The 144,179-nt window shown below is 36.0% G+C and overlaps 7 protein-coding genes across 8 annotated transcripts; 4 read left to right on the top strand and 3 right to left on the bottom strand.

Annotated features, from left to right (window-relative positions):
* The first annotated feature begins 17,226 nt into the window (after positions 1-17,226).
* On the top strand, positions 17,227-21,525 carry LOC122291242 (beta-glucosidase 24-like). Its single transcript, XM_043098895.1, has 13 exons — positions 17,227-17,407; positions 17,541-17,610; positions 17,877-17,935; positions 18,553-18,628; positions 18,815-18,892; positions 19,011-19,098; positions 19,554-19,809; positions 19,948-20,063; positions 20,239-20,456; positions 20,596-20,627; positions 20,730-20,832; positions 20,954-21,065; positions 21,170-21,525. Exons 1-13 carry the CDS (start codon positions 17,243-17,245, stop codon positions 21,336-21,338), a joined length of 1,542 nt encoding a protein of 513 aa, XP_042954829.1. The 5' UTR covers positions 17,227-17,242; the 3' UTR covers positions 21,339-21,525.
* A 4,616-nt stretch (positions 21,526-26,141) lies between these two features.
* On the bottom strand, positions 26,142-27,610 carry LOC122291170 (protein FAR1-RELATED SEQUENCE 1-like). Its single transcript, XM_043098809.1, has 4 exons — positions 26,723-27,610; positions 26,516-26,608; positions 26,315-26,398; positions 26,142-26,225 (listed from the first exon to the last, which is right to left on the bottom strand). Exons 1-4 carry the CDS (start codon positions 27,608-27,610, stop codon positions 26,142-26,144), a joined length of 1,149 nt encoding a protein of 382 aa, XP_042954743.1.
* An 18,886-nt stretch (positions 27,611-46,496) lies between these two features.
* On the top strand, positions 46,497-50,334 carry LOC122290759 (beta-glucosidase 24-like). The gene is made up of 13 exons (XM_043098388.1): positions 46,497-46,666; positions 46,811-46,880; positions 47,278-47,336; positions 47,695-47,770; positions 47,948-48,025; positions 48,112-48,199; positions 48,298-48,553; positions 48,687-48,805; positions 48,932-49,152; positions 49,264-49,295; positions 49,561-49,663; positions 49,763-49,871; positions 49,979-50,334. The coding sequence occupies exons 1-13, from the start codon at positions 46,508-46,510 to the stop codon at positions 50,145-50,147; spliced, it is 1,539 nt and encodes a 512-aa protein (XP_042954322.1). The 5' UTR covers positions 46,497-46,507; the 3' UTR covers positions 50,148-50,334.
* Positions 50,335-65,442: 15,108 nt separating this feature from the next.
* Positions 65,443-90,454, top strand: LOC122290760 (beta-glucosidase 12-like). Its single transcript, XM_043098389.1, has 13 exons — positions 65,443-65,607; positions 65,737-65,802; positions 81,942-82,001; positions 83,441-83,516; positions 83,686-83,763; positions 84,976-85,063; positions 85,169-85,424; positions 88,687-88,805; positions 88,926-89,146; positions 89,276-89,307; positions 89,546-89,648; positions 89,768-89,876; positions 89,971-90,454. Exons 1-13 carry the CDS (start codon positions 65,443-65,445, stop codon positions 90,137-90,139), a joined length of 1,542 nt encoding a protein of 513 aa, XP_042954323.1. The 3' UTR covers positions 90,140-90,454.
* A 3,460-nt stretch (positions 90,455-93,914) lies between these two features.
* On the bottom strand, positions 93,915-95,218 carry LOC122290761 (tetratricopeptide repeat protein 5-like). Of its 2 annotated transcripts, XR_006236550.1 has the most exons (4): positions 95,102-95,218; positions 94,554-94,667; positions 94,302-94,412; positions 93,915-94,195 (listed from the first exon to the last, which is right to left on the bottom strand). XR_006236550.1 is itself a non-coding variant. In XM_043098390.1 (3 exons), exons 1-3 carry the CDS (start codon positions 95,105-95,107, stop codon positions 94,266-94,268), a joined length of 240 nt encoding a protein of 79 aa, XP_042954324.1. In that variant the 5' UTR covers positions 95,108-95,198; the 3' UTR covers positions 94,205-94,265. The 2 variants fall into 2 exon arrangements, 1 of the variants encoding a protein (XP_042954324.1); XM_043098390.1 differs by lacking the exon at positions 93,915-94,195 and having other exon boundaries at positions 94,205-94,412; positions 94,554-94,640; positions 95,102-95,198.
* A 16,478-nt stretch (positions 95,219-111,696) lies between these two features.
* LOC122291168 lies at positions 111,697-112,251 on the top strand. Its single transcript, XM_043098807.1, has one exon. It carries the CDS (start codon positions 111,697-111,699, stop codon positions 112,249-112,251), a length of 555 nt encoding a protein of 184 aa, XP_042954741.1.
* A 24,882-nt stretch (positions 112,252-137,133) lies between these two features.
* LOC122292838 lies at positions 137,134-139,065 on the bottom strand. The gene is made up of 2 exons (XM_043101382.1): positions 137,910-139,065; positions 137,134-137,732 (listed from the first exon to the last, which is right to left on the bottom strand). Exons 1-2 carry the CDS (start codon positions 138,497-138,499, stop codon positions 137,720-137,722), a joined length of 603 nt encoding a protein of 200 aa, XP_042957316.1. The 5' UTR covers positions 138,500-139,065; the 3' UTR covers positions 137,134-137,719.
* Positions 139,066-144,179: the final 5,114 nt, after the last annotated feature.

The following is a 144,179-nucleotide window of genomic DNA, read 5'->3' as shown; positions in this document are numbered from 1 at the left end:
ATTTGAGTGATTTTCTTTCTTTTTAGGTTCTTACTTCTTATGAATCTATGATAAAATGTTATTAATAAATAATATATATTTATAATATTATATATTTAAAGCATATGATCAATTAAATTTTCATGTTTGAGATTAAACTTTTATTTTATAAATTAAAATAACACTATCTTATATATAATTATAATTTATATTATTATATATTATATATAAAAAATTATATATAATATAAAATATATAACATATAACATTAAATAAATAAAAAAATGTACACATATTAAATAGTACCGGTCCGGTCCGGGCCGGTCCGATCTAAAAATGGCCGGAACCGAAACCGGACTGGTTCTGGCCGGTTTTTCATTTTATGAAACCGGTTCCGGACCGGACCGGTTCAAAACCGGTACAACCGGTCCGGTCCAGTTTTCCGGTTTACCGGTTAAAATTTACACCCCTATCATAGGCCTTACTCATATCAAGCTTTAAGGCCATATACCCCTCCTTCTTGCCCCTCATCCTATTTTTCATAGAATGCATAGCTTCATAGGCCACAATGATGTTATTAGAAATTAATCTCCCGGGTACCACAATGATGCATCCTATTCACTCAGTTGATAATTAATTTGATTTATATATTTCAAACAATGTAAAGAAAGGTATATTAATTTGTATACTATATTAAATAATATAGTTATTATATATAATAGTATAGATTATAGTGTATATATATACTATATACTATAATATACTACTATATTATATGTATAAATATAATATAGTAGTATAATACTATATAGTAAAATGTATAGAATTTATATGTATAATATTAATATTGATTATTTTTTAATATAATATATAAAAATTGAGTTTGCACGATATTATATAATATCGTATATAAAAATTGAGTTCATATATTATATTATATAATATATATTTTTTCGCTTACATTCGAACGTATGTACTATATGTCCGAATGTAAGTGAAAAAGTGGCGGGAGTTTTCCTGCTTGATCTTTGGAACCCTAAAACGTTCGAACGTATTGTAGAAAATTTGGGCGAGAAAACTTAGCGTTCAAACGTTAAATTATTTACGTGGACGAGATAATTAAACGTTCCACGTAAATAATTTAACGTTGGAACGTCAATTAATGAAAGTCTGAACGTAAACTTATAGACAAACTTTAAGATAGAGAATTCACGCACGGGAAAGTAGACTCATTCTGCCTTCCTCCCGTGCGTGAGAGAGAGAGAGAGAGAGAGAGAGAGAGAGAGAGAGAGAGAGAGAGAGAGAGAGAGGGTGTGTGTGTGTGTGTGTTAGAGGAAGAGAGGGAGAGATGGAGGGTTAGAGTGAGAGAGGGTTAGATAGAGTGTTAGAGTGAGAATTAGAGTATACCATATAAGAAAAAAATTTGTTCCCATTATAATAATTGTGATACCCCGTTTTTACTTATGTTTTTATTGAAGGAGTATTTTAATTTAATTAAAATATGATTCTTTTATTTCAAATTATCAAATTTTAATTGAATTTATTTAGTTGTGAAATTTATTTTGTAAAACTTTTTTAATCATTGTTATTGTTTAGAGTTTAAATTGCTGTTTAATTTATTTTAGTTTATTTTTGGATTTAAAATTTGTTTTCGTTGGATCAATTTCATAACCCAAGATGTGAGAACTCGATCTCACTTTCTTTTCCTTCCTTTTTCTTTTTCCTCCTCTTCTTTTTTTCCCTTTTTCTTCTTTCTTTTTTTTTGCTTTCTTTCCTTTTTCCTCCCGGTTACCTCTCTCCCCACGTACGCTCTCTCTCTCTCTCTTCCCTCCCCCTGTTTTGTTTCGGCTGCCTAGGCAGCCATCGCTTGCCGGCGTGGCCATCACCACCCCCACCATTCGGTCCCCTACCGACTGGCACACAACTCCACAAATTTTCAGCCCCTCCTGTGCCGCTGTTAGCCGTTGTGGGCTCCTCTAAGTAGCACGGCTTTTTCCCCATTTCACTGCCGTTGTTCCACCTCCGGCCGCCACCTCTTCATTGCTTCATCACCGACCTCTTGCCATCCGAAATGACCCATTTCCAGCTCTGATCCGTCGCCGGAGTAGCCCCCACGACCTCACTTTCCATTTTGAGATTTTTGGAATTCTACTACTGTTTTCGTCGCCACCCACGGCCAACCCTCACTTCCACTAACTTCATAAACACCTTTAAGCTATTCCCTATCAATCCCAAGCCTTGGTTTTTCCCCATTCAAAAGTAGGTATTTTACAACCCACGACCATAGTGCTTTTGCACTGTTACGTTGCTTTTCTTCAGCCTTTTGTAGCTTGTTGATCCTCATCCGTTCCCAAGGAAGTCAAGATGAGGAAGTTTCAAAGAAAGCCCAACCAAGAGCCTCACATGATAGGTCAATGACAAAAAAGCCCAACCAAGGTAAGTCCAAAGGGGTAAGTTTATTCCTACTTGTCATTATTGTGGTGTTGTTGATCATATAAGGTCAAATTGTTTTAACTTGAATAAAGTGAAGAAAAATGGAGGTGAAAGAAATCTAAAGAGGAAAAGAAAGAGTTTAGAGAATCAAGTTTGTGATATGAGTTGATAAATCAATTTTTTAAGTCTCAAACTTGGTGAATTATAAAATTTTTGCTTTCAAAATAAAGAAAAGATCATACAAAGTGATGTTGATAAAAAGAATAGGCCAAAATTTAAAGCAAAGTGGGTGGTCAAAGAAGATGCCATGTCACATTAATTAATAGGACTACTTGCATGTTCTTACATTCTTTATATTATTGCATTAGTCTAGGACATGCATTTTATTTTTCTGTTTTGCTTTTATATTTCTGTTCTTCAATTTTAAATAAGAAAAATATAATATATAGAAAAAAAATTCTGGTTTGGTTCAAAGCTTTTCTTTAAGGAAAGTACATGCTTGATATGTCAAAGTTTGAGCACTTGTGTTATCACTTAATAAATTCTTGAACCTATGCATCTCTTTATTTTGTGTGATTCAATTTGTGCATACTAACCCTATGGATTATCTTGGCAAAGTTCATTTTCAATACACAGTGAAGAACTTATATGTATGCATTTTATAATTAAAATTCACATTATTTAATGAGATGCTCATCAAAGAGGGAGTTCATGCCTTGAATTGACTAATACTAGTTGAACCTAGTACATCAATAAATAGCTCTCCTCTTGCCAAACATAAAGAGTTAATATATATAGAAAAAGTCGATGTTAATTCATTGTGGAAAAAGACAAACACCCTACATGGATCTACTATCTTAAGTTCTTACAGAAAAAATCGTTGCTCTAATCATTATGAAAAAAGATGAGCAAGAAACATGAACACAAAAAGGGGGTGTACAAACTAGTGTTTGGAGGAGATGCTCATATATCTAGGCCCTAGCATAAAGTTTGACTTTTAAGGTGAAACAACAAACTCTTGTGAGCATCTATAAGAAGCAATTATTCATGAATAAAGGTATCATAAATATATTAAAGAAATGAGTTCATAAAAATGCTATGGTATAACTATACTCACTCACACACTCACATGAACTTTGACATTGATGATCTTATTAGGAGTGAACATCCATAGTGATTGTTGAAAATAAGAGGGTGTACTCTATTGAATTTGTTTTGTGAGTTACACTATGTTTGAACTAAGATGTATCTAGGTGTGTTACTTGTCATATTGCTTATTTTATATATTTATATATATATATATATATAAAAGTTCAAATTTTTTGTTATTTTTATTTTTTCTAATATCTATTTATTTTGGTTTATATAAAATAAATACAAAAATAAAAATATAAAGTTTTTATTGTCAGTATGTGATATTGGATAAGTCTGAGAATTGTATTATGAAACAATAGCATAAGTCCCAGTGGGACTTTATAGCTTAGCACGTGCACAGGTCTTAAAAGCCTTAAGGACTTAAAGACTTAAAACCTCTGCTGCCTCTCTCATTTACTCCCAGCCCCCAAAACATAAGCCCTTTTTTACACCCATTTTCACGGCTTCTTGGCTCCTTCACGCAAGCCTCATTTCATGGTGCCCCTTTCATTTTCCTCTCTTAATTTTCCATCATCAAAATAAGTATACTCGAATCTACTGATTTTTTGTTTCTTTTTTTAGTTTTATGTTTCGGAATGTAGATAGATGAAGTATGTGTGAAGGGTTTTGATTTTAAGAAGCATTGGGCTGTTTTGTTGAGTTGAGTTGCCTGTAAATGGTTTTTTTTTTTGTTTATCTACTCTATACATGTATTGAGGACAAGTTTGTGTAGCTCACGAGATTATGGCCTTTGTTTTCTCATGGGTGCACACTAAATATTTGTGATAATTCCTAACTTATCTCAGATCCTTTATTTTTGGCTATTTATAGTGGTTCTCTTATACATATGGCAAGCCCATAAGCGTGAGTAGAACATATATGTGTTTTGAAAAAATCAAGGGATTCTAATATCAACCGATTCTCACACCTTGATTTTGGCTATTTCTTTTCTGACTTGGTTGAAGTGTTGATCCAGATGAGTTTCAAAGAAAGGAAAAAGCGAAAGAGGTTCACTTCTCCCATGCCATTTGAGAACTCTTCAAATGAGGATGAACCGATACTAGAACCTATGCAGTTAGGAGAAACTTCAGGTGCATTTAATCCATGAAAAGTTGAGACACATGGAAATTTTTTTTATCATGGCACACATAAGTGGTATTTATTTGTTGAAAGTGCAAATTAAAATATGTTGAAATATTTAGGTGTTGTGAATTGAGGGGGAGTTTAATAAATTTGCTGAAATGAATTTGTTGAGGGGGATTTGAATGATATTGAGGGGGAGAATGTTTTTATTCTTGATTATTTGCTTGGAATTTCTACTCGGTTTCTTCTTCATTTGTTGTTTGTGCTTTTGATAGGTTTTATATTACATTCATCAAGTTGGTTTTGTCACCAATCCACCAAAGGGAGAGATTGTAAAGGCAGAAATTAGTTAGGATTAGATTACTAAATGATAAGATTTATTTTATCATTATTTGATTAAATTTGGATGAATGTAAAATTAGAGATGACTTTATCTTTAACAACATTGAGTTTATCTAGAAGTTTATAAGGTTGTTTAGATAAGTTAGTTACATGGATTTCGAATCCATAAGAACCTGCATTTGTCAAGACCCGAAGTTGAACACAGATAAAAAACTACAGTGAAGAGTTATCGCGAAATGTCAGCAACCCATCAGGAAACGTTCTCGCGACTGTTTGTACCCGTCAACAGAATCCTACTGTGACTGGAACTCTTTCTAGACTTTTCTTTTTAAAGGGATTCGGTTTTGTATCTCAGTAAGGTTTTTTAGCCATGAATTCCAGAGAGGATATTCTGAATATTTGTGAGAGAAAATTCAGTTGAGAATTTTCATGGGGTTTTTCATCTCTTGTTGAGTATGATCATGCTTTAAGTGTGAAGTAATATCGATTGGATTTCAGCCTCTAGAGTTCTAAGAGGAAAGGCAACATTTGAAGATCGCCAGAGGTTCTGGCTGCTATTGGGGTAGAAGACAAACGGGTCGTTTGTCTAGGCAAGTAAGAGAGTCGAATTGCAAAGGTTTTGTAATTGATGATTGCTTGTAATTGTTCTTCAAATAATAAGATTGACTTTCCTGAGTTTGGCTGCCTCGTAGAGTTTTACCTTTAAAGAGTTCTTTAAAAGATTTTCCTTCGTAACCAATCGTTGTGTCTTACAAAGTGATTATTTATTTTAAAATATTTGATTCAGTTCATAATCTTGATAATTGAGATCTAACCTATTTACTCAAGGAAATTGATAGACAATTTCGTAGTTTTACAAGGGTACGTTGGAATTTTCAGTGTTGATATTGAATGCGATAGAATTTGAGGCTTTACGATCCGTAGACTTTTGGGAATTGATTATTAGCAATTTTAAGGTCAATATCAATACAAACTTTAAGCAATAGTTGTTTGCTGATTTTTAAGGGTATAAGCTGAGCAGATTTAGGAATGATTCATGTTGATTTGTGGATATAAGGCCAGATGATGAAAATAGTAGTAATGGATCACTTGTACGTTGGGATGATTATTGGTTTTTCTTAAGGATGCATGAGATTGACATGTGATAGTGGTAAGTCGATTGGAGTGTTCAGTCGAAGCGTGTTACTCAGTGGAATGTGGGTTGGCAATAATTGTTATGATTACCTTAAGGAATTAGTTGTGAATTGAGGTCGTATAGAAATTTAAATTTATGGAGGCTACACTCTACTTTGAAGATCGAGCATCCATTTGGAAGAATTATGAACATTGTTATTAATTTGGAAAGATATTGTTGGGTTGTCATATGTGGTGTATGATAAAATCTTGGAAGTTGAAACTTAGGCATCAACGGTGGGTAGCATAATCATATGTATGAGGTAATAAAGTATTAGGATCCATGAGTATTGTTCAATAGTTTTTGATGGATTGAAGATTTAAACAGTATGCCCTGTCTTGAGGTTTATTTGTGATGTGTGATTAAAGGAATTAGAAGTTTTAATACTAGAGTTTTTGAGGTTACAAGTAGGTGGGTGAGTTACCAAGAGCATTTCGATTATGTCTAGGTGAGGTCAATGGTAGTTTATAGTGAGTTTAGTTATTGCTAGATTAGATGATATTCAGAATGTAGGTAATGAGTTTGGAAGTATGGGTTGTCGGATAGAAGTTATAGGTGCTCTTGTTGGTTAGTCGGGAAGGACTTGAGCCTTTTTGTATACGTTTCTTATCTTTAGAAGAGACATGTGTATTTTGGGATGATGTTATGTGTTTTCAATTTGGGGCATTGAGGTTGATTAGTATTGATTTCTGTCATCAATCAATGGATATATTTTTTGCGAAATGTTGATTTTAATTAAAGCAGCAATAGCCAAATGAGGAGTGAGTGATAATTCGTGATTTTTGGGAGATATATTATTTTCTATTGAAGTGTGGTAAATGATTATCTTGTTTTCAGGTGTGGAGTTAGCATGTACTGTTGATTTATGAGGACATAGTATTTTTACATTTTGGAGAGTTATCAGAGTGCACACGGAAGCGTGATTTTAAGAGATATTTAGGTATTTAAATTTTGTGCTGATTTTGAGGAATTAGTAATAATTCAAAATTTTGATAGAAGATTAATCATTGGTTGTCCAATTTATGCTTATTGATGGTTTACTTCGAAAGTGACTAATAGGTTACCAACTTGTGGAATACAATAGAGGTTTGGAAGTTTCTTTTAGAATGGGAGTCGATTGAGATTAACACAGTTTATGGCGTGAAGATAATAACCATTGGAATTTACTAGGTGTTGTATTAAGTTTCTTGTGGAATTGGAGATTTCGGATTACATAGTCGCCTTAGGAGTACTAGAAGTGATGGTCACTGGGAGACTAGTGCTGGTCTGATGGAATCACCTATAGGAGTAGACAAGATAGAGAAATGTCCTTAATTGTTTGGCTGTTAATGATGGTATGTTTCTCCCAAATGTGTTCTGAGTTGTATCTTGTATCCTACTTTGGCAATGATGTTTGACCTTACAAATTTCGAAAACGAAATTTATTTTAAGGGGGAGTATGTGATATCCTGTTGTTACGTGTGTTTTTATTGAATGAGTATTTTGATTTAATTAAAATATTGATTCTTTTATTTCAGATTATCGGATTTTAATTGAATTTATTTAGTTGTGAAATTTATTTTGTAGAACTTTCTTAATAATTATTATTGTTTTGAGTTTAAATTGCTATTTAATTTATTTTAGTTTGTTTTTGGATTTAAAATTTGTTTTCATTGGATCAATTTCTTGACCTAAGATGTGAGAACTGGATCTCATTTTCTTTTCCTTCCTTTTTCTTTTTCTTTCCCTTTTTCTTTTCCCTTTTTTCTTCTTTTTTTTTTTTCCTTTCTCCTCCCAGTTATCTCTCTCCCCACATACGCTCTCTCTCTCTTTTCCCTCCCGCTTGTTTTGTTTCAGCTGCCCAGGCTGCCGCTGCTTGCCGGCGTGGCCATACCATCCCCACCATTCAGTCCCCCACCGGCCAGCGCACAACCCCACAAATTTCCAGCCCCTCCAGTGCCATCGTTAGCCCCCGTGGGCTCCTCCAAGCAGTACGGTTTTTTCCCCATTTCGCCACTGTCGTTCCACCTCCGGTCACCACCTCTTCACCACTTCATCACCGACCTCTTACCATCCTAAACCACCTATTTCCGGCTCCGATTCGTCGCCGAATCAGCCCCCACGACCTCGATTTCCGTTTTGGAATTTTTGACTTTCTACAGCCGTTTTCGCCTCCACCCACGGCCAAGCCTCACTTCCACTAGATTCATAAGCAACTTTAAGCTATTCCCTATCAATCCTAAGTCTTGGTTCGTCCCCATTCAAAAGTAGATATTTTACAACCCATAGGCACAGTGCTTTTGCACTATTACGTTGCTTTTCTTCCACTTTTTGCAACTTGTTGATCCTCTAAAAATTATAATATAGCGCTATAAGTATTTTTCAAACTTCATTTTATATTTAAATATATTATTTATTTTACAATAAATTGTGATTGGTTGGTTATTCCGGACTAAGTCTGAGGAGTCGGGAGTCAGATAGATTTGTGGACGGAGTTGTTTGTTTATTATTGATATTGAGTTTTGTTGGTTAATTCGTATCTTGAAGTGTCTTGCCATTTGTATTGCATGGTGCATACATGTACATGTGTTAAATTTAGAAAACTAGTTTTTTTCTAGTGTAAATGGATTTTCGGGTGCGTGTGTATCACGACCCTAAGCCGGGATGGGATATTATCTCGATGGAACTCCTCTGGTCACTCGAGAGTGGATAATACTGAGTGACATCTCCTGAGTTATCGCTGGGCGATGATCGGATTGCACGATATGGTAACGTTGTCGTGTTGACTCTATGGTGCCTCGGTTGGCGAGGATTAGATGATGCCTGGTCCAAGTACGCGCTGAGCGTGAGACTGGGTATCGCTTGTTTAGATATCACATGCATGGTGGTTACCTGCAGTGTGGCATAGGAGCCAAAGTGTACGGATGATCTCTAGGGGAGACCATGGTGCATGCATTAAATTGGAACTGATTTTGGATATTGGATATGGGTCATTTTCTGGGAAAATGGCTAGCTTTTGTAAGAGGATACTGTGATCCATTTTTTGAAAAAGTTGTGGTTTTCTTAGTTTGGGCCATTATCTGGGAGAATGGCAAGAACTTGTTTTAAAAAGATACGTTTTGGGCCAAAATAGGATTTTGTCGTGTGTGGAAAAATGTGGATTTCTGGGACATATGCATTTAGCATCTCTTCATGCATATTGTTGAGTGTAATATATTTTTATCTTGTAATGTTTGGATTATTACTTACCTGCGGTACCATCTTTGGTACTGTAGATTTTGATGCAGAGGACGAGGAGGCTAAGCCCAAGGAGGCGGCTTCGCCAGAGGACTGATCGAGAATCACTCGTGGCTTGTGGTTTAATTTCTTATCTATGATTGGTATTATATTTTTGCTAGTTATTTGTAATATTATTAGTACGCTTGTTTTTAGTTTTTATAATATTGCTGATCAGACACATGTCTATCATTGTGATGGATTAAACCGAAAGAATAGAAAGTTGGGTCAACAATATATATACGTCGATCAGCTTTAGAGCTCCATGCTATCCTAGTGTCAAAATTAATAATGCAGATTGAGGCCAAAAAATATTTGCAAAATTAAAAAATTAAACTACCCAATAAGGAATAATAATTCAAAACAAATTAAATATTAAAATAGTCAATACACTCTGTCTTTTAAATATATTAAATATCTCAATATTTTAATTTTTTACCGCATAGTTAATAGTAATTGACAGTTTTGATAAAGATCCAAACTAAACAATTAATCAAATCCAAAAGATTACTGGCCAAAGTATTAAATAGTTGATCCAATCCAAAAGAAACGAGATTAAACAGTTGCAAAGTATTAATCAAGGAGACAGAAACTCTGAAATTTATCAACTCAAGAGGGAAGTTGACACATTAATGGAGGAAGAGGATTTAAGATGGAAGCAAAGGGTAAAACAAAAGTGGCTAAAAGAGGGTGACAGAAATACTAAATTTTTTCACAAGTGTGCTTCCCAAAGAAGGAAAGTTAACTCTATAAAATGTATAACAGATGATGAGGGGCGTATAGTTCAAAATCCAGAAGAGATAAGCTCCTTATTTCAATCTTTCTTTAGTCATCTATTCACTTCTTCTGAGCCTGCCAATTTTGAAGTATGCCTCCAGTATATACAGCCTGTGGTCACTCCAGAAATGAATTCTGTTCTTACAAAATGGTTTTCTAATGAAGAAATTGAAAGGGCTGTATTTAGTATGAATGCCAGGACCTGATGGTTTTCCTACTATTTTTTACCAAAATCATTAGGGAGTGATTGGTCCTGACATATGTGCAACTGTCAAGAATGCTTTTTTAGCTGCTGAGTGGCCTAAAGACTTCAATGCAACTTATATTGCTCTCATCCCCAAAGTGAATAATCCTTCAGGAGTAATTGAGTTTAGGCCTATAAGCCTTTGTAACGTAATATACAATATCTTGGCTAAGGTTCTGGCCAACAGACTTAAGCTTTTCTTATCTCAGTTGATCTCTAACACTCAAAGTGCCTTTGTTCCCAACAGGTTGATCACTGATAATGTAGTGGTGGCTTTTGAAGCTATGCACTCTATGCAAACTCAGATCAAAGGGAAAGAAGGATTCATGGCTCTAAAGTTGGATATGAGCAAGGCACATGATAGGATTGAATGGTCATTTCTTCAAGCTGTCATGATAAGGATGGGATTTGACTCTAAATGGACTGAGGTGTTCCTCTCGGTAGAAATCAGGTGAGGATAAGTCATCTGTTTTTTGCAGATGACTGTCTTCTTTTCTGTAAAGCAAACCCCTTGGAGTGGTCCAGGTTATCACATCTTCTAGACACCTATGAGCAGGCAAGTGGTCAAAGGCTTAACAAGGAAAAAACCTCAATTCTATTCAGCAAAAACTCTAAGGCTGAAGCTCAAGATCTAATCTCTCAAGTTGCAGGCTTTCAATCCTCTCAACCTTATGACATATATTTAGGTCTTCCCGTGGAGATTGGCAGATCAAAAACCAAAGCCTTTAGAAGTGTTATTGATAAAGTTAGAGGGAGGATTTGCAACTGGAAATTGAAGTATTTATCTCAGGCAGGCAAAGAAATCCTTATCAAGTCTATTATCCAAGCCATCCCTACTTATTGTATGAGTGTGTTTAAGATTCCAAAGTCTCTCCTATTAGAAATTGGTCGATTGACTCAACAATTCTAGTGGGGTTAGAAAGCTGAGGAGAGGAAGATGCAGTGGTGTCACTGGGATAAGATGGTTAAGGCTAAAGCTGTGGGGGGTTTAGGATTCAAAGACCTTGAACATTTTAATCATGCAATGCTGGCTAAACAAGGATAGAGATTGCTTCATTTCCCTAATTCTCTTGCTGTAAAAGTTCTCTCCTCTAAATACTATCCTGATGGCCAGTTCCTAAAAGCTACAACTCCAAGACACTCATCCCTTATATGGAGAAGTCTCATGGCTGCTAAACCTTTGTTGGAAGAAGGCTTATTCTGGCGTATTGGTAATGGAGCAAGTACTAAGATATGACACCACGAGTGGTTGTCTATTCCAACCTCATTCAAAGTTCAAAGTCCTATTAGTTGTTTTGATCCTGAGGAGTTTGTTTCTGCACTTATTGACAATGAAGCCAAAACCTGGAAGACAGATGTTATTGATCAAGTTTTTCTTCAAAGGGAAGCTGAAATAATTAGAGAGATTCCAATAAGTTTATGCAACAAGCTTTGGAGGATTTTTTCTGTTAGAAGTGCATATCATCTACAAATTGAGCTTCATCAGAGAGATAAAGGTCAGCATTCTCAAGTCTTTGTTGACAGTGAAAACTGGAACAAGTTTTGGAGGATTAAAGTTCCAAATGCAGAGAAATTGTTTTTGTGGAAAGCATGTCACAATAGCCTTCCAACAAAACTAAATCTTTTTAAGAGAAAGGTTATGAAAGATCCTTGGTGTCCTATTTGTACTCAACATGAAGAATCTGTGGAACATGTATTCTGGGAGTGCGTGGTAGCTAGGGATGTGTGGTGTCTTTGCTCATCAAAATTGCAGAAATAATGTAAGAACTAGATTAACTTCAGGAGCTTGCTGATGCATATGGTGCAAGAATTTGAAGATGAAGTTTTAATGGAAGTGGTTGTGGTGGCATGGAAAATTTGGAGGAGAAGGAATGATTTGGTTTTTAACCAAACTTTTTCTTCCCCTCAATTTATTGTGAGACAGGCAACTCAAAAACTTGAAGATCTCACTGCTATTTTCTCTCAACAGACAACTAATTCTACAACCACCATCACTCAGACTATCCAATGGAGTGCTACCCCTACTGATGTGTACAAAGTCAATTGGAATTCTGCAATGGATAAAGTTAATTGCAAAGTGGGTGTAGGGACTATTATCTGGGATTGGGAAGGAAGAGTGATTGCTTGTATGAGGATGTACATAACTCTATTTCCTGACCCTTACTTGGTTGAGGCTTTTGGAGCTCTACAATCTGTTAAGTTGGCTTTAGACATTGGATTGAAACAGATCAAACTTGAAGGGGATGCAATAAATGTAGTAAATGACATTAAAGGCAACAAAGATAGCTGGAAACAAACCGGTTTGATCATTTTTGATATCAAACAGATGCTGTTGAGTTTTGATTCATTTTCAGTTGATTTTACACTTAGAAATTGTACTAATTTAGCTCATTGCTTAGCTAGAGATGCTCTACACATCATTGATGTCCTTGTTAATATTGAGAATGTTTCTTATTGTATTGCTTCTGTATTGTAATCGGTTGAAGTTTAATATAAATGTTCCTTTAAAAAAAAAAAAAAAACTAAACAATTAATAATTAATGTGGACATGGAGGAAATTATTACGGACGTGGGGACTTGCGCGCATGTTCATGTACTGAACAGAGATATAAATGCAGCGAACGAATATAAGAACAGCCCTCCTTGATAAATATAAACAATTTGAAAGGCTAGCATTGCTCTACGTACGTGGTATAATTAGAAACATGAATCCGTTTAAATAGTAAAAAAAATATTTTATCCCATCTCATTTTAAAATATAATATATAATTTTAAATTTTTATCTTAATCTAAAATTTTTATCTATATTCTAAAATAATAATTACTATTATTATTATTTGACATTGAAGGCTCCTCTCTAGAGATAGCTAGGGTACGTAATGGCCAATGGGAACCGCTTGAAGAACACGTGCTGGTAGGAATATAGGAACCGCTTCGATCCTGGGTTAGGTAGGCAAGCATCTCTCGAGTCTATGCATAGGATAACGGGTGGGCGGACGGGCGGGCGGGCCGCTATCGATCCCTGTTCAATGCCGTGTAAGCTGCTGCACAGTCGCACTCACCCAATGTACGGTACTGGTGCCCTTTTTCCTGTCAACGATCTGTCATTATGAAATGGCTTCAAGTATTGCGTGCATAATTTGCCTTTTTTCTTATTATTGATCTGTCGTCATCAAAGGACTTGGAATATTGCATGCATGCATGGGTGCTAAGAGTCCCTTTATATAAAATCTATATTAAATTGAGGTACGTTGGTTCCGATTACGTCGAGTCTGATGCTACAGTACTGAATATATATGGAAAATATCATTTTCTCCTCCATTTAAAACAAAATTTCATGGTGACATTTCAAGATCACCATACGGTGGCCTATTTGTTACATTCATTTTGCGATGTGGAAAGTAATTTAAAAATAATTTATATTTAAATTAATCGTTGTAGTACCACTGCGCACGTACTCCATGTGGAACACGGCTAGACTAACGTCCAGTCAACAATTACCAGTCAACAGTTAGTTTATGAATAATATTACATATAATTATAAAGTATATAAATATTGTGTGATAATTTAAAAAAATATATATAATTTATTATTAAAAAATTAATTTCTTTTTATATAAATTTTATATTTATTTTTTTAAAATAATTATACAAGGTTTTTACACTCACGTGTCAAGAAAAGACAAATATATGATCTATAAGTATTTTTCCTTTAATAAAATCTATGTTTAGGTTTACATATATTATATACATATAATGTATATAGGTATTTATATTAATATCATTATATCTTTCGAACGGAATAGAAGGAAAGGTAGCTCAGGCCAAAACACGTTGCTTTTTGCTTTTTTCCAAAAAAGAACTTGTTTAGAGGATAAGTTTATGACTTTTTATTAATTGCAATATGCATGCAGAGTCATACATATACACACTCTTAATTATCCTTAATTGAAAAGTAAAAAATTTCCAAGGGAATCAATTAGGCGCTATCTAGCTAGCTGGACCATTTACTATAAATAGATGGTCGATCTTCGCATTACGTTTAGAATATAGACGAACACTATACATAGTCTATAAAGACAGCGAAAACACAGGTGTCTTGAGTGGCTACACCTAATTAGAACCAGTTTCCTGCATTTAGGCAGCCAAAAAAACCAACACAACATGCAACACTCACGATAATTCCAAATTGAGCGTCCCTCCACGGACCACATCACCAGTGTCCTTGATTCGAGAGCCCTAATTATCTCTTGTATATTAAATTGGAACTATCAATTTGAATATATATATATATATAGACATACTCATATATATATATAAACAAGGTATTCGGAATATTAAAATATATCATTGTCAAATCATCTATTATATATAGTGAGGCGTCATACATTTATAAAATTAGGGCTGGTAATTTTATTGCAATATATATAATATGACGATCTATAAATTCGACACGATCACAATATAAAAAATAAACAGGTTTGGGTTTGTATAAATTTGTTTGGGTCTAAATAGATTGATTCGATAAGACATGATTAATTTACGAGTAAATTGAGGCTCAATCCATGAAACCCACATTCACCCAATATACCACGAATAAATTATATTTTTAAATTTTATGTTTAGTCTTATATATATTTTTTATTGTTGATAGGAATATGTGATATTAATATTATTATTTGACTACGTTATATCTTGATCTATTAAAATCTTCTTGTTAATACGCAGTTTTATTTTCTAAAAATATTAATTTTCTTATATATTATTAGTTTCCATTTTGATAATAAAATATTTTATCATGTATCAAATTGTCATTGTAAATTATATATATAGCTATCATTGTATTATATATAAAATTATATTAATTGAATTAAAAAATAAAAATACAGTTTAGCTTAACCTATTTATGTGAAACCGAGTTAAACAAATTAAAGTGGATTAAACGAGTTGAACAGGTTTAAATGGGTTGTGTCGAGATTAACCTCTTAAAGTTAGTTTAAGCGGGCCGGTATATATATATATATATATATATATATTTGATACATGATAAACTGAGCTATGCTATAAATGCATCCGTGTATATATATATATATATATATATGTACTAGATCTCCTTTAAAATTTTGAGGGTGGTGACCGCCCTAATTAACCAGCTCTCCTTAAATCGAGCGATGCTATAAATGCATCCGGACCCAACCAATTTTAATTATTTTTACAATTTTAAGAAAAAACTTGTACATTGACTGTTTAGGAAATAAAAACAACTCATGACATTGACTGTATAGGAAATAAAAACAACTCATGACTCTGACTGTAAGCTCCAGAAGAAAATTTCTGAGATAGGTATGTTTATGAATACTTATTAATCTTGAAATCTATGGCAGAACGTACAAGCCTCCAAGCAATTGTGGGGACCCCGTGTCAGAGATAGGTTTGCGGAAACGGAACGCTTTCTGCTTGGAGAAATGCTTTGTTCCCGAATTCAGTCCCGAATTCTTTTATTTTTAATTTTTTCAATTAATGATTAAGAAAATATTTATTAATAATATTATGAATTTATTAAAAAAAAAAAAAAAAAAAAACCCTTTCGGTGGATATTCGGACTACTTCCTCGGGGATGCGGCGGTACCCTTCCACTTGTCTCTGAGATATACGGCGTAAGACTGTAAGCATCCATTCATTGCCGGCCATGTTTCATTAATAAGAAAGAAATACTTTAATTATAAAAAAATCTTATAAAAATAAATATATGAACTCATAATTCGACATGGTATATTAAATTTTAAAATATTTTTATTATAAAATATATTTAATCTATTAAATAAAATTATATTAATTTATATATTTATTTTTATAAATTTTTTTTATCACTGTAATACTTCTCATTAAGGAAACATTTTCATAAATAATACATATTTGTACGTAAATATGTATGTAATTAATCAGAGTAGTCTTGTTTACGATTGGATCAATGTTAAATATTTCATAAATAATACTTATCGTAATTTTCTATTGCATGCATGTCTATACGCGAGCATATATATATATATATATGTCAAGTATTAATGTTACTAAAGGAATGATTGGAAATATTTCATTTCATCTCTTCTTATTCTATTTGCTTCCTAAATATCATTCAAATACAAATATTTTCAAACTAATCAATACAGCTTTATCAACTTTTTACATAAAAACTAAAAACAATTCAACATTTTCAAATTTAAAATAAAAATAATATTAAAAAATTATATTCGAATAATATTTTAATTTTATCTCAAACTATCTCACAACTAATCACAAATTATGTTACTGTTATTCACAAAATTTCCATTCCATTTCATTCCTCAAGCATCATGTAAGGGCATGTTTATTATTGAGTTAGGGGTTTTAAAAAATGTTTAAATATTCTCAAAAGCTATTTAATGATGTCAAAATTAGGTTGTTTGGTTGTTATATATTATAATATATTTTAATCTCAAAAAAGTTAAAAAAGTTACATTTCAATAAATCAAACGTGTTTTTCTAGATAAGATAAAGCGTAATTTTAACTTTAAAATAATTATAACTTTATTCTTTTATCTTATCATGCACATGAATGACACCTCAATTACTTTAAAAATAACTTGTTTTATATTGTTTCTAAACAAATAGCTCCATGACTAAAATCCCTACTAAATATTATTCGAAAAAAAAATATCCCTACTAAATAACCAAAAGATAAAGAAAGAAACAACTAACAAGCTACTTGTGACCTCGGTGCTCCTCTATATAAAGCCCCCTAAGTTGTACCCAAAGATCACCATTCGCCAAATCTCCTTAAAATGGCATCAAAAGGCTACATACTCCTAGGCCTTCTTGTTCTTCTTGGCTCATTCAGTTACAGCAATGCTGCTACTGCTATGTCCCCTTCCTACGAAATTTCTTCATTCAACCGAAGCAGTTTCCCCTCAGATTTCTATTTCGGGGCTGCATCAGCTTCTTACCAGGTATAAGCTACTACTAGCTTTCAATATACACGTTTAATTAGGTATCATCGGAATTGGTTTTTTGTCCAAAATTCTTTGAGATTTTGAGAATATTTGATCGATATACATGCTCTAACATGTGTTTAAATTCCAGTATGAAGGTGCAGTAACAGAAGGTGGTAGAAAACCAAGTATGTGGGATTATTACTCCCACAAATATCCAGGTCGCGCTCTCTCTTCACTTCTGTGGACGACCCTGAAAATGGGTGTAAGATGTGAAGGATAATATAAAATAAAGAAAAATCTAATATATAAATATATATATATATATATTTATCTTGAATTTTATCATTATCCTTTAGATATACTAGATGATATGATACATTTTAACTTGTACGTTCCAAAATTCAACTTCTAAAACGGAATATTGCTTTAATAATCGCAAACATTTACATTTTCTGAATATAAGATCTGTTTGAACCTAAAGCAGGGATGATAGCAGACGGTAGTAATGGAGATGTAGCCATCGATCAATATCATCGCTACAAGGTATGCCTTTTTCCCCTCTCTACAATAAAAATACTTATTTATGATTAATTATATGATACAAAAAATTAATGCTTTTTTAAAAAGTAAATATATTATCATCGTAAATAGTGATTTTCATTATAAATACTCATTTACTTTTTTAAGAGAAGTGCTATAATCATAAAGGGATAATATAAAATAAATTTTATAAATTGATGTGATTTAATATAATTTGTTAAATTTATTTTATAATAAAAAAGTGGAGCATACATACATATATATATATATATATAAAAATAATATGTATATATAAATATATCGTATCGTATTGTATCTGAGGTTTTGGATGTGCATAAATGCCTGACTCAGTTGAAACCATTTTTGTCATGAAAGATGATAATTTACGATCAGATGTTGTATTTTTTTTTTTAAATTATTATTATTATTATTTAAATTGGAGTGTAGGAAATATTATTATTATTATTTATAAATTAGAGTGTCGGTTTCAGAAACGACATCTGATCATAAATTCTCATTATTGAGAAACGACTCAAAACCATTCTAGGAAAACGTGAAATTACTGCCTTCATAAAAGTTCGATAGTAATTTTCTCTCTCTTTTATTATTATCTGTTATAGGAAGACATTGCGATTCTGAAGGACATGGGTGGAAATGCATACAGGTTCTCAATCGCATGGGTCCGAATCATACCAAGTGAGATTCTCATCTGCATAAATTAATTCCAGGATGAAAATTCAGACAATATTATAAAAAGGGCATTAAAATTGGGTTATAAATTATAATTATTATACATCAATGGAGCTATATAGGTTGGAAATTTGGGCCTTCGATTAATATTATTAATTAATTGTAACAATTTCATTTGGGGCCTATTTTCAGCTGGAAAGCTTAGCGATGGTGTGAACGCGGAAGGAGTCGCATACTACAACAATCTCATTAATGAGCTCATAGCCCAAGGTCATCATGATTTAATCCAATATATATATATATATAGTTCTAACATATCTATAAATTAATTATCATAAAGTGCTAATCTATAGTTTTCTATATATAATTGAGTGAATAATGCATGCAGGTCTTACACCCTTTGCGACAATCTTTCACTGGGATATTCCCCAGACTTTAGAAGAAGAGTATGGTGGTTTTCTGAGTGAAAAAGTCTTGTAAGTAACTAATTATTCACTCTATAGAATTTTTATTCACAAGTCGGTACACATTTTATATAATTATATAATGTACGCGACAGGATTTAATTTATAAAAAAAATTAAAAAAATTACAAATTTAAATCTTGTCATACCAATTATGACATTATACAAATTTAAATGTGACAGGATTAATTCGTTCCATTCACACCACTCGTGAATGGAACGAATCTTCATCCTATAATCCGTAATTGATTGTAATTCAAAAACTATTGACAACTGAGTAAAATAAATCTTTTATTTTTATTTTTAGAAATAGTCTTTGTTTTTAATCATTAAAAATAATAAAAAATAAAAAAATAAAAAATATAAACGAACACATTTAATTAACATATGTAACAGTGATACTATTACTTTTCAATATTACATATATTAGGGGTGCGTGTGTATTAATACATTTATTATTATATTCAGGCCTGATTTCACGGACTTCGCGGAAGTTTGTTACAAGGAGTTTGGCGATAGGGTAAAGCATTGGATCACACTAAATGAGCCATGGACGTACAGCAATGGTGGATACGCACAAGGGATGTTAGCACCTTTCCGATGTTCCTCCTTTTATAATCCGAATTGCACCGGCGGGGATTCCGCCGTCGAGCCTTATGTGGTTACCCATAACCTTCTTCTTGCTCATGCTCAAGCTGTTCAAGTGTACAAGGCCAAATATCAGGTACGTACTACTAATTCTTCTTCCATCTTTACCATATATTTTATATACCCTATAATATTAATCACTCTTTGCATTTCCGGTAGAATATTGTGATCTTAACCAAATCATGTTCACTATATATATATTATATATGTTCAGGCAGCACAAAAAGGTGTTATCGGGATAACCCACGTGTGCTACTGGATGGAGCCATACTCTAACTCAGCCGAAGACCGTAACGCCTCGTACCGTGCACTTGATTTTATGTGCGGATGGTAAGTTCAGCATGCTAGCTTGATCAGGGTTTTCAAGTTTCTATATATATATATATATAATTCGATTTTATTAATTTTCTAGGATTTAAATTAAATCAGCATGCAGTAGTACTCATTGAAATGCTCCATATATATATATATATGGTTTATTAAATCATGTATAATATTAATGCAGGTTCATGGACCCTATGATAACTGGTGACTATCCAGCAAGCATGAGATCTCTGGTTGGATCGCGTTTACCCACTTTCACTGCAAATCAATCGGCGATGATTAAGGGCGCATATGATTTTATCGGATTGAATTACTATACCGCTAATTATGTTGCCTACGCACCTTCATATCAATATGTCAACAAAACCTACATGACAGATGGTCTTGTTAATCAAACAAGTGCGTACTACAAATTCCACGTTTTTAATTACTGATTATATCTATATATGTTTTAATTAATGTACGTCTTAGTTATAATCTACTGCATATAAGTACTAACCAGTAAACCATCATGTTTTTTTCTCACTGTGCATTCCAGCTTCTCGCAATGGCGTCCTCATTGGTCCAGCGGTATGTATATATGTTATAAATAGACCGACATTTCTTTTTAGTTATATTGAATAATAACAAAAATATATAATGACCATATTGATCTTATAATTAAAATCACAGACTGGTTCATCTTGGCTCCAAATTTATCCTAGAGGACTTCAAGATCTTTTGAACTACTTCAAGAATGAGTACAATGATCCGGAGATTTATATTACTGAGAATGGTATCTCTCAGCTCATGACTCTCTGCATGTTTTTTTTTTTTTCTTCGAAGGCAATGAAATATTGGGAAAAGTGATGTCCATTTGAATCTAATTAAGTGAAACCCTATGTATTTTATTGTAGGAGTTTCTGAGGTCAATAACTCTACCTTATCGCTTGAAGAATCTCTTGTGGACAACCAAAGACTCGAATATTATTATGGCCATCTTTCCTATCTCAACAAGTCAATTAATGGGTAAGTGCTTTTTCATGGTATATATATATAGTTCTGATCTGATCCACACCTTCTCTCGTACAAAAAGTTGACAATTTTTGACATTTCTATATCCTTTTGACCAGGGACGGTGTGAAGGTGAAGGGATACTTCGCTTGGTCTCTTATGGACAACTATGAATGGAACTCGGGTTATACAGTACGTTTTGGCCTCTATTATATAGATTATAATAATAATCTGACAAGACACGCTAAACTATCAGCCAATTGGTTCAAGAACTTCCTCCTGAGCTAGAACAAGCTGAAGATGCTCGATCGTATTGGACGGTGAAAATGGTTCCATCTATGTAATTGCTCTCTAAATAATGTCCGAACCTTTGTGTACGGACTCCTATGCTTGTTAAATAATGAAGTGCTAAGCAATGGGTACTACAGGCATAGTTCACATATTCTGAATTAATTTACTTATTAATTTTGAATGATTAAGACGTGTTAAAGTTTTTACAAGCGTACTATATACGTTGCCGGCCCAACCCTGCATCATGCGTTCGTTCGTCTTCATGCAGTAGCTAGCTTTATAATTTTTTCCACGCAACAAGATAATGGAAGAAGTGATATAAATAGGGAGAATAATATTGGAATGGTACTAATATAAGAAATTTTTTTATTTGTGGTCAGTTTTCTTTTACGAAAATAATTATTTTTATTAAAATAATTTAATATATTTTCATCCTGAATAATTATTTTCATCAGAAATAATTCATTGAATTTTTTAATTAATAAAGCTTCATTAATATATATGTGTGTATGAGAGAAAGTACTCTGTGAGACTATGAATGTCTCACAGTCGTTTGCATATATTAATATTAATTATAAATGTCTACTGAGGAGAGATCATACAGTAGCGTCCATACTAAGGCCTATAATTTTGCAGCAAAAATCAATTGAAATATTTTATATGTCATCCTTGCACTATGTATATATTATATATAATTTTTAATTATTTTTATTAAATATATATTGTATCAATGATAAAGAAAAGAATTTAATTAATTTAATATATATATATAATATATGTTATCATGAATTGTTGAATTGTCAAGGCCGATGGAATGAATATCTTCAAGTCAAATTTATTCTCGGACCCTTGTAACTAATTTTGTTTGGTACGGCGATAGTTTCTAGAATGTATGAATAGCTGGCTGGCTGGCTGGCTTTAGGCCAGGTACATACTTATCATGTCACTCATCTTGTCCGTCCTTGATACTCGACATCCAAGAAAACTGCCTTTGGAACGGTTCTATCTCCCGTTGAGCATGGAATTCCATTGTAATATTTAGTATTAGGAAAATGATTATGGCAAGCGCAGCAGCGGGTAAGCGTCGCGTAGTCGCGTTCGACGTGGAAATCAAAGTTAATGAAACGGTGTGTATTGTCGAACCCGCGCCATTCCACTCCATCAGCCCTTTCATCTCCCATAATTGCTGTCCAACTCCAGAAGTTCCTTTCATCTCCCATTTTTCCATTCGCCCCTTTCGGCTCCCGTTCTCCCCTCATTTGCCCCTTTCATCTCTCGTTCGCCATCAATCCTAACCCTAGCCCTGCGAACCTGACGAACGATGAGCTTGTCTTCCTCGTGTGCTGTGTGACTTTGTTTTTTTTCTCATTTGTCTGAGATCTTCGCTTTCGCAGATCGATTTGAGCAAGTATGTTGATGTTATAGTTTATTTATCTTTTTGAAGGCTGGATTTAACCATGGGTGCTTGAATCTCTTTATAGATTTCATTGTTTATCTTGTCGAAGGCTGGATTTAACCATGGGTGCTTGAATCTCTTTATAGAAGAAAAGGTTTTTCCAGTTTTTTCCTCTCGATTTCTCTTTGTAGTTTGGAGTTTTTTCCTCTCAGTTTCTCTTTGCAGTCTGGGTTTGGTCTTTTGCAAGGCTCGGTTTTCTCTTTCGATTTCACAATTTTTTTTGCAGATTTTGCCCCTTGGTTTCTCTTTGCAGTCTGGGTTCGTTAAGATTGGTTTTCCATTTTCAGATCTCTTTAGATCTGTTTCTTTCTCAAAATCTGCAGAACCCCTAACCCTAACTCCCGAAGCCCTAATCCACATTTACTCCCGAAACCCTAACTGCCGAAACCCTAACTCCTGGAATCCTAACCCTAACCCTAACCCTAACCCTAACCCTAACCCTAAATCTAACTGCCGAAACCCTAACTCCTGAAATCCTAACCCTAACCCTAACCCTAACCCTAACTCTTGAAACCCTAAATCCCAAAACCCTAACCTGAGAAACCCAATTTTTGGAGTTGGGGTTTGGGCACTAGGCAATTATCGAGAGAACCCACTCAAGGTTGGTAACTCCCCCTGGCTTATGTGTTTCAATAAATGATTTTTATGCATTGTATTTATGTTATTTATTTCTGTTTAAAAATCTGATTCTTCCTTTGTTTCATCTGCAGGTTATTAATTATGAAGAATTGGGAATGAATGCAATTGAAAGTGACCAACCGAAGTTTAGTTTTATTTCCTATTCTGCTTGAGTTGTTAATTCCTAGATCAATTCCAGAATGGTTGGATTGTTCTGTTTAGGAAGTATTTAGCTATCAATGTGTTTTAATGTTATGAATCAGTTATTATGTGCATGATATTGTCTGTTTGTAATCAACTCGATTGTTCTGTTTAGAGTGTCTTTATGTAGACTTCATCCTAATTAAATGTGAGCCAACAATGTGATTTCCACTAAATGTGACCTCTGTATTATGATTTTACTTGTTCTGTTTAGGAAGTATTTAGCTATCAATGTGTTTTAATGTTATGAATCAGTTATTATGTGCATGATATTGTCTGTTTGTAATCAACTCGATTGTTCTGTTTAGAGTGTCTTTATCTAGACTTCATCCTGATTAAATGTGAGCCAACAATGTGATTTCCACTAAATGTGACCTCTGTATTATGATTTTACTTGTTCTGTTTAGGAAGTATTTAGCTATCAATGTGTTTTAATGTTATGAATCAGTTATTATGTGCATGATATTGTCTGTTTGTAATCAACTCGATTGTTCTGTTTAGAGTGTCTTTATGTAGACTTCATCCTAATTAAATGTGAGCCAACAATGTGATTTCCACTAAATGTGACCTCTGTATTATGATTTTACTTGTTCTGTTTAGGAAGTATTTAGCTATCAATGTGTTTTAATGTTATGAATCAGTTATTATGTGCATGATATTGTCTGTTTGTAATCAACTCGATTGTTTTGTTTAGAGTGTCTTTATCTAGACTTCATCCTGATTAAATGTGAGCCAACAATGTGATTTCCACTAAATGTGACCTCTGTATTATGATTTTACTTGTTCTATTTAAGAAGTATTTAGCTATCAATGTGTTTTAATGTTATGAATCAGTTATTATGTGCATGATATTGTCTATTTGTAATCAACCCGATTATTTCATGTTAGAATGTCATCACCCTCAACTTCTTCCACATCCTTTGGTAAACGTACTGTGAGCCAACCTTTATGCTTCTGTGAGGTTGAGGCGACACTAAGATACTCAAATACTCCCAGAAATCCAGGATGTCCCTTCTTTGGCTGTCCAAAGTACAACAATAAGGTAAAACGTTTCTTTGCATATATTTCCTAAAGATTTTGTTTAATTGTAAGTATATCTAACTCAGTTTGCCTCTTTTGGATAAAATGAGTAGGGCTTACCATTTTGCAAGTTCTTTAAGTGGGTGGATGGTACTTTGGACATAAAGCAAGAACTTCACCAAATTAAAATTGAACTATTAAGGAAGGATGAAGAGCTGAAAAGGATATTCGACAATTTTCAACAGAGGGAGAGTAAGTTCCGGAAGAAAGCTGATGCGATTGAGAAAATGTTATCCAATATACTTGAGAAGGTTCAGAAGAAGGACTTGGTGCTTTTAAAGCAAGAAGTTGAAAATAGGCGTTCACGCACACTACTCCATCTATATTGGGCTGTTGTCATTGTTGTATCATGTTATATTTTGCTGTCTAACCAAGCTCAGAATTGATTTCTCTTAAGTTATTGTAAATATGTAGTTTAAGTAACTCTAATCTGGCAAGTTATTTTGTGGTTTGTGATGGTCGATGTAAAGAAGAACTGGGAAGCCATGTTTTCCAATAACTTGATGTAATTTTATTTTGTGGTTTCTGATGGTGGATGTTACTCTGAACTGGGGAGCAAACTTTTAGAAGTGTTGTCTCATGATTTGTGTATTCTGTGAGTGGTTGTAATTTGAAGTTGGATTGTAATCTGATTGAGAAGTGTTGTTATTTGAAATAGATCATTATGATGGTGCATTACATCTGAATATCAAGTGTTGTATTTTCAAATGTGAATAAATTGATCTATATTTCAGTAGACCCATGTTGGTTTCTGGATATGTTACAGCTAACACTAAGGGCTGAGCCCTTAGTCTTTAAATGTGAAACTTGCAATCAAGAACCTGTTTAGGTGGTGTACCAAACTTGCTAAAGAGAGTGCCGTTAAGGATGTTGGATCAATCCAACATCCACATATCACTTGACTCATGACTTATGCGCGTGCTCATTTCCCTTACAGTATTCTTTATTGCTCAATTCTAGAGCACATGCTCATTTCAACCAACAACCAACTCTTGAACAATATAATAGAGAACTTAAACCTTCTAATTGATGGTGTTGACTTGCCCTCTTACAACCATTATCAATCAACACCACTAGCATCTATACGCTGCACCTGGACATACCATGTGGGGCCATGTACGGCTTGGTCTTCAACCTCAAGTTTTGTTGATTGATCTAAATGTGAAACCTTAACAGTCTAGAAGCATAACCTTAACAATATTCTATAAATAAAGCTGGAATAGGTCATGAAATTCTGATTAATCAACCAAACTTAATTAATAGGTATCATTACAAGCCCTGCCAACTCATTAAGTTACTCTAGAGACCAACTTTTAGAGCTTAGAAGCTGTCCAATTACAGGGAATACATTCAAAACAGCCTAGAAGCTGTCCAATTACAATCAATACACCAGAATTCATGAATTTGCATAGAAATTACAGCCAATACATCAATTCTGGCAACCTTTAAAAATTGCTGAAATTCATTGTTGGATTCGGTTGTGTCTCATCCATATACTCAGGTTGTGATCCATCCAACCCAAAATTGATCTGTTTCATGAATAAGCTGCAAATAATTAGTATGAAATTGTATTAACCTAATAACTAATCATAAAAATAGCAAACTCCAATATGTTTACAGTTTCTTGACTCTCATTCCATGTAACATAGGGCTGGGTTCTAGTAATGTCAAAAGCTTGTGTGCTGTCTGCCACAACCTGATTCTGTTAAAATATTAACATTCAAGATCCATCATTGTCAATGCTTTTATTCTCTGAAAAAAATTATAAATATAAAAATAGTTCAACCACAAGTGAACTTAGATAGTTTTGATCATATACCTGGCTAACATGTCTATCAGTGGAGATGGGGGTCTCTGATGTGCCAAATAAATTTCTGCGCATGTTGAGGACTGGTGTGTCTTCTCTTGAAAGCTAAGAAGACAAGTAACACAAGCAATAACACATTAAGTTATATACTAATAACTTTGTAGGCCAATATCTAGAAGTAACAAGTCTACAATACAATTTAAATGAAATTGTATTAACCTGTTTACTTTTCCTCTTGATAGGTGCTTTCTGCTTCTTCGCTTTAACTTTCAACACTCGCTTCTTCAATGTCGATGCTTTCCTTAGAGACGGAGGTATGCCTTTCCCTCTTACAACAAGTGGACTTAGAACTCGTTTTCCATTACCATTTGTAGTCGTCTCAACTGAATGTAAGACAACATTTGAACCCGTTACAGTCATAGATGGGGGTTGTTGGTTCTGAAGATATAAGGCAATCATTGCATGTAACTTTTGATATGCATCCATGGTGTGCTCAATGGAACCCACTGCAAGAGTTATCATCTTATAACATACATTCAATAGACCTGAATATCTGTTCGTATCTGGCCTCTGATCCTCTACGTCATAGCTGCTGCGGATCAATGTGTATTGTCTTCTGATATCCTTCCTCCATCGATCTAAAATGTATTTACTTGGCAATGATTTTACTTGGTTGGATTTGAATATTGCCAGAATATGCCGACACAGTATCCCCCTCATCTGAAATAACCCACATGAGTACTTTGCATCACAACTTTCCTCATTAAACTCCACAGAAAATGTGATCGGTTTAGCGAACTCCTCAACATGAATTTCATCCTCTACAAGATAGGTTTTTATGGATCCATCCCTTTTATATAGAGCTAGATCCATATCAAGCACACCCATAACTTGCTGCTGAACTTCCTTAAATTTAGCGTTCGTGTACAACTCTTGAAATTTCTTCTCAATGGGAGATTTAGAAATGCAGGGAATTGTGGCACTAAATGAGTGGAAGTCCGCGCTTGTTTCATTCTCAATTTTCTTTCTCAGCGCGTTGTCAAACTGATCAACAAACTCCTTCAAGTTCGTTTTTGCATGAACATACCCATCAAAAAAGGCATTCATACTCTCGCTCCGCTGAGTTGTACTCATTCCAGCCCAAAAGAACTCTTTAAAAAATACAGGTACCCAATGCCCACGCTCAGCGTATAAACTTTGCAATTAGGCATTTTCGTGCAAACTGTAGGTGTTAATTAACCCCTCCCAACAATTCTCGAACTCTTCGATACTCTGAGTATCATATACACATTTCATCAACTCATTTTTCAACTCATTTTTATAGGCACCATGTGAGCCAAGCTTCTCAGGGACTTTTTTCAATATATGCCACAGGCAAAATCTATGCTGTGTTTTCGGGAATACAAGAGCAATTGCATTTTTCATTGCTCTGTTTTGATTTGTGATGATAGCTTTCGGAGCTATACCATCCATACATTTCAACAAAGTTTGGAATAACCATGTAAAGGTCTCTGTATCCTCACTTGAAATCAACCCTGCTCCCAAAAGAATGGACTGTCCGTGGTGGTTTACACCAACAAATGGTGCAAAAGGCATCCCATATCTATTTGTGAGGTACGTGGTGTCAAATGTGATCACATCACAAAAATACGTGTACGCTGCCCTACTACATGGATCTACCCAAAATACATTCCTTAGCCTCCCATCATCATCTAAGTCCATCAATGCAAAGAAACCATTATTCTTGTACTGCATCCTCAAAAAATAATCTCGGAGTGCTCTAGCACTACCAGCACCAAGTCGTAGATGCCGTGCTTTGTCGATGTAATTGCGACAATCCTTTTCCAAAAATGGAAGGTTCTCAAACCCACCTGCACCAACGACAAGAGATCCAAAACTCTTATTTATCCGGATGCTAGCCAAGTCGTTTGTGTCAAGAACTTTTTTTATGGTCTCACTCACTTCTCTATTACATCGAAAGAAGTGGAATTTCTTTGGACTAAGGCCATGATTATGTGTATTATGGACTGTTGTTAACCGCATCTTCCCCTCGACTTTTAATGCATTAATCTTTGCCTTACAGTCTGTCTTTCCGGTCGGACGTGGGTTGGCGACATATAAACTCCTATTTCGAGCCTTCCCTCCACGGGCACATCCAAGGGTGACATATCTGATACTTTGATCCTCTCCCCTCTCACTCCTTTGTGTCATCACGCCAAACTCACATTTCTTAGCATAATCCTTATAATAGCTTTGTAAATCTTCAAATGATTTGAATTCCATCCCCGACTTTGGCTCCTCTATTATATCACCACCATCCGGTTGCACTGACTGTGGTGACCCAATCGTGCCATCGTTGGTTTCCCGGCAATTTGGTATATCCTCTTTACTTCCTTCATCAATTCTAGAGGAAGGACTTGGTGTTTCAGTTTCCTTACGATTTTGTGTAGTTTCTTCACCAACTCTTGCACTCGTTGCAGAGCTTGTAGAGCCGATGAGAGTTGGCGGTCTCATCCCATATTGAAATGGGTAACCAACATTCTACATAAAAAAATTAGAGCAATTAAACTCCACAAAACTAAACTTATACATTAAAAGACAAGAACTAAGTTAACCACCTGCTCAATGTTGCTTGTATATTGGCTGCCATCTGCATATGGCAAAAAGGTTGGTGTCCATGAACACTGTGGTCCATAATAACCGTGCATGTAATTTGGCAGGTTCATTGTACCAGTTTGAGGGATGTCCTAAATTTGTATAATAATGATAATTAGGATGATAAACATTGAGCAGACCCATTTCAATAAGTTTAATAAATTTTACAATAACATATTGAGGTTGGGAGATTTGAGGTAGATGCTGGTAGCGGAGATGGGTGTTCTTCCCCGTTTCCAATGCCCTGTAGTAATTGTTCAATATCCAAGGTAAATCTTTGGGAATAATATCAATGACCATGGATTCATGCACATGCAAATGTCCATGGGATTGTCTACACGTTTAACAAATGTTATAAACATCATCTATTATTTGATCTTTTGCCTCAAACATGCTTATAAATTATGAAATGAATGTAGCATCGATATATTGCTAAATGTTATAAAAGGAAATTAGGACTCTAATTCTAGGTCTTCAAAACTTTAGGCTGGAAAGGGTTTACATGTTGCTTATAATATCATATCCTTCTCTATATAATATTCTATTTTTTATCTGATACCATTGTGACATCACAAGCTATTGATTATGATTGAAATGGATAGAATTGAATGCAATTAACTGTCCAATCAAGTCATTTTACCTGGTAAAACTATTTTGTTAGCTACAAAGAGCTCTGGAGTATAATTTGGCACTACTTGATTAGTAGTACTCCTTAGACTTCTATAAATTTAGCCTAGTAGGCTTACAGCAAAGGAATTAGTGCTCTGAAAATTCCATAGTGGAAGCCCACTTCAAATATCCATGCACACGGAAACATCTCTCAAAGAAATTATCTGGACCATTGATTTCTTTTAATTGAATCTTCTTTCGTGGGGTTACTTCAATAAAATCTACTGGGGGACATGGTATTAAAATCACCAGAGCCACAAAGTTCTGGTAAAGTTAAAATCTTCATAAACATCCTCAGTTTTTGGTCACTTTTAGCCTAATACCATCACTATAACTAATAATGAGTTTCCGTTTATCAGAAGCACAAAATCTTTATATTTCTGAGCAATTAACTCTACCCGAAAGCAATTTTGTTCCAAACCAACAGATTTGGTCAATATTGTTCCTAACAAAACCACAACCAAGAAATCAATAAACATGAGCAACTCAAAATACGTTCTTTACCATTGTATAGTTGCTGAACTGTTATATAGTTCAGTGACGACTAGCTCGATGGTAGTGGCTACGGCCTCTTGAAGATGACCCACAAGAGGAAGATAACCCACACGACGACGATGAGCCACACGAGGGGGAAGACCCAAGCAAATATCCACACAGATCACTTCAAAATTTGAAGACCACGAAGCCGCATAACCTAACTCACCAACTCCACGGTCTGAAACTTCTCTAGAAGCATGTATGAAAATAACCGAGTTGCTAGTTTCTAATACTTCTACACCTGGATGTTGTTGCTCTGATGAAGACGAGCTTGGAAGAGGATCTTCAAAAGAGGAGCTTGAAGATGACCTTGAGAAATGGAGTTGAAGACCACACCTGTGCAACGCAAGAAGCTGGAAAACACATTTCATTTTGAAAATGGTAACCTCGTTTCGGCTCTGTACTAACCCTTTTTTTTTTAATTTTTAATTGCCACGTCAGTTGACTCCGCGCCGATTGTACGCGGCGACTGTACATAACACTTTTGTTAGTATTATTCTCGTGCTTTTCTAAGTGGATTCAAAAGTTATTGGTGAATATAATTATTCTAAAATTTTTTACATTATTTTATAACAATTCATTAATTATTTTATTATTATTTATAAATATTTTTGAAATATTCTTTTCATACAAACGGACTATAGTCTATAGTTTCTTTGATTTATATTATGTTGTATTAGCATCAACGATTATAAGAGTAATTCGACAAAAGTTAACAATAGGCTTGTCGTCTTAGATTTAGCTAAGGTCAATTTTGGTCCTTTTCTTTGATGAAGGGTAATCGAAACAAAAAGTAGTAAATCAGTGAAGGTGGAATAGATAAGAAATAGAAATGGCTTTCATTGTAGTTTTGTGGTGGAGAGTAGACGTAGCATTGGTGGTTTAGCTTGTCTTTGATAATCTCATATCTAGGTGGAATTGATATCATATACTCAAGGCTTTAAAACCTCCTAGTCCTATTGCTTGGTTGTACATGGTGGACTTCAACGAAATCTTTCAGCTAAATGAGAAATATAGGGAACAACTTAGACCTTATACTCAAATGGAGAGCTTCACGATAGTTGTAGAGGATGGTGGACTAAATGAACTGAATTACTTTCACCTAGTGTAATAATAGTGAAGGGAGCAGCTTCACAAAAGAAAGACTTGATGGAACCTTTGGAAGCACTTAGTTATATAATCTCTTCTCGAACCTTTATTTTACTGGTCTTGTAGTGCACACCTCTAATTATAATCCCATTTTGATATCATTGCATGCTTCACTTAATTCAAAAACAAAGGCTCCAAAAATCTTTAGATATGAAGTGAAATGGGGCCAAAGAGAGGAATGTCAGTAGCTTATAAGTGATGCATGGATGAGTGCAAAATGAGGGGACAACTCTAACATGATTACTTTAGAAAGACTAAAAAGATGTAGAGAACAATTGACAAAGTGGGATAAGGAAAGGTATAGACATCAGGCAGGTGCCATTATAGTAAAACTTAATCAAATTCAGCAACTTCAAGGTGCAAGTTTTGGAGAGCACACGGTAGAAATCAAAAGACAGTAGCAAGAAGTTAACTTGATACTTGAAGAAGAAGACTTGTAATGAAGGCAAAGAGTAAAGTAAAGATGGTTGGGGAAGGGAGATAGAAATAACAAGTTTTTTCACATGTGTGCTAACCAAAGAAGGAAGAAAAATCACATTGACATAATCACAAATGGTGATAGTAGGACCTTCACTTCACCTAAGGAAATTGGCTTGGCTTTCCAGAGATAATACTAGGACTTGTTTACCACCTCACAACCCGAAGGCCTTGAGACTTGTTTGCAACCAATGAGACATTTGGTTATCCCGGAAATGAATGAGACACTATTACAAAACTTCATACCAAGGAGGTCCAAGAAGCCATCTTTCAGATGAATCCCTTAAGCTACCCTAGACCTGATGGTTTTCTAGCAGCATTTTTCCAGAAATATTGGAACACAGTGGACCCTGGGGTGTGTATAGTAGTCTTGGATGTGTTAAACTCAGATCGATGAGCAGATGATATGAATGAAACTTTCATCACCTTAATCCCCAAGATAAAAATCCTACAAAAGTAATTGAATTAAGACCCATCAGCCTATGTAATGTACTTTATAAGATTGTTTCCAAAGTCTTTGCTAATAGACTGAAGAAAATCCTACCTTTGATCATATCTCCAACATGAGCACTTTTATACCTGGTAGATTAATTTTAGATAATGTGATTATATCCTATGAATCCATGCATTTTGTGAATAGTAGAACCAAAGGGGGTGAAGGATACATGGCACTGAAGCTAAATATGAGTAATGCCTATGATAGGCTTAAGTGGCAATTTTTGACACATGTGATTGAAAAAAGGGCGTTTGCAAGTCAATGGATTCAATTAATTCTGAAATGTGTACCTAAAGTCTTTTATTATTATTAAAGGTGTTCTACAAAGTGTATTTAGGCCAATTAGGAGAATTTGGTAGGGTGATCCTCTGTCCACAACTTTCTCTAACTAGGGCATCTGGAGTCATTACTAGAGTTCTTATGCAAAGAGGTCAGTTTCACATTACTTACTTATGCTTTGTTGCGACTGTCTACTATTTTGTAAAGCCAATTCTTTGTAGTGGAGTCAATTACTAGGCAGCCTTGAAACTTATGAGAATGCTTTCAAGGCAAAGGCTAAATAAGGACAAGATCTTAATCTTCTTCAGTCACAATACTAGGCCAGACATTATATCAAATATTATTAGCATTGCTGGAGTTAGATCCACAGATTCCTATGACAAATACCTTGGTTTATCAGCTTTGGTAGGTAAGTCTCAACTAAAATCCATTAAGGAAATATTGGATAGAGGACAAGGATCAGTAATTGAAAATTCAAGTGCTTCTCCCAAGCAGGTAAGGACATTCTAATCAAGTCAGTCATCCAAGCCATACCAACCTATAACATGGGAGTTTTCAAGTTGCCTATGGGTCTATTATGAGAGATTAATAAGCTTATGGAAGGTTATTGGTGGGGCCAGCAGAATACTGAGAAAAAGACACATTGGGTTAAATGGGAGAAGATGGGGCCTGGCTAAGTCAACAGGGGGATTGGATTTTGAGAACCTCAATAGGGCCATGTTGGCTAATCAGGGTTGGATACCCTTCAACAACCTCAATCCCTTGCTGCTACAGTCTTAAAAGCCAAGTACTATCCTCATATAGATTTCTTTCAAGCTAAACTTGGTTGCAGGCATCCTTATGTTTGGAGAAGCATTTTTTCTGCAAGACCTCTGCTAGAGGAAGGTCTTATATAGAGGATTGGGAATGGCAACACAATTAGAATTTGGGTAGATAAATGGTTACCTCAACCTACTACATTTAGTCCTTAGAGTAATGTTAAAATGATCGGAGCTAAAGCAACAGTCGCATCTCATATTGTCAAAGATCTAAAGCAATAGAACAAAGATTTGGTTAATGAGATATTTCTAAAGGAGGAAGCAGATATTATAACTAGCATTCCTATTAGCCAATGCAATAGACCAAATTAGTTAATATGGAGGTGCACAGTGAATGGAAGCTTTTCAATTAAAAGTGCATATCATCTTTTAGGGGAACTGCAAAGGAAACATCAAGGCCAAACTTCAGAAGCCAGGAAGGACAATCATAGTTGGCTCAGGCTATGGTAGTTAGTCATCCCAAATGCAACCATGGTTTTCTTATGGAGAGCTTGCCATAATGCCTTGCCAACCAAGAAGAATTTGCTAAAGAGGAATATCATGCAGAGCCCTACTTGTCCAATTTGCACTTATGAATAAGAATCAATAGAACATGTGTTATGAGAATGTGCCTTGACTAGTGATGTTTGGGGACAAAGCTCCCAAAAGATTAAGAAAAGCTTAGTGATCAATTAGAGCTTTACAGCAACCTTTCAGGAGCTAGTTGAGAAGCTTAATAAAGAAGAATTGGAGGAAGTGGCAGTGGTAGCTTGGAAGCTATGGTGGAGGAGGAGTGAGTTTGTATTTCAAGATGTATTTACTCCTCCTAATATTTTGGTCTATCTGTCTCAACAACTATTGCAAGAATTTTAAAAACTGGTGCCTGATAGAACTAGTGTGAGTACTAATCTCCCAACAGGGCAATCAAGTTGGGAGCCTCCTCCACCTAATGTCTTCAAAATTAATTGGGATGCCTCAATTGATAGAGTTAATTGTTAGATTGGGATTGAGGTTATAGTTCATGACTAGGAGGGTGCTGTACTGGCTACCATGAGGATGAAAAAAGAGTGCTTTCCAGACCCTTTTCTACTAGAAACTACAACGTCTCTCCAAACTACAAGTTTTGGAATATAGCTGGGATTAAGGAACATAATTTTAGAGGGAGATATTGGTAAAGTGGTTCAAGGTATTCTTCATTCAGACACAACTGCAACTTGTACTAGGATGCTCACCTCTTAAATCAAACTTTTCTCAAACTGTTTTAAGGAATGAAGGGTAGAACATATTAAGAGGGGAGATAATGTTATAGCTCATACTTTAGCTAAACATGCTTTGGCGGGCTAATGAGATAATAGTTGATGTAGAAGAGATTCTAACATGTATTCAGTTTCTGTTATAGAGTTTTCATTAACACAATTTATACCCTTTGATAAAAATAAAAAAAATAAGGATTGTAAGAGTAGTACATGATTCAGGTGTGGGCGGTAATATCATTAATTTGGTCCAATTCAATTCAATTTCTCTAGGCCCATAGGTAAAGATCATTTGGATCTAGCTAATTGGACAGGTCAGGTGGTTGTTGAGTAGGCCCCAAAGAGATGGTCGGCTTCAATGGGAAGCATCTCCTATAACTACATCTAGCTAGCAGTGGAGATCATATTAATTTTAAGAAGGGATAGCTACTGTTTTTTCCACTTATCATGGAATTGGTAGTTGGAACGTCATGACGTAATTTCATATGTGCAGAACTCTCTCTCTCTCTCTCTCTCTCACGTAATTTCATATGTGCAGAACTCTCTCTGTCTCTCTCTCATTTATATATATACACACATATAATATGTATGCCACAATATGTGTGGTAACTCGTAATTTTTAATTATATTTATATCGTGTTGTGTTATCCATTTTGACCATTTTAATAATAGATTATAAATAAAAGTCAACGTCACACGATTCATTTAAACTTATTTTATGTAAATAGATTGAACTAATACACATAATCCATTTAACTTGACTTAATTAACATAATTTGACATAAGAGTTAAAATTTATATTTATTAACAGCCACAATATCTTTTTAAAAAAAGACTACTTACTAGCAAAAATATCAATATCTTAAAATTTTTAACATATAATAAAAGTAATATTACAAATCATACAACAACGAATATAAGTATTGGTGAATATAAGCATTGGTCCAGAATTATAATTTCAATAATAAAAATATAAATATATTGAGAAATACAAATATTACAACTCAACAATAATAAAATTGAAATTTAAAATAAAATCTAAACAGATCAAAACTGATTGATTTTGATTATGTGGGTTGATCCGTTATTGACTCGATTATGTGGGTCAACCCGGTTAATTGATCCGAACCCGTTAATGTCAAATCAGAATCCTTTAATTTAATTTTATATTATGTTCGTATTAAATTCACAAGTTGTGTCATATATTGTCACCCATATTTGAATTCACCATGTCACACCACATCATCATCTCATTTGTATCTCATTATATATAATGTAGTGCATTTATCACTATTTGATGATAACGAAATATGCAATAAATAATCAATCAAGAGTAGTAAATATGTCATATCTTACTTAATGAGATATAAGTAGGATAATAGTATAATGCATAGAATTTTCATATGTATATATATAACATCATTATTGCATGTTAGTAGTATTTAATTGGACTTGTAAAGAAATTAATTAATGGAAAAACTAGTCATTAAACGTAATTAATTACTATTTGTTTTCCAACAAATTAATTAAAAGGAAGGCAAATAATGGGTGTAGGGTTATATATATGGACGTTACAAAATTAATGAAACAAATGTTAGCTAATTTTAGATCTAGTATTAATTTCAGTAAGTAATATCATCCACTTAGGGCTTGTTTGAAAAAAGATTTCATCTCAAAATTCTCATCGTGGGGAAATCCAGAACCTAGCTAGGGAAGTAAATGTTCTGAGAGAAGCCAATCTCATCCAAGACAGAGAAAAACACTTAAATATCCTCCAAGAAGAAATAACATAAAAAAGGAGTTTGTTACAAGAAGCCCAAGGAACTTTTTTTCCTCTCTCTGAATAGAGTAGGGGTTTTTTTTCCTCTCATCTCTCGTACGAGGTGCTCGGCATGGCGGATGCTTTAGATGAATTGTATGCAAGCTTGTCGCTAACTGAGAAGGAGAATGAAGCAGTCTCGGTGGAGATTAGCCGGCTGGGGGATGTCTTAGAACGTGGGGCAAATTGTTTGATTATGAAGCTTTTGAACAAAAAGCATTATAATCACGAGGCATTTAAGCAGACGATGAGGAAAATTTGGCATCTGGTTAAGGGTGTGAAATTTCGTGATCTCAATTCTGAGTTTACGTTGGTTGAGTTTGAAGATATGAGGGATAAACTCAAGGTTATGCGTGAGGGTCCGTGGTCTTTCGATAAGCATTTGGTTTTGTTGAAAGAATTCGACGGTAGGCTGCAGATTGGTAAGATAGAATTGGTGCATGCTCCTTTCTAGGTCCGTTTACACGATTTACCGTTAATGGCCCGTAATGAGTATATCGAAAGGTTAGTTGGCGGTGTGTTGGGGGAGGTTTTAGAAGTAGACTTAGACAACAGTGAGATGGAGTGAGGGGAATATATGAGAGTCAGGGTTCTCATCAATATTTTCAAACCTCTGTTACGTCGGAAGCGTATGATAGTGGAGGAGCGGGTGTCCTGTAGGGTGAGGTTCTCTTACGAACGGCTACCGGATCTATGTTTCCACTGTGGTATTCTGGGTCATTCCTTAAAGGAATGTGAGGATATTGATGCAAATCAAGTCGATTCCCAGAGGCTCCCATATGGTCTTTGGCTTCGGGCGGGATTTCTTAATTCTCGTAGGAGTGGCGGACGTGCTAATACTATGGCTGCTACGGCTACAACAGAGGCGGCGACGCTTGATCCGGTTGAGACAGTTTCAGGGAAGGATAGTAACGGAAAGGGTAGTGGAGGTCAGTTCGTTACGGATCCTGTGGGGGAGAAAAATCTGGATTTTGAAAGGGCCGATATTTCTGCCAACAAAGGATCTTCATCTGTCCCGACTGTTAAGCCGTCTGTGTTGAATGAGGGGGTTGCTGTTTTGGAATCACCAGTGGATGTAGGAGGCTCAAATAAGGAAGTGTTTGAAACGGTGAATTTAAATGTCGTTCAAGAGAATCAAGTGGAGGATGGACTTATGGATGTTCCAGTGTTGGAGGCCCCTCACATGTTTATGGGCTTTGATTATGGCCCATCGGGTAACATAGGTTCTAAACTTGTTGGTGGGTTTGGCTCCCGAAGCAGTGTTCAAAGGAGAAAGGGTCAGCGAGTCGGTTCTAGGGCATTGCAAAAGATTCAGACCGAGCCACATGAAGGCAGTTCGGTGCCTGGGGTTGAGGCAATTTCCGTCCTTCAGTCCGAAGGGTTTTTCAGTTCAAACCATGGCAAGAAACGGAAGGGTATTTCGATTGTGGATGCTGAAGCTAAACAAGGTAAATTTTCTTCCTCTTCCTCTGTTTCGATGGAGCTGGTTAATGAGAGAACGGCGGTGGCTGATGATCAGCCCCGCCGAGTCCAATGAAGATTTTATCTTGGAATCTCCGTGGGCTTGGGAACCCACGGAGTATTCGTACTCTACGTGATTTAATCACGTGTGAAGATCCCGAAATTCTGTTTTTGCAAGAAACGAAAGTATCATCTCGTCGGTTGGATTTCTGTAAGTTGAGGTTGGGTTTTCGGTATTGTTTGGGTGTAGACAGTGTGGGTCGAAGTGGAGGTTTGGCTCTCTTTTGGAAGGATAACATTCATTTGACTATTGTTAGTTATTCTAAAAACCATATTCATGCATCTATTAAAAACTATGATGGGGTGGAATGGTTGTTGACAGGGGTGTATGGTCATCCCGAGAGTGGGCAGCGGTCTGAAGTTTGGAGTCTTTTGAAATTTTTGGGCCGTGGGGTTAATTTACCATGGCTTTTTTTTGGGGATTTCAATGAAATTTTAGATCATTCTGAAAAATTTGGTGGAAACAAAAGGAGTGAATCACAGATGAGGGAGTTTCGAGCGGTTTTATCGGATTGCCACTTGAGAGATTTGGGTTATGAGGGGGTCCCTTTTACTTGGAGTAACAGTAGGGGAGAGGAGGGTTTAGTGAAGGAAAGGTTAGATAGATTTCTTGCTAACTCTTGGTGGTGTGAAATATATCTAAATCTTCGAGTTTCACGTGGAGTTGCAGCTTATTCTGATCACATCCCGTTATGGTTGGATACTGAAGGGGCTTTGGTTAGAAGGAGGAATAGGAGGTTGTTTAGATTTGAGGCTATGTGGGTGGGAGAAAAGGAATGCTCTTCGATTATTGAGAGGGCTTGGTGTCAGAGAAATGGTCCTATTTCTTTGGATCAGATTATGGGAAGGATTTCTCGCTGTGCTATTGAGTTAGGACGATGGAATAAGGCTTCTTTTGGCCATGTGCAGAAGAATTTAGCTACTGCTAAATGGAAGTTGCAATGCTTAGAAGCGAATGACTCGGGATCACATTTTCTAGAGGAACATAAGCAAGCTTGCCTTGAAGTTCAAAAATGGCTTGAAAGGGATGAATTAATGTGGAAGCAAAGATCTCAAGTAAAGTGGCTCAGAGAAGGGGATTGTAATTCCCGGTATTTTCATTCTAAGGCATCTACTAGACGAAGAAAGAACAGTATTATGCAGTTGCAAGATGAGTATGGCCGTTGGCAAAAAGGGGATTAGATGGATGCTTTAATTACTGAATACTTTCAGAATCTGTTCACTGCTGCAGATCGGGTGGATATGGAGGATATTCTTTCGGGTGTTGAGGCTAGAGTCACAGCTGAGATGAATGAGGCTCTGTTAAAACCTTATGTTGCTGAGGAGGTGGAGTTAGCTTTAAAACAGATGCACCCTTCTAAGGCTCCTGGGCCTGATGGTATGTCTCCTCTTTTCTTTCAGAAATATTGGGGTGTGATAGGTAATTCTATTACCACTGCTTTACTTTCAGCTTTGAATTCTGGCATGTTTCATAGAGGCTTAAACCATACTTTCATTACGTTAATCCCAAAGAAAGTTTCTCCTTCGAAGGTAGCAGATTTTCACTCTATTAGTTTGTGTAATGTGCTTTATAAGATTCTTTCTAAAGTCATTGCAAATAAAATTAAGAGGGTTTTGCCGGATGTCATCTCTGATTCTCAAAGCGCATTTGTTCCTGGCAGACAGATTTCAGATAATGTGCTTATTGCTTATGAGTTGCTACATTTTCTTCGTACTAAGCGAAAGGGTCGGAAGGGGTTTATGTCCCTCAAACTTGATATGAGTAAAGCATATGATAGGGTAGAATGGATGTTTTTAGAAAAAATTATGGAGTCCCTTGGCTTTGATAAGAAACTGATTTCTTTAGTTATGCACTGTGTTAGAATAGTTTCTTTTTCTGTTTTAGTCAATGGAAATCCTAAAGGCCCTATTATTCCTTCTCGGGGTCTTACGCAAGGGGATCCGTTATCACCATATTTGTTTCTCTTGTGCACGGAAGGTCTTGTTTCATTGCTGAAAAGGAATGTGGGTAGGGAAGGGGTGGATGGGATAAGGATTTGTAGAGATGCTCCTAGAATTAATCACTTGTTGTTTGTGGATGATAGTGTCATTTTTTGTAAAGCCGATGTGAGTACAAATATGAAGATCCAATGTTTGTTGAATAAGTACGAGAGAGCTTCGGGTCAATGTATCAATAAGGAAAAAACTTCTATGGTCTTACGCAAAAATGTGAAAGATGATCTGAAAAGAGATATTATGCAGTTGTGGGGAGGTAGTTTTACATAGCAGTATGAGAAGTACTTAGGGCTGCCACCAATGGTTGGGAGGTCAAAAAAACAAGCTTTTTCCGATATAAAAAAGAGAGTGTGGTAGAAGTTATAGGTATGGAAGGGGAATTTGTTATCTCAAGGGGGTAGGGAGGTGCTTATAAAAGCTGTAGCTATGTCTATCCCTACTTATGCCATGAGTTGCTTTTTGTTTCCTAAAACGTTGTGTCATGAGTTAGAGATGATGATGGCAAAATTTTGGTGGGGTGATTAATCTCGGGAAAACAAAATACATTGGTGTAGTTGGGAGAAGTTGTGTGTTTCAAAATTCCAAGGAGGGATGGGTTTTCGAGACCTTCATCTTTTTAATTTAGCCCTTTTGGCAAAGCAAGGGTGGAGGCTTTTAAGAAATGAGGATTCTCTTCTTTACAAAGTTTATAAAGCCAAGTATTTTCTGAATTCAAGCTTGTTTGAAGCCAAAGCTGGAGCTAGTTCATCTTATGTTTGGAAGGGAATTTGGGAAGCTCTTGATTGTTTGAGAAAAGGGTGTAGGTAGTGTGTGGGGAATGGGCAAACTATTCGTATCTTTAAGGATCCATGGTTACCGGATGGTGTAAGTGTTTTAGCTTTGATTGAGGTTGATGAGAACCTAAAAGTTCATTCTTTGATAGATGCAAGTACAGGTTGGTGGAATGTTCATATGATGAGAGCTCTATTCAATCCAAATCTAATTCAACAGATTTTAAAACTACAAATTTCTGTAAATTCTGAAGACTCTTTGTATTGGAGTCATGAGAAGAATGGTAGTTTTTCTGTCAAGAGTGCTTATCGATTTCTTCAACAGAATCAATATCTTTCATATGGGCAGTCTTCTAGTGGCAGTTCTGAAGCTGTGTTTTGGAAGTCTTTATGGCATCTGAAACTTCCTAAAAAATGAAGATTTTTGCATGGAGGGCGTGTCAGGAGAAGCTTCCAACCTATCTGAATCTGAAGAAGAAATATGTATTGGATGATGCAACCTGTGTATTATGCAATCAAGGTATGGAAGATGCTGCTAATGCTTTGTATTTTTGTTCGGAAGTAAGAAATGTGTGGGGGGTTTTTTGTACTCAAATGAATAGCTTGCAATCTGAGTTGTCTTTTTGGGATCTGGCACATTTGGCCCAAGTTAGAGGTTCCGATTCTTTGCTGGCCAGATTTGTGGCTATAACGTGGGGCCTTTGGTATAGAAGGAACAAAAGGCTTTATGAGAATATTTCTATGCATTTTAATGTGACTGTCAATAATGCACTTGCTTTACAACAAGAATATGAACAGGTGCACCGTTTTGATGTTTCAAATCCGAAGATTAGCAAGGTGGTAAGATGGGATCTTCCTCCGTCTGATTTTCTAAAATTGAACATTGATGGGGCCACTTTTCCTGAACATTCTGTAGCTGGGGTTGGAGTGGTCTTGAGGAATCATAATGGGGAGGTTGTCGAGGCTTGTTCTAAGGTAGAGAAAGAGGTCTCCTCTGCTGAGTTCATTGAGGCAGTTGCGCTTCTTAGAGATTTACAGTTGTGTGTTCAATGGGGTGTACCAAAGCTTATGCTTGAAACCGACTGTTTGATTTTGGTTAATGCTTTGAATGAAAATTCTGAATGTTTAACAGATTTTGCTTTTATTCTTCAAGACATACGAAGACTAATGGCGGCCTTCCATTAAAGTTGTGCATGTCAACCGTTTAGGCAATTTGGTGGCTCATATGCTAGCAAGACATGCTTGGTTGATTGATGATATTTGTATGTGGTGGGAATTTTGTCATTCTTTTGTTAGTCAAGCTATATGGCTTGATCAACTTGCTATTTGTAAGGATCTTTGAGTTTATGAAAGGAAAGTCTGATTATTAAAAAAAAAAAAATTCTTATCGTGGCTTTCCCAAACATCATTTAGTCTTAATATTTCATCTCTTTTCATCATTATAACTTTTCTAAATTTTCATACAAAATATAATAAATAATTTATTTTTTTAAAATCTCAAAACAATAATAATATTAAAAAATAATATTTTAATAATACTTTATTCAACTTTAATCTAAAACTACCTTATTAGCTGATCTCACTATCTAAACTGCACCTAAACACAAATACGTTCAAATTAATAGTAATAATTATAATTTCTCCAAACTTTCAAATAAAAAATAAAAAATAATTCAATTTTTTCAAATCTTTAAACAAAAATAATATTAAAAAATATATTATTCTAACAATATTTTAACTTTAAAATATTTATTTTCTCAACTTTTTTTCTCTCATTTGTCAAAATTCTATAAAAATTTTTATTACCATTTACAAATTATCTTATAACTATTCATAAAATTTTCATCTTATCTCACTCTCTAATCTTGTTATTACTACTGCTCCAACCTGATCATGCATTTTGTACATGTTTGCACAAATAAAAATCATAGAATCACCGAAATCTGATTCTGTTTGGCCACTGAGAATTCTCAAATGAGAATTTTGAGTTTTAAGATTAAATATTAAAATATTATATTTTAATATTATGATTATTTTAGAATTTGAAAAAGTAAGGAAAAATTTAAATTGTTTATTATATTTTATATGAAAATTTGAGAAAGTTATAATGATGAAATAAAAATTTTATATTTGAGATGAAAATTTTGTGCGGCCAAACAGTACCTAACGATCACAATTCTAGCTTAAAAATTTCTATTGATTTCTGCTGGCGGTGAAGATCTAGTTCCCCCACTGATCGATCACTTGACATGACTATACATATATATAATTGGTATTAAGATATTTTTCATAAATTTTATTTTTTAATAAAAAATAATATTTATAATTGTGATTGTACAAGTGCTATATAATTTTTTTTAAAAAGTAAATTAATACAGAACTCATATAAAAAAAATTAACCTTTTAATTATGAATCTTATTTTTTTTCAAAATGATTACGCGATGTTTGTATATTATAAAACTGAATATAACATTATTTTTTTAATATTGAAAGGAATCCATTTATGTATAAATTATTTGAAACGTGTCAAATCAATCATTCTTTAAAATGATAAAAAAAAAAAAAAACCAATATGAATAACTAATAACGGTAGTTTCGTGCACGTAAGCTGAGATTAGGACATAATTAATAACATTAGTTTCGTAGCGGTGGTTCGAGTCCAACAAGCTGTTTAATTAGGTAAGTCAAGACTCTTAGCATGACAACTTGCAGTAGATCAGGCGAGTCTGATCGATCCATGCCGTATATAATTTTAATATATTCATTACCTTCCAACCTCCCATTTAAAATTTATTTAAGTTTTCCACGCGACTAACGAGGTCTATATATTTCAGTTTTCAACAGTTGTGATCCACACGACTACGGAGGCCAATTTTAAATTCGATAGGGCAGAGAGAACAATTTCCTTAAAAATAAATTAAGTTGAATTTGTCATGCAATATGCGTACAACAGTCATGGCATGCAGATGCCAAGAACAGTGTCAATAGTAGGGGCGTAAATAAAAAATTAATAAACCGATAAATTCGACCGGACTGGATTAAGCCGGTGAGATGGATCTGGTTTTAATTTTTTTTTTTAAATCGGACCAATTTATATATATATTAATAAATTTTTATATATAATATATAATTATATATAAAATAGTTTTATATCATATGATAAATTATTAATTAATATAATATTAAATTTTAAAATGTTATATCATTTTGTTTATTATATTAATAGTTACACTCATATTATATAGTGCATATTAATAGTTATATTAATATTATATCACTATATATTATAATAAATTACTATAGTTTATAATACAATTATAATATATATTATAATATACTACAATATATTATCATTATAGTATTTATATATTATATAATATATAATATAGTATATTAAAATCAGAATATCGGTTTAGAAAGGTAACGGATGCATAATCGGTTTTGATATATGTAAAATTTAAGATCAAAATTGATACATACCGATTTGATCTTAAATTTTATCTAAAATTATACCAGACCAGATCGATTATACCCCTAATCAATAGGCATGGGTCGATCCAAGCATCGTGGGGTTTGTCCGACCTTTTCCTAGTTAGTTCATTTATATTCATGATTTTCATGTCTACAAGAAGCTAGCACGTACATGGGCCGGCAAGATCTTATCTGCATGTATTTTTCCCCCCGATGATCTACTTGATCTGTTTTTACATATTCTATGAGTAATGATTAAGCTTCCAATTATTTTGTGGCTTTACTTCTCCGTCAAATTAATTAATTGCAGAAGCCGAAAGTTTGGTATACTTTTCATCACTTATAATATATATATATATATATATATATATTTATATATTCACATTCGTGTAGTACCCGTAAACACGTGGTATGTGAATATTCAAATTTTATGACTTTATCCTTTAATTTATTTTGTATTAATGTTGAGAAAGAACAAACTAATTGAGCTACAATTTAGCCACTAAGATCTTATTGACATGAGAGATAATTGACATATCAATTTGCGTGATGAATAATGATAAATTAAAATGAATTAAGTACTTAATTATGGGCTCAAAGTTCAACGATATGCAAATTAGAATATTAATGATGCAAACAGGGACTAAAGGATTTGTCAAAGACTGACCTAATTAACCAAATTCCCAAATGGTAATAACTCTCTAATATTGCGGGGGCCACGCAGATCATTTCACTTATGATTCTCTGTTGGCGTCATTAATTAAGAAACCAAAGAAATAGAAAGAAAAAAAATCACATTTATTTTTACACCAAGTAATCTAACAAGGAATATTCATAAGTCTTTAGCTTGATAAATATTTGTAATTGTTATACGTAATGAAATTGATTGATTTCTTATTAAAAAGAAAAGAAAAAAAGTCTAACAAGGAATAGTACAAGTTTATCTGCAAACATTAGCCACCGGTTACTTTTCCATTGCTGAAGTGTATAAGTTTCTCCCGTGCCTGCAATATATTAAAGAAAATGCATGGAAAAGTAGTACTACTTGCACTTAATAACGAAGAAAAAAAACCATGTGCCCATGTTTTGAAGCAGCTTATATGCAACATTTACATGTATCGAATTGTCATGGTCAAGGGCATGCATGGTAATTGGATCGGCACGTACGTACGGTCAATAGAGATGATCCTCTTCGAAAATATATAGTCCGCCCATCGATGATGACACTGATCCAATTGATGATCACTTTTGTCCACGCGGAAATACTTTTCATCCCACGACTAGTTTTACTTTCCCACGGCAGAATACTTTCATCCTGATCCATTGATGATAATGTACAAAACTGGATGATGATAAAATGACCGTACTGTTAATTACGATGATCGATCGATAGTATTATCTTTTATTACGTACAATCATAAAAGCTAGCCTAAAAACTTATGAAGTACCCAAAGTATCTATACGAGACGTCGACTGATGATGTAAGAGTTATATATAATTTTGATTTTCAAGCACATATGGTGGGATATTTATTAATATTTAATATATATATACACACAAATATTCTGTGTAGTAAGTTTTGTGTCTCTTTTACACATTCTATTGATGTTATTGATTGAATATTAAAAAATTTATTGCAGCCAATCATATCAGTAGAGTGTACAGCAAATACGTAAAAATATATATAATGGACCATTTGAAAGGCTGGCATGTAGATGAATAAAATATATAACTCAATTAAAATATGGACGTTCTCATTTTAAAATGATCAATAATTTCAAAGAGTTTTACTATGTATAAGTAAAGTCGTGTACTAATCTGCATATTAATATCGATTTTTTTATATTTAAAATTTAAATTAGTACTATTTTTAATAAAATCTATTTTTTAACTAATTATATTAGATTTGTGCATATACTAGTACATAGTTAGTGTACTTGTAAATTTCAATTCCAAAGGCATGGGCATTTCTCCGAAGTTTACTTATTATCAAAAATAAACAAATAAAAAAATAAAAAGAAAAAGGAAAAAAAGGCCAATTGGCTTGTCTCGGCTGCTCAATAAAAAGCCGAGTTAGTCATGACATTTACAATCACACCAAAACCCGTCATAGCGATGAAGGGGTACATAGTAATAGGTCTTCTTGCTCTTGTTGACTTTTTCGCCAACACCAGTAATGCTAATGCTATCACTCCCAGCTATGGCATTTCTTCACTCAACAGGACCATCTTTCCCAAAGGTTTCACTTTTGGTGCAGCTTCGGCTGCCTATCAGGTAAAAGCCCCAGCAGGTTTTCTACGTAAAAAATATGTTCATATATTTGAGTTTTTGTACGTTCAAGTTAATTCCATGAGATCTCAAGAATAATTCATGCATATACGTGCATGCCCCAATTATATGTATATGAATTCCATGCAGTATGAAGGTGCAGCGTTTGAAGATGGCAAAGGACTAAGTATATGGGATTATTACAGCCACAAATACCCAGGTCTCTCTCTCTCTCTCTCTCTCTCTCTCTCTCTCTCTCTCTCTCTCTCTCTCTCCCCATTACAAATTGATATATATATATATTTTTATAGAACATAAAGTTCCTGAGATAATTGATTATTTAAAATGATATCAAGGCCGTACGTACGTGTTCCGGAGTTGTAACCTACAGTCGCCACATGATAAAGAAAACGTCATTTTGGAACTAGAAAGAGACGAACATTTAAGTAATCCAGATATATACAAACTGCAGACGTTTTTCTTTCAAGGCCAATCTTTTGGTTTCACATGATATATGACGCGTTCCTAATAAAAAAAAATTAATGTCTGTAATTTCTTTGGAAGGTGTATACCAGTATATGTCTTGCTCAACTTAGAAAATTTATTCGATATTGCAGAAAAGATAGCAGATGGCAGTAATGGAGATGTAGCGGATGATCAATATCATCGCTACAAGGTACGCATATCCTTTTTTCTTTATCCTATTTTCTGGATAATTAAGAGGAGTAAAAGGTATATATATATATCACATAAGAAAATAACTAAATATTGATGAGGTAGCATTTTCAATCTGTTTTCGTTCTATTATGATGATCGAGGTAGAATTAATGTCAAGTCCTTAAAAATTAAAACTTCAATTAGAAAACTCAAATTTAAAAAAAATTCAAATAAAAAAAATGATTATTTTATAGAAATTTTGTCAAAACAAATTGTAAACAGAAGCTCTTTTTTTTTTTTTTTTCCTTAACATTTTTTAGCTCAAAAATTAATTCTCTTAATTAACTAGTGGTATTTGTCCTTTTTGAAAATTATAGGAGGACTTTGGGATTCTGAGGGATATGAATGCAGATGCATACAGATTCTCGATTGCATGGCCCAGACTGATACCAAGTAATTAATTACATGCTTTTCTGCATCAATAATGATCTCTTGCAATCTTCCGATGCCTACATGCTTTGTCTTTTCTTTTTTTTTAGAAATAGCTTTCTATATGAATATATATATATATATATATATATAAATTCATTATAAGTCATAACCATTCATTTGTGGCGCCCCTATTTTCAGCCGGAAAGATTAGTGATGGTGTGAACCAGAAAGGAATCGACCACTACAACAAGTTCATCAATGAACTCCTAGCCAAAGGTCATGGACGTCCACATTAATATATCATTTACTAATAATTCACTGATGATAATGTATTAATGGTACTTAAAACTATTGAAATGCAGGTCTTACGCCCTATGTGACAATCTTCCACTGGGAAACGCCCATGGCCTTAGAACATGAGTATGGCGGTTTCTTAAGTCATCGCATTGCGTAAGTGATGACTAATTCACGGCCGTATTATCAACATTCCATATACAGAAATGGGACACTCTAATATATCTGTGCATGCGTGCGTACGTAATTTTCAGGGAAGACTTCAAGGACTTCGCAGAGCTTTGCTTCAAGGAGTTTGGTGACAGGGTAAAGCATTGGATCACCTTAAACGAGCCTTGGACCTACAGCAATGGTGGATATGCACAAGGGGTGTTAGCACCTTTTAGATGTTCGAGCTGGCAAAATCTGAATTGCACCGGTGGGGATTCGGCGACGGAGCCATATACCGTCGCCCACAATCTGCTTCTTGCTCATACAGCTGCCGTTGACGTGTACAAGACCAAATATCAGGTTCCAATACTATATATTTACCAAAGTTGAAGTTTACACCATCAAAATATGTCTCTGTCATACGTACGTTGTGTTGACTTAACTAGGCAAGCCATGGCTTGATGATTAACCAAATCACGTTCACTGCGTTCAGGCAAAGCAAAAAGGTTTTATAGGTATAACACTTGTATGCCATTGGATGGTGCCATATAATCCTAAATCAGAGAAAGACCGTGCTGCCGCGTTACGTGCCGTCGATTTCATGTTCGGATGGTATGTTAATTTTCTTTAATTAGTTCTCTTCATGTTCACACCTGTTTTCATTTTTAAGTTTTAGGACGATTGCATTGTAATTCATATCCCGATCTCAATTTGTGGATGGTTTATATTTTGTTGCAGGTTCATGGACCCCTTGACAAAGGGTCGCTATCCCCTCAGCATGCGTACTTACGTACGTGGAAACCGATTACCCATGTTCACCCCAAAGCAATCGAAGCTGGTGAAGGGATCATACGACTTTATCGGATTAAACTACTATACTGCCAATTATGCTGCTGATGCACCTGAATATAAGTCCCTGAACAAAAGCTACTTGACAGATGCTCTTGTTAGTCAAACAAGTAATTCAACACTCAAAAAGCATTGATCGATATATATGTTTGTCTCATGACTCTCACCATGTATCTAATATTAACTATATCTTTTCTTTTTTGTTTGGCTGTGCCTGGCAGCTTCACGCAACGGGGTCCTCATTGGTCCAGAGGCATGTTGATTAACATTAATTTATTTTCCACTATATAATATTCCGGATCGATGATAATATTGGATCTTACAAACGCTGTCATCTGTACCAAACTAATTAATTAAGCAGCTGCTTTATTGCAAAATATATATATATATATATCGATTTAATGGTTCTTTCTTATCCACGTCCTTCCCAACACATGATGATGATGTCAAACAAAAACAGTATCACTCTTGGAAAATTCTTATGCAGTGATCAATTCAATTTCTTATATAAATCTCAGGCTGCTTCAAGTTGGCTCCATGTCTATCCTAAAGGAATTTACGATCTTCTTGTCTACACAAAAACCAAGTACGGTGATCCAGAGATTTACATCACCGAGAACGGTAATGTTCTCAACTTTTTTCAATTCTTGTTGCATAAAGTCGATGACGAATTCTGATGAAGTGATGTTTTCTCAACTATAATAATGTTTTATTAATTAGGAATCGATGAGTTCAATAATGCCTCATTACGGCTCAAGGAAGCTCTTGTGGACACCCAAAGAATTGACTACTATTATAGCCATCTTGCGCATGTTCATAAGGCTGTCGGGTAAGTGCTAATTCATACAGCGCTCGCTCTCTCTCTCTCTCTCTCTCTCTCTCTCTCTCTCTCTCTCTCTCTCTCTCTCTCAAAATGTATCTATCTTTGACATTTAGGGCGGGCGTGAAAGTTAAGGCATACTTTGCTTGGTCATTCTTGGACAACTATGAATGGGCGTCTGGTTACACGGTTCGATTTGGTATCTACTTTATCGACTATGACAACGGATTGAAAAGATACCCCAAACTTTCAGCGCATTGGTTCCAGAATTTCCTCAAGAAATAGAAATGAAGATTTTCGCATTACGAAATACTGCGTATCGAATTGGGTGGTCTCAGATCGATAATAATTGATAATTTCGTCTTCATGATTAATATTGTACTTTTGGAATAATGTAATTTTCTTCCTGTACTGGTGGATACGCTTGCAGAATAATAAATTGCTTTGGGGACGCTCTCCGTCTTTTATTCTATATGGGTTGTGAAATTTTATTACTAAATGATCGAAATACTTTTCAGCCTTTACATTGACTTTCGATGCCTACCGTGCATCATGTGGATCAGTTTCTTGAAATCCCAATTACTTTGTTTATTAATGGTTCGAATTTTGTTAATGTCTAATTTGCATTTAACTTGTCATGCATATTCTGAGTTTAGATCTCAATATACATGTATTTTTTCTTTATTCAAATGGTAATTATCATACACGTTGATAACTCCTCAAGTGACAAATTTGAATAGAATAATAATACACGCTAGTTTGTCCCACAATTCTGCTCACTTATTTTGACCGTTTATATATTTAATTTTTATATTTATAATTTTTTTTACGTATTGATTAAGAAAGTGACTATTAATATCTTGGTATTTTTTTAAAAATATTTAATAATATTAAAAAATATGAAAGAAAAAATGATAAAAATTGAAAAAAGAAATTTGGCCTAACTGGGGACACGTCCAACGGTCACTCCTTTTTTTTTTGAAACAATCATCAATACTTTCCATTCATTCATAAAATGTTTTACAAAAATAGCAACACTCACTTAAACTCTCAAAAGACATTCATTCACTTAACTCCCCCGATTGCTATAAGACATTTCTCTAGTAATCATACTAGTGATTTCTGAAGGTCCATCCTCAATCCAGCACCACTCCCCTTCCATACTCAGACCTCTCTTGGCTAGTGCGTGGGCAACACAGTTGCCCTCTCTATGAATGAAACTCACAAACCAATCTGGCCTCATTAAAAGCCTTCCCCGAATGTTGGCATACTGCTGTTCCATCCATGCATAGTTGCCCCCTACCCCTGTTACTCCTCTTAGTACTCTGGCAGCATCTCCCTCAAATACCACCAAACTGACACCAAGCTCTAAAACAAGCTCCATAGCTCTCCAAAGAGCAGCTGCTTCAGCCAGATCAGAGCTTCCACTAAACTGTTTGGCAGCACAGAAAGTAAACAGAACCTCCCCCACATGATTCCTTGCCACTATACCCAAGCCCAATTTAAAATTGTTCTTGTCAATAGCCGCATCAAAGTTTACCTTAGAAACACCCTCATCTGGTGGCTTCCATTTGATATTCTTACTTAACTGACCTTGAGTCCCCTTCAGAGTGTTTAGTGCAGCACGAGCTTCATGAAAACTTTGAAGACTAGTCATTGAGGCATTTAGTACTTTTCGTGGACTGTCAAACTTACCTTCAAAAAGCATCATGTTTCTCCTTGTCCATAGTCCTCTCAATATCATAGAAACCTCCTCTAATTTACTCTTCTGCAATCTGGTTTGCATTTCAGACCATAGCACATAAAAGTCTTTTTCTTCACTAGGCCATTTCTGAAGGCCACTCCCATTCTCTGCCCATACATCACTTGCAGCTGGGCATGACCATAGGACATGGCTTATTGTTTCTTCACCCCTTTGACAGATCGGGCATGTAGCATCTTCAATTATTTTTCTCTGCACTAGACTCTGCTTTGTTGGTAAGATGCCCTTCAGAGCCTTCCACACAAACTGCTTTGTAGGATTAGGTACATTTAATCTCCAAACCCCTTCCCAAATTTGCTTCTAAATTTCTTTGTTAGAACATTCCCCAACCATAGATTTTCCCAAGGCATTGCCTAAATGATAGGCACTTCTCACAGAAAACCTACCATCCTTGGTAAAGCCCCACATCATTTCATCCTCCCTCCCCTGCCAACTTAATGGTATACTGCAAATCTGAGCTGCCTCCTCCCAACTGAACACATCCCCTACCAATCTCTCATTCCAGCAATGCAAATCCTCAAAGATAAGAGAGCTTACCTTCGAGTCTGCAGATAGAGTATTAATAGGTGATCTCACTTTAAAATCTAAGCCATTTTGTAGCCACTTATCCTTCCAAATTGAGATGCTCTTCCCATTACCCACTCTCCAGACCATACCTGCTTTCACCAAATCTTGTGCAGCTAACAAACTCCTCCATATAAAAGAGGGCTTATAACCAATCTTTGCATCAATAAACTTACAATTCCGGAAATACTTTTCCTTAAAAATCTTTGCAACCAAAGAATCACACTTTGTTTGTAACATCCACCCTTGTTTTGCTAACATGGCCTTATTAAAACCATCAATATCTCTAAACCCCATCCCCCCATCTTTCTTATTTTCACCCATTTTATCCCACCTCTTCCAATGAATACCCTTCCTATCTTTGTTGCCACTCCACCAGAAGCTTGCAATAATAGAATTGATCTCATTACACAGCTTCCTTGGGAATCTAAATACATTCATTGTGTAAGTAGGAATGGACTGTAAAACTGCCTTAATTAACACCTCTCTACCAGCACTGGACAGAAAAGAATTTTTCCAGCTTCTAATCCTTCTCCACACTCTTTCTTTTATATTTCTGAAAGTTTCATACTTTGATCTTCCAATCATAGTTGGAAGACCAAGATATTTACCATAGTCACCACAAATAATATCACCAGCCACGGCTGCCACTTCCCTTTTTATAATCTCACTGGTGTTGGAACTAAACAAAATTGCAGTCTTCTGTCTATTCAGCTTTTGGCCTAAGGAAACTTCATACAACAGCAATAGATCTTGTATGATCAACCACTCCTCTTTACTTGCCTTGCTAAAGATCACACAATCATCAGCAAAGAGGAGGTGATTAATTCTGGTCCCACCTCTTATAGCAGCAACCCCTCTTATCTTCCCATTTGCAGCAGCATCACTCAACATGGAGCTCAGTCCCTCAGCACAGATGATAAACAAGTAAGGTGACAAAGGGTCACCTTGCCTTAGACCTCGAGTGGGCATGAAAGAGTCACCTACCTTTCCATTCACCACCACTGAATATCTAACCGATTCTACACACTGCAAAATCAAATGGTTCCATTTATCACAGAAACCCAGCTTCTTCAAGATGGACCTTAGGAAAGTCCACTCTATTCTATCATATGCCTTTGACATATCCAGCTTTAGAGCCATGCTTCCATCTCGACCTCTTTGTCTTGCTTTCATAGTATGAAGGATCTCATAGGCCACCATCACATTGTCCATAATAGATCTACCTGGAACAAAAGCACTTTGCAGCCTAGAAATTATGAAAGGTAATACAAGCTTAAGCCTATTTGCTAGAACTTTTGCTATGAGTTTATACAAAACATTGCATAAAGAAATTGGTCTAAACTCATTAACAGAAAGAGGAATATCTACTTTAGGAATAAGCACAATATTTGTAAGATTCAACTCACTTGGCATATCACCCCCATTTAGTACATTTAGGACTGCCTTACATACTTTTGGGCCCACTACTGCCCAGTGATGTTGGTAGAAGTCTGCTCCAAACCCATCTGGTCCAGGAGATTTGAAAGGCCCCATCTGTTGAAGTGCTTCCAGTACCTCCTCTTGCTGAAAAGGAGCCACAAGATCTTCATTCATTGATCTTGTCACTTTAGAGTCCACACTTTGCAAACAGGCATCAATATCTTCTTCCCTTGGATTCGAGGTTGAAAAAATCTTCTGAAAATGATCCTTGAAAGCACTAGAAATAGCAGACTCATCACTTCTCAGAATACCCTCTGCATCTCTGATATGTTTTATAAAGTTCTTCTTCATTCTTTGTGTTGCACATGCATGAAAGAACCTTGTATTTCTGTCCCCCCCTTAATACCAATGCCTTTTTGCTCTTTGCCTCCATTTAAGATCCTCTTTCTGCAGTAAAGGGACACTTCATTTTGTAGCCTCACAATCTCCTCCTCATTATACTGGTTTTCATCATCCTGCAACTGTTTTAGTAAAGCAGATTTCTGACTAATCTCCTTTTCCAAGTCTGAAAAATGAGATTTCTTCCATCTTGATAAGGATACTCTACAGTTTTTTAAAGATTGTTGGACTTCTTTTATAGGATCAACATTTAAACTTCCCTGCAGCCATTCCTTGCTTATAAGCTCTTTACATTCTTCCTCTTGACCCCAAACCACTTCATACTTGAAAGCCTTATAACAGCCTCCCCTCTGTGCATGTAGGTCTTGAGTTGAAAAGAGTAAAGGCCTATGATCCGAGCTTCTGGCCACCAGAGTTTCCACTCTGGTTGAGTTGAAATACCCCAACCATTCACTGTTGGCTAAGCCTCTATCCAGTCTCTCTATAGTGAAAGTATCATCCGTGTGTCTATTGCACCATGTAAACTTGGAATTCGACCATCCCAAGTCAAACAAACCCCCCATATCTACCACATGTCTAAATTTATTCATTTGAGATTCACATCGCAGGTTCCCTCCTCTCTTCTCATCTTGAGCCAAGATTTCATTGAAGTCCCCACAAACAAACCAAGCCATAGGATTAGAAGGCTTTAATGACAGTAAAATATCCCATGACATTTGTCTCTTACTCACCTCTGGATGTCCATAGAATCCAGTAAACTGCCACCCCATATCCTCCTTTTCAGCTTTGATTACTGCATTAATGTGAAATCTAGAATATGAATGAATGATCACATTAGTTTCCATCTTCCATAGTAGAGCCAAACCTCCACTTCTTCCCACCGGATTAACTACAAAACATCCCTCATAATTCAATTTCCTCTTAAGAAAAACCCATCTATATGCTTCTAACTTGGTTTCTATCAAGAAAACCAAGTCTGGTCCCTTATCCTTCACAAGATTGTGAAGGTCATGAACTGCACGGGGGTTACCAAGCCCCCTGCAGTTCCAACTCAAGATTTTCATTGCTCTTGGTGGCGCTGCTCAGCAGCCGCCACCAAGTTCAATTTTGCATCAAGGAAAGCACCTTCCTTGTTAACTTTTATTCTTTTCCTACTTGCTTCTTCCCCACCACCATCCTCTTCATCAACTAACCCTCTTTTCAGCATCATGTCTGAGCTTAAAATATTTCTGTCCATAGCTTTCCCCCTGGCACGTTTTTTCCACCTTCCTCTAGTGATCATAGTCCTTCTATCACTGGACTGACTTGTTACTTCAGCACTTAACCCCGGCTGGATCACACTATTAGTCATACCCATTAGATTTGGACTCTCCTTAGCCAATGCATTAAAGCATTGGTCCTCCATAATTGGGCCAGCATCCAGACCCAGGCCCATACTCAAGCCCAACTCTCCCTTCCTATGTTTATCCTCCACGTGACCCACTAGATTCTGGTTAACTGATTCCCTAACTGTCTCTTCCTGCCTTATCAGATTCTGCAAGTTTGAACACTCCTTCCCCTTCCTTTCTATAGATCCCTCCCTCTTTTCCGTTATAACATCCCTCTTATCCATATCTTGATGATATGAACAAGCAACAAACTCCACACTCTCATCCTTATCCAAATTTGAATTTGAATTTGGATGAGATCCTTGATTTTCGCCTGCATGGTTAGCCGAATCAGAGTCAGATCCTCCACCTTCCACTGGACCTTCCTTCCACCTCTCGCCAGCACCATTACTGGACCTCCCACTGGAATAGCTTCTTTTAATAAAGGAAGGAGAGGCACGAAGCCATGAACCAAACTGCTGTATCTTTCCAGCATGCTGAGACAATGATTCACTTTGAGATCTGCACCCTCCACCTGCATGAACTAAGAAACCACACATAAAACAAACCTTAGGCAATTGTTCATACTTGATCGGGATCCACACCTGTTCTCCATGCACACTAATCATCCTCCCTCTTGCTAGAGGTTGGTATAAATTCAACTCAATCCTTATTCTCAGGAATCTTCCCCACCCTATCCCATCACTCGGGACATCAACTTCCAGAACTCTCCCAATTGTCCTCCCTATCTTCTCCCCATACACTCTATTCATGAATGCAAAGGGCAGGTTATGAAGTTGCACCCAGAATTCTTCATTATCAAAGCTTATCAGTTTTGGTTGCTTCAACACATCAAACAGCTTAAGAGCAAACAAACCATTGTCAAACAACCATGGTTTTCCCATCAAGACCTTCTCCTTATCTGCCTGTGTAGCAAATGTCACAGTGAAGACATTTGACCCACATTCATGAAAAACAGCCTGTTTACTGATCCTCCACACCTTAGCCATCGTGGATTCAAGAACCTCCTTATTCACCGTACGATCAGTGAACACCTTCCCCACCAGACTTCTATCACCTGTCTCCTTCATCTCAGGCACACCCTCATCATCCATTTCCAGCACCGAAGACTCACTCTCTGTCAACTTTAATTGACTCCATCTCTCTTGAATATCCTCCATAATTGCTCACACTAACTACAGCCTAAAACTTCACACCAAAACCTACTCTAAACTTCACCTCGTTCTCCAGAGAGCAACCGAGAGAAGACTCAATTTGTTTCCAAACGTCCAACGGTCACTCCTAGGCAGCTCCCTAGCAGCATTCATTTGAATATTTGAATTGATAATACTACGTAAGTAGTTTAGATTTGCGAGATTCATGTACATATTAATATAATAATATACCTTACTAAAATTAAAGCTTGAATTAGTCTAATTAATCGGATCGGAAACCTCTTTTATATAACCTGCTTCTAAGCAGTTTTCCGTACATTTCCGTACATATAATTTTTTAACTTTTATTTATTTATTTATTTTTATCAAATATGTGATATATTAATGATGAATTGAAGAATTTGATTAGTTTAGAAAGAATCAAATCCAAAAAATTAAAAAAAAAAAGTATGGTGTGTAGAATGATGAGTAGCGGTGTCCAATGAATTGCTAAATTTTTGTTTTCAAATATTTTTTAAAATATCTTAAATATTTTTTTAGAAAATAAAAATTATAATTTTCAAATTTTTTTAGCTATTCAATGAAAAATATAATTGGTGACATCCGTAGTAATAGGCTAAGCGTTAGACCTTGTTTGTTTTTACAAATGAGTTGAAATAAAAATTGAAAGTTAAATAAAATATTAATAGAATATATTTTTTTAATTTTATTTTTATTTTGAATGAGATAAGATAATTTTAAATGAAAATTAAAAGTTGAATAAAATATTATTAAAATATTATGTTTTAATATTATGATTATTTTGAAATTTGAAAAAGTTGAATTGTTTATTATATTTTATATAAAAATTTTAAAAAATTTTAATAATGAAATGAAATACTTTCACAATCTAAACGGATGTAAAGGATAGTTAATAAAAGATTTTAAACATGTTCCAATTCCGCAAGTCAAACTGATGCTACAGTATATATTATATAATACAAAATATCATTTTCTCTCCCATTTAAAACAAAATTTCAAGATATGTTTTCCAGATCACCATTAATTCATTTTGGCAATATGGGAAGGAATTTTGACTATTGCATGCATGTATATGTACCAATGTGCGGTTTGCATACGTGAATGATATAAGGTAATTTTAAATGAAGATTGAAAGTTAAATAAAATATTATTTTTTAATATTATAATTATTTTAAAATTTAAAAAGGTTGAATTATTTATTTTATTTTATGTAAAAATTTTAAATTTTTTTTAATAATAAAATGAAATATTTTCACCACCTGAACGGACGTAAATGACAGTTAATAAAAAATTCTAAACATGTTCCAATTCCGCAAGTCGAATCTGATGCTACAGTGTATATTGTATAATACAAAATATCATTTTCTCTCCCACTTAAAACAAAATTTCAAGATAAATTTTCTAGATCAGCATTAATTCATTTTGACAATATGGGAAAGGGATTTATGTCTGAATCAATCGTTCCACAGTACCCATCTGTCACCATAAAAGGAATTTGACTATTGCATATATACCAATATGTGGTTTGGATAATGGATGAGATAAGATAATTTTAAATAAAAATTAAAAGTTGAATAAAATATTATTAAAATATTATTTTTTAATATTGTGATTATATTAAGATTTAAAAAAATTGAATTGTTTATTATATTTTATATAAAAATTTGAAAAAATTTTAATAATGAGAGGAAATATTTTTACCCTCTAAAGGATCAAAAGGACACTTAATAATAAGTTTTAAACATGTTCAGATTTGGCAAGTGGAATTTGATGCTACAGTGTATATTATATAACGCAAAATATCATCTTCTCTTCAATTTAAAACAAAATTTCAAGAATATGATTAATACATCCTGATCTTGAAGATTAGGGTACGGAGTCCTTCTTTTCTCTCTAGAGAAAAAGTAAGGTTGAGTCCTCTTGCTCATGCAAGAGTGTACGTCTCTCATTATCTGAGAGTTTTGAGAGGAGTGACGCGGTTGATAATGAAGGTGGATGAGTTGGCTAAGCGTTGGGAAAAGTTGAATTTGTCTAAGGAAGAGAGTAAGGTGTTCCATGTCCAAAATGAGGCTGCTAAGGATGGAAGTATTCGTGGGAAGCACTGTATTATTGGAAAAGTTTTGTCTGAAAAAGGAGTGAATAATGAAGCTTTTAGGACTACTATGTCACAAGTATGGAGGTTGGAGGGCTGGGTGAGGTTTAAGGACCTGGGTGATCTGAGTTTCTTAATAGAGTTCCAATGGTTATCTGATAAGGAAAAAGTTTTAAGTGGCCGTCCGTGGTTTTTTGATAGACATCTTTTGGCTTTGGTAGAAGTTGATGAATCTGTCTCCATAGTTGGCGTACAGTTTAATTATGAACCTTTTTGGGTTCAGCTTCATAATTTGCCCCTGGCAGCTATGACAGAAGCAGTGGGAGAGGAGTTTGGGTCTTCAATAGGTCATGTCATTCGTGTGGAGGCTGAGTCTGATGGCCTGGCATGGGGGAGATGCCTTAGAGTTAGAGTTGCTGTTGACCTGCATAAGCCTTTACTAAGGGGTCGATGGTTGCAATATGGGGATAATCAATACTGGATTTCTTTCAAATATGAAAGGCTCCAGACTTTTTGTTTCAATTGTGGGGTGCTATGTCATAAGGGGAGGGGATGCTCAAGGCAGAGGCTGGAACAGCAAGGAGAAAGAGTGACTGCTCAGCAATATGGCCCCTGGCTCCGTGCCCAACCTATGATCAACAATATATTTGATGGTCGAAAGTATGGAGGGAGCCATAGCCAAAACCACCATTCAAGATGGCAACAGGGTGGTGCTCAGGGAAGAGGTGATGGTGAAGTCAAATTTGGTAAGGAGGATATTAAGGAGAACATTAAGGCTGAAAAACAGGAAGTGCCTTCTGAACCACAGGCGTATAAGGCAATTGAGATTGTTTTGGAAAGTGATCAAAGGGAGGGGGTAAATATTCAGGAAGCACATCTTTGCAGTTCACATACAGCTGTACAGAATAATTGCCTTTCTAATGATTTAAAGAAGAAGGATATGGAAAGTATTTTAGTTGAGGGAGCTATGATGACAGTTCAGAAGGAGGGGATTATTTCCTTTTCTGAATCCATTTCTGCAGTTAAGGGGGATCATGATTGCCATATGGATGTTGAAAAAGCTGCACCTGATATGGTAAGTATCTCAATATCTGAAGACCCTTCCACTGAAAATGAAGGTCTTAGGAATCCTACTACTACAAACACTCTGTTGCCACGTGGTTCATCTTCCAGGGGCAAGTTAAAAGGAGCCACGTGGAAGAGAAGGGCTAGAGGTGCTAGACATGACCAAGAAAGTACTGAGGTGGAGCATAAGATAGGAATTAAAAGAAATAAGGTTGACTCACCTGCTGAGTCTGGCAGTGCCTTAAAGAAAAACAAGTGCGAAGAGGGAGTGGATCTTACTAGCTATGAGGCTAAGTTGGTGGAGGCTGCAATGCAGCTCCACCAACAGCAATGATAGGCCTTAGCTGGAACTGTAGAGGGCTTGGGAACCCTCGTACAGTTAGGGAACTTCACATGTGGGTGAAGTCAAAGTGGCCCAGGCTAGTTTTCTTAATGGAAACTAAGTGTGGAAGGGAGAGAGTGGAGGCTGTCAGGAATTCTCTAGGTTTTGATGCCAGCTTTGTAGTGGGCAGCAGAGGTCTTAGTAGGGGAATTGCTCTCCTATGGCATAGTACAGATGCATTTCAATTGGAATCTTTTTCCCAGCATCACATCTCAGTTACCATGCAGAGGGCTGAGGATAATGAGGAGTTGTTGTTTACAGGTTTCTATGGGCACCCATTAACTGCTCAAAGAGAAGGGAGCTGGCAATTGTTGAGAATGTTAAAACCTGTAGAGTCTAAAGCATGGTTGTGTGTTGGTGACTTTAACGAGCTGCTGTTTCAACATGAGAAACAAGGGTTTAATAGCAGGCCTTACCAACAGATGGAAAGTTTTAGAGCAGCCGTGGAAGATTGTGGTTTAAGTGATTTAGGCTTTGAAGGGGCTAAATTCACTTGGTGTAATAACAGAGAGGGGCCCCAATTTACTAAGGAGAGGCTGGACCGTGCATTTGGTAACATGGCTTGGACCAGAAAATTCAGTGACTCTAAGATCACTGTTTTGGCAGCACAGACTTCTGACCATTGCCCTCTTCTGTTTTCCATGAGTACTAAGGCAGAGAAGAGAGTGTTTGAAGGGGGAGGGAGAAGGAAGCCGTTCAGGTATGAAGCTAGCTGGGATCAGAGGGAAGATTGTAGAGGTATCATTCAAAACAGTTGGCATCAACAGCAAACTGGACATGGTTCCTACTTGCACAAGATCCAACAAAACTTAAAGAGCTGCAGGGAATCTTTACTGTCATGGAACAGGAATACAGTCTGCAAGCATAGAAAAGAAGTCAATTATAAGCTAAAGCAACTCTCAAGGCTTCAAAATCTTAATGTAGGAGATCACACAGTGGCAGTGAAGCAAATTCAGAAAGAGGTTGACAAGCTTCTAGAGGAGGACAATATAAAGTGGAAGCAAAGGGCTAAACAACTATGGCTCAAAGATGGGGATAGAAATACCAAGTTTTTCCATCACAGTGCAAACCAGAGAAGAAAAGTTAATGAGATAAGGCAAATACATAAAGATGATGGCAGTGTGGTGTGCAGGGATGAAGAGATTGCTGAAACTTTTTGCCTGCACTATCAAAATCTTTTTTCCTCTTCTAATCCTGTTAATATTGCAGATTGCTTGAATAAGGTGGAGACCAAGGTAGATGAGGAAATGAACTGTCTTCTATCAAAAGAGTTTACCAAGGAGGAAGTCTATGCTGCTTTGTTCCATATGAACCCTCTGGGCTCTCCTGGTCCAGATGGTTTCTCAGCTGTTTTCTACCAAAAACACTGGGAAACAGTGGGAGATGATCTTACTAAAGCTGTGCTTGAGGTCCTTAATTTTTCAGGAGAGGTGGGGAGCATTAATGAGACGTTTATTGTACTGATTCCTAAGATTAAAAAACCACAAAATGTTTCTGATTTTCGACCCATCTCCCTGTGTAATGTTCTTTACAAAGTGATCTCAAAAGTCCTTGCTAATAGGTTCAAACTCATCTTGCCTCGAATCATCTCCCCTACACAAAGTACCTTTGTGCCTGGGAGATTGATTATGGACAATGTGATTGTGGCCTTTGAGACCTTACATTCGATGAATTTGAAGGGGAAAGGTAACCAGGGCTATATGGCTTTGAAGTTGGATATGAGTAAGGCATATGATAGAGTGGAGTGGAGGTTCTTGGCTGAGACTATGAGCAAGTTGGGATTTAATTCCAGATGGATAAGGTTGGTGATGCAGTGTGTGGAATCTGTTTCCTACTCTATCATTATCAATGGATCTTCTCAAGGTTGGTTCAAACCTTCTAGGGGCATAAGACAAGGGGACCCTTTATCCCCTTATCTTTTCATTATTGTAGCTGAGGTCCTTAGCTCCCTATTGAACCATGCTGAGTCAGTCAAACAGATCCATGGCTTTCCTATAGGCAGAGGTACTTTCAGCATTAATCATCTCTTTTTTGCTGATGATAGTTTGCTGTTTTGTCGAGCTAATGCCATGGAGTGGGCTAAAATTCTTGATTTGCTTAGGCTTTATGAAAGGGCCTCAGGTCAGAAGCTTAATTCAGATAAAACCTCTATTTTCTTTAGCAAAAACACTAAGAAGTTGACTAAGGAATACATTCTAAGGTTGGCTGGACTTAGATCTACCTCTTGTTATGAAAGATATCTGGGATTGCCTACCCTTGTAGGCAAATCAAGGTTTAAAGCCTTTGAAGGTCTATTGGACAGGGTTAGGTCTCGAGTTAGTAATTGGAAAACTAAATTGCTGTCTATGGCAGGGAAGGAAATACTCCTGAAAGCTGTTATTCAAGCCCTCCCCACTTACTGCATGGGGGTCTTTAAATTGCCTAAAGTTCTTCTTAAAGAAATCAACAGGGTTATGCATAGGTTCTGGTGGGGTCAGCAACAACAGGAGCACAAAGTACATTGGGTGTCATGGCAACAAATGGGGAAAGCTAAGGGTGTTGGGGGATTAGGATTCAGAGACTTGGAAAGGTTTAATTTGGCTTTATTGGCCAAACAAGGTTGGAGGATCCTACAATACCCTGATTCTTTGGCATCACAGGTTTTGAAGAGGAAATATTTTCCATCTTCTGGTTTTCTTGATGCCAAGGTGGGATCGAGGCCTTCTTTCATGTGGAGGAGTATATATGCAGCAAGGAGTTTAGTGGAAAAAGGGTCCATTTGGAGGATTGGTGATGGTGTAGATACTTTGATTTGGAAACATAGGTGGCTACCTACTCCTACAAGTCACAGAGTTCAGTCACCTATCAAGTGTTTATCTGAAACTGCTAAGGTGGCTGACCTCATAGATGCTGATTCTAAGAAATGGAAGAAGGAACTGGTAGAGGAGGTTTTCAATGAAGATGAAGCTTCTGTTGTACTTAAACTCCCCATTAGCTTAATTGGCTCAAGTGATAGGTTGATGTGGCTAGGTACTAAAGATGGCTCTTTTTCTGTAAAGAGTGCTTATCATTTACAAATGGAGCTTGATAACAGGCCTAAAGGACAGACTTCTTCAGGGGCACCTATGACACTGGAATGGACCTCATGCTGGAAACTCTGCATTCCAAATGCTAATAAAGTCTTTTTTTGGAGAGCATGCCTTGAAGCTTTGCCAACTAATCTCAACCTATTCAAGAAAAAGGTTACTACATCTCCACTATGTCCTATTTGTTTAAGAGAGGAAGAAACAGTTTCTCATGCCCTGTGGGATTGTACTTCTGCAAGGGATGTTTGGAGTCAAGGACCCAATGTGCTCAATAAAAGCTCGGTTAGGCCAGAAAGCTTCAGAGACTTGGTTCAGTGGGTGTTTTCAGCTTGTGACCAGATTACCATGGAACTGTTTGCAGTTATAGCTAGGAGCATTTGGTACAGGAGAAACCAGTTTATCTTTAAAGGAGTTTTTGATCACCCTTCTGTATTAGCAAGAAAGGCTCGGGACCTGGTTACTCAGTTTCAAGCTGCCTTCTTTGCCTCAAAAGTCTCTGCTAATGCAACAGTAACAGCTGATGTGTCCTGGGTTCCTCCTCCTATTGGTCAAGTTAAAATAAATTGGGATGCTGCATTATCTGAAGCTAAGGGTAGAGCAGGTTATGGTATTGTTGCTAGAGATCATGAGGGTCGGGTGCTAGCTACAAAACAGTTCTCAAGGCCGAGTTTGTTTGATCCCTTGCTAGCTGAATCTCAGGGAGCTCTATTTGCTGCAGAATTGGCAATAGAGTTGGGAGTGCATTCAGTTACTCTGGAAGGTGATTCAAGACAAGTGGTTCTTGGTCTTCAACAGCAGATGACCAGATATGATCGGGTTGGTATGATTCTTATAGATGCTAAGGCTCTGCTTTCAAATCTTAGTAATTGGAGAGTTGTTTTTGTTAAAAGATGTGGTAATGAGTTTGCTCACAATCTTGCTAAGGGTTCTCTTGTTTTGGAACCTGATGATACTAGGGTGTTTTTTCATCCAGATTGTAATCTGTTTGCTGGTTTGGCAAGTTAATGAAGTTCCACTTTTCCTTTCAAAAAAAAAAAAAAAACAAAATTTCAAGATGAGTTTTCCATATCGCCATTAATTCATTTTGGCAATATGGGATATGAATCGATGTCTGAATCAATCGTTCCACACTGCCCATCTGTCACCATAAAAGGAATTTGACTATTGCATGCATGTATGTGTACGTACTAATGTGTGGTTTGGATAGTGAATGATATAAAATAATTTTAAATGAAGATTAAAAATTGAATAAAATAATATTAAAATAATATTTTTTTAATATTATAATTATTTTGAGATTTGAAAAAGTTAAAATTTTTATTATATTTTGTGTAAAAATTTTAATTTTTTTTTTAATAATGAGATCTTTCATCTTCTAAATGGACATAAAGGACAGTTAATCTGATGCTACAGTGTATATTATATAATACAAAATATCATTTTCTCTTCCACTTAAAACAAAATTTCAAGATGAGTTTTCCAGATAATCATTAATTCATTTTGACAATATGGGAAATGACTTTGTCTGAATCAATCGTTGCACAGTGCCCACACCACTTGGAACACGTTGAGACAAACGTCCAGTCAATAGTTACCCAGCGGGGGCCAATGCGCATTAGTTAATTGGCATTATCTAATCAATGATCTAGACACGAGCAAAGAAAGAAAGGACAAACATATATGGACGTATTTTCCCTTTATAAAAACTTGGTAGGTTCCAATTTAATATACAAGATATATATATATATATATATATAAACATGGTTAATATCTGGAACAAGATATATTATAATGTGTCATTCATTTATAAAATTAAGGGTGACAATATATGATATAATTTATAAATTTAATATAAATTGATTTGGATAAAAATAAGTTTACCCAATAAAATCATATGATTTAGGATTAAATTTCGGACCTTGATCAGGCAGTGAGAAGAGCTCAAATTAATTGCTCAACTTAAAGGTTGGTGATGATTCCACTAATCACTTCCAATATCGAGAGATAGTTATCGGCCTCATGTCAAAAAAGAAAAACAAACAAAAATGGGGACAAAATTAGCCGATGGGCTCACGTACATGAGTGCAATGTCATATTAACGATGCAAATGTTAAGTAGGGAGTAAAAATTCATTCCTGTATTAATATCCTATCGTGTTCAGTACTGTACACGAAAAGATAATACAAGATTTAAAGAAAAAAACGAAGAGGCTTGCCTCTGGTCCTCTATAAAAGTCAAGTTGGTGACAATCACACCAAAACCCATTATGGCGATGAAAGGGTACATGCTCATAGGCCTTCTTGTTCTTATTGGCTCTTTCGCTAACACCATCAATGCTAATGCTATCACTCCTAGTTACGGCATTTCTACACTCAACAGGACCAGTTTTCCCAAAGGTTTCACTTTTGGTACAGCATCAGCTTCCTATCAGGTGAGCCCCCGGTTTTCTACGTACATGTTTATATCATACATATTTTCAGTTTTTGTACGTTCAACAAGAAGTCATGCATATTATATATACGTGCATAACCCCAATTATATGTATTTGAATTCCATGCAGTATGAAGGTGCAGCGTTTGAAGATGGCAAAGGACTAAGTATATGGGATTATTACAGCCACAAATACGTACACATGTCTCTCTCTCTCTCTCTCTCTCTCTCTCTCTCTCTCTCTCTCTCTCTCTCTCTCTTCCCATTAAAAATTGATATTACTTTTTGTAAGAATGCACAGCGAAAAGTACTTCAAGCTCAGTTTATAAAGTTGCTTCACAAGTTTCTCCAAATCGACAAAAGTTTTCACTTAGTGGTAAAGCGTACTACTAGAGTAATGCTTTAACAATCCACAGCCTAAATGCTATCTTAAGAGAGAATAAAAGAGAGAGAGAGCCTTTTTATTTTTTCTGATGATTATCAAGAATCAAAAGAGGGGGGCTATATATTGCCCCCTACACGGCTGGCCTTAAAGGCCAACCTTAATCTGCCATTTATTTGGCAGAAACGCATGGCTTAAAGTCATGCGTTACAAGCAAATAACGCATGGCTTAGGCAGAGTAAAGGAGGGGTCTGCCCCACGTGGGCGCCTCTCCAATTAACATCTCCCACTTTCACACAGTAAGCATGACCCCAGGTCAGAATCTCTCTAATGTTCTCAATCTTATTCATACAAGTAAATAGACTGTGCGACCACCAAGCATATCTATAGAAAGGCGGGAGTACATACACTAAATCTCTCCCAGAGAAGACTAGCATAGTAACATCCCTAAAGTGTTTGGTTATGTCCTAGACTCATTCGATCGCATCAGTTCAAGCATTTTCTAAACCCTCTTGAGTTTCAGAAAACTCAGAACAATGCTTGACTATATCATTTCAATATGTTCACAACCTTAGTCGCTACCAGTATGTAGCGTCATAGTTTGACGTCAGCAAATACTATCGAAGATGCGATATCGAAGAATCTTCCCTTTGCACTCATATCATTCAATTTTGGTCAAAACTGCTTTCCTAGCAATGCCTCTTTAGACCGTATTAATCATGGTCATAGACAACATACCAAAGTAGCAGACATTATAACCTCCATCTTGTGACATAGTCAAAAGTAAAGGACACTTAAAAAAAAATGAGACTTGCACAGTGAGAAAGAGGGGAACCATTTACTCACTTACTTATTTGGTCGAGTAAGCACATGTAGTATGAAACACATGCTACGATGGATTTCTCTTTCTTAAAGAGCATATGTCTATATCAACATCGTACAGATCTTAGTCTAGCCGCTCCTTAAGCGTCTAACCCGAGTTCCTCTATTTGCTTGCCTCCAAGGTGTCAAAGAGGATCTCACATCTGGCTAACCACAAGCTACATACGTTGTGGGGTAACCCATGCATAGTCCTCTCATTGGACCTGATCTTAGCTCCCACTAAAACAACATATCTTTGTGTCAACTAACTTATCCATTTGGACAAGTATCTAAGAACACAATGTCTCATCTCTACTCGCTTCTCAAGCGCTAGAGGCGATCGCTCGTGTGAGTGAGTCGATTTAAACCTGTTGACATATCTTGTGTGTGAATTAGAAAGACAATACGATAAAGACAATAACTGAATCATATTGTATTAATATCCCAAAGGAAAGGTTACATCTCAATGTCATTTGAAATACAAAAAGCATTTACAGTCTACGCAGTCCTAGATTTCTAACATGAGCCTCAAAGACATCTCTAGCTATAGGCTTCGTTAAGGGATCAGCAACCATGCGACTCGTAGAGAGGTGTTTCAGAACCACTTCCTTTTGCGCTACCATGTCTCTGATGTAGTGATATCTGATATCTATGTGTTTGGTTCTTCCATGGTACTTAGAGTCCTTAGCATATGCGAAAGCAGCCGTGCTATCGCAGAATATTGTCACCAGATCTGAAGAATCTGTGCCAATGTCTAAATGCTTGAGGAATCTTCGTAACCAAACAGCTTCTTGAACCGCTAAAGAACAAGCTATGTATTCTGCCTCCATGGTGGATAAAACTATACAGGGTTGTTTCTTGCTGCTCCATGTAATAGCGCCATTGTTGAGCAGAAAGGCATACCAGTGGTTGATTTACGCTCATCTAGGTCACTGCCCCGGCATCGCTGTAACCTTTTAACTGCAAATCTGAACCTTGATAGCACAGCACATAGTCTGCAGTTTCCTTGAGATATCGCATAATCCTCTTGACTGCTTTCCAATGAGCTAGTCCGGGATTAGATTTAAATCTACTCACTAAGCCAACTGCATGGCATATGTCAGGCCGAGTACACATCATTGCGTACATCAGACTACCCATAGCATTAGCATAAGGGACACGGGCCATCCTTTCCTTTTCTATTTGAGTCTTAGGACACAACTCTTTAGATAAGTTCTCGCTTTTTGAAATATAGGTGTCAATGGGTTTAGATTCATTCATTAGGAAACGCTCGAGGACTTTCTTTATGTAAGTCTGTTGGGACAAACACAAAAGTCTCTTTGATCGATCTCTGTAGATCTTAACTCCTAGAATGTATTCTGCTTCACCCATATCCTTCATCTCAAAATTGAAAGATAACCACTCTTTTGTGGCGACTATCAACCCTTTATCATTTCCAGCTAGTAGTATGTCGTCAACATATAATGACAACATAATGAAACTCTTCTTGGACCTTTTGACATATACATAATGGTCCTCTGTGATCATCGTAAACCCATTCGAAAGAACGGCTCGATGGAATCTGAGGTACCATTGCCTAGATGATTGTTTTAGGCCATATATTGATTGTTTGAGCTTGCACACTTTGTGCTCTTGACCTTTGACCACAAAACCTGTTGGTTGATCCATATAGATCTCCTCATCTAGTTCTCCATTGAGAAATGCTGTCTTAACATCCATCTGGTAGAGTTCCAAATCCATGTTTGCTACTATAGCTAGAATCAGGCGAATTGAAGCAAACCTCATCACTGGTGAAAAAGTTTCCTCATAATCTATACCCTCCTGCTGGGTATATCCTTTCGGCACTAAGCGAGCTTTGTACTTATCTATCGATCCATCCGACTTGCATTTGACTTTAAGAACCCATTTGTTCCCAATAGTCTTACGCCCTGTCGGTAGATCAACCAGATCCCAGACCTGGTTTGTCTTCATAGACTCAATTTCATCATTAGGAGTTTTCATCCACTCATCTTTAGCAGAAGATGAGAGAGCCTCATGAATTGTCCTAGGCTCATCATCATCATGCGGAGCTACCATAAAAGCTTCCCCTTCAATCTTAAAATGACGACAGGGAATACTTTTACGTGTGCTACTACACAGTTGAGATTGTTGTGATTGATTGACAAGCGGTGTGCTCCCACTCGAATTTAAGTCCCTTTTATCATTTGTAAGAGCTTGAAGAATTTCTTCCTCATTGTCAACTAAATTCCTTGGAGCACTTTCCTCTTGTTCCACAATCTCATGAAGTTCTAAACTCCTATCAACCTCACCTTTACTTGGAAATTCATTTTCAATGAAATCCACATCTCGTGATTCAATCTCAGTTACAATTCCATCAGTTTGTTCACCTATTAACACATACCCTTTAGAGTGTTCTGAGTACCTTATAAAGATACAATTCTTTCCTCTAGGCCTAATTTTCGAAACTTATGAGAAAGATCATGAACAAAATCCATTGAACCCCATGGCCGCAAGTTACTCAAATTGGGTTTCTCGCCGGTCCATAGTTCATATGGGGTGGAAGTTACTGATTTGAAGGATACTCGGTTAAGAATGTAGGCAGCAGTCAAAAGTGTATCCCCCCAAAAAGAAATTGGTAGGTTTGCTTGCGCCATCATTGACCTAACCATCTCAAGTAGTGTTCGATTTCTCCTTTCCGCCACACCATTTTGCTATGGCGTACTCAGCATCGTTAACTGTCTTTTGATTCATTTTTATCACAGAGCCTTTTAAATTGCTCAGAGAGATATTCTCGTCCTCGGTCAGTTCTTAGAGTTTTTAAACTCTTATCTAACTGATTCTCGACCATTCTTAGATATCGCCTAAAACATTCCAATGCTTCAGACTTATGGGAGATTAAGTAGACATGACTGTAACGTGAAAAATCATCTATAAAAGTGATGAAGTAGACACCTCCGTGTCTAGCCCTCACACTCATTGGACCACAGATGTCTAAGTGGACTAATTGCAGTGGAAAAGATGCCCTAGTGGCTTTTCCAAACGGTTTTCTCTTAGCTTTTTCCATTAGACAATGTTCACACGTGGGCAAGATGACCTTAGCGAGATTGCCTATCAGGCCTTCTCTAACTAATCGAGTCATTCTATCTTGCCCTATATGGTCAAGCCTAACATGTCATGTGTATGAATCCAAATTATCAATAGATGAAGAAAGAAAAGCAATAGATTCATTTATATTAGAATAAACCAAATCCAATATCATAAAACCGTCTTGAAGAAAAGCATTGTCATAAAACACATGGCCCAAATGAAAGGAAACATAATTGTTTTAAAAAACAATCTGAAAACCAAGTTTTAATATAGTAACAATGGAAAGTAAGTTTCGTCGGATTTCAGGAGCGTATAGCACATTATGGAGGAAAAGAGTGTGGCCACCCCGCAAGTCCAGCTTGTAGGTACCAAGTCCTAGTACCTCCATGCTAGCTCCATTCCCCACCTTGATATCACGGCTCCCAGTTGGAATCCGGTGATACTCCACACATCTGACTCTATCTCGCACTATGTGCTCGATCGCTCCTGAATCAACAGTCCATAAAGGATAGGAGTCAGCGACCATCACATGGCTAGTTATAAAAACAATGCGAGAAAAGTCAGAGTGTACCTTCTTCGGCTCAGTGCAGTCACGAGCGAAGTGGCCAATCTTTCCGCAGTTGAAGCACTCTAATTTTGACTTGTTTTTCCCGCGCTTGCCTCTCTTGGTGCGTTGAGAAGTTCCTGACACTTTTTTAATATGTCCAGCAGCCACTCCATTCTTGGACTTCTTGCGCTTAGGCCTTGATGCCTTGCGCGAACCAGTATTAGCCACATAGGCCGTATGATTGGGCTTAGCAGCCTTTAGGCGCTCAGCCTCCAATTCCAAATGACGCGAGACATCATCAAAGTCTTTCATATTCTCGTTATGCATCAAGTTCTGGCTCATATTCTCCCAAGAATTCGGTAGTGATCTTATCACTGCCTGTACTTGCTGTTCATCTGTCAGGTTGTGTCCTGCCGACCTAAGTTCGCGGATCATAGTTGACATAACCCTAAGATGCTGCTTCATCGTGTGGTTAGAGCGCATCTTATAGGAGTTGAACCTCATGGTTAATCCACGCAATCTAGTGGCTGAAGTTTCACCAAACTTCAACTTCAAAGCCTCCCACATGCTTTGGGCAGTGTTATAGACCTCGAACTCACACATTAGATCATTGTGCATGCTGCTTAACATAATTATGCGCGCACACCGATTTTTCTTAGCCCATTGGGTATAGGCTTGTTGATCTATCTTGTGTTGTTCCGAGTTCCCTTCTTCGGGCATAGTAAGGGTGTGAGATAAGGCCTCCAAGACCTCTTGCTCATCTAAGACATATTGGATCTTGCGATGCCATATGTCATAGTTTTTCCCATCTAATTTCTCCTATTTGTTTAAGTCAACAACAATATTCTTGGATGTCATTTCACTACAATATGCAAAGAAGGGATATTACTCACACACCTAAGAAATTTACCGTGTCCTTTCAAGTTAGAAAAAGAATAATTTAGACATGTCGCAAGATCGAAAAATCGCTAGGCTTCAGAATCATATCTTGCGCCACAATATCCAATTATTAGATTTCTAGATCAATTCCCGCGAAAATTTAAAAAAAAAAAATATGGGAGAATTTATCATCATAAATCTCAACCATACTCCCACTATCCTAAGTAGTCATCTAGGCCTAGTCACATGTAAAGACATAACCTACTAAAACCGCAATAACCTTTTGGGCCAATCTACAAGGATAGCTACCCAGACCATAGCAACCTGTTGGGCCAGTCTACAAAGACAGCCAGACTACAGCAACCTGTTGGGCCAGTCTACAAAGATGGTTCATATGAGACCATTACAGTCAATTTTTCTTGTTCCATCAGTGCATTTACAGTTCTTAATGGGGCCACTGTAGTCTTTTTGACTATGCAGTGCATTTACAGTTCTTACTTAGGTCACCATGGTCTTTTGGCTATACAATGCATTTACAGTTCTTACTGGGTCACTGCAATTCTTTCAGCCCATCATTCACACTGACAATTCTAACTAAGACTAGTTAGTGAGATTTTCTATTTTATCATTAAAAGAAATAAAAACTAATGTCTAAATATTCAAGTCTAACATTCATATATGATAAAATAATCATATTTCCATATGTTCAAAACACACATACATGTTATCACATTTAATCTCAAAATTAAATAAAAGATCACATGTAATATAACATTATGGAAAAAAAAATTGCATGAAAACAAATAAATATTCACATGTTATCACATTTAATCTATAACATTAAATAAAAGATCACATGTAATATAACAATATATCTAAGCATAAATTAAATCATGCCAAAATTTTTATTTTATTTTATTTTTTTCTCCGTTTAAAACAAAAAACTCTCAGAAAAAACACTAGGTTGAAAAACCCAGCCTGTGTCCTTTTTTTTATTTTTTATTTTTACTTTCGGTTAAAAAAAAAAACTTTCAGAAAAAACACTGGGCTGAAAAGCCTAGTCCATGTTTTTTTTTTTTTTAACCCAAACAAAATGGGCCGAAGGGCCCAAGCCCATGCAAAAAACATATGACATAAGTCATCTTCTTCCTCCAGCAGTTACTGTTCATGTGAACAGTAACTGCAAAAACCATCCAAAAACAGCCACTGTTTTAGGATGTCACCGGTGTCGTTGTTCGTCGGAAACAGCTCCAGAGGAAGCTGGGTGCTGCCGCATCACCTAGGTGGTGCTGCCAGCACCCCTCTGGTGCGCCAGCACCAAGGCAGTGCTTGCAGCACCGCTGTGGTGCCCCCACGGTGCTCCGTGCACCGTGGGCTCCCACCGGTGCTTGCTGCATCGTGGTGCACGCAGCACCATTACAGGGGTGCCGCGCACCATCCTTTGGTGCGCGCTGCACCACCGAATGCAGAGGTGGTGCCTTTTGCACCACTGTGTGTGGGTGGTGAGCGCAGCACCCTTTGGTGTGCGCTGCACCCCCACGCATAAAGGTGGTGCGCGCTGCACCACCGTGTGTGGTGGTGAGTGCAGCAGTGCTACACAGCGGCTTAGCTAAAAAAAAAAAAACTTTTATTTTTTATACGTTTTTTTTTTTTTTTTTTTTTTTTTTTTTTTTTTTTTTAAGAAAACAGTTTACATGCATATGCCAAAAAGAAACTGGAAGCAATTATAAATGCTCTGATACCAATGTAAGAATGCACAGTAGAAAGTACCTCAAGCTCAGCTTATAAAGTTGCTCTACAAGTTTCTCCAGATCGACAAAAGTTTTCACTTAGTGGTAAAGTGTACTACTAGACTAACGCTTTAACAATTCATAGCCTAAATGCTATCTTAAGAGAGAACAAAAGAGAGAGAGCCTTTTTATTTTTTCTGATGATTACCAAGAATCAAAAGAGGGGGGCTATATATAGCCCCCTACACGGCTGGCCTTAAAGGCCAGCCTTAATCTGCCATTTATTTGGTAGAAACGCATGGCTTTAAAGCCATGCGTTACAAGAAAATAACGCATGGCTTAAAGCCATGTGTTAGGCAGAGTAAAGGAGGGGTCTGCCCCACGTGGGCGCCCGTCCAATTAACACTTTTTATATAGAACATAAAGTTCTTGAGATAATTGATTATTTAAAATGATATCAAGGCCATACGTACGTGGTCCGAAATTGTAACCTACACTCACAACATGATAAAGAAAATATCATTTTGGAAGTAGAAAGAGACGAACATTTAAGTACTCTCAAATATATACTAACTGCATACGTTTTTCTTTCAAGGCCAATCTTTTGCTTTCACATGATATATTGCACGCACTACAAGAAAAACTGTCTATTGCTACGATTTGTATATTGTTACAAAAAAAATCGCTGCAATAGATAATCTATTGCAGCGATTTTAATTTTGTCGCATGATTTTTAAATCAAAAGTGGAAGAATTCCTTAATTTTACATTTGCAGTGAAAAATATGACATTTGCATAGATTTTGATTGCTGGTTTTACTAAAATACGTTCCAACGCCTAAATAATCATTGTTATTACTTCTGGGCGCCAAAATTTTATGAAATGTTTTATTTTTCCCCCTAATTTCTTTTCTTCTCCACTTCTCTCTGTTCTTTCCTCCTCCAAAATCGCCGGAGTGTCTATGCTCAATTCTTTTCCTCTCTCTGTAATTTCCTTCGATCACCAACCTTAGTTCCTCCGCCCCATTTTCCTCCCGCGGAAGCTACTTTTCGTAATATTTGATTCCTCCCCATAGTTTGCACACGGCTACCCATTGACCTAGCAACCCATCAGACTCCATCTTAAAATCCTCAACATCCACCCTTCCCAGTGACCTCTCCTTTTCTCCCTTCCCTCTACTCCGAACGCCCCTTCCATTTTTTTCTTGGCTAATTCTCTTTCCCTTTCTCTCTTTCTCCCTTTATCTCTTCCCTCTAGAATGGCTTGATCCTCCCTCTCTCCCCTTCTCTCCATTTTTCATTTTCTTTTCCCAATTACGTTGCTGCTTTCCTCCTTCGAAGGTTGTCGATTTCTTCTCTCTTGGCTTAGGTCAGGAGTAGTCGGCAGTTGGCAATTTCGTATCGGTGGAAGACAAAATCTCGACATCAAATTTTCACTTCTTGCATCGTTGTGTTCGGACTTGTGCTTTCTGCGCTTGACTGCCTCTCCGAGTTGGTCTGTTTTGATTTCTATTGTGGGGAAAGGGTAAATTTCCTTCTTTGGCTTGTGTATTCGATTTCTATTTGTATTGGCTGATTTTTTTTTAAAACTCATTTAATCAGTGATGCTTTCGAAGGTTGGCAAGTAGTATTTGATATATGGATTCAATCTGTGGTCCTTTTTGCATTTGTAAATTTTGAAGTTTGCTTCCTAATTGAATTTGAATGGCTTATTTCTAGTTGCTAGGATTATTAGGTTGGCAATGCTAAAATGAAGCTGGCGTGTAGTCTGAGTTGGGTTTATTTTGAGTGAAGTAAAATCGGGTTTTTTCGAGTCTATTTAGTTTAATGCATATTTTGGCTCAAGAGAAGACTTTGAGCAAACTGTGGGTGATATTTAGTTGCAAAAACCAGAGATCTAATTTTTTTGATTAAGTTCTGGAAATTAGAATCCAGGGATAATATTTATGAGGAAGTTTATCAAAATTGATAATTCATTGGATTGGTTTAACTTGGGAATGCCGATGGTTGCTATGTTGGTTGAAAAATGCAGTATTGGGGCTGAGTATTTTTTTGCATAGTGTAGGCTTTTATCAGAAGATATTAATTGGTCTTATAGATGTTAAGTTCAGATTGGAGATTGAGTTTGGACTACATAGTGTAGGATTATTCTCAGTTCGAGTTTGGTACATGAAAATGTGTAATGCAGTATTGGGCCTGTGAGTATTTTTCTGCATAGTGCAGGCTTTTATCAGAAGAGTATAGGAGCATAGTGCAGGCTTTTCTCAGAAGAGCAAAGTTTGTGATGTTTTTCATTGTTGACATAGAAATAAAGGAGACTAGAGGATAGGTTATCAAATTATTCAACTATATTTTTTGAATAAAGGTTCTATTTATTAAATAATAACTGAAGGTCTGTTGAATTAATTACATGGAGTATTTGTGATGCATGCACACATGGACATAGATAGAATTGAAGGGGAAGCAATTGATTCAATTATATAGAGGGAGATCAACATAGATGGTTAGTGATTAACATCAAAGAAAATTTAGGAGACTTGGAGCCACCCTTATCCATTGATTGTTGTATCTACAGGCTTCAAACTAATGAAGAGTTGTTCACTCCTCTGCAACACTCAAACTATAATGTCTAGTGATTTAGTAGACACAATAAAGAGTTTGGAAGGAAATGTTACTTTATCTAGAATCCAATTAGTTGACTGATGCAATTGGGTTTTATTTTTATATTTTAAGCATCTCGAATATATATTATTCACCTACATCTCGATATTTGTAGAGATTTGGCTTGATATACTTGAATCTTGTACTCCTTTGTAATCCATCATGAAACTCATCTCACTAAATATTAAGTACCTAGCTATATATATCTTGGTAGTTTCTATCCTTTTCAGATATCTAGGTATAACTTCTGGTTTCAACCTATCCCCATTAATTAATTCACAGTTCTATTTCAAGCCTTTCAACAAAAGCATAATGCTTCTCATCTTGAAGTGGTACAATTTATGTCTCTGCGTCCAATAAGACTTCAAAATGCTTTTTTGCAGCCACACAGGTCAGCATTTTTTGTAACTTTCAATAAAAAAGGAAGAAAAATGAGGAGGACTCAGTTATAGCAGTTACGGTTTACTAAAGCGCGCATAAATTGTATTGAAATGCAGGTACTATGAATTGAACCCAATTTAATGTACTCACTTTTTCCTATCTCTAATTCATAGTTTCTTTTGGCTTATTTCATGCATGCCAAGCCAAAAGGCACTGTTTCTTTGGTGTGAATTAAACCCAATTTGTTAGCTGCCATAAGGAAAGAAAGGTTACAAAGATAATAGCCTTACTTGATGCATTAACATGTTTGATGTCTTGACCCTTTTATGCATATCACAATCCGCCCTTATTTGTCTGGCTGTATAGATATGTCTTTACTTCTTTGATTTAAAAGTTGTATTAGTCTATAGAATATTTGGTGGAGATTGAGTGGTCCAACTTCCTTCACATCTCCACACGCTGCAATGAAATATCAAAAGTTTTGTGAAGCATTGGGCCATTTTCTGTCAATATCTGCCTATCAAAAATAAATATATAGTTGTGATATCTACTAGGATTTGGATACATGCATTGTGGAGAAAAGTTATCCTTGCGCACCACTTGGGCAAGTGTCTAGGTTATATATAGCTAAGCTATAATAAATATTAGTGATTATCGAGATGCTAATCATGCTTTCAAAGATAAATCATGAGCTAGGGTCATGTCTAAATGTATTGGTTTTCATAAGATCAGTAGGGGATAATGATTTACAAAAGCATAATGATTATTAAATTGCCACAAAACATGAAATTTCATGATTCATGCGAAGTTTGTAGCACTAGCTTTCATGTTCTACCTTGGGTGTACATTAGGCCAAACTAGTACTACTGCTCCATAGCAACTACCTGCAGGAAGAATAACTTCCTATGACAACTTAAATAAGTTCTTCTGAAGCAACGCAACTGGAATGTACATATTCAATATCCCCCTTTTCCCCCACAATAGATTGCATGTTGTATGCCTGCCTTCTTATGTCTCTGATGTGGTTTTCAATTCCTATTCCAAGTATTTGACCCCACTATATAAAACCCCACGAATGCAACTATATATATATATATATATATTAAAATAGGAAAAGAAATAATGTTTACGAACCATGATTCTTTCTAGCTAGCTAATAGTAAGAAGAACATTTGAGATGAAATAAGATAACTTTAATGGGGAATGCTTAGTTACTTCTAGAAAACAGGTTTGGTGATCTGTTCCATGCTAATATATTACATAAAACTTATTTATGTGTTTGAGGAAACATTATTTTGCTTTTTACTTCTTTTACTAAATAATGGTATTTTTGTTCAATCTCTATAATTATCATGTTTTGTGAAAATAGAAGGATGACTCTAGTCTTAATAAACCATTTAAGCAACTTAGCAATAGTACTTATCACTCAAGCCTGTTGTAAGGTTTCAGGTCTTAATTGCTCTTTAGTAATTATTTTTCAAACATAAGTGTAATCTCTCTAATTTGTATTTGGAAATGATAGTACTAAATCAAGGGATGTGAAATAATCCCCTCCATGCCATGCGCATGATCTTGATCTGAATGATCAGACAATCTTTGCTCTTTCTTCCCTTTTGAATGTGTAAAATGATTATTAAACAATTAACTTTATTTAGCTGCCATCTTAACTTTGAGCTTTAATATATATAATCCCCCTCTCTTTCATCCTTGTTATATTCATTTATTTTTAGTCATATATAGCCATAGCTCAATCTAAAAAACAATATAAATGATGTTGAACATTTTAGTTGCCCATTTATTTCCTTGTTTCCTTGTCTTGCAGAATGGATACTCTCCACTTCTCTCATTCACAGTGACTGACATTAACAATACAGTGACAAATAAGAGCAGTAAGGGAAATTACCATGAAAGTAAGGATTTCTTTGTTTGTTTTATTCTTGTTTTCTTCTTTAAAGTAAGTTTCTTCCCCAATACTACATATTTTCTTCTTCTCTTTTTTGCTATGTAGCCCTAGCTCTTAGCGTAAATAGAGGTATTGTTACTGCTTGTGTTTTCCAATATCAATTCATATTTATAATTTTCTTCTTGTGTATATCATTACATAAACAAGTAATTGTTTATGTAAACATCTGACTATTGGATTTCTGAAGAAGAACTACAAAGTGTTTTGGTTGTGTTTTGAGATGCTGGGCATCATTTGAAGATAGCCCTCTGTTCTAGTGAAAGCTTTTGCTCTGACTCGATTTTTTGGTTAGCTAAAAGAGATAGGTCCACATAGAATATAGATCAAAATGATATAGAAAGTATCTCTGCATTTCATTTGTCTAGCTCTTAGGTTGCTTTGCTGCAAAATAAGCTAACCCCATTCTACTGAAAAAATGATTCCAAGTATCCCAGGCAAAATCACAGTGTATTCAAATAGTATCTTAGACATAGATCCTTATTGAAAGCTTATGTTTACTTGGAGACAATGAATGATGATGGGGTTTACTCCAGCCAGCATTTCCCTTGCAAATTCTTCATCAATCATTGGACATCTCCATGACTATAGAACTTTGAAGTTGTATAGTACTTTAACAAGAGTTTTTAGACATTGGGTTTACATGTTGGAGTTAAGATATGTTAATAAGAAGGGAAAAGATGTGAAATGACTGCCTTATAAAGTTTCTTGGCTAATAAAATTCCATTACTGCAGAGAAACTGTTTTACTGTAACCACGATTGCAAACATAGACAAAAAAAAAAACAAAAAAACACTACTGTGGTAGTTAAAGTAGTGTCACATTGATTTGGTGTTCTTTTATTGGTGATTTGGTATACCACTACTGATTTGGTGATGTGGTTCTTTGTTGGTAGTTAAAGGAAAAACCAAACAATAGCTAATGATACTTGTAGAAGTTCTGCACTGAGCAGTTGAGCAGTTAAAAACACGTGTTTGGGCTGTTTAAGTTGTAACTACCTAATGCTCTTGGACACTAATTTTTTTATTTTGACTGGTGAGTGATGAGATTGAATGGCTAAAATTTGGCAAAAAATACTCATAAAAGAATAATGTGTGGCCAACTATAGGAGATGTTTTTGCTGTAATGCTCAAGTTATGATGAAAAAGTTCAAAGCTAACTTGATCAAGTGTTCTACAAGATTGGTTGATGAAGTTGATAAAGATAGGCATGTCTTTTCAAATATCTTTCAATTTTTTTTTTATCTATTTTCTGACATAGCAGGGATCTATTCAGAAAAGGGAAACAACTATTAAACAAAAAAATAATAAAAAAAAAAAAAAAACAAACTGTGAGGAATAAAAGCAAAGAATGAGAAAAGAAATGAAAATACATGGTTAGGTTTGCATGACAAATTTCTTGGAGTGATTTTTACTCTCACCAGTACATGAATTGTAGTTATATTTCTAAACTTGCCTATATATTGTCTTCTTTTGTTTCTAGGTGAACAACCTTTACCATTACTGCTGTTGTATAGACCATGCAAACCACTATAACCAACACCTTCCAAGATAGCATGGAATTTTAAAAAGAATTGCCGCTGTTGTACTGATATCACAAAACCACGAGAACCAAAATCTTTTCCAAATTTTGAATTTCATCTGAACCATCCAGCAATCACAGCACAGGTTCATCTCTGGTGATATATTAGTGAGTAATTCAGCAACTACCCTAGCCAAACTGAAAGAAAAGCCTACTTCAAAACATATATATACACACCAAACATATAAATACTACAAACTTTATTTGATCTTAAAACTTGTACAAGGAAAGGGTCAATAAAACTTGACTCCAAGTTGTATATTATCGTATTGAGATTTTACATAATAAAAAAGAAAATAAATAAATAAAAAATAAATTAACAAACTACAAGATTACATAAGATATTATTATTATCACTTTAGGATAGCTAGTCCCATTCCGATCACCATTTCCTTTAAAGCTTTGGATATAGGTAAAAAGGCAAATCTTGAATAAGTTCGCAGGATTTTCCAAATGGGTGTATCTGTCGGCCTATTTATGAGGTGGTTCTATTGTATATGCTCTCTCTCTCTCCCTCTCACTCTCCCCAAATCAAGTGGTTTGTATTCCTCAAAATTTTTCTGTGAAATTTAAATGTCAGGAGCAGCAACTGTTATTGGTTACACATTGAAAAATTGCTTTCTATCCATCATAAACTCTCATGTTGGATACTGTTGGGTATGAATGGTGTAGTCCTGCTTTTGATATGGCTATATTCTACTACTAAGTATTTGCAACCGCCTGACTAGTTATTTTATTTATTACTGCTAGGTTGGAGTTGGAGATAAAGACGTTACAAAGAATGCAACAGATCAATTTCCCCCGCATGATGCAGTTGAGAAGTTGTTATATCCTGCCTACAATACCCAGGTGCACTTGGTATAGATAACATTTTTAAATATAAAAGAGCAGAACTGGCTGCACTATATATTTAGTAGTTAGAAAAGTTGCGGGTTCTTGGTTCCATTTGGTCCACTCCATTGTATAGCCCGTAACTATATTAATGTGAATTCCCAAAAAGGATTAGATGAATGAATGTGTTTGATGTTATATCACAATATTTGAATCTAAGATATTTATTAGTGCATATAAGGGAAGTTTCAGGATTTTTTATTATGTTTACTAATTTATAAGTACTTAATATTGGGTTTCGACTAGGTGTGGTCGTTTCATATAGGTGAAAGAATATTGAAAATTCATAAATTGGGTTTAAGGTATTAAAACAAAAATAATTTATTATTTGGACATATAAATAACTAACAATTAATAATATTATTTGGACATATTAATTTATTATTTTAAGTTAGTCACTGAATTGGACATTTAAATAAGTTAGTTGACTGTCTAAAGATAGAACTTTCATATACCTACGTCATAAGACGAAGCAGAGGGAAAAAAATTGTGAAAAAAGCTTTTTCCAACAATTTTTGATCTCTGTAAATACCAAGCGATACATTCCCAAGCGTTGCAAAATAATTTTCAAAATTGCTGCTATTGATCATTTGCAGCATTTTTTAACGTTACAAAACCTCTAAAGCAACAATTACAGAGCATTGCAACTACAATTCAAAGCAATGAAAATAAAGATGTTGCGTTTGGTTTCACTTGATTGCAACGCTTTTTAAGTATTTGCAGCGATTTAATTACGTTGCAAGAGAACTAAACCAACGGGGGTAAAATTGTTGCTTTTGGCATACCCTTTTGTAGCGTTTTTATGGTTTTTGCAGCGATAAATAGACGCTGTAAAAAGCATCAAAAGCAGCGCTAGAATGGTATGTTGCTTTTGATGTATACAAATTGCAACGCTTATAAATCAATTACAGTGATTTTAAGTGTTGTAAAAAATTGCAATAGCAACGAACCAAATGTAGCGTTGCTGTTGTTGGGAGGCTATTGCAGCGAAATTTATCATTAAATTTCGCTGCAATAGATTAGTTGCAGTGCCAATGCACTCAGATGGAGTCGCCTTTTGCACCGTGATATTTTTGTCTTAGCAGCGGTTTAGAAACACTGCAAAAGATAGCTTTTGCAGCTTTTTTTCAATTACGTTGTTATTGATCAAAAAAGAAGGGTTTATACTGTCGAACGTGTAAGGAGGGTAGTAACGCTACAATTGATCAATTATAGCATTTTTAGATAGTATTTGCAAGAACTTTAGACGCTGCAAAAATATTAAATCCTTGTAGTGGCGTTCCTTAAAAAAAAAAAAAAAATTAATGTGTAATTACTTTGGAAGGTGTATACCAGTATATGTCTTTCTCAACTTATAAAACTTATTCAATATTGCAGAAAAAGATAGCAGATGGCAGTAATGGAGATGTAGCAGATGATCAATATCATCGCTACAAGGTACGCATATCCTTTTGTTTCTTTTTTAGAACCGCTTCGAAGCAGTACCTGCTATTTTTGTGGCGAAACCAACCTCAAATAAGAAACTGCCACGTCATTAATGTAGTAAAACCTTCTATGAAGACCACCCAATCAGAAATTTTCCCAAAAATCCTAAAACATATTTTCTCCCTCAGCATTTCACCTCACCCAGCCACACGTTCCCACCCCCATCGAGACGCTGCCGCCACCACCATTGCAAATATTCTGAACTCCTAGTCTTAATTTCCTTTTAATATTGAAATAGAAACTCAAGTATACACAGAAAACTCCCACACAACATTTATGCTCAATTATAAACTCCACAATCATTTTCATAATCCATCCAGATTCACAACAAACAACATTTGGGTCTATGAGGAAATTTATTAAACACGTATAATCAATCCATATACATGTCGTTGGTTCCTAGGGAACAATACTACATCTATATTCCATAACTGAACCAGATTCACAACAAGGTTCATAATCCACATAGATTCACAACAGGGTTCATAATCCACCCATTTCAAGCAAAAATCCACACAAAAAACCAGCAGAATTAAGACCAACACACAGTCCAAACCAATTCTAAATTCAAACTGAAATAAAAAAACAAGGTTCATAATCCACCCATTTCAAAAGACTATGTTCATAATCCATCGATTCTAAAAAGCCGAAATACTTTGAAGTACTCCCTCGTATCAGAAAAAATGCCTATCTCAGATCCTCTTTTCTGTGCCGATACTTATAAGAGAGGGAGTCGATGATGCTTTCATGAGAGGGAGAAACCAGAGAGAGGTTGATGGGTATTTGAAACCAGACAGAGAGACAAACTTTTCTGCGCCGATACCAAAGAGACTCGGAGTCAATGATGATCTGATGAGAGGGAGAAACCAGAGAGGGAGTCGATGATGCTTTGATGGGAGGGAGAGACAGGCAATGAGTTTCTGCCGATTTGATGATAGGGGAGAGTTTATGCTTCGGTGCAGTGGTGTCCCATTCCTTCAGTAATGGATGGAGGCTGTTCTCAGCCTTACTGCAGACAGTACCTATGAGAAGATATTCTCTCTCTCTCTCTCTCTCTCTCTTTTTCGTTTTCTGGATAATTAAGACGAGTAAAAGGTATATATACCATACAAGAAAAAAACTAAATATTGATGAGGTTGCATTTTCAATCTGTTTTCGTTCTATTATAACGAGGTAGAATTAATGTCATGTCCTTAAAAATCAAAACTTCAATTAGAAAACTCAAATTTAAAAAAACTTCAAATAAAAAAAATGATTAATTTATAGAAATTTTATCTAAAAAATTGTAGACATAAGCTCTTTTTTTTTTTTTTTTTTTTCCTTACATTTTTTAGCTCAAAAATTAATTCTCTTAATTAACTAGTGGTATTTGTCTGTTTTGGAAATTATAGGAGGACTTTGGGATTCTTAAGAATATGAATGCAGATGCATACAGATTCTCGATCGCATGGTCCAGACTGATACCAAGTAATTAATTACATGCTTTTCTGCATCAATGATCTCTTGCAATCTTCCGATGCCTACATGCATTGTATTTTTTTTTTTTTTTTGTTATAGCTTTCTATATGAATATAGAATATATATATTCATTATAAGTCATAACCATTCATTTGTGGAGCATGGTACCTATTTTCAGCCGGAAAGATTAGTGATGGTGTGAACCAGAAAGGAATCCGCCACTACAACAAGTTCATCAATGAACTCTTAGCCAGAGGTCATGGACGTCCACATTAACATATCATATACTAATAATTCACTGATGATAATGTATTTGAAAAAGCAGTGGTTCTACACAACACTACACCTAGAGGGGGGGTGAATAGGTGTAATCTAATTTTTCTGGCCTTTTGAAAATTAATCAAACAAGCAGATAATAAATGAAACAAATAACACAAATAATCAACACATGATTTTGTTCACGGAGTGGAAACTCATTTGAAGAACCTCTTCAAAATCTAAAACCACTCCGGGTGTAAGACACCACCTCAAATCCACTATAGAAACTTTAGTTTGTTACAACCAATTTAGAACACTCACAAAACCTTTGTAGTAGCTAAACTTGGCTTGCAACACCACGAGTGACCCACTCGGTCTCTACACGCATGTAGTGTCGGAACTCCGACCTTCCTATAGCTTCCCACGAGAACCTCTCGATCTCTGCATCAACGGCAGCTCCGGACTCTTCCGGCCAACAAAAATGTCCACTTCAATGGACTCAAGTGAAAGCTGATTTTTGTGTATGTTGTGGTGGAGAAATGTTTTTCCAAGAAAGAATCAATCAAATGGGGGAGAGATTGCTCTAAGATGTTCTTGGAGGCCCTTAGGGTTTTTGCTCTGATTCTCCACACATAGAACAGAAGCTAACATGTTCTATTTATAGTTCCCATCAAATGAGGCGTTCAAAACCCTACATTGTAAGTGATCTGGAACATTGGCTCGAGCGAAGGGTCGAGCGCCGAAATCTGCCTGAGTTCGCTCGAGCGCCATGTCGAGCGAGTATCGAGCGGTCGACTCTGCCTGAGTTCGCTCGAGCTCAGTGTCGAGCGAGGGTCGAGCGACACACTCTGCCTGGGTTCGCTTGAGCTCAGTGTCGAGCGAGGGTCGAGCGGTTGAATCTGCCTGAGTTCGCTCGAGCCGTATGTCGAGCGAGGGTCGAGTGGTTGAATCTGCCTGAGTTCGCTCGAGCCGTATGTCGAGCGATGGTCGAGCGGTTGAATCTGCCTGAGTTCGCTCGAGCGCTATGTCGAGCGAGGGTCGAGCGAAGTCGCTTCTTTTGACCAATAATGAGCACACTTCAAGCCCACTTCAATCCTTCCGCAACAACACTTGTTACAACACCATTTTACACAGGTTTTCACAAGAATATGCCAACACGCTCATTTTTCCCTCAACAGTATTAATGGTACTTAAAATTATTGAAATGCAGGTCTTACGCCCTATGTGACAATCTTCCACTGGGAAACTCCCATGGCCTTAGAACATGAGTATGGCGGTTTCTTAAGTCATCGCATTGTGTAAGTGATGAGTCATGACTAATTCACGGTCATATTATCAACATTCCAAATATAGAGATGGGCCACTCTAATATATCTGTGCATGCGTACGTACGTAATTTTCAGGGAAGACTTCAAGGACTTCGCAGAGCTTTGCTTCAAGAAGTTTGGTGACAGGGTAAAGCATTGGATCACCTTAAACGAGCCTTGGACCTACAGCAGTGGTGGATATGCACAAGGGATGTTAGCACCTTTTAGATGTTCGAGCTGGCAAAATCTGAATTGCACCGGTGGAGATTCAGCGAAGGAGCCATATACCATCGCCCACAATCTGCTTCTTGCTCATGCAGCTGCCGTTGACATGTACAAGACCAAATATCAGGTTCCAATACTATATATTTACCAAAGTTGAAGTTCATTTTTTTTTTCAATTTTTTTTTTTAAATTTTAAAAAAGAGAATGGTACTCCAAGTTTATTGATAGCCTTCACTTTTGATCTCACTTTTGACGGAAAAACATTGTGGTAACAACTGGATACCTAGGGGTTAATTAATAAAAAACCAAAACACAGGCATTAAAATTTCAATAATATTCAAAGGAAAAATACAGGGCCAAGATAAGGACACTAAATAAAAGAACAAAACAGTAAACACGTACAAAAAAGATCACTCAAGCAAACAAAATCAACACAAGTAAAAAACATGATGACTACAAGAGACGCAATTAAGGAAGACCAATCCTATCTATACGAAGAAGACCTTTGAGATGGTTGGGGAGATTATCACTATCAAAAGACCAATCCATATTTAAACTCCCAGCTCCCCTTTTGGCCAGAGAATCAGCCACAGTATTACCCTAATGAAAAATGTAGGTCAAACGATACTCCATGCTGCCCAAGAGACGCTGCAATTCCTCCAAAAAATTTTCTAAATACCAAATATTACAGTCCCCCTTAGTAATCCAATTGATAGGCAATTGAGAGTTTGTCTCAATCTCCACCTTCCTAAAACCAAATTGGTAGCACTTTTGAACCCCTTCCAACAAACTCGTCATCTCTACAAAATTATTTGACCCATGACTGAAGAACACAGAGTAAGCTGTATGCAAACTACCACAATTGTCACGAATCACCCCCAGCACCAGCCAGCCCAGGATTCCCTAGACTACTCCGATCAATGCTAAGCTTCAACTAGTCGTGTGGAGGCCGAGTCCACCTAACCACACGAACATGACTAGGATTAGGATCTAACACCTGAATTTACAATCTATGCAAAGTAACAACATCAAGGGGGTAGATCTTAGAAACTTTCATAAATAAAGAAATAATCATGTGGATCCACAACTTAATAACATGCCAAACCAACTGAGCTAAATCCACCTTATTCTCAAACCGGGCCTTACAATGCTTGTCCCAAAGTTTCAAAGAGACAATAGATGGGAGAAGACCAAAATTAATCCGTAATTGGAAAGACTTGCCAGTATGACGGAACCAAAAATTAATTTGCTCATTCCATGTTTGGAAAACACCCATATGAACACCTAAATGAGTCGCAGCCAAACGCTAAATTCGTCCTACAAAATCGTTAGTACAGAGCACATGATTTAAATGCTCCATATGACCCCTTGCACAACAGTTACATTTAGAAACTAAAGGAATGCCTATATTCTTGACCTTATCGTCCACAATCAAACAGTTATGAGAAGCTTCCACATCATGATCGAAATTTTCTTAGGAAGATTAGCATGCCAAATCCAATGAGCTCAAGGTAAAGAAGGAGCTCTAACACGGATATAGTCCCAATCACTCTTCGTAGTAAAATTACCATTATTATCCTTCAGCCAAATAGAATATCATGCCCATCCTTCCTTCTAACCAAAAACTGATATAACTCTAAAGTTTTTTGTTGACCCACAAGCCGTTCCAAAAGAAGGATATCCCACCCATTCTCAATCTGACACTCTTTGATTTTCAACATAGGGTTCTTGGGAACTGCATAATGACCACTAATAGGACCACCATTCTCCCAATTATCATACCAGAAAGAGATATTACCCTATCTCACCAGCCACTTAGAATTACTCAAAACCTTTGGAATACTACGGACAATAGATTTCCAAAATTGTGTACCCGTATTAGGATTCAAAAGAGATAAATGACTATTCTGAACATACTTATCTCAAAAAAAATTTGCCCACAAAGACTGACCCTGAAAGAGATGCCAAGCAAAATTCATGTGTAAAGCCCGCTGAATGTCTCCAAAATCACAAATACCCAAGCTGTCTTCCTCTGTCGGATGGCAAATATGATTCCATGCAATCCACTTCCGCTTACCATTACCACACAAATCATCCCAAAAGAAAGAGCTCAGACTCCTATTCAAAGCCGTTAGCACCCCCTTAGGAACATGTAGCACAACTAAAAGATGAGTGGCCATACTAAACAGCACATGGCACAAAAGAATCACCCAACCACTAGTAGAAAGCATTTTCATCTTCCACCCTGCAATTTTCATTTTTACTTTCCCAAGCAACTCATCAAAATCTCCAACTTTACGCCTCCCCACCACAATAGGGACACCCAAATGTTAAAAAGAAAGGCACATTCCGAAAAACCTGACATACGGAAAAGAGAGGATTTTCTGGAAATAGAAATCTTCTCAAAGAAAAAATAGCACTTTTATCTTTATTAAGAATTTGACCCGACCAACGCTCATAAAGATTTAAAACCTCCATCAAACCTCTCATAGACTTCTTACAACAATTAGCAAAAATAACAATATTATTAGTATACATAAGGTGGGAAATAAGAGAGGTACTTCTTGTTTGAGTACACTGACCAATTTTATAAACCACCGAGCAAACACTAATAGGCCTAAAATTATCAAAATCAGTAGGCGTATCAACTTTTGGAATCAACACAATAAAAGAAAGTATAAAATCTATGAAGCAACTAATGTTGAAAAAGATCAGAAAAGGCTTCAAGTAAATCATTTTTAACAATATCCTAGCAGAACCTGAAGAAGCCATAACCAAACCCATCCGGACCAGAACTACTATCAATAGGAATGCTTAAAAGGGCATCCTTAATATCTCCAAGAGAAGGGATACTATAGAGCATCGGGTTTTTATCCTCAAAAATCATTGGAGGAATCAAATCCCCTAAGTTAGGTAATTCACCACTAGTGCTCTCACTCAAAAAATGATGGAAATACTCAATGGCCGCCTGATGAATATCGAAAGGAGTTTTTAAATGAGTGCCATTAGCGAAGCGCATATCAGAAACCCTCTTATGATTCTTGGCATTCAAATAAGTATGAAAAAATTTAGAATTTTGATCCACATCTTTAAGCCAACTTTTCTTGGCCGTATGAGAAAGACAAGTGTCTTCTCTACCCCTTCAACTTAAAAGATCCAATTTAGTAGCCAAAAGATCATTCTCATCCTCAACAGAAAAAGAATCAACAGAAAAAGAATCTTCAAGGCGATTTTCCAGACTATGAATACAATTCTCAAGCTCACTAATAATAACTTTACCAAAGTTGAAGTTTACAACATCAAAATAGGTCTCTGTCATAGGTGTTGTATTGACTTAACTAGGCAAGCCATGGCTTGATGATTAACCAAATCACGTTCACTTCGTTCAGGCAAAGCAAAAAGGTGTTATGGGTATAACACTTGTATGCCATTGGATGGTGCCATATAATCCGAAATCAGAGGAAGACCGTCCTGCCGCGTTACGTGCCGTTGATTTCATGTTCGGATGGTATGTTAATTTTCTTTAATTAGTTTCTCTTGATGTTCACACCTGTTTTCATTTTTTAGTTTTAGGACGATTGATTCATATCCCGATCTCAATTTGTCGATGTTTTATATTTTGTTGCAGGTTCATGGACCCCTTGACAAAGGGTCGCTATCCCCTCAGCATGCGTACTTACGTACGTGGAAACCGATTACCCATGTTCACCCCAAAGCAATCGAAGCTGGTGAAGGGATCGTACGACTTTATCGGATTAAACTACTATACTGCCAATTATGCTGCTGATGCACCTGAATCTAAGTCCCTGAACAAAAGCTACTTGACAGATGCTCTTGTTAGTCAAACAAGTCCGTATAAATTCAACACTCAAAAAGCATTGATCGATATATATGTTTGTCTCATGACTCTCACCATGTATCTAATATTAACTACATCTTTTTTTTTTTTTTTTTTGGCTGTGCATGGCAGGCTGGCAGCTTCTCGCAACGGGGTCCTCATTGGTCCAGAGGTATGTTATTTAACATTAATTTATTTTCCACTATATAATATTCCGGATCGATGATAATATTGGATCTTACAAACGCTGTCATAAGCAGCTGCTTTATTGCAAAATATATATATATCGATTTAATGGTTCTTTCTGATCCACGTCCTTCCCAACACATGATGATGATGTCAAACAAAAGCAGTACCACTCTTGGCAAATTCTTACGTAGTGATCAATTCAATATTTCTATAAATCTCAGGCTGCTTCAAGTTGGCTCTCTGTCTATCCTAAAGGAATTTACGATCTTCTTGTCTACACAAAAACCAAGTACGGTGATCCAGAGATTTACATCACCGAGAACGGTGATTTTCTCAACTTTTATCAATTATTGTTGCATAAAGTCGATGACGAATTCTGATAAAGTGATATCTTCTCAACTTTTCTCAACCATTCTCAACTATAATAATGTTTTATTAATTAGGAATCGATGAGTTCAATAATGCCTCATTACCGCTCAAGGAAGCTCTTGTGGACACCCAAAGAATTGACTACTATTATAGCCATCTTGCGCATGTTCATAAGGCTATCGGGTAAGTGTTAATTCATACAGCTCTCTCTCTCTCTCTCTCTCTCAAAAGCCATCTATCTTTGACCTTTAATTCTTTTTTTTGCTTGGAATATTAGGGCGGGCGTGAAAGTTAAGGCATACTTTGCCTGGTCATTCTTGGACAACTATGAATGGATGTCCGGTTATACGGTTCGATTTGGTATCTACTTTATCGACTATGACAACGGATTGAAAGGATACCCCAAACTTTCAGCGCATTGGTTCCAGAATTTCCTCAAGAAATAGAAATGAAGATTTTCGCATTACGAATTGCATATCGAATTGGGTGATCTCAGATCGATAATAATTGATAATTTTGACTTCGATCATTAATATTGTACTTTTGGAATAATGTAATTTTCTTTCTGTACTGGTGGAAACGCTTGCAGAATAATAAATTGCTTTGGGGACGGATTGCGCGCTTTGTAATTTTCTTTATTCTACATGGGTTGTACAAATTTTCACATTTTAAGTATTCTGAAATTTTATTACTGAATGATCGAATTACTTTGCTTATCGAATGGTAATTATCATACACGATGATAAGTCCTCAAGTGACAAATTTGAATAGAATAATGTATGCATGCTACTTTGCCCCTATATTTTGTCCACTTATTTCAATGACTCATGTATTTAATTTTTTTATTTTACTTATTGATTAAGAAAGTGACTATTAATGTATATATTTGTATTTTTTAATATTTTTAAAAAATATTTAATAATATTAAAAAACATGAAAGAAAAAACGATAAAAATTGAAAAAAGAAATTTAGCCTAGCTAGGGTCACGTCCAACTGTTACTGCTAGGCAGCTCCCTAGCACCACTCATTTAAATATTTGAATTGAAAATAGTACCTACGAGTTTAGATTTAAGAATTGAAATTGATGTGCATATAAATATAATAATATACCTTTCTAAAATTAAAGCTTGAATTAGTCTAATTAATCGGATTGGAAACCTCTCACACATAACCTGGTTCTGAACTGTTTTTCCGTACATTTTTATGATTGTTAAGAAAACATCTTTATATATATATGTGAGTGTACTGTGTATATATGTATATATATACATATATTTATATTTATAGATCATTATGATTTTTTTTTGGGATTTATATTATTTTGTATATAGTTTTTTTTCACTAGGGATTCAAGAAAACGGAAAAATATATCCAGGCATGCGAGCAACTCGACATCAAGCCAATGTGAACCTAAATGGAACGTGTTTTTATCAATATCTACGGTACTAAGGCGGCGTATACAGTTTTTTCTAGGGAAGAGGGATATTGTTAAATACCTCCAAATTTATTAATTTCCTTTAGTACTTTTGAATGAGAAAAACCATACAAAAGTTTTTTAAGAATTACAAAAAAATCAAAGATGAAATTTAAGACAAAAATAAAAGCAGAAAAAACTTATATATATACAATGTAGCCTATATATTGTATACTAAATAAGACTAAGGTTTCGCCTATATAAGTTTGAAAGTTTCTAGCTCTTTTATCACTTCCCAAGGCATCCTAGTAGTGAAACTTTTAGCAGCCATCGCTACAAGAAATTTAATTTTTAGAGGCGAAATTTATTAGGGAAGAAATAAATTTCATCCTTATAAATCTGTTTGAACTAATAAATATTAGTTCGAACCGGAGATTCTGAGACGAATTAGATCGTCCCCAAAAATCTAAACTGTTCGAACTAATAAAATTTAATTCGAACAGATAATTAATCAATTCGAATGCAATATAATTTGCTTGAATGAATATTAACTTATTCGAACGGTATTATTTAATTGAAAAATATATATTTTTAAAATTGTAATAATACATATTTTTTCTATTAATTTTTTTTATCATTTTCAAAGTAAATAAAAATGTCTATATATTATATATTATGATTTACAATGAATTAAAATATTTACGAATTCATAAATTAATTTTATGTAATTAATTTAAAAATATTTTAGTTAAATAAATATTACTTTAAAGATAGTGTCATTCTTTCAATTATTGTGAACATTAAGTATAATGAGAAGAAAATATAATTAACAATAAACAGGCTAGCAAACACTAAAAAGAAAAACCATATATTAATTACATCCCAAAAAGAGTTAGACGTTCTATACAATATAAAACAAATAAAATAATAACTATCAATATCTATTTATTAAATAAATCAAAATCCTTCTATAAGGTATGTAAGCGTCAATCCAGGTCCTTAAACTTCTCTATGATGAGCTGAATGAAGTCCTTCAATATAATTGGACGGTGCTTCGCCAATATAGCTCGTACCTCATCTGGAGTAGCCCCAGCAGGATGTCTCTCAACAGGGGCAGCAGTAGTAGAAGTTGGATCAGTAGGCGGAGGCTGATCCTGTACTGTATGAGTCTTCAGCAAGTGACCATTGCTCTTGCTGAATGTGATCTTGTTAATGGACCCCATCTGTGGCTACCTCTGCTCAGTCGAAGTTACTTCAACCCCTGATTGGAGTAGGAGGTTAGATATTAGCAGTGCAAATGGTAGATTACCTCCACCCAAATAGTGTGACTCTATTCAAATGCGCAGGAAGAAATATAATGCCAGATCAATCGGCTCCCCCTGTGCTAACCGTAACAAAAATTTGGCCCGCTCGATCCCGAAATCAATCTTATGTTTTTTCGGATCAATATTATAATCGATAATCAGATTAAGCATTATGAAAAATGCTATATAGTCGACCTATCAGATCACTTTTCTGCCATCATATGGAGGAGGCGAAGGGTCTCACACAAGGTCATGAACTTGATCGTCTGTGAGACCATCATCAGGTACCTCATCGCTGCTCTTACTATCATCCGAACCAGTATCCAGCTCTGCGGATGATACTTAGTATGAATGATCCTTATTTATGCTATCTATACTATAATAGATAGTATTTTACTATTAGTGATACTTAGTATTATACTTATAGTGATACTAATTATAAGTATAACACTATTAGTGATACTAAATAAAATATTATACTATTAGTAATACTTAATATTATAGATTGATAAGAAACTTAGTATTACGCTATTAGTGACACTTAGTATTATATAGTGTATTGTATTTTATTATATACCAATATTGTATATTTATATATTTCTATAATTATCTGTTTGAACGATTTTTTTTTTTTTTTTTTTTTTGCTTTGGAAGGAAAATTCATGCCAAATTATCTGTATATGCTGGAGAATATTCTTTTTTCTTTCGTTCGAACGAGAAAATATTGTGGGAAAAATTCACGGTTTTTTTATTTTCGCGTTCGAACTTCTAAAAAATCCGTTTGAACGTATATTCACATATTATTAACCAGATCCTTTTACTTCATTTTCACTTGGATTGATGTTTGAGAAAGTGAGAGAGAGCGTAGCATAGGCTTTGAGAGAGTGTCACTACAACATTTTGGGATTTATTCCATGGAGGAGATTAGTCGGAAAAGGCTAGGATTAAGTGGTAAAAAAATTTTTCTCACCAAAATTTTTTGTGGCTCGTTCGTGACATATAATAAGTGGCGAATACTTTTTTTCCACAGAAATTTTTTTTTTATGGAAAAAGATACATCTTTTCCACGAATCTAGTTTGTGAAAAAAACTAGTTTGGCCCATGGCAAAAGCTGTTTAGATTTAAGCCATTATAGTCCTTTAAATTTATTTACCCACTAATATTTTTGGTTGAAAATAATACAATTCTCACGATAATATTCATTGAAAATATGGTGACATAAAGTTTTTTGTGATGTATCTTGTTGTGCCAAAAACATGTTTGTAATAGACTTTGTGGTGCCAAAATGAATTATAGTTGTCAAAGTCCATCTTTTTCCCACCATCTTGTATGATTGCTAATGTTTATTTTTCATGAAAGTCTACAGTTTGGTGGCAAATATGTAATACTTACCGAGTGTATAGGTAGAAAAATGTATTTGCCACAAGTTACATTCATGGCAAAAGCTAAGATATTTTAGGAAAAAAATGCAAGAGAGAGAGAGAGAGAGAGAGAGAGAGAGATTTAGCTGAAAATAATCATAACAGATAGTCTAATATAGGCTTAAATAAATATATTCCAACATTAGAGATCAAAATTGACACTTACAATAATTTAAAAATAAAATATTAGAAAAATTTACATTTGTTTTTACAAACTTATCCATTCCCAATACATTCAAATTTTAGAAACCAATACCAAGTCATGCTTTACAAACTCATCTTTATCCCAACACTTCAAAATAATTCATCTTTATCCAACTCCATTCCATGCTCAAATATCAACACAAATGAAGTCAAATTACCTGTAAAATAATGGGTGTCTAATCAGCGTGACCTACAAAAACCATAACTGGAAGCACAAGGGATGCATGATTATAAGAAAAACAGAACTTCAATATAAGTGATGACCTTGCTTAATGCAAGAGTGAAGCAGTTCTTTGCTGCAGATAGATCTTCCTTCTTCCAAATGCAGTTGCCTAAACACAGCCAAGCAACTGTAAGAGATGGATTGAACTTAACCTGGAACAGGGAACAACCAAAATTGAAAGAGGAACTTCAGCCTGAGCACTAAAATGGGTTACAGTACTGAAACTAAAAATTTCTGTTTTTTATATATTGGTAAACAAGTTTTTTGAAAACCAACAATTTCTTCTCACTCACAGCTTTTGAGAGATGATCCTCTGCTTCTTTCCTATAGTTTGGAAATACATCCAATATTTTTCCTCTCAGATATTCATATGCTGCACGCTGCATGGGCAATTTCTTTTATTCTGCCTAATGACACAATAATGTCTCAAATAGACTCAAATGAGACATAAATATTGATTAGCAAAGAATGAATAATAATGGCAAATTCCCAAAGCACTAATCTATAGTCAGCTGTATCATTGGCAGAAGCAATCTAGAGTGCTATAACAAGTGCAGATGCACAACATATGACCATTAAGAGGTTATGCACAAGCAAATGCCAACTTCTTCTGCTCATCTGATATTAGTTACAAATTTCAAATAGAAAAGTTTCGTGCAATTCTTTTGTAAAATACGGGTACCATTCTTTTACAAAAAGATTGCGCGAGACTTGTCTATTTGAAATTTGCACAGAACATCTATCATAAGAAGTTAAAATAAAATGATATAGCTTACATGCATGCATGCTAACAATGGTTATAAAAAGCAATCATGAAACAAAAGCTTCTTGAAATTCTTACCTTCATTTTCACCCTTCTTTCCCTTTACAATATATGCATGTTCCTTTGTCTAAATGGCTGCAGGAACCCTCAAGAAAAACTAATAGAGAGAAGGGTTAGCTGTGCATCTCTTGGAACACTTGCACCCTTTAAATAGCAGAACTCTCAATAACTAAAAACAATAATTTAATATATCTCTTAAAAAGCCCAAACTTTGAATTTTATCACAAATTCTCACGTGTGTGGCCTCTCCTCCACCCTTACCGAAAGATAGAATATGGTTCCCTAATAATTCATTCCGATATGCATTAATATAAGAGTATGTAAGCCACTAAAAGGAAGGGCCATTAAATAAAAGTCAAAATTTGTCTGAAATAATCGTAGACCATCACCCTTAGTAGAAATGATTGCTATAAATATTGATAGGTAGGTGGACAGGACATGTTGTTCTTATTCCCCCTCTTTTGTTAATTCCCAATGACTTAGGAAAGAAAGGTTATTAGACAAAACTACAAAGGCATACAACATGCCCTTATATCTTTACAGAGTACATAAGAAGTTCGATCCTTTTTCTGGTTTCTCAAATTATATTTATTTTTTCTGGTTCTCAATTAGTTTATTAGATGCTAATCTTGATGAAGGATCGATATATCCAAAATGGGGTGCTAATTATATTCCCGTTTTAATGGCAGAGAAAGCATTATACTTAGATAGTAAACATTGCCCAAACATTTTTCACTTAAGTTGCTAAATTGAATAGAACAAGTCAGTGACTAAATGAAAGAAAAAAGAAATAACATAGTTGAAATCATTGTACACCCTCGTAATACAGGTTGTGCCTGCAATAGATGATTCTAAGCATTCCAACCAGTAAAGCAAATATCTTCATGATGGCTAATCTTAGGTCCAACCATTTTAACATAAAACATGATGGAGTAAAAGATCAATATATACATCAAGAAGGCGTAAATATATCAAGAAACCCACTTCAAGTTCTACAAAAAATAAAAAAATAAAAAAATTAAGCAATAAATATACGGATTAATTATCACTAACCCACTTCAAGTTCTACCTACTTGAGCAAAACCAAGCCTTTAGAACCAGCAATTATATTACAAAGAAAAATCAAAATAACGTAGAGGAAGACTTACAGGAGGTGAAGGGTGGGGCTTCAAAGGTGGCGGATCGGGGCTGGGGAAGGGTGGTTTGGGTTGCTAGAGGATCGGTTTGAGAAATGGTGAGAAGATGGTGGCCAATGGTGGTACTACAGCGGCGCGGGGAGGATTTTGGGCCGCGGCTTGCAGCCGTATGTGGAGGAGTTTGGCGGCGCAAGAGGGGCTGAAAATAGAGGGGTGAGGCCTCCAACTGATGGTGAAGAGAATGGGAGCAACGGCGACAGAAATGGGCGGCGCACGGCGGGGCAACGAGCCACAACCCGAATGGGTTTCGCACAGCCAACGGGGAGGAGATAGAGAGCGTGGCGAAGGGAGGTTGGGGTGGGGGAGGTCGCCGAGGTGTGGGGGAGTTGGTGGGTTGGACGGTGTCACCGGACAGCGGCGGACGGCGTGGCTGAGTGGAGGACAGAAGTATGGATTTGGTTTGGGTCGCGCACGGGCTGGGGGAGAAATAAGGAGGAGAAAGAGAAAAAGAAAAAGAAAGAAGAAAAAAGAAAGAAGAAAGAAAAAGGAGAAAAAAAAAAGGAGGGAAAAAAATTGAAGGGAAAGAAATAAGGTGTGATCTTTTTTTTAATCTGAGTTTTAAAATAGACCTAATGAAAAAGATTTCATAATTATAAATTTAAATAATATAATTTAAATGCAATAATTTAGTAAAATAAAATAATAAAATCTATTGACTATAAAATAATAATTAATAATAAGAAAGCACATCAAAATAATTTTCATAACTAAAAAAATCATAAAATAAATCTAACGAGAAATCCTATAAATTTAAAACAAAAGAATTAATATTTTAAATCTCTAAAATAAATCTCTTAAAAAAAAAAGATAATCGACGTTAGGTGTTAGTGTGAGGTATACAGTAGGCTAATGTATAATATTTCTCTATTTAAAAATATGTAGAGATTTTTATGGCGAATAATATTTGTGGGAATTACTTATTTAGTAGCAGGCAAAAACAATAAGCCATGATGATGAGGGTACAAATTAAATAATTTTTTGCGATGACTTTAATCTGTGGTAACAAGTCAATTTAACTTGTCACAATAACTATTTTTCCACCAAAGGCCCATATGTTGCCCAAATTTATTATCCAGGAAACAAGTTGATTACAAAAACTACAAATATGGTAGAGAAAAATCTTTTGCCATCAAACATTATCGACCAGGACAATTTCATGGGAAAATGCCTATGTATTTTCTCTCCAAATATTTTGGTGGCAAAAGGCCACTTTTTCCCACGATAGCTAGTCGCAGAAAAAGAATTCATGGCAAAAGCCTCAAAATGTTGTAGTGATGTTGTGGAGAGAGAGAGCTTGAAAGAAGTGAGAGAGAAGAGATTCTTGAGAGAGAAAAGACAAGGACAAGAGGTAATATGCTTTTTTTGTTATTTTTCATTCCGATTTTCGTTTACAAGTATCTTGATATTTGTTGCATTTATTTGTTGGGATAGAAAAACTGTTTAATGTGTTTTATGCATATATAGGTATTGTGAATTGATATTTTTATTGGATTGCAAAAATTAGAGGTAAGTTTTTATAGTTTTCTAAGCTATTTAATAATCATATTTAGGGATAATTATATAGTTTCCAATATATTGTATTGAAATATGTCATCATGTATGTGAAAATTATGTTTTGTGGTTCAGTTTTTGCTCTTTTTCGTGACTAGTTTCTGGCTTTGTCCTAATCGAATACTCTGAATACCGTTCGAATTGAATTTACTTAGTTCAAAAGGAATCAAATGAGGCCAGAATTTCATTCGAACATTTTGAGTATTTGTTCGAACAATATCAATTAAATGATAGTTATAATGTAATTATAAAATGTAATTATAATGTATAATTGTAAATATTTAAGTACTGTATTGAAATAGATTAATACTTAAAATCTAATTATAAAATATTTAATTAAAGAATTATAATTAAATGTTTGAAAATATTTAAGTACTCTAATTAAGATGATTAATACTTAAAATATACTTATACAATATTTAATTAAAGAATTATAATGTATAATTAATTCTATTTAAGCACTCTAATTAAATAGATTAATACTTAAATTATAATTATAAAATATTTAAGTAAATAATTATTTTAGTACTTCAAAATATTTAAGGGCCCATCATGTATACTTGTAATGTAATCTTACAATGTATTTGCGATTTATACTTGTTATGTAATTTATTACTAAGCGATTGGATTTTCTAATTATTTTACATGCAGTTAAACCTTAGATCCGTTCGAAAGTTGTGGTCAAATATTCTCTTAAATAATGTTTGGGTACAACTCTTGAATTGTCCAAAGTGGACAGTTTGGATTCTATCATCTATATGTCTATATGGCATATATATTCAATTAAAACTCTTGTATTAGTCAATTAAAATTTTGGTTTAGCATTTTCTTACATTCCTCGAGTATGTAGTTCGTAAGTTTCTCGGCCCATGAATAGGGTCGACGACTTACCGTGACTAGCATACTTGGAGAATTGTAAGGAAATGCTGCCGAAATTTTTACTAACATACAAGTTTTTGACTGAGTATATATACGATATAAATGATAGTCTCTCAAATAGGATAGGAGCAACTACCTTAAAAATAGATGGTAAAGTGACACGTGTATTGTAATAGTTTATTGATAGTACTTATCCCATGAATTGGGTTTTTTACAGATGGATAAGAGTTGGATGTTGTTGGGAGATAGAATTGGTCGAGATTATAAGCATATGCACAAGGGGTGAAGTCTTTCTTAGAATTTACTTGTGGGAGTGTTGACAGTCCAAGATTTGTAAGATGCCCATGCAAGAAGTGCAAAAACCTTAGTTCATATAATATGATGGCTATGGAGGATCATTCATTCGTAAATGGAATTGATCCTAAATATTCACATTGGGTTTTACATGGAGAACTATTTCCTAAAGGAGTTAGATTTGGCAGTCATCTCAATCAAATGAATGAATGTAACGAGATCGATATGGAGGACATAAATGTTAATGTTTCTGATGATAGTTATGATAATGGAGAAGATATGACTGAAATATTAGGGGATCTTGGTGTAGGCATATTTGGTGCCAGGGATGGAGACTAAGTGTGCACCCGTTATAGTAAGTTGTCATTCACTGTTAGCCTGCTCCATATTAAGTCTATTTGTCGTATTTCTGCAAAGGCCAACGATATGCTGCTTGAATTATTTAAAGAGGTCCTCCCACAGGATAACATAGTACCTTGAAATTTCTATGAAGCGAAGAAATTGAAACGAGGTTTAGGATTTGATTATAATATCATCCACGAATGTAAGAATAATTGTGTTTTCTTTTGGAAGCAATATACAGAATTTAATTCATGTCCGGTGTGTCATGAGTCAAGATGGCCATCAGATAAGCATAATGTACCCCATAAAGTGCTAAGACATTTTCCCTTATTCCTCGACTTTAAAGATTGTTTACTTCTTGGATGTTTGCGACATATATGACTTGGCATCACATAGAGAGAGTTCAAAATGATCAATTCCTCATGCATCCTGCAGATTCCTTACCATGGAAGAAATTTGATGACGAGTATCCATGGTTTGCTGGAGAACCTCGCAATGTACGTCTTGATTTAGCAACTGATGGCTTTAATCCATTTGGCAACATGAGCACTTCTCATAGCACCTGGCCTATCATAGTAATGCCTTATAATTTGCCACCATGGAAGTGTATGAAGGATCCTTATTTTATGATAACTCTATTAATCCTAGGGCAAAGGTCACCAAGAAATGAAATAGACGTACATTTGCAGCCAATGATAGCAGAGTTGAAAGATTTGTGGGAGTAGGGTGTCAATACATATGATACGCCATGTCGCGTGAATTCAAGATGCATGCTGCAGTACTTTGGACAATAAATGATTTTCCAGCATATGAGAACTTGTCTGGGTGGAGCACAAAAGGAAAAATGGCTTGTCCTATTTGTAACAAAGATACACAGTCTCAGTGGTTAACGAATGGCCGTAAATTATGTTTCATGGGACACCGTCGATATCTACCTCATGATCATAGATGGCGTTCAAATAGAGCAATGTTTGATGGAAGGGTTGAGCGTAGCTTATATGCACCTTGGATGATATACACTTTCAAGTGACGAGAGAAAGAAATTCTCTGACTAGTTCATGACAATCAAATTACCAGATGGTTATGCTTCGAATATGTCAAGATGTGTCCGAGCTCATAATTGGAAGATAATTGGTTTCAAAAGTCACGACTGCCATATATTTCTGCAACGATTGTTACCAGTTGGTATGCAGAGAAAGCTTACTCAAGATGTTCTTACAGCTCTCACAGAATTAAGGCGATTTTTCAGAAGTATTTGCAGTAGAACGTTGAAGGTTGATGCCTTATTAAAAATGGAAGCTGACATTGCATTGATATTGTGCAAGTTGGAGAGTTTGTACCCGCCTTCATTCTTTGATGTAATGGTTCATTTGGCTGTGCATCTACCTCGTGAGGCTTTAGTTGCTGTCCCCGTTCAAGATAGATGGATGTATCCTATTGAAAGGCTTTTGGGAAAACTTAAGCAATCTGTAGGGAATAAGGCTCGTCCAGAAGGATCAATCGCAGAGTCATACATTCATAATGAGTGGCATACATTTTTTTCAATGTATTTTCGTGGGGTTGATACTAGATTTACGAGACCGGATTGAAATTATGAAAGTAGACAAATGGGAGTTCCGTCAACATTTACCGGGTTTTCCCAGAAAGTACGTCCCATAGGTGCACAAGGGGGCTGTGACCTATGTGGGCGAGAGTTTGAAAGAGCTCGATGGTATGACTTGAATAATTGTGAAGAGATTGAAAGTTATTTGAGGTTAGTGATGACCATCTAATTTAATAGTATTTTTAAGTGCATTTATAATAATATAGTATATATTGATACAAATTAATAGCTCACATTAACATACGCAGCGAACATATACAACTATTTCGCACAAATGGTGTGACTGATGTATAAAAGACGCACGAAGAAGAATTTGCCTCGTGGTTTGAACATACGGTATTACTAAAAATAAATATGCACAATTATTTTGAACTTTATACATTTTGTAAGTGTCACCATATTTATATATGATATTGATATTGTAACAATTTATGTACAAAATACCTTTTATATAGATTACAAATAGAGATTAAAAACTAGAAATATTCACAAATCAAGAACCAAACAGATTCAGACTAAACCCTAATATCCAATCAGAACAAGATAATAACAAGAAACAGAATCATAACAAGATCAATAACCAAGAAATAATAGGAATAATGCAAAGAAAGAACAACACAACCGATTTACGTGGTCGACCCTAATGGTCTACGTCCATGGCAGGAATGGCCTCAGAGCTTTATTGATAATCAGTGTCCTTCACAGAGAAGCCTCAGAAACACTCTCATATTACAGAGCACTCATCTCACTACAGAAAATCACAGATTCTCTCTTCTCACAGTGAAACCCTAGCTTTCTTCCCTCTCTGTTCTCACTCTCTCGAAAGCCCCTCTCTCAATCAGTATAAACAATACAAAATGAAATTAGGTTAACAGTAGAGGTCTAAAGCAATATATATATATATATATGGCATAATAGATGGCTCCACCTATCCAGATCCTGTGGCTCAAGTTTAACCCTTGTTTGATGCAGCTTACGAGTCACATGCTGGTCACATGATCACCAGCTCAGCTCATTAAACTTTATTGACCCAGAATCTTCTATGTATTTATACACCATTTGATTGTTACAAGAGAAAAGGGTCAGATAACATATAACAATAAATAAATTAATTGACATATTTTTTACAAATCTCCACCTTGGCAAAACATTTATTTGCCTAAATTATCAAACCTCATCATAGGCTTATTCCTGCACCTTTCCCGTAATGGGGACAGACTGTAGACTCCATACCAATTAAGTTCAGACAGTGTCTGAACTTGGACCTTGGGAGTGAATTGGTCATCATATCCGAGGGATTATCCTCAGTTGAGACCTTCTCCACACCCATAACCTTAGACTCTATAACATCCCTGACAAAATGAAGCCTTATATCAATATGCTTAGACCATTCATGGTAAACTTGATTTTTAGCTAAGTGAAGTGCACTTTGATTATCACAGTAAACATAAATATTACACTTATAAATACTTAATTCATTTGCAATGCCCTTTAACCACATGGCCTCTTTTATTGCTTCAGTTAATGCTATATATTTAGCCTCTGTTGTGGACAGAGCCACAACAGATTGTAAGTGTGACTTCCAGCTTACAGCCCCCCCAAAAGCAGTAAACACATATCCAGTTAAGGATTTCCTAGTGTCTATTTTTCCTGTAAAATCAGAGTCTACAAAACCAATTAACTCATATCCTTTCTCAATACCCTTAACAAAATTGAGTCCTAGGTTAGTAGTGCCAACTAGATACCTAAGTACCCATTTAATGGCCTACCAATGGGGTTTACCTGGGTTCCCCATAAACCTACTAACCATACTCACTGCATAAGTCAGGTTAGGTCTAGAACAGACCATTGCATACATTATGCTCCCTACCATGCTAGCATAAGGGATTTGTTGCATAAACTCAATATCAGAATCTGTTTTAGCAGCCTGATCTACTGAAAGTTTAAAGTGTTGACTTAAAGTTGTGTTCACTGGTTTCAAAAGATTCATACCAAATGTCTTTAGAACTTTAGAAATGTAAGTTTTCTGGGACAAGTATAAAACATTTTCATTTCTGTCCCTTTCAATTTCCATTCCTAATATTTTCTTAGCAGGGCCCAATTCTTTCATTTCAAACTTAGATTTCAACATACATTTAACTTCATCAATTAGATTAGTGTCTTTACAAGCTATCAACATATCATCTACATAAAGTAAAAGATATATCATTATTCTCTTTTCTTCCTTGTAATATACACAACTATCATAGCAACTCCTTTTAAAATTATTACTAATCATGTGTGTCAAACCTCTTATACCATTGTCTAGGAGATTGTTTAAGGCCATATAAAGATTTTTTAAGTAACCACACATGATTATTTTTTATTTTATCAGTAAAGCCTTCAGGGGGTTGCATATAAATTTCTTCTTCAAGTTCTCCATGAAGAAAAGCTGTTTTAACATCTAATTGTTCTAAATGTAAATTTTCAAATGCTGTATACGCTAGTAGTAATCTGATTGAGCTGTGTTTCACTACAGGTGAGAAAATTTTATTAAAATCAATTCCCTTACTCTGTGTAAAGCCTTTTGCTACAAGCCTAGCCTTGTACCTGGTCCCTTCTATTCCTGGTATGCCATCTTTCTTCTTAAAAATCCACTTGGATCCAATGAGTCTAACTCCTTGAGGTTTAGGCACCAGAACCCAAGTTTGATTCTTGTTAAGTGACTCCATCTCCTCATGCATGGCTAAAAGCCACTTAGATGAGTCTTTACTAGATATAGCCTCTTTATAAGACCTAGGTTCTTGATAAACAACATCATCAACCAATGTCAAGGAAAAAGCTGTAAGGTCAGCTTGTCCAAACCTTTGAGGTGGTTTAATCACCCTCCTCTGTCTATCTCTAGCCAGATTCCAAGATCTGGCTCCACCTTGACTTGTATCCTCTGAAGTTTGATCCTCAGAGTCACTGTCATCACCAGTTATAGGTTCAGGTTAGGTATTAACCTGCTCCACCTCAATCTGAGATCCCTCTAAGGGCTTGTCATTATTATTGATTAAATGTGATTCTTGTACCCGAGCAATGTGTGACTAATTAAAGGTCACATCTCTGCTCACAATACACCTATGTCTACCAGGTCCATCTACCCAAAGTTTGTATCCTTTAACCCCTTCAGGATATCCTATAAAAATGCACTTAAGTGCCCTAGGTTTCAGTTTATTAGTTTTTGAATGTGCATAAGCTACACATCCAAAAACTCTTAGGTAGTCATATCTAGGAGGTTTTCCAGACCATAACTCCTGTGGGGTTTTAAATCCTATAGCAGAGGATGGACATCTATTTATAAGGTGTACTGTAGTAGTGGTCGCTTCTGCCCAAAAGGTTTTGTGCAGCCCTGAATTAGACAGTAGACACCTAACTCTTTCTAGGATGGTCCTGTTCATTCTCTCAGCCAAACCATTTTGTTGTGGAGTTTCCCTCACAGTCTTATGCCTAAGAATTTCTTCTTTTTGACAAAATAGGTTAAACTCATTTGATAGGAATTCTAAACCATTATCAGTCCTTAGAGTTTTTAGTTTCCTACCTACTTGGTTTTCAACTAGGGATTTCCACTTCTTGAACTTTTCAAAAGTGTCACTCTTGTTCTTCAGAATATAAATCCAGACCTTCCTAGAGTAATCATCTACTAAGGACAGAAAGTAGCTCCCTCCACTATGTGAATTTACTCTAGCAGGTTCCCATAGATCAGAGTGGACATAGTCTAGGGTTTGCTTAGTGTTGTGAGTTGCTGACCCGAAACTAACCCTCTTTGCCTTTCCATAGATGCAATCTTCACAGAAAGGCAAATTTCTTAGGTTCTGTTCATTCAGTAACCCTTGTTTCTGTAACTCTACAATCTCCTTTTGGCTTACATGTCCAAGCCTCCTATGCCACAAGATAGATTTATTCTCTATAGTGTTCTGTATAGAAGAAGCTTCCCCAACTACAGTTTTTCCAAGCAAGGTATACAACCCATTTTTAATAACCCTTTGATAATAAGTAAGGAACCTTTAGTGACCCTAAGTACTCCTGCTTCAGGCTTGAAGGTGCAGCCTTATAAATCAAGCATACCAAGAGAAATTAAATTTCTCTTAACTCAGGTATAAATCTGACCTCCTTCAATATTCTTTCAGTGCCATTATGTAACTTTAGTCTAACTAACCCTATACCCATGATTTTGCAGGACTTATTGTTTCCTAGGATTACATGTCCTCCCTTTAACTCAGAGAATGTTTCAAATCAATCTCTAATAGGACACATATGAAAAGAGCAACCAGAATCCATTATCCACTCTGTTTTAGAATCAACTTCACTCACTATGAGTACCTCAGTACTCTCATAGCCATCTAATACCACAGAGGCATCCCCTGCCTCCTTGGTCTTATTCCCTAGATTGTTTTTTCTATCAGGACAGTTCTTTTTGAAATGCCATTCCTTGTGACAATGAAAACATTTAAAATGTTTTCTCTTTGATTTAGACCTAGATTTCAAGGCTTCACTCTTGCCCTTCCTTTCTCTCTTCTCTGTTCTACCCCTAACAGATAGCCCTTCCCCATGCTCTTGTTTTGTATCTCCTTTATTTTGTAATTCCCTAGTATGAAGTACAGATTGTACTTCATCTAGTGTTAATGAGTCTCTACCATACATCAGGGTTTCTTTAAGTTTCTGATATGATGAGTCCAGAGAACTCATCAAGAGGATTACTTGCTCCTCATCCTCCACCTTAATATCTATATTAGCTAGGTCTAGAATGATTTTATTAAACTCATCTAGATGCTATCCTATTTGAGTTCTAGGGGTCATCTTAAAGGTATAGAGTTTGGTTTTCTTATGTAGCCTGTTTGCTAGGGATTTTGTCATGTACAAATTCTCTATTTTCAACCATATTCCTGCAGCAGTGTCCTCACTAGCCACCTCTCTCAGGACTTTATCCCTGAGAGAGAGGATTAGGGCACTGTGTGCTTTTTGGAGAATGTCATCTTTGACAGTCTCCTTGTCTTCCTCTTTCAAGGAGGAACCTTTCTTTTTCTCACCCAAGAGGGCATCCTGAAGTCCATGTTGGACTAGGAGTGCCCTCATCTTTATTCTCCATAACCCAAAGTCATTATCCCCCGTGAATTTTTCTATGTCAAACCTCATGGTCCCCATCGACCTAGGCTCTAGATACCACTTGTTACGATTTATGTACAAAATACATTTTATACAGATTACAAATAGAGATTAAAAAAAAGACCAATTCATAATATCATAAGAGTGCCTTCCTTTCTCTCGTGAGAAACAGTAAGGCTCCAGAGTGCCTTTGATTCTCAAAGGCTTAGGTCTCACTAGTGTGAGCTGAGTGTTGTAGTGAGTTTTGTTCATCATCCCACTTGGCTACAATGGACGCAACAGAGGACTTGGCAAAAAGATGGGAGAAACTGCAACTGTCAACGGAAGAAAGTTCATGCTTTCACGTAAAGTAGGGAGTCCACCACGGTTCCGAAGGTCTGGGAAAACAATGCATTGTGGCTAAGGCAATGGCTGAAAAGCTTGTTAACAGTGAAGCTTTCCGAATCACCATGTCACAAATATGGAGGTTGGAAGGCTGGGTCAGATTCAAAGAACTCGGAGACCAGAGCTTCTTGATAGAGTTCCAAAAAATGAAGGACAAGGAGAAGGTCTTGGGGGGGCGTCCCTGGTTCTTCTACAGATGCCTGCTAGCCATACAAGAAGTTGACGAAAGCCAGTCCATCAATGCACTGCAGTTCTGTTATGAACCCTTTTGGGTTCAACTCCATAATCTTCCTCTAGTTACTATGATAGAGACATTTGGTGAGGAGTTCGCAGCATCAATAGGGCCTGTGATAAGAGTTGATGCAAGCTCAGATGGTAGAGCATGGGGTAGATGCCTGCGAGTTAGGGTGGCGGTGGATTTACACAAACCTTTGATGCGTGGCAAGTGGCTCGGGGTTGATGGGAAGCAACACTGGATCTCCTTCAAGTATGAACGTCTACAAAATTTCTGCTTCCAGTGTGGAACCTTGTCACACAAAGGAAGAAACGGTGTGAGATCACGGGATGAACAACAAAGTGATTATCCAAAACTACTGCAATTCGGGGCTTGGCTATGAGCTCAACCCATGAATTCTAACATCTTTGAGGGGTGAAAATACGGTGGCTCACCAAGGAAACACCACCCTCACGGTGGTCTGCAAGGGGAGAAGGAGGGAGGGGACAGGGCAGAGACTAGGATAAACAGTGAATCTAGCCTGCAGAAGGTGGCAGTAGACCAGAAGTAGAAAGGTGAAGAGGTACACCCGGTAACATCAACTCGTGTCTGGCATGGTAGGTTGGAAACAGAGGAAGGCTTAGGTGTCAGTACAAAACCAGGCTTTATCCTCGAGGACCACAAAAGAGACCAAGGAGGAAGTCAACAGGAGGGTGCCAGTGGGGAAAATCCTCAAACTAAGTCAAACTCGGTTGGTCTAGAACCTGAACTAAAAAGCATGCCAGGTACGTTTACTGAAATGGAACTTGATTCTGACCAAAACCAGTTGGCTCTAAATGGATCCTTTAATCACATGGAAAAAACTCAAGAGTACCTAGATGGAGTGATAAGTGGAGAGAGGGGATCACTGGGCAGTAAACAGAGTCGAGACATAGGACCTAAAACAGGAAAAGAAAATATGTGCCTTGAGGCTATAACAAAAACTCAACATGCTAGGAAATGGAAGAGGCAAACTAGAACACAGAATCTAAAGAGTGCAGGAAATGAGAGGGGAGCCATGGGAGACATATCTAATTACTTTTTAAGAACCGGGATCAAGAGAGGGAGATTTGAAAACATAAAAACAGAAGGTCATGAACGAAAGAAATTTAGGAAGCAGGAGGGTACATGTGAGAGCTCAACTCCTAAGGCAGAGGTTGGGTCCCAGCCCTGCCAAACTCAATGAAAATTTTAGCCTGGAACTGCCGAGGGCTTGGGAACCCTTGGATAGTTAGATACCTTAACCTCCTTGTTAAGGAAAAGAGCCCAACCATGATATTTCTCATGGAGACTAAGTGTATGAGAGTGAGAATTGAAGATGTGTGTAACATGCTGAATTATGATGGCTGTTTGGTGGTGGATAGTAGAGGAAGCAGTGGGGGTTTAGCCTTTTTATGGAGGACAAGGGACAAGGTTTCAATACATAATTATTTGAGATGGCATATCAGTGCAATGGTAGGAGTGGGAAATGAACAATCATGGCTTTTTACAGGTTTCTATGGGAACCCAGAAACCTCAAAAAGGCACTTCAGCTGGGATTTTCTCAAGTCTCTCAAACCTGATGACAGTACACCTTGGATGTGTTGTGGGGATTTTAATGAAATAGTATGTCAAGCTGAGAAGATGGGAGGGGGTCCTGCCATATAAACAGATGGAAATATTCAGGAATACTCTTGAATGGTGCTCATTGAATTCACAGGAAATGAACAACCATGGCTTTTTACAGGTTTCTATGGGAACCTAGAAACCTCAAAAAGGCACCTGAGCTGGGATTTTCTCAAGTCTCTCAAACCTGATGACAGTACACCTTGGATGTGTTGTGGGGATTTTAATGAAATAGTATGTCAAGCTGAGAAGATGAGAGGGGGTCCTGCCATATAAACAGATGGAAATATTCAGGAATACTCTTGAATGGTACTCATTGAATTCACTAATGACAAAGGGTCTCATCTTTACTTGGGCAAACAACCGAGGGCAAGACTCCTTCACAAAAGAAAGATTGGATAGAGCCGTTGCAAACCCAATGTGGTTAGAAAAGTATAAAGAATCCTCCTGTTGTGTCCTACCAACCATGAATTCAGACCACTGCCCCCTACTCATTGATGTAGTTTACCAATAAAATCAACCAAGGCCTCATGTTAAGTGGTTTAGATATGAAGTAGCCTGGTCATTAAAAAAGGAATGTGAAGCTACCATTAAAGAGGCCTGGGCTAAGCCAATTCATGGAAGAACAACTATTGAGACCATGAGAAGTAGGCTGAATATGTGTGCTACTATGTTGAGAAAATGGAATGCAAAAGTTAATAGGAGAGCCCCCAAAGAAATTAGACAGAAACTGAAAAACCTGGAAGAACTTCAAGACCTAAACAAAGGGGACCAATCAGACACTATCAGAGAATTAAAAGATGACATTGATCAAGATCTAGCAACAGAGGATCTGAAATGGAAACAAAGAGCCAAACAACATTGGCTACAGAATGGAGATAGGAATACTACCTTCTACCACCTGCACGCATCCTATAGGAGGAAAATCAATAAGATCTCACAGATCATGGACCACAGGAACCTCCTGGTTTCAGACAAAGATCAAGTTGGAAGGGTTATTACAAGCTACTTCTCAGACCTCTTCACATCTTCCTCCCTATCAGGCATAGAGGATTGCATCAAGGACATGCCCAACAGAGTCTCTACAGCAATGAATGAAATGCTTCTCCAGGAATTCACAGAAGAGGAAGTCAAGAATGCTGTCTTCCAAATGAAAGGCATGGGATCACCAGGCCCTAACGGTTTCCCAACTTGTTTCTTTCAAACAAATTGGAATAGCACAGGGAAGGAAGTCTCAAGATTTGTGCTCAACATCCTCAATACTGCAGGCTCTTTAGAAGGGGTAAATGACACCTATATAACTCTGATCCCAAAGATCAAAAACCCCACCAAAGTCTCTGATTATAGGCCAATTAGACTATGTAATGTCATTTACAAAGTGGTAGTTAAAGTGTTATCAAATAGGCTTAAACTTATCCTGCCTGACATAATTTCTGTGAACCAAAGTGCATTTGTTTCAGGTAAGGCCATAACAGATAACATCATGGTGGCTTACGAGACCCTCCACTCCATGTCCACAAGAATACAAGGAAAGTCAGCTTATATGGCTCTAAAACTCGACATGAGTAAAGCCTATGATAGGGTGGAGTGGGATTTTCTAGATGCAGTGATGTGCAAAATGGGTTTTGATAGGAGATGGATCACACTGGTAATGAACTGCATCAAGTCTGTTTCTTACTCAGTGCTGCTTAATGGAGAGGCTCAGCTTAACTTCAAGCCAACTAGAGGACTAAGGCAAGGGGACCCCATATCCCCTTACCTGTTTATCATATGTGCTGAGGCTCTATCAAACCTCCTAACTTAGGCAGAATCGAAGGGCAGAATATCAAGTATTCCAATGGGAAGAGGACCAACCAAGGTAAACCATTTGTTCTTTGTTGATGACAGTATGATATTCTGTAAAGCAAGTACACTGGAATGGAGAAGAATGCTAAGCATACTGACTGTATACGAGCAAGCCTCAGGACAGCTTTTGAACAAGGAGAAATCTGCCATATACTTCAGCAGAAACACTCCAAGTGATTGCAGAGCCAACATAACTCGAATTGCAGGTGTAACTCCTACAGCATCTTTTGGAAAATACTTAGGCTTACCAGCCATGGTGGGAAGAACAAAAGTAGCATGTTTCCATGGCCTGATTGATAGAATGTGGTCAAAGATGAATAACTGGAAGACAAGCAAGTTGTCAGCAGCTGGAAAAGAGGTGCTCCTCAAGTCAGTACTGCAGGCAATTCCCACATACACAATGGGAATTTTCCTTCTACCAAAGTCCATCACCAAGAGGCTTGACCAGATGCTAAGGAAGTTTTGGTGGGGCTTCAATGGGGACCAAACTACAATGCAGTGGATAAAGTGGAGTCAAATCAACAAAGCAAAAGATCAAGGAGGCTTGGGCTTCAGAAATTTCAATAGCTTCAACATAGCTCTCTTAGCAAAGAATGGTTGGAATCTGTTGCAAAGCCCTACATCTCTCCCTGCTACCATCCTCAGACAAAAGTACTTCCCACATGGCTCCATTTTAAAGGCAAAAGTTGGGGCTCGACCCTCACTGGCTTGGAGAAGCTTACATGCTGGAATCTCACTGCTGAAAGAAGGCTTGCTATGGAGAATAGGAGATGGAAAACAGGTAAGGATCTGGGAAGATAGGTGGCTCCCTCGACCCCACTTCCTTGCCCCAAGGCTAGAGGCTGATGTCCCAACCCAAAGGAATGTTGTTGCAGACTTAATCAACCCTTCACTAAGGATATGGAATGATCACAGCCGTCATGATATATTCACTCAGCAAGACATAGAGGTGATAAAAACTGTCCCAATCACTCTGGGCAGTAGAGGTGATAGGTTGATCTGGGGTTGCACTCAAAATGGTCTATTCTCAGTGAAGAGTGGCTACCATCTTCACAGAGAAATCCATTCTAATCATGATGCTGGCCCCTCCAAACCAAAGGATCAATCAGAGTTATGGAAGGGAGTTTGGAAGCTGCAGGTCCCAAATGGGGTTAAGGTGTTCCTTTGGAGGGCTTGTAATGAAGGCCTGCCTACTCTAGCCAACTTGCTAAGGAGGAAGATTGTTGCTGAGAGTACCTGTCCAATCTGTGGACTTGCAGAGGAAACAGTAGACCATGCCCTCTGGAGTTATAGTGCAGCTCGAGATGTCTGGAGTCAAGCAAGCAAACCAATCCAAAAACTTTCTCTAGAAGCAGGATCCTTCAAGGAAGTCTGGCAGCAAATAAAAGATAAGTTACCTAAAGCAATGATTGAGGAAGTAGGCTCGATTATGAGGCTTATATGGACAAGAAGAAATGAAGTGGTGCATGGGAAGGCTTTCAGGCATCCCAACTTAATAGTAATTAAGGCCTAGGATGACCTCTCTTGTTACAAAATGGCAAATCAGAATCATGTGAGTTGCAGGGCTGCAGATACCTCTAAGAGTCTTCAGAAATGGACTACACCACCCGAGGGAGAATACAAACTGAATTGGGATGCTGCCATCAATCAACCACTGAACCAAGTAGGTATTGGGGCTATTATTAGAGATTGCAGTGGCCAAGTACTTGGGACAATGCGAGCTAGAAGAGAGTTGAACCTATCCCCTTTCACTGCTGAAGCTTATGCAATGATGATGGCAGTCATATTCTGTAAAGAAGCTGGTTTCCAGTCAGTCCTCTTCGAAGGAGATTCACTCAAAGTGGTCGAGGGGATGCAGAAAACAGCTAGGGATTGGAGCCAAGGAGGTTTAATCATTGAAGACACTAAGCAGATGCTACAAGACTTTGTTAGTTGGAAGTTCTGTCACACAAAGAGGGATTCAAATATGGCAGCCCACTTGCTAGCCAAGAATGCCCTCCTAAATGATTGTGATCTCTATGAGTTAGAGGAGATACCATCTTGTATTAGACGTGCTGTTATCTTAGATGTTTGTAATAGCATGGTTTAATCAATGAAAGTTTCCATTTCAAAAAAAAAAAAAAAAAAACAAATAGAGATTAAAAACTAGAAATATTCACAAATCAAGAACCAAACAGATTCGGACTAAACCCTAATATCCAATCAAAACAAGATAATAACAAGAAATAGAATAGTAACAAGATCAATAACCAAGAAATAACAGGAATAATGCAAAGAAAGAACAACACAACTGATTTACGTGGTTCGACCCTAATGGTCTACATCCATAGCAAGAATGGCCTCAGAGCTTTATTGATAATCAGTGTCCTTCACAGAGAAGCCTCAGAAACACTCTCATATTACAGAGCACTCATCTCACTATAGAAAATCACAGATTCTCTCTTCTCACAGTGAAACCCTAGCTTTCTTCCCTCTCTGCTCTCACTCTCTCAAAAACCCCTCTCTCAATCGACAGAAACGATACAGAATGAAATTAGGTTAACAGTAGAGGTCTAAAGCGATATATATATATATGGCATAATAGATGGCTCCACGTGTCCAGATCCTGTGGCTCAAGTTTAACCCTTGTTTGATGCAACTTACGAGTCACGTGCTGGTCACGTGATCACCAACTCAGCTCATTAAACTTTATTGATCTAGAATCTTCTATGTATTTATACACCATTCGATTGTCACAAGAGAGAAGGGTCAGATAACATATAACAATAAATAAATTAATTGCCATATCTTTTTTAGATATAAGTAGAATAAAATTTATTTATGTAGGTTGCATCGAAATATAGTGAACATTCAGGTGAAATCTCACCAAAAGTATATGCTTTGGCATGTGGTTCATCTAAGCGGGCTATCCAATATTTAGGATGTTTGGTGCGTGGATATAGATTTCACATAGCAAACAAAAAATGATATAGGAAAACTCAAAATTGTGGGGTCGTAGTCGAAGGAAGCCATGGGGATGATAATATTGATTTTTACGGAATTGTGGAAGATATCATAGCGTTAAAGTATATGGGGGGATATATGGTCTGGTTATTTAAATGTAATTGGTGGGATGTCTCAAATCCTAGGTTGGGAATGCGTAAGGATGAATATTTTGTAAGTGTCAATACCTCTCGCAAATGGTATGAGGATGATCATTTCGTCCTCGCATGCCATGCAAATTAAGTTTTTTATTTAGATGATCCGGAGTTCGGAAATCCATGGCGGGTAGTCGAGAAGTTTGCAGCAAAAAATATATATGATTATATTCCAGAGGCAGACAAACCACATGAAGAAGTTGATAGTCCAAGCCATGAAGAAGCATATCAAGAAAATGAATCAGGCATCAATCTATTTGTTGATCTAAGCCAAAATGACATAGTCCCATTGCACAGAGAAGATGTTCAACCCGAAGTAATTGAAGGTGACATGTGGAAGAACATGAATCAACTGAAATGTCTACTGAGGATGAGAGCGATTGGTCCAACAAAACTGATACCGAATGATTTTCAAACAAATATTTGTGTAGGTATAATTCTTATAAAAATATGAAATGTATCTTGTTTGAATAATAATTTATTATAATTTCAAATAGAGATGCCTCCTAAACTAAAAAGAACACGTGAGCCATCCCTACCACTTACTAACTCCCTGTGTGATTCACCTGCCAACAATGGTAGGCCAACATCACCAGAACCAGAATAAGGTATTTTATCACTGTATATCTTTTAAATAAAATAATTTAATTAAAATATATACTTTAATTTTTGTATATATAACTATTGTAAACCAGCGCCGAGTTAGAAGCATTACGAGGGGTGTCTGCATAGAGAAAGTAAGGAAAGTGGATAAAATTAAAATTGATATACCTGATGATCACACCGGTAGCTCTGGGGATTCGGCAGCTTGGCTTGCTTCTTATGTTGGTACACTTACTCGCACGTCTGCACCGATGACTACATCTTCTTGGGCTAAAGTTCCCCAAGATGTGAAAAATCACATCAAAAATCGTTGTCTGGTAATAAGTTACTCTGGAGAACATTTTTATTTAAATAAATTTTGAAATTATACTAATTTGTTCTAATTTTTTGAAGGACGAGTTTGAACTAAATTTTGGCCGGTGAGAGGATCGACTAATGATCGAGAAACTGATGTCGAATGCATTCCGGAGGTATAAAGGTTAATGCCATGCACACTATCAGAAGTTCGGTACTATGACAGAGGTGCTTCAAAATCCATTCCAAGCAATGACACCAAACGAATCGAAGAAAGTTTATGATCTGTTTGAAAATTCTGCTTATCAGGTAATTTTGCTGCTATCTTTTTTTAATAATATATGATAGATGTATTAAACATAAAATTATAATACTTTTGTTTAGCAATGGAGTACGGTGAATAAAGTAAATAGATCAAATTTAACGATACACCATCATGAGGGTTCTCAATCTTTTCATCGCTTGTAAAAAAATGGTTAGTTATTTTAGTCTCCATTAAATATTAATATATACATTTTTCTGGTTTAAATTATGATATTAATTTTCATTTTGTAGCAAGAAGAAAGTCTTGCTGATTATGATCTGACCCAATTGTATGCTAAAGTACACAAAAATCGTGATGGTGTTTGGAGCAATCCTGGAGCAGAGACAAATTATGTAAGTTTAAGTTTATTTAATTCCATTGTCTAAATATATTTTTGTTACCTATATTAATTTTAATATTTTTCTTTTTGTAGGACAAGATGATATCTCTTAAAGACACTGCTGCGGATCCATCTGATGAATCATTTGTCAACGATGCTCAAATTTTTTCTCAAATTCTTGGATCACGTTCTGGATATTTGAGGGGCTTAGGACATTGCGTGAAGCCATCCTCAACATTGTCTTCCTCTTCTAAAGCCAGATCGAATGAGGACCAGACTAAGAGGTTAGAGGAAGCTGCACTTGAGATAGAACGATTGAGATCGAAGGAAAAAGAGTTGTTGACCCGATTAGATTAAGCAGTAGATTTAGAAGCAAGATTAGAAGAGAAGCTATAATTAAATAACCAAAAATGTTTGAAAAATTCCAATCAATAATGTCCCAAAACCCTATGCCACCACTACCACCACAATTATAATTCATTTAATTTTTTTAATTGCCTTTATTTATGATGTTTGTAAACATTTGAACAATTGATGTATATAGATTACAATTTGTATTAGTATATTCTTTTTGATTAAATTTCATTTTGTTTGATCAATACCGTTTGAACTTTAAATAATCCGTTCAAATGGTAAATTACCATTTATGCATACATTCGAACAAAAACATATACATTTGAACAAAAAAAAAAACCCATTCGAACATATCTGGAAATTCAATCAGTGCGTTCATTCAAACAATTAAATACTCATTCGAATAATGTTATTTTTCAAAATTTCGTTCGAACAGAAGATTTCCGTAAATAGATTGTCTGTTTGAATAGTTAATATTTTTCTTCAAACAAAAGTCAATTCAAAATGTATTGGTTCGAACGGCCTTGGTCAGATATGGTTATTGGTTTGAATTAACATTTCCTATTGTTCGAACAACAATTTTTTCATTTGAACTTGATTCTGAGATGACATTTTTTTGTCTAAAAAAAAATTACCGTTCAAACGGTTTCGACTGGTTCTGCCCAATTTCGTCCCTAAAAGTACTTTTTGGAGACGAAAATCAATTTTTGTCTCCAAAAATTTTCTGAAACAAAATAGAGACAAAAATTTTTCATCTTCAAAAGCTTCTAGAGACGAAATTCTGATTTTTTGAGACAAAATATTTTGTCTCAAAAAACCAATTCTCATGTAGTGCATTATTATCAGCATTCTAACCAGTAGTGGAACGAGACATTTTTCTTTGGGGATGGGCAATTTTTCTAATGTACATGTCTACCTAATGTTTTTGTAAAATAAAAAGAATTAAATCTGATGTTTAACTACATAGTAAATTGTAAAATCCTAAGTGCAATATGTAAAAGCTACATCTCAGTAAAGTCATCTTTAAAGAGAGCATTTCATTTTGAAGAAAAGAACTTATAAGTTGCCATCACTACAAAAAAAATATTTTTTAGTGACGGTTTAGAAATTGTAACAGCATCCAAACAATCACTAAAATGCATTTTCTATAATGGTTTGTGTAAACCGTCACTAAAAACTGGTTAGGATTTTCTTTACATTCGAATGTGTCAAATTTTTTGTTCAAACGTTACATGAACGTTCAAACGTTTGGTCTACTTACGTGCGAACATGAAAAATTTTGATGCCAACGTTCAAACTTTAGTGCCTTAATGTTCAAACATTAGATGTTAATTTATATTTTTGAAATTGTCTATAATATATAATTGTTTATATATATATATATATAAGTGGGGGCCTTGTCCCTGTTAGAGGGGCAAGATGCATGGGGGGCTCCGCTTTTTAATATTAAAGTTGTATATGCTAACATTAAGAAATAATACACATGTTAAATAATATTGTCCATTACAGATATTGAAAATAAAAATGAAATATGATTAACTTTTGTAAAGAACAGTCAGAACTGCTGGTTTACAAATGATCGAAACTCCTCAGTCAATGTCTTAACCTTATTGTTTCGGACATCTACATGATGGGCAAGCTATGCGACAATTTGATCTATATGCACAATCTGTCAATCAATCTGTCGATCCATATGTGCCTTCATATCTGCCATCATTGCATCAACCCAAGTAGGTCACACATCCCTCGTAGATGCACCCGCTAGCTGCTACGTCGGCTGCTGACTACTACTTGTATATAAGGGAGCAACACTAGCCCCAGACTCGGTGGGAGGAACAATATCTTATACAGGACCAGCTTGACGCCAAGCAAACCCCCTCCCCTATCCAATGCTTTGACGGTGTGTGGTCATGTCAATGGGGCTCATTTGGTCTATCATCATCTCCTCCACCTGGAGTGGCACTCCCTGGGCCAGTAATAGCCGACTGATGATTACTCCATATGGGAGGTTGTCTGTTGAGATGATGGTTGTCTTGTAACGAATCCTGTCAAATATAACGAGTGGCAAGTCAATGGGCTCTCCACATGCCAAGCGAATCAGAAACTGTGTGCGAGCTCAACTGAATGTGGTCTTATGTGCCACAGGGTCTATATTTGTTACAACATGCAGAAGAAAGGCAGTAGTTGACTCTGGCTGAAGGAGTTCAGCCTCTAGTGCTTCGTGCAGTCTTTGCCAGTGAGGATGTAGAAATCATGATCCTGCTCATCATCACTAGCCTTAGGAGCAGTATGCTCGGCCTCGAATCGATCGACATCATGACCGGCCATAGAGTCAACAGGGCCCTAGATGAGACAGAAGTGCCTACATGTACCTCAGATGTGCCTGGAGCTTATGCAACTACTTTGTCACCAGCCTGAGTAGCTGTCACCTCAGGTATGTGACACCGAATCTGGAGCAACTCGGCAATGACTTACGCCGAAAACTCAAACTGTACACTACATATAGTGATGATGTAGGAGAATGCATCATAAGGCATGGTTGCCATCTCCATGTAAAACTCACGAACCATTATGGGTTAAATCTTTCTCCTCATTGTGCATATTGGACCCCAACCTCTCGTGATGAAGACGTCTCTCAGTGTCTTCCGCTCCCAATTGAGCACGTAGAACTCATTAATCAGTATTTCTGCTCACCCATGACGTTTTATCCAACATACCATGCAAATGACAGTAAATATGTTTGAACATTAAATAAAAATATGCGAACGTTTACATTGTAACGTTCGCACATTTTTCAATGGTTACAAAATTTCAAACGCCATACGTACGAACATTATCTCTTAATGTTTAAACGTTACAAGACAGGAATGGTTGAGTTGACTCAGCCATTCCCGAGATCTCATTCTACATGTTTTGGGGCCAAAAGCCACCGTAGAAATGAAGTATACACTTCAAAAAAGGTTTCTATGGTGACTATTTATTCATTGGAAAATCAAAGAGAAAATCCAGCAACAATGGGTTTCAAATTTTCTCCCAAAATGTTTAAATTAAAAAAAAAAAAAAAAAAAAAAAAAAAAAAAAAAAAAAAAAACACATGGATATTGCATATAGTGGGATGTTGTGACACCCCTTATCCCTACATACGGAAACTTGAGAATCAAGGTGTTTGAGATGATGACAACACGGGTCACACATCCCATCACTTAGTGCTAAGTGTGTGTACATGCAATAATTGTACAGCAAAAATGACGCAGCAGATAAATAAAGTCAGTCGACTAAGTACTAGAATTTGTTTGAATGCAAATTTGCTTAAACATAAGCGTACAAAAAATATTACAAATTTCTAGTAACAAAGTCATAAACCAAAATATATAATTTAAAAGCAGGAAAATAATTTCCAACATATACAAGCAAGATGCACCCAATCAATCATCCGGTGGAGGTGCATCCTCAGGCTTAGCCTCCTAAATGGTATTGCAGGTTAGTAAAAACCCAAACAGCCCACAAGATAAAAATACATTAAAGCAACAACAATATGCATAAGGCCCAACAATCATCATATCCCAAAATAACCAATTTTTCATGCTCGCCAAAATTCCATTTTGGCCCAAAAACATTTCTAGTCCATTAAAACAACTGCCATTTTTCCAAAAAATTGCCCAACATCAAATCTCACTATTTTTCTAGAAAGTTTCCCATTAACCAACTATGAGAGTACTGTAGGTGGTAATCACAAGTGGGATTCTACCACCATCCCTACCGCGTGCATCGTAGGTGAGAATCACAGACAGGATTCTACCACAATCCCTACCAGATGCACTGTAGGCGGGAATCATAGGCGGGACTCTCCCAATGTCCCTACTTACCACCATCCCTACAGTACCTCTGATTCAACCATTCAATCCATTCGTTTTAAACATACCCAAAAATCATTTGTTACATAAAATCTAGTTTTCATTTTATAAACAAGAACATGCGTGCACTATGCAATGCATATGACAATATACAAAAATATCCAACAACAACATACTCCAATATCAATCCAAAATACACAAAATGCACTATATAAAAGTACACAACTCCATCCTCCATTCCAACCAACCCCGATACTCCTCAAACTCAGTCTGGCACAATCAAGCAAGTCACAAATATTGTTAATGTAAAAATATATTTAAATCTTAAAAGTTATTTCAAAAAAACTTACAAGGCTATAAAATAATTTTTGAAGTATTAATGAGTTGCAAAAGGCAGCATAAAAGTAACGTCACAATACAAAATGCATTGTAGCCATGGGTAACAAAATATCCAAATTTGAATGGGGACAAACAAAGACTAGGGAAGACTAGGGTAGGGCTTAGGGGTGTTGGTGAAGCTAATGATGGTGGTGGTTGGCCATGGGTGGCGGCACAAATAATAGTTGAAGGTCAAAAAGCCCAAAACGAAAAGTGGGATGGTTGAGTTTCATCGGTGGAGGATTGTAGCTAGGGAAGGGTAGGTTAGGTTACTAAAGGGCCGGTGATGAAGTGATGAAGAAATGATGGCTGATGGTGGAGCGATGACGGTTCACGGAGGATTTTGGGTCGCGGCTTGGAGGTGCACGTGGGGGCTAACGGTGGCACGGGGTGGCCTGAAAAGGGAGAGGGAGGGTCACTAGTAGGAGGAGAAGGAGATGGGAGGGGTGGTGTCAGACACGGGCTGCACGCAGTGGTGCTGTGGAGGCTCGAAGAAAATGACAAGGAGAGGGGAGGAATGGGTTGCGCGTGGGAGATAGAAGAGTAGGGGAGAAAAAGAAGGAAAAAAAAAAGAAGAAAAAGAGAAAAGAAAAAGCGGAGAAAAAGAAAAAAGGAAAAATGAAAAATGAAGGGAAAGAAATGAGTCCAAACCTCACAACTTGGGTCACAAAACTGATCCAATGAAAATTATTTTCAAAACAGTAAGTTAGATAAAATAGTTTAAACACAGCTATTAAATAAAATAAAATAATAAAATCCAGTACTATAGAAAATTTAAAGCCCAAAATAAACTATTTTAAATTAAAAAGCAATTTAAATGCAAAACAATAATCACTATAAAAAAAGCATGTTAAAATAATTTTACAACTTAAAAATCATAAAATAATACCGCAAAAATCACATTTAATTTAAAACAAGGAAACCACTAGTTATAATAATTTTTAAAAAATCATTCAATAAAAATACACCTTAAAATGGGATATCATATTCTCCCCCCTTAAAAATAAATTTCGTCCTCAAAATTTGTAAGGTCAAACATTAATGCTAAAGCAGTTACATTATACAACCCAGAACACGCTTAAGGAAATCTCACAACCAACAATACCCAATAGATATGGGTATAGCTTGCACAACTTTTCCAAAACACGAGAATAAACTACACAAGGCCTTCATTGCAAAAGATTAGGTTAAACCCATACCTTCCATGACTCTAGCATCCTGAGTCTTTGGAATCTCACCACCAACATTATCAGGAGTCAACACATACACCCGAGTCTGAACTAATTGCCTCTTATTAGTTCTACCACCGCGATGATCGCCTCAATTTCCTTGGGTTCGATTCGGGCACTCGCGCGCAAAGTGCCCCGTCTGACTAAACTTAAAACATTGGTTCCTACCCTGACAGCACTCGCCTCTGTGCACTCTGTTACATCTGCCACAAACTGGAACTTGGCCTCCCATATGCACATCGAAGGCTGCTAGCGAACGAGTTACTACCCTCTGCACAAACTTCTATGATGACCCATAACTGCTTCCTTCACCATCAACATTCAACCTTTTTTGACTCGGAAGGGAGCCTACCATAACACCTCGTTCTCACTCAGCAATAGAGGCCACCTCGACCAACTTCTAAAAGTTCGTAATCTGATGGCAAGCTACCTGTCTACGAATTTCTTGTCGCAGACCCTCCTGAAAATGCTCGGCCTACATCTCTTCAGTAGTAATGAGGTGGGTTGCAAATCACCCGAGCTCCATAATTTCCGGGCATACTATTCTATAGACATCTCTCCTTGCACCAAATTATTGAATTTTTGGTGCCTTTTGTTGTCTCACAAAAGTATGGAAGAAACAGTTGTTGAATTCTTTCTTGAAGCGCTGCCAAGATACAGCGACAAAAGATCCCAACTCCATCACTAAGAGTTCTCTCTTGATCTTCCACTAATTAGCTACATCACCTTGCAACAGATAACTCACATATAGCACTTGTTGAGCCTCAGTGCATCCAAAAACTTCAAACTTCCTTTCTATGTCTTCAATCCACTTTCCAACCCGAAGTAGATCCTCTTCACCCATGAAGACAGGGGTCCTATGCGCTAAAAAGCTCATGTAGGTGCATTCAACTTACACTGTCCTATTCTACTCTCCTTACGGTGGACAAAAATTCTATTGAACAAACTCCCTCATCCGATTTAACGCCCTTGCCATGGCGCAATTCCCATCGCCTCTCTGCAATTCATCCTCAGGTTCCCCAGTCAGCCTTCTTGGTCATACCATTTTCCTGCCATAGTGTAACCGTTAACCCCACTTTCATCTCAAAAGAATTAAAATATAATATAGTAGAATAAATTAAAATACAACAAATAACATAAAATAAAATAGAATAAAACCAACAAAATAAAAAAACATACAATAAAATAAAAAAATAGATTAAAATAAACATGCGATAAAATAAAAATAAAAAAACAAGTAAAGTAGTGTATAATAAAATAAATAAAACAATTAAAATAACATACTTCAAACAAAATAATTTCAAATCACAACTTTAAATTTTACTGGTATTGCACCTACAGGACATATGGTTTACCCAGAGCTGAATTGCTCTGATTCCACCTGTGACGCCCTAACCCCCACGTACAGAAACTCGGGAATCAAGGTGTCCGAGATTATGATAACATGAGTCACACATCCCATCGCTAAGTGCCAAGTGTGTATACATGCAAAAAGTGTACAACAAAAATGATGCAGTGAATAAATGACGTCAATCGACAAAGTATCAAAATTTATTTAGATACAAATTCGCTTAAACATAAGCGTACTAAAAATATTACAAATTTTTAGTAACAAAGTCATAAACCAAAATACATAATTTAAAAGCAAGAAAATAATTTCCAACATATACAAGCAAGAGGCACCCAATCAATCCTCCGGCAAAGCCGCATCCTCAAGCTCATCCTCCTCATCATCTGTATCAAAATCTACAGTACCAAGAACGGTACCACAGGTAAGTAATAATCCAAATAGCCCACAAGATAAAACTACATTAAACCAACAACAATATGCATGAACGTGATGTCATATGCATGAGACCCAACAATCATCATTTCCCAAAATAACCAAATTTTCATACTTGCCAAAATCCCATTTTGGTCCAAGACATTTACAGTCCATTAAAACAACCATCATTTTTCCATAAAATGGCCCAACATCAAATCTCATCATTTTTATAGAAAATTACCCGTTAACCAACTATCATAGCACTGTAGGTGGGACTCTACCACCGTCCCTACTTACCACCATCCTTACCGCGTGCACCCTAGGCGGGAATCACAGGCGGGACTCTACCACCATCCCTACCACATTCATTGTAGGCGGGAATCACAGCGAGACTCTTCCACCAGCCCTGCTTACCACTATCCATACCGAGTGTACCGTAGGCAGGAATCATAGGCGAGACTCTACTACCGTCCTTGCTTACCACCAGCCCTACAATACCTCTAACTCAACCATTCAATCCATTCATTTTAAACATACCCAAAAATCCTTTATCACATAAAATCCAATTTTCATTTTATAAACATGAACATACGTGCACTATGCAATGCATACAATAAGATACAAAAATATCCAACAATAACAAATTCCAACATCAATCAATCATATGCACAACTCTGTCCTCCAATTGACCCCCATACTCCTCGGACTCGGTCCGGCACAATCAACCAATTCATAAGTATTGTTAATGCAAAAATATATTTAAATCTTAAAGGTCATTGGAAAAATACTTACAGCGCTATTAAATAATTTTCAGATGATCAATGAGCTGTAAAAGGCTGCGAAAAAGCAATGTTACAGTGCAAAATGCACTGTGGCCATGGGTCACAAAATACCCAAATTTGAATGGGGACAAATGAAGACGAGGAAAGGCTAGGGTAGAGCTTAGGGGTGCTAGTGAAGCTAATGGTGGTGGTGGTTGGCCTTAGGTGGCAGCACAAACGGCTGTTGAAGGCCAAAAAATCCAAAACAAAAAGTGGGATGGTTGAGCTTTACCGATGGCGGATCGGAGCTGGGGAAGGGTGGGTTAGCTTGCTAAAGGGTTGGTGATGAAGAGGTGAAGAAATGGTGGCCGATGGTGGCCCAACGGCAGCGTGGAGAGGATTTTGGACCGCGGCATGGACGTACATGTGGGGGCTAACGGTGGCACGGGGTGGCCTAAAAATGGAGGGGGAGGGTCGTTGGCCGAAGGGAAAGGAGATTGAAGGGGTGGTGTGGGACACAGGTTGCACACAACGACGCTGTGGAGGTTCAAAGGAAACGACGGGGGAGAGGGGAGGAATGGATTGCGCACGAGAGAGAGAGAAGAGTAGGGGAGAAAAAGAAAGAAAAGAAAGAAGAAAAAGAAAAAAGAAAAAGATGAGAAAAAGAAAAATGAGGTTCAAATCTCATAATTTGGGTCACAAAATTGATACAACAAAAATTATTTTCAAAACAATAAGTTAGATAAAATAATTTAAACATATCGATTAAATAAAATAAAATAATAAAATCCAACAACACAAAAATTTTAAAGCCCAAAATAAACTATTTTAAATTAAAAATTAATTTAAATGCAAAACAATAATTATTATAAAAAAAGTACATTAAAATACTTTCACAACTTAAAAATCATAAAATAATACCGTGAAAATCACCTTTAATTTAAAACAAGGAAACCACTAGTTATAATAATTTTTAAAACATCATTCAATAAAAATACATGTAAAAATGAGATCACAGTTGTTTACATTTTGTGATAGTTGTGGTGGTGTTGGACGATGGCAATGGCGGTGTGAGTGGAGGAGCGTGTGCATGTGTTTGAAAGAAAAAAGTGAGAAATGAAAACTGTACCGTCAAGCCACTGTTTCTATACACTTAACGTACAAATGTTGAAATTATTAACATTCAAATGTTAATGAAAACCGTTGTTGATGTTCAAATGTATGTCGGTTGACGTTTACACCATTCGTTCAAACGTAAAAGTTGTGACATGCGAAAGTGAACAAGTGTATAGACTTAAATCTTATTGATATATATTATTATATATATAATATGTATATTATATGTTATAATTATTATATACTAGTATATGTTATAATATACATAATTTAATAAATATTATATTAAATATTATATATTCTAGTATAGTTATATAAATATTAACTTATATATATAGTGTTATATATATTATACTATACATATTATATACTATATATATTATATGTACATTATATAACATATATATAATATACTATTAAATAATAAGCTATTAATATATATAATATATATAGACTATATATACTTATATATTTATTATACTATATAATATATACTATACTAGTATATAATATATACTAGTACATACTATAGTATACTATATAATATAATATATACTAGTAAATATATATTAACATATATATAATATATTTTATTTAATATACATAATTTCTGTCATAAACGTTCGAACATTAATTATATACATTCGAATGTGTAAACCAAATCAGATTGCTTTTAATTAATACACGCACGGGAGGAAGCAGACTCATTTCTACTGCTCCTCCCGCACATCAAAAAGAGAGAGAGAGGTTGAGAGAGGGTTAGAGAGAGAGAGAGAGAGAGAGTTAGAGTGAGAGGGGGTTAGTATTTTTTAAAAAATCTAAAGATTTTGGTAAGGAAAAACTCTTTCTCCTTTTAATTTTTTTTTTAATTTTTTGATATTTGTCTTGTGTGTGTTTTATATATATATATATATATGTATAGTAACTAACTATTGTTGTGAATTTTTTGAAGGATTGGTTGTTGTGGTTTGTTGAAAGTTTGTGATTTGTAAGAGAATATTGTGAAGCATAGGTATATTTCTAAACTTTATTGATATGTTTATACATTTTGTTGTAATTTTATTGTTGATAATGATGAATATTTTGATGTGTATAATGTTAGTTGATTGTGAATTTTTATAAATTAGATGTGGTTATAATATTGTGAGTTGTGTAATGAATTTTGATTGTACATATTGTGAATATGTTGTGAATTAAAATATTGATGAATTAGAAGGAATTAAAAAGGAAATATTTGTAACATGGATTGTGTAATTCGATGAATTAAAATAAAAAATAGTGTTGTGTGCATGGTTATTCTTAAAATGAAAATATAAATATTGGTGTATATTTATGGACTAAAATGAATATGTTTTACAATTGTGTATTTTTTTTAAGCATATGTTGATATTATTTGTGTATGTTATATTTGTGTATTTTTTGATTATTGGTGAAACATATGTTGTGATTATTTGTATATGCTGCATTTGTAGATTTTTTTATTATTTGTGTATTTTTTGCTTATTTGTGTATCATATGTTGTGATTATTTGTGTATCTATAACTAGTGTGAAATGTATATTGTATTTTGATGCTTAACTAAGTTATAATATAAATAATTTTTAACTAATAAGTATCAATTATAATCTAAAATTATATAATAACAATTAAAATTACATAGGTATTAATTAATAAATAACTAAGATATATAATAACATGGAAGAATATGCTCACAAGCTTCCTTTCTTGTAGACAATAAGGTAAATTTATTTTGAAAAAATGTCTGTGAAATTGCTTGATTATCAAGGTCTTTCCAGCCTTGAGAGTTGTCAAGGCCGGAGAGTTTATGACAATTAAGTCATTACACTAAAATTTAGACATTTCTTTAAGATTATTCTCCCTCGTTGTCTACTGATAGAAAACTTGTGATCATATTCTTCCAACTCTCTCTAATTTAACAATATAACACTATCGTTTGCTTGACATTGTTAATTCAAACAATATGGAAATATTGTTTGTATGGTTTTTGGATAAATATTGTGTGACATTACATAAATAACTTTAGACCCGTTTGAGAATTATTCTACATTTAGTTATATACTAATTGCTAAATTGTCCAATATGGACAGTTTGTGATTATATTGTCTGTATTGTATATTTTTGTTACTCCTCCTAAACACGTTTAGTATGAAGTTTCGGTATCTTCATCTACTGTTCTTCAGGTATACTATTCGTAAGATCATAATCTCTCTATGTGAATATGTATATTGGAAAACTATGGAGAGGTGCTACTGAAATTTCTACTAATGTGGAAAGTAGTAGAGTGATGAGATTTGTGCAATATGGATAATATAATTTCAAATGGGATAGGACCAACTACCTTATCAAAAAATCAATGAGAATTGGAGCATGACATGCATGTGATATTTATATGTACATGTTATTAATAGATAGTGTTTTTAGAAATGGACAAAAGTTGGATAAGTCTAGGTGATAGACTCGGAAAGGATTACATACCCTGTGTGCATGGAGTAAGAACCTTCATTGATTTTGTTCAGGCCTCTGCTGATAGTCGTGGTTACATTAAGTGTCCATGTCGATGGTGTAAAAATTTGTGTGTGATACGGTTGCATAAAGTTGAAAGCCATATATTTGTGAACGGTATGGATATAGGGTATACCCGATATGTACTGTATGGATATTCGGTCATACAAACTATATAGGGCACATGAATGATGATTATGAGCGGGATGAGATGGAGGAGATGTTGGGTGACATTGGAGCTGGAATATTTATGAATGAGGTTGACGACAATGCCTCAAGTGGTCAAGGGACTGATTCAGATAATTTCATTGCAATCTGAGAAGATGCAAAGCGCGAGCTTTATCCTAACTATACCAAACACAGCAAAATGTCGTTTATTGTGCGGTTACTTCACATTAAGTCATTGCGTGGGATGTTGAAGAAAGCAATAAACTTGATTTTAGACTTATTTAATGAAGTACTTCCCAAAGAGTCTGCATTGCCGAAAATGTTTTAGGGAATGAAATAGTTGAGAAAGGTATTAGGGTTTGAGTACAAGTCCATACACGGATGCAAGAATAATTGTATTTTGCTCTGGAATGAGAATGAGGAGAAACAAGCATGTCCTACATGCGGAGAGTCAAGGTGGAAGGGTAAGAATAATGTCCCAGTTAAGGTGTTGCAATATTTTTCCTTAAGACTTAGGTTGCAAAGACTATATATGTGTAAAAAAATAGCTCAGGATATGAGGTGGCACGAGGAGAAAAGACTTCAGGATAACACATATATGAGGCACCCAACTAACTCACTTGCATGGCAATCTTTCGATGATCAATACCCAAAGTTTGGGAACGAAGCTCATAACATGCACCTGGGACTCACAACCAATGGATTCAATCCTTTTAGGAATATGAGTACAAGTTATAGCACTTGACTCGTAGTATTGATTTCGTACAATCTTCCACCATGGAGGTGCATGAAGGCGTCCAACTTTTTGTTAGCTTTACTTATCTCTGGCCCCAAATCACCCGGGAATGACATTGACGTATTCACGCAGCCGTTGATTGAAGACCTAAAAGAGTTATGGAAACATGCGTCAAAATTTATGATGCATTCATGTTGACATCTTTTTAGATGCATGCTGCTGTGATGTGGACGATAAATGACTTTCTTGTATATAGAAATATTTTCGGTTTGAGTACTAAAAGGAAGTGAGCGTGTCCAACGTGTAATAAAGAAATTACTAGTGAGGTTAAAATATTCTCAGAATATGTGTTTCATTAGTCATCGATGTTATCTACCACCAAATCATGCATAGATAAGAGAAGGCACTAAATTTGATAAGAGAGTAGAGGTCAGAATTGCACCAAAGGAGTTGTTCAAGGAAGAGATAGTTGAACAACTGGTAGATGTTAGAATGAACAATTTTGGCTAAGGTTGGGTAAAGAACAAGAGAAAGCGAGGCGCAACAAAATTGAATTGGACAAAGCATAGTATTTTTTTTACTTGCTGTATTGGTCGTCTTGAATGTTGCGACATAGTTTGAATGTAATACACATAGAGAAGAATATCCGTGATAATATACTGGGTACATTTGTGAGCAGTAACAAAAAGATGAAGGACACGATCAAGACAGGAAAGATCTTGAGAGAATGAGAATTAAACATAACCTACATTTACAGGTGGAAGGTGACAGGGTGGTCATGCCGCATGCATGTTTTACGATGACAAGGGAGAAGGGGATGGACTTCTGTAAATGGTTGCAAGGTGTGAAGTTACCAAATGGTTATGCTTCAATTATCGGTAGTTGCGTAAGCCTTGATGACTGAAAAATTAGTGGATTGAAAAGTCATGACTATCACGTATTTTCACAGAAGTTATTACCAGTGAGAATTCGTGGGAAGCTGACATCTAATGTACATGTCGCCATATCTGCACTCTGTATGTTTTCAAGAATTTTTGCGCTCAGGTAGTAAATTGAGATATGTTGCGGAAGGTGGAAGAGGACCATTGCTATTAAATTATGTAAATTTGAACAGATCTTTCCACCATCATATTTTGATGTCATGGTCTATTTAGGTCGACTGAAGCGCATTGTTGGGAATAAAACCAAAGCTAAGGATTCAATAGTAGAGGCCTATATACACGATGAATGGTTAATATTTTTCTCTCTATATCTTTGTGGAGTCGTGACACGATTTAATCATCAAGAGCAAAATATTGATCTTGCTGCTCCGCCTCCTCATGAGCTATCAATGTTTGCTAGAATATGCAACCTTTGGGTGCACAAATGGATTACGATTTAATTGATTGAGAGTTGAGTAAAGTTCAGTGGTTCGTGCTAAATAATTGTTGGGAGATTGATGACTATCTCAAGTATGTCATTGGATGCTTCGAATGATTATAATTAAAAAATCTTAATTATAACTTTTGTGCTCAAATGTGATACCCCGTTTTTACATGTGTTTTTATTGAATGATTATTTTAATTTAATTAAAATATTGGTTCTTTTATTTTAAATTATCGAATTTTAATTGAATTTATTTAATTGTGAAATTTATTTGTAGAGCTTTCTTAATATTAATTATTGTTTTAAGTTTAAATTGCTGTTTAATTTATTTTAATTTGTTTTTTTTTTTGGATTCAAAGTTTTATTATTATTTTTTACTAGTTATTTATTATATTTTAGCTAGATATTGTGTTTAAATTATTTTATTCGATTTGTAGTTTTTAAAATTGTTTTCGTTGGATCAGTTTTTGAAACCCAGATGTGAGGATTGGACCTCATTTCTTTTCAATCCTTTTTCTTTTCCTCCTCTCTTTCTTTTCTTTTCTTTTTTTTTTCTTTTCTTTTTCTTCTTCTTCCCCTGCACTCCTCTCTTCCCATGCGACCAGCCCCCTCCCCCTCCACGTCATTTTCCTTTATTGGCCCAGACCCACTGTCGATTACTGTTGTACGGTGCACCACCCCCACCATTCAACTCCCCTCCAGCCAGTGATTACCTCCCTCAATTTTCAGACCACGTAGAGTCGCCGTTAGCCGTCGCGGACTCCTCCAAGCCTCACGGTCTTTTCCCTATTTCGCCGCCGTTGTTCTACCTCCTGCCAACATCTCTTCACCACTTCATCACCGACCTTTTGTCGTCCTAAACTACCTATTTTCGACTCCGATCCATCGTCAGAGCAACCCCCACGACCTCACTTTCCGTTTTGGGATTTTTGGCCTTCTACCGCCGTTTTCGCCGCCACCCACAGCCAACCCTCAGTTTCACTAGCTTCATAAACACATATGAGCTATTCTCTGTCAATCCCAAGCCTAGGTTAGTCCCCACTTAAAAGTGGGTATTTTACAACCCACAGCCATAGTGCTTTTTGCACTGTTACGTTGCTTTTCTTCTGTTTTTACAGCGTGTTGATCCTCCGAAAATTATTATATAGCGTTGTAAGTATTTTTCAAGCTTTCTTTTAAATTAAAACATATTTTTACTTTAACAATAAATATACAAAAAATAACTATACATAAAATTTAAAAAAATATATATAGAGAGAGCTTTCTGTTCGTTGATTTGAACTGGTAAATATTAACGCTGCCTATCTAATTGGTTTGATCTCATGTGCATTGGGATAGGTGAGTTCGAATATTTTAATAATAATATTAGTTACAGGTCCTCTTAAATGTAACATTTATTAAAAACGTAGAACACGTTAAGATTTTGTAAATATAAATTTTTTTTGTAAAAATCTACATTTTCTATTTATAAAAAAACTTACGCAAAATTTATGTATTTAAAGTTTTTATATATCATATCTCTTATTTTATATAACACTTGTTGTGCCTTCGGCCTGTCTAAAAATCACACAAGACGATATTTAAGTGGTTCAGCAAATTGCCTACGTCCACTGAAGCCTCTTTTATAGAATTTGTACGAGATTTACAAAAGGCTCTATAAATTTCTATCTCTCTCTCACATACAATCTTTTCTCTTTGATTTTCCCCACTCCCTTCCTCACAACTGATCTCTCCTATTTATAGGAGAGAGTAGCCTACAATCTCTGCATTAGGTGCAGCATTCTATGACCTTGCTACAGAGATAGTGGGTGGGTGATTTGGTGGCTACAGTTGGTACCTAATACAACAAAACACCAAACGGTGCATGTGCAACAGCTGTGCATCCTTTGCATTTATACTTGGGTTGATTCAACAATCACCCCCTCTACCCAAGTGTGCCATACCAAGGTTCTTGCAAACTGATTCATTATTCAAATGAATGCACCTCTTTCTTTGACATAAGAGACTTCTGCTATCGAATACGCTCCAATGCACCCGAAGGTGCTCAGTAGTGTACAATACTGATCAAGTCCAAACAGTGTTGGAACTTGATCCCTGTGATGACTTTCGTCAACATATCTACTGGATTATCTTCATTACCAATCTTCTGAAGTTTGATATTCTCTTCTTCTAATATTTTACGTATAAAGTGAAATCGGACATCTATATGTTTTGTTTGAGAGTGATACGCTTGATTTTTGACCAAATAAATTGCACTTTGATTGTCACAGTAAACGGTAACCTCTTGCTCCTTAAAACCTAAATCTGTTACCAATCCCTGTAAGCAAATAGCTTCTTTCACGGCTTCTGTTACAGCCATGTATTCAGCCTCAGTGGATGATAGTGCAATTGTCTACTGCAACGTTGATCGCCAACTAACTGGTCCTCCTGCCATAGTGAACACATATCTAGTTGTTGATCGGCGTTTGTAAAGATCTCTTGCATAGTTTGAGTTAACATATCCAGTTACTAGACTATCTTCACTCTTCTCGAACTTCAAACCAACATCTACGGTCCCCGAAATATACCGTAGAATCCACTTAGCCGCATGCCAATGAACCTTTTCAAGATTATGCATATAGCGACTAACTAAGCTAACGACCCGGGAGATATCAAGTCGTATACACACCATGGCATACATTAAGCTTCCAACAACACTTGCATATGGGACATTCCTCATGTAGTCCCGTTCTTCATTGGTTTTAGGAGACTACAATGCACTAAGCTTGAAATATGAGGCCATAGGAGTACTCACCGGCTTTGTCTTCAAGTCGATGTTGAAACGTTGTAATATTCTCTTCAAATACTGCTTTTGAGTAAGGTGAACTGTACCTTTCACCCTATCTCTGCTGATCTCCATCCCAGTATTCTTTCATGCTTCTCCCAGATCTTTCATTTCAAACTCATGACTTAACTGAGTTTTCAAGCGATCTATCTCCCCCTTGCTTTTACATGCAATTAACATATTATCTACATATAAAAGCAAATAAATGAAAGATCCATTTACAAGTTTTCTGAAATACACACAGTGATTGTATTGGCAACGAGTGTATTTCAGATCCATCATAAAGCGATCAAACTGCTTATACCATTGCCGAGTTGACTGCTTCAAGCCATAAAGTGACTTTTTCAGACTGCATACCCAATCTTCTTTTCCAGCTTCTTTGAAACCTTCTGGTTGAGACAGATAAATCTCCTCTTCCAGATCACCATGTAAGAAAGCTGTCTTTACATCAAGCTGTGCTAACTCGAGATCATATTGTGCAACCAAAGCTAGCAATATCCGAATGGATGAATACTTCACAACAGGAGAGAATACTGCACTGTAGTCAATTCCCTCTGTCTGAGCATAGCCCTTGGCTACCAACCTAGCTTTGTATCGCAATCCATTTTTAGCAGCTTGATCATCTTTCTGATTAAAGATCCACTTACAGCCAATTGTCTTCTTTCCTTTTGGAAGCGGCACAAGCTCTCAAGTCTGGTTCTGATGAAGAGACTGCATCTCTTCATTCATCGCCTTTGTCCATTCAACTTGTTCAATGGACTGTATAGCTTCTCTGTAAGTGGTTGGGATCTCACCCCCTTCAGCTGGTAATGCATATGTCACATAGTCTGCAAAACGTGTTGATACACGTTTCTCTCATCTCGGTTTGTTGGTCACTATTGATTTAGGTTGTATTGGAGGTACTGTGATTGGACTATCAACCTCATCTTGTCCATGCTCTCCATTTGTTTTTCCTGAATCCCTTTGAGTGGAAAACTCCACCTTTTGCGAATCACTAGGTGTTTCGCTATCATGGTTGCCTTCATTGGAATCTTTATGCTTATGTGACTTAAGTATCTCAGATTCATTAAATGTAACATCTCTAGTGATGATCACCTTTTTAGAATCAATGCTTCAGAGTCTATACCCTTTTACACCAGTACTAAAGCCCAAGAATTTTGCTTTCTTGGCTCTAGGATCAAGCTTATTTTGTTTAGCATGATAGTAAGCAAGACATCTAAAAATGTGTAAAGAGTCATAATCAATAGCATGTGTACCTCTCCACATTTCAGTGGGTGTCTTCTCGTCATTGGCAGCAGCGGGTAGTCGATCGATGAGGTGGCAGGCATATGTCACAGCTTCAGCCCAAAATTTCTTACTGAATCCAGCATTCAGCAACATACATCGCACTTTCTCTAATAAAATACGATTCATTCATTCTGCCACACCGTTCTGCTGCGATGTACCTCGTATCGTGAAGTGTCTGACAATTCCCTCTCTCCGGCATACTTCCATGAAGGGGTCTGAAGTGTACTTACTTCCATTATCAGATCTGAGCTGCTTGATCTTTCTGTCAGTCTGAGTCTCAACCATTTTCTTCCAATCAAGGAAGATTTTCAGCATTTCATCTTTCTTCTTCATCGTATACACCCACACACGACGAGAATAATCATCAACAAAAGTTAAAAACCAATGCTTACCTCCCAAAGATGCATTTTGGGTAGGTCCCCAAACATCAAAGTGCACATAGTCAAGTATTCCCTGTGTATTGTGTATTGCAGTTCCAAACTTGATCCGCCTCTGCTTCCCCAATACACAGTGCTCACAGAAAGACAGTTTACCAGTCTTGGCACCTTTGAGTAAGCCTTGCCTCAAAACTTTTTCTCCTGCATGTCCCATGCACATAGGCCAAAGACTGGTGGTGTCAGAATCAGTCTCATCTAACTTCTCAGAACATGTGGAAGCTCTTCCATCAACAGTACTTCCTTACAAGAAGTACAAGTTTCATCGCCTCAAAGCCTTCATTACCACCTTAACTTCCATTAGTACTTTGAGAGTTTCATCTTCAATGGTGATTCTGAATCCCTTTGAATCCAGAGATCCCAGTGAGATGAGATTTTTCCGCAAGTCCGAAATGTACCGAACTTCTGTCAGAGTCTTGACACTGCCATCGTGCAGCTTTAACCGAATGCTATCTATTCCCTGAGTCTTACAGGCACTGTCATTGCCAATAAGTACAGCTCCACCCTCAATCTTTGTGAAGTCAGTAAACCAGTCCCTATTGGGACACATGTGATAGGTACATCCAGAATCTATAATCCATTCATCAGAATGACAAATGAATGATGAACTTGTCAAGGCAAAATCTGAATCACCATCTCTATCCACGACATTGGCAGTGGTGGGTTGATTCTACTGTTGTCCCTTCAACATGGGACAATCCTTCTTCCAGTGTCCTTTGTTGTGACAAAAAGGAACCACGTGATGTGGCCCGGGTTTTCGATTGAAAACCGTTCTTCTTTCCGGGATACCTTGACTGTGGTCTCCCTCTTGCTGTTAGTGCCTCACTTGATGTATCTTGCTGTACCTGCTTATCCTTTTTGCAGTACTCATTGCTAATTAAAGAACTAGATACATCTTCACAACTAATCTTTTCCTTCCCATACAGTAGAGTAGTAATTAAATGCTCATATGTATCAAGCAAGGAATTTAACAAAAGTAAAACTTTATCTTCATCTTCGATTTCAACATCCAAGTTTATGAAATCAGCAAGAATTTGATTGTAACTATTCAGATGTTCAGATATAGAAATACCTTCACTAAATTGGAATCTGAAGAGCTTCTTTTTCAAGTGCAAATGGCTCTCGATACTCTTCTTCATGAATTATCCTCAAATTTCTGTCAAAGTTTCTTAGCATTTGTCTCTCTCATGACAATATACTTCTGTTCTTTAGTAAGGCATAACCGGATTGTACTACAAGCTTAGGTATTAAGCTTCCCCCAATCCTGATCAGTCATATCATCTGGTTTATCGTTTAACACAATATCCAACTCTTGTTGGATCAAAACATCCATGACTTCACATTGCCACATGCCGAAGTTGTTTGTTCCACCAAACTTCTCAACTTCAAACTTCACATTTGACACTGTGGACCGACGTCCAGAGCTACTGGCATTTTCAGAGCTCCTATCTCTTTCATATCTTTCCATTTGAATTTAAAAAATTTAGACACAAAATTTCAAAATTCTAACCGTACGGATGAGTCTGGAATGATCCAAATAATTGGAAAGCACTATTTGATCATTGAAATTGGACTCTAAATGGCTTAAATCAAGCCTGACAAGAATCTAGAAAAACGGACAGTCCTGATCGTCTAGCGCTTGAGTTGCACGCGCGGCAATAGTGTCTATCCACACACATGCGCTTCAGCTATTGGGTGCGTGGGTGCGCGTCTGGCGCGTGAATGACACGTGCATAGTACCTCTAGGGCGCGTGGGGCATGTGAGAGGCACGCGTCTTCAAACTCCTGGCGCATGGCTGCGTGTGTGCAAGCGTGGTGGCACATGGCACGTGATTGGCACTCGTCTTCAACCTCCAGATGCGCGTGGGTTCACGCTCCTATCTTCTACCGGTGCGTGTGGCTTTGTCTGGCCTCCGTTTTTGATTCCGTTGGCGGCAACGAATTTGTCTCAACGTGAGGAACACCCTGGAGTTGTCAAAAATTGATTTTGATCAACTTGAATTTTCAGACAGCTCGAACCAGAGCTCTGATACCAATTGTTGTGCCTCCGGCCTATCTAAAAATCACACAAGACAATACTTAAGTAGTTCAGCAAATTGCCTACGTCCACTGGAGCCTCTTTTATAGAATTTGTACGAGATTTACAAAAAACTCTACAAATTTCTATCTCTCTCTCATGTACACTCTTTTCTCTCTGATTTTTTCTACTCCCTTCCTCACAACTGATCTCTCCTATTTATAGGAGAGAGTAGCCTACAATCTCTGCATTAGGTGCAGCATTTTATGACCTTGCTGCAGAGATAGTGGGTGGGTGATTTGGTGTATGCAGTTGGTGTCTAATATAACAAAACACCAAACGGTGCATGTGCAGCAGCTGTGCATCCTTTGCATTCATACTTGGGTTGATTCAACAATACTCAAAATATTAAAAATACTATTTATGAAACAAGACTTCCAATGCATTATTTCTCGTTTTGATCGTCACTTTGAATGCAAAGAGATGTTAAGTATCATGTAAGTTTAATAAGTATAGATTTATAAATTGTTGATACAATGTGTTAAATTTAAAAATAAATTATGATAGTTTGTAAATTTATTTTTATAAAATCTTTTTTTGAAACTAAGGTTTCTTTTTGTGTAAAATTGATGTTACTCTTTTTAATTAAAATTTTCCTTTTGGTTGACAATTCGAATGGTAAAAATATAATATTACAAAATTAAGACAACTTGAAATAACTTTTTTGAAAGTACAACTTGAAATAATTATGTAGATCGAGTCGTAAGTAAGATACTTTCGTATATTCTTTTCTGCCAAAATATCATTTTAATTTCATTCTTTCTTCTTCCTTCTAAATTAATAATATTTCATGAGTTTAATCTCGATCGATGTGACTAGTCATGTGGCCCATATTATATATGAATTTTGAGTTTTGTCGTATCACTGAACATAATGTGGAACATTCACGTTGGTGCTAAGATATCTTAGATATGGCACATGGCTCATATTCCCAACAAGTGATCCATATATATTCCATGATTAATTCCATGTTATGCGGATAACATGGCCATGTGTTATGGGGCCAATAACTGGCTGTTTGGAAGGCATGGGGCCAATAAGAAAGAGGTAAAGAGGCATCGTGAAGCAATGTGAGACCCGTCTCGACAAGATGACGATGACGTCTTTTGGAAACACCATTTGTTGGGGAGTATAGGGGGCGGTGGTGTAGTGACTTATACCATGATCGGACAAATATTTTTTTAATTTAAAAGATTCGCCACCATTGTTCGAGTACAAGCTTTTTATAGAGCATTTGAATCTTGTTTCAACAAGTGATTTAAATTGCGGAAAAATTGTAGAAACAAGAGATTTCGTGGACATTAGGAAAAACCATATATATTTTGTGTAATGATCCACAAAAATAAGATAATAACGTTCACCATTTAAACCAGTAACGTGCGCGGGACCCCAAACATCACTGTAAATAATTTCAAGGGGAGAATGACTTTGAAAACTTGTAGAGCCAAATGGTTGTTGATGTACTTTATTGATTGAACAGGAAGTACATGACAATGGTAATTTATTTGTGGTGAGAGGAAGGGAAAAAGATTAACAAGATTTTGAACAACTTTAATCGATGGGTGTCCAAGACGATTGTGCCACCCGTCGATTGAAGTCCGTTCATGCACATATGCAACCATTTTAGGAGGAGAAGAAGCCACCACTGAGTCAGGAAAAAGGTAGACACCATTCTCACATGCACCTCTTAGTAGTATCGCCCCCGTGGATCGTGCCTTCACAAGGAAATAGAAAGGGTGAAACTCAAGGAAAAAATCATTTTGCTTGGTGAAATGATGAACAGAAATGAGATTTTTGTGAATATTTGGAACGCATAAAGTATCATGTAAATGAAAAAAAAATTTGGGTGTGGATAATGCTAAAGATCCAACATGCATGACTACCAAACCTGTACATCACCAAGAAGGACTTCGTCAGTGCCATCATACTCAGAGTGAATTGATAAATTTTTGATATCTCCCGTGATATTGTGAGAGGCTGCAGAGTCAATTAACCATTTATTTTCTTGATCACCTGAAGTTCCTGCACAATTAACAGTCATTTTAGAAGAATTTAATTGAGGGCAGGCTTTTGCCGTGTGGCCCATTTGATCACAATACTGGCATTTGGGCTGATAGCATCGCTGAGGGAACCGGCCCTGATTATTGGATCTACATGGGTCACGAGATGGGCCATTGGAGCTAGAGGGCCGATATTGACCTTGAGATCGGGAAGACCCAGTTCCTTTGAAAGGAACTTTCTGCTGCTGAGAGGCCGAAAAGCCAGATCGACGACTTGTGAAATTTGCAGTAGCCACAAGCTGCTTGGTTGAAGTCTTCATCCTGCACAAGTAAGGAGGAGATCATGAAGCTCCTCAAAGGCAAGAGATTTTCCTCTTGCCCAAATAGGGCAGCAATTTCACGGAATTCAGGCCCTAATCCGTGGAGAACGTAGAGGGTAACATCATCGTCGGAGATGGGGTGATCAATGAGTGCGATCTCATTGGCCAGGCCTTTAACGGCATGAAGGTACTCCAGAATTGAGCGATTTCCACGCTGGATCAAGGTGAGCACCTCCTTGAGTTGCATGGCCCTGGTACGTGATTTACTGGCATACATGGTGGAGAGTTTTCTCCAAGCATCGTAGGAGGTTTTTGTTGTGGCAATAAGAGGGGTAATGGTTGGGGAAGTAGAGGCAAGAATAGCACTAAGAATTAATTTGTCTTGCCTAACCCAGTGGTGTTTCGTGGCTATAGACAATGGGGTACCGTCGGAGGAGGGGCAACGAAATGCACCAGTAACGTAATCCATAAGATCATGGCCGATGAGGAGAGCCTCAAACTAAGCTCGCCATTGGAGAAAGGAGGAAGGTGTGAGTTTCTCATTAATCTGAGTTGTGATGTTAAAAACAACAAGGGGAATTTCGGAGATAGGCTGAGTTGGGGAAGACATTAGGATCGAATTCTCGTTTGAGATTGGGTCGACTGATACCATGTAGAAGAGTAATTGTTTTGATGCTCACAATGGAAAATATCAACACACTCTTTATTGATTTGTTTCTGTAAACATTTATACAGAGGTATTTCAAAAAAACAATCTAAGAGATTTGTACAGCTAGGAAGATATTATAGTTATTGTTTACAGATTTGAATTACAAAAAATAAAACAAACTACAGCAACTAGAGACCATGATACTCGGCTTGATGGTTGCTGCAGATAACTTCCAGATTTGTTGGTGAGTTTGAATTCTATTGTTATGTTGTGGCACTTTCCTTAATTAATAAGGGGAACGGATCTTATCGGCGAAGAAATCTGGGCTGTTGTGTGATATACTTTGGGGCCGGAAAAAGATTATTAACTATCGAGTCTTGGGGGCGGGCTGTGATTCGTGTAAAGTCAAATTTAGACAACTAGTTTGCTGTTTTTCTGATCTAAGAGATCACGTTAAGCAGGCATGCATGTTGCTGTCAAGCTTGGCCTAATTTGGTCCAGACATCTGGTTTTTCTGTGATCTTATAACCTCTAGCTACTACGTTTATCCAACATCAGTGTCTAAAACTTGAAATGATTCCATTAGTTTGAATCCTTGATAATTGAGTTTTTTTCCTTTGAAAGATCGAGGCGAGTGTAGCGATTTTATTTAACTGGAGCATTGCTCGATTGTTTTGTTTGTTCATGCACGATGCACGCATGATTGCACAGATATATATATATATATATATCTATATATATATCTATATATTATATATATATATATATCTATATATTATATATATATATATATATAGAGAGAGAGAGAGAGAGAGAGAGAGAGAGAGAGAGAGAGAGAGAGAGAGAGAGAATTTACGTAGAAGTTCATTAAATCAATCTTGTTCACTGAGTTCATAGCTAGAAAGATTCTATGAAAAAGAATGTAGATTGTAATGGGTAAAATTTAAGAATAATTCTATTTATCATCCTCGCACGTCATATATCATATTTATTTTAATTTTTTTTATTTTTTTATGAAAAATATGTAGTATATTGATGATAAGTAGAATAACTCAATTAGTTTAATAAGAATAAAATTAAATTAAAAAAAATTATATTACAATATATAAAATGTGTGGTATAGAGTAATAAATAGCATCCCAAACTTAAAAGGGTAGTGCTACAGCTACTATGGCATCTGCCCCCTCAATTTGTCAACATGGTGTGTCACTAGTGTAAATTATAATTATTTTAAAAACTAATTTTTGAATATATTCAAATATTTTTAAAAAATTAATATATTAATAATCGCTTCTTTAATTAATAAGTAAATTTTTTAAAAAATAAATATATAAATAGTTAAAATAAGAAAATAAAATGAAAAAAATATATCAACGTACATTATTCAAATCAACTTAAATACTTGTAAAAATAAATGTTTGAATGGTCATTGAATCTAATTAAAGTTACCTTCATTATATAGTAATTGGATGGAAATACTATCAGACAAGATCAAAAAATTTCTGTTTTTTTTTATAATTTTATTTTATGATTTAAAGTATGCATTTGATGAGTACGTGTCTCTCTGGGAAAGACAACAGTAGTCAATTGTCTCTGGCTCTGAAAAATTGGCTCCGGTTTTTTGGATCGGTTGTGCTGTGATTGATAAAATGTATGGTGTTCAGGGCACTGCATTATTTCTCATGTCGAGGATATATCGATGCAGCCGATATGGACTTTCCATGGCTGGGACCTATGGGTGTGTGACCTGACATATATTTCAGCCTCAGTAGGCGGTTTGGCGGGCCGAATGACTTTGATTTCTCCCATTCAATAATTAATAATTTTTGTTTGAAAAAAAATAAAGATAATTTACGTGATCAAAATTAAAACCTTCAAAAAAGCATGAGATATAATATTATATATTAATTAGTAGTAAATAGTTGTAGTATTGTTATTGTTTTACAAGTTCAGAGCACATTTTTGGATACATAAACTAAGAAAATTGCTCTATTATGGTAGCAGAACCAATAGTTTTTACTATGTCAATTTCTACTTCTTCACCTTTTGCTTGGTTTATTTTTACAGATATTTCAAACAAGCTCAATTCATTTTGATATTAAAACATAAATATTTTTTAATTTAAAATATTTCTATTTTTTATGTAATCTTTACAATTTTTTTAAACTTTTAAATACAACTTAAAAAATAATTTAAGTTTTTTAAATTTCCAAACAAATATTATATAAAAAAATTATATTCTAATTAGATCTCTTTTAATTTAATAATTTTTATTTAACTTTTTTTCTCTTCTTTTTTAAAACTATATAAATATTTTAATTTAAATTATTTTTAAATTATTCATAAATTATTTTACTATTATTCAAAATTTTATCATCGCATTTAAAGTGTGTACGTAACCAAAGCAAAGCAAAGCAAACCAGACAAAATCAGTAATGCTACTGCATATATGCGAAGGACAATCAGTAGTAGTACTGAATATATGCGAAGGGCGATGCATTCACGGGCAAGTTTCATAGCCCTGTACGGCAACATTAATAATGCACTGTTTTTCACTCTGATACTCTCATGATCAGTAACTTTTCACTGCAATATTCCCGTAAAAATTACATGAGTGCAATATCATTTATCGATCAAATATTACATAGTACGTTATCCCTAGAAAATACAGATCTGTATATGCCTATCAATTACTGGCGCTCGTTATAAACTGAACTCTTTTTTTCCTAATGTATCAAACATGCGATAATTTCAAAAGACAGTCGGTCCAAATTTGGCACCTTTATTTGAGAGTCCTATCGCTCATCTTATCACAAACATAATGTAGCGGGCCAACCTGTATCGAATATGCTGTTACTTGGCAAAACTAATTACCATCACATCAAGATAAGAATTCGATACATGATGAAAATATTCGTCATGTATCCCAACCATCATCTACAGCTAGCTGGCTGTCGTCCATTATGCAGCTAGGGCCTACCTTAATTTATACAATATTTAATGTTTTCTGTACATGAAAATAAACAAAAATTCTATGTGCAGTTATTTTTTTATATTCTTTAGACACTCTATTGAAGTAATTGTCTACATCATTTTTTTAAAATATAAAATAACTTTTTTAACCAATCATATTAATGGAGTATGCAAAAGTATTTATATGTAGCAGAACTCAAAAATAAATCCATATATATATAAAAGTAATGATACATATAGTCATTATTGCATACTTCTTAAGTACTCTTCTGATATCATTTGCTGCAGCAATTTTTTTAATACTCCATCAATCACATTAGTAGAGTATATAAAATAGTACACAAAAATGGCTGTATATAGAATTTTTGTTTTAAAAAAATGATAGTTGCAATCGTGAATGCACAAGCTCTATATAATTATTTTAAAAAATAAATAAATATAGAATTTAAATAAAAAAATTAATTTTTTAATAATAAATTTTATTTTTTTTAAAATGACTATATAATAATTACGAACTCTACAACTTTACGTAGAATTTCACATCATATGACATTTCAGCCTTTCAATTTGCACGAGCTCCATCCAGCAATAATTTACTGGCCTCTATTTCAGAAATAAATAAACAAATGAAAAAACCGGACGATACGCAAGGTACCCCGGCCCTGACAAGCAGCTAGCTAGCTGGGAATGAAACACAAGGAAAAACAAATCTACTTCGGAAAGACAACGGACAACTAACATGAGATGTTTCATCAATACATGCAAAACTCCCAAGAACCAAATTACTATGGAGATTTGATGTCCACACAAGCAATCACACGGTTCCACGTAGTACTCGGTCGGCATTAAGCTGCCTGGCAACGATTTTTTTTTTTTCATTTTATTTAGAGATTAAGAAAATATTTTTTTAATAATGTTTAATTTTTTAAAAAAGTTATATTTAAAAATATCAAAATATTATTAACAATTTGAAAGGCTAACTAGCATTACTCCACGTACCTGTAGGGACATTTAATTCTGCTTGTTTTTTAATTCTTACTGATATTATTATTTGCAGTACAAGGCTCCTCTTGTAGATAGCTAGGGTAATGGCCAATGGGAACCGCCTCTAGTATTCGTGGTAACTCCGATCCTGGGTTAGGCAGGCAGGCAACTTTGGACTCTAGTGTTGAGCGCGGACGGGCGGGCCGCTATCGATCCCTGTTCAATGTGGATTTACCTTCTTCTTATCATTGATCTGTCATCATCAGAGAACTTGGAATATTGCATGCATGCATGCGTACTAAATAGACACTTTGTATAAAATATATATTAAATTGTGGCAAGTGGCCGGGTTCCAATTACGTCGAGTCTGATGGTACTACAGTGTATATATATAATAGAAAATATCATTTTCTCTTCCATTGAAAACAAAATTTCATGATGACATTTCAAGATCACCATACGTGACCCATTTTTTACATTTATTTTTCGATATGGGAAAGTAATTTGAAAATAATTTATATTTGAACTAATCGTTGTAGTACCACTGCGCACACCACGTGGAACACGTTGATCAGACTAACGTTCAGTCAGCAATTACCAGTCTGGCAGGGACCGATGCACATTAGTTTTTTGGCATTATCTAATGATCTTCACGTGCCTGAAAATAAAGAAAAGGACAAATATATCTAGACGCATTTTCCCTTTATAAAATCTTAGGTTTAGGGTTGCGGGCGGACGGGCGGGCCGCTATCGATCCCTGTTCAATGCCGTGTAAGCTGTTGCACAGTTGCATTCACACAATGTACGGTACTGATTTACCTTCGTCTTATCAATTAACGATCTGTCGTTATCAAATGGCTACTAGTATTGCATGCATAATTTGCCTTTTTTCTTATTATTGATCTGTCATCATCGTCAAAAAGCTTGGAATATTGCATGCATGGGTGCCAAGAGCCCCCTTATATAAATCTATATTAAATTGAGGTACGTTGGTTCCGATTACGCCGAGTTTGATGCTACAGTACTGAATATATATACAAAATATCATTTTCTCTTCCATTTAAAACAAAATTTCATGATGACATTTCAAGATCACCATACGTGGCCTATTTGTTACATTCATTTTGCGATGTGGACACTGGAAAGTAATTTGAAAATAATTTATATTTGAATTAATCGTTGCATTACCACTGCTCACGTACACCATGTGGAACGACTAACTTCCAGTCAACAATTACCAGTCAACAGTTAGTTTATTATGAAGTATATAAATATCGTATGATAATTTGAAAAAAAAATATGGCTTATTATTATAAAATTTATCTGAACGTATTTTCCCTTTATAAAATCTACGTTTAGGTTTACATATGTTATATACATATAATATATATATATATATATAGGTATTTATATTAATATCATTATATCTTTCGACCGGAAGAGAAGGAAAGCCAGCTCAGGCCAAAACACGTTGTTTTTTGCTTTTGCCTAAAGAATAATTTGTTTAGAGGATACGTTTATGACTTTTTATTAATTGCTTGCA

Source organism: Carya illinoinensis, chromosome 13, assembly GCF_018687715.1.
Source record: "Carya illinoinensis cultivar Pawnee chromosome 13, C.illinoinensisPawnee_v1, whole genome shotgun sequence".
NCBI classification, from domain to species: Eukaryota; Viridiplantae; Streptophyta; class Magnoliopsida; order Fagales; family Juglandaceae; genus Carya; species Carya illinoinensis.
The sequence above is the reverse complement of the archived record's forward strand: the minus strand, read 5'-3'. Positions and strand labels throughout refer to the sequence as shown.

Excerpts from the sequence above, each read along its gene's own strand:
- LOC122290761 (XM_043098390.1), bottom strand. Across the intron at positions 94,413-94,553 it reads AGGATCATCTCTCAAAAGCT|GTTAAGTTCAATCCATCTCT; the intron begins GTGAGTGAGAAG and ends TCCCTGTTCCAG.
- LOC122290759 (XM_043098388.1), top strand. The coding sequence starts at position 46,508 with ATGAAGGGGTACATAGTAATAGGTCTTCTTGCTCTTGTTGACTTTTTC. Across the intron at positions 46,667-46,810 it reads CAGCTTCGGCTGCCTATCAG|TATGAAGGTGCAGCGTTTGA; the intron begins GTAAAAGCCCCA and ends AATTCCATGCAG. Across the intron at positions 48,026-48,111 it reads CAATGAACTCCTAGCCAAAG|GTCTTACGCCCTATGTGACA; the intron begins GTCATGGACGTC and ends ATTGAAATGCAG.
- LOC122292838 (XM_043101382.1), bottom strand. The coding sequence starts at position 138,499 with ATGGATTACGTTACTGGTGCATTTCGTTGCCCCTCCTCCGACGGTACC.
- LOC122291242 (XM_043098895.1), top strand. The coding sequence starts at position 17,243 with ATGGCATCAAAAGGCTACATACTCCTAGGCCTTCTTGTTCTTCTTGGC. Across the intron at positions 17,611-17,876 it reads TTACTCCCACAAATATCCAG|GGATGATAGCAGACGGTAGT; the intron begins GTCGCGCTCTCT and ends AACCTAAAGCAG. Across the intron at positions 20,064-20,238 it reads CTTGATTTTATGTGCGGATG|GTTCATGGACCCTATGATAA; the intron begins GTAAGTTCAGCA and ends ATATTAATGCAG.
- LOC122290760 (XM_043098389.1), top strand. The coding sequence starts at position 65,443 with ATGGCGATGAAAGGGTACATGCTCATAGGCCTTCTTGTTCTTATTGGC. Across the intron at positions 83,517-83,685 it reads ATGGTCCAGACTGATACCAA|CCGGAAAGATTAGTGATGGT; the intron begins GTAATTAATTAC and ends ACCTATTTTCAG. Across the intron at positions 89,649-89,767 it reads GATTTACATCACCGAGAACG|GAATCGATGAGTTCAATAAT; the intron begins GTGATTTTCTCA and ends TTTATTAATTAG.
- LOC122291170 (XM_043098809.1), bottom strand. The coding sequence starts at position 27,610 with ATGAATGCCTTTTTTGATGGGTATGTTCATGCAAAAACGAACTTGAAG. Across the intron at positions 26,609-26,722 it reads TCAAGAGGAAAAGTAAACAG|CTTTCAAGAGAAGACACACC; the intron begins GTTAATACAATT and ends TTGTCTTCTTAG. Across the intron at positions 26,226-26,314 it reads GGAATGAGAGTCAAGAAACT|ATCAATTTTGGGTTGGATGG; the intron begins GTAAACATATTG and ends TTCATGAAACAG.
- LOC122291168 (XM_043098807.1), top strand. The coding sequence starts at position 111,697 with ATGGCAAATCAGAATCATGTGAGTTGCAGGGCTGCAGATACCTCTAAG.